This window comes from Ammospiza nelsoni, chromosome 1, assembly GCF_027579445.1.
Source record: "Ammospiza nelsoni isolate bAmmNel1 chromosome 1, bAmmNel1.pri, whole genome shotgun sequence".
Taxonomy (NCBI): Eukaryota; Metazoa; Chordata; class Aves; order Passeriformes; family Passerellidae; genus Ammospiza; species Ammospiza nelsoni.
In genome coordinates, this window is record NC_080633.1 from 136645690 (window position 1) to 136767585 (window position 121896).

The 121896-nt window shown below is 41.3% G+C and overlaps 1 protein-coding gene across 5 annotated transcripts; it reads right to left on the reverse strand.

The window, feature by feature from the left end:
- Positions 1-40054: 40054 nt before the first annotated feature.
- On the reverse strand, positions 40055-117768 carry DEPTOR (DEP domain containing MTOR interacting protein). 5 transcript variants are annotated; one of them, XM_059469190.1, is made up of 10 exons: positions 117525-117768; positions 117276-117371; positions 92352-92530; positions 90251-90374; positions 84528-84706; positions 67188-67373; positions 66426-66560; positions 63254-63324; positions 62531-62635; positions 40055-41567 (listed from the first exon to the last, which is right to left on the reverse strand). In XM_059469190.1, the coding sequence occupies exons 2-10, from the start codon at positions 117359-117361 to the stop codon at positions 41439-41441; spliced, it is 1194 nt and encodes a 397-aa protein (XP_059325173.1). In that variant the 5' UTR covers positions 117362-117371; positions 117525-117768; the 3' UTR covers positions 40055-41438. The 5 variants fall into 5 exon arrangements, with proteins under 5 accessions (XP_059325173.1, XP_059325165.1, XP_059325188.1 ...); XM_059469182.1 differs by having other exon boundaries at positions 117276-117764; XM_059469205.1 differs by lacking the exons at positions 117276-117371; positions 117525-117768 and adding an exon at positions 113512-113672.
- Positions 117769-121896: the final 4128 nt, after the last annotated feature.

Genomic DNA, 121896 nt, shown 5'->3' on the forward strand with positions numbered 1-121896 from the left:
CATGTTTGTAAGTCCTTCTTCTCTGTTTTGGCCTTCAGTGGGGACCAATTTTCACAAGCATTGCTGCATGTGCCTGCACTTGATGGCGTATGGCCTGCCTGCATTTTTTTGGCTCTGACTTTGGGAAAGATTTTTTTCTTTTCTTTAAGAATCCATGCCATGTCCAACATATCTTCGCTCCAAGTTGTATCTTCCTCCTTGACATTTTCCTCTGCTTTTGCAACATCTGTGAGCTTAGTTTTGGCATGTTTTGGTCCTTTGCACTGCGGCTGATATAATCCCGGGCCATTTCCTTAGAGTCACTAAATTTCCCAAATTTTTTTTTTTTCTCCTCCAATTGCAATTCTTTTGATGGTATCACCATTCCAGCATGCTTGTAAGTCCTTCTTCTCTGTTTTGGCCTTCAGTGGGGACCAATTTTCACAAGCACTGCGGCATGTGCCTGCACTTGATGGCATATGGCCTGCCTGCATTTACTGGCTTTGAGTTTGGGAAAGATTATTTTTCTTTTTTGTAAGTATCCATGCCATGTCCCTCATTTCTTCCTCTGCAAGTTGTGCCTTCCTCCTTGACTTTTTCCCCTGCTTTTGCAACATCTGTGAGCTTAGTTTTGGCATGTTATGGTCATTTGCAATGCAGCTGATTTCCTGACAGCCCATTTTTTGAAGACACTAAAATTCCCGATTTTCTGCTTTTTTCAATTGCATTTCATTTGAACCTATCTCCTTTCCAGAGTGTTTGTAAGCCTTTCTGTTTGAGTCCGCAAGATTCCTTTTCCCTTCCCGAAAGGAAATTTCATTTCCTTTCGGGAAGGGAAAAGGAATCTTGCGATTTCAATGGGGACCAATAGAGGAATCTTTGGTGCATGTCCATGCCCTTGCTGGCATGCCATGCCTTTTGATGGCTTTGACTTTGGGAAAGATTTTTTTCTTTTTTAGAAGTATCCATGCCATGTCCCTCATATCTTCGCTCCAAGTTGTGTCTTCCTCCTTGACATTTTCCTCTGCTTTTGCAACATCTGTGAGCTTAGTTTTGGCATGTTTTGGTCCTTTGCACTGCGGCTGATATAATCCCGGGCCATTTCCTTACAGTCACTCAATCTCCCAAATTTTATTTTTTTCTTCCCAATTGCAAATCCTTTGATGGTATCTCCATTCCAGCATGTTTGTAAGTCCTTCTTCTCTGTTTTGGCCTTCAGTGGGGACCAATTTTCACAAGCATTGCTGCATGTGCCTGCACTTGATGGCGTATGGCCTGCCTGCATTTTGTTGGCTCTGACTTTGGGAAAGATTTTTTTCTTTTCTTTAAGTATCCATGCCATGTCCAACATATCTTCGCTCCAAGTTGTATCTTCCTCCTTGACATTTTCCTCTGCTTTTGCAACATCTGTGAGCTTAGTTTTGGCATGTTTTGGTCCTTTGCCCTGCGGCTGATATAATCCCGGGCCATTTCCTTACAGTCACTAAATTTCCCAAATTTTTTTTTTTTCTCCTCCAATTGCAATTCTTTTGATGGTATCTCCATTCCAGCATGTTTGTAAGTCCTTCTTCTCTGTTTTGGCCTTCAGTGGGGACCAATTTTCACAAGCATTGCTGCATGTGCCTGCACTTGATGGCGTATGGCCTGCCTGCATTTTGTTGGCTCTGACTTTGGGAAAGATTTTTTTCTTTTCTTTAAGTATCCATGCCATGTCCAACATATCTTCGCTCCAAGTTGTATCTTCCTCCTTGACATTTTCCTCTGCTTTTGCAACATCTGTGAGCTTAGTTTTGGCATGTTTTGGTCCTTTGCACTGCGGCTGATATAATCCCGGGCCATTTCCTTAGAGTCACTAAATTTCCCAAATTTTTTTTTTTTCTCCTCCAATTGCAATTCTTCTGATGGTATCACCATTCCAGCATGCTTGTAAGTCCTTCTTCTCTGTTTTGGCCTTCAGTGGGGACCAATTTTCACAAGCACTGCGGCATGTGCCTGCACTTGATGGCGTATGGCCTGCCTGCATTTACTGGCTTTGAGTTTGGGAAAGATTATTTTTCTTTTTTGTAAGTATCCATGCCATGTCCCTCATATCTTCCTCTGCAAGTTGTGCCTTCCTCCTTGACTTTTTCCCCTGCTTTTGCAACATCTGTGAGCTTAGTTTTGGCATGTTATGGTCATTTGCAATGCAGCTGATTTCCTGACAGCCCATTTTTTGAAGACACTAAAATTCCCGATTTTCTGCTTTTTTCAATTGCATTTCATTTGAACCTATCTCCTTTCCAGAGTGTTTGTAATCCTTTCTGTTTGAGTCCGCAAGATTCCTTTTCCCTTCCCGAAAGGAAATTTCATTTCCTTTCGGGAAGGGGAAAGGAATCTTGCGATTTCAATGAGGACCAATAGAGGAATCTTTGGTGCATGTCCATGCCCTTGCTGGCATGCCATGCCTTTTGATGGCTTTGACTTTGGGAAAGATTTTTTTCTTTTTTGTAAGTATCCATGCCATGTCCCTCATATCTTCGCTCCAAGTTGTGTCTTCCTCCTTGACATTTTCCTCTGCTTTTGCAACATCTGTGAGCTTAGTTTTGGCATGTTTTGGTCCTTTGCACTGCGGCTGATATAATCCCGGGCCATTTCCTTACAGTCACTCAATCTCCCAAATTTTATTTTTTTCTTCTCCAATTGCAATTCCCTTGATGGTATCTCCATTCCAGCATGTTTGTAAGTCCTTCTTCTCTGTTTTGGCCTTCAGTGGGGACCAATTTTCACAAGCATTGCTGCATGTGCCTGCACTTGATGGCGTATGGCCTGCCTGCATTTTTTTGGCTCTGACTTTGGGAAAGATTTTTTTCTTTTCTTTAAGAATCCATGCCATGTCCAACATATCTTCGCTCCAAGTTGTATCTTCCTCCTTGACATTTTCCTCTGCTTTTGCAACATCTGTGAGCTTAGTTTTGGCATGTTTTGGTCCTTTGCACTGCGGCTGATATAATCCCGGGCCATTTCCTTACAGTCACTCAATCTCCCAAATTTTTTTTTTTTCTCCTCCAATTGCAATTCTTTTGATGGTATCACCATTCCAGCATGCTTGTAAGTCCTTCTTCTCTGTTTTGGCCTTCAGTGGGGACCAATTTTCACAAGCACTGCGGCATGTGCCTGCACTTGATGGCGTATGGCCTGCCTGCATTTACTGGCTTTGAGTTTGGGAAAGATTATTTTTCTTTTTTGTAAGTATCCATGCCATGTCCCTCATATCTTCCTCTGCAAGTTGTGCCTTCCTCCTTGACTTTTTCCCCTGCTTTTGCAACATCTGTGAGCTTAGTTTTGGCATGTTTTTGTCCTTTGCACTGCGGCTGATATAATCCCGGGCCATTTCCTTACAGTCACTAAATTTCCCAAATTTTCTTTTTGTCTCCTCTAATTGCAATTCCTTTGATGGTATCTCCATTCCAGCATGTTTGTAAGTCCTTTTCTCTCTTTTGGCCTTCAGTGGGGACCAATTTTCACAAGCATTGCTGCATGTGCCTGCACTTGATGGCGTATGGCCTGCCTGCATTTTTTTGGCTCTGACTTTGGGAAAGATTTTTTTCTTTTCTTTAAGAATCCATGCCATGTCCAACATATCTTCGCTCCAAGTTGTATCTTCCTCCTTGACATTTTCCTCTGCTTTTGCAACATCTGTGAGCTTAGTTTTGGCATGTTTTGGTCCTTTGCACTGCGGCTGATATAATCCCGGGCCATTTCCTTACAGTCACTAAATTTCCCAAATTTTTTTTTTTCTCCTCCAATTGCAATTCTTTTGATGGTATCACCATTCCAGCATGCTTGTAAGTCCTTCTTCTCTGTTTTGGCCTTCAGTGGGGACCAATTTTCACAAGCACTGCGGCATGTGCCTGCACTTGATGGCATATGGCCTGCCTGCATTTACTGGCTTTGAGTTTGGGAAAGATTATTTTTCTTTTTTGTAAGTATCCATGCCATGTCCCTCATTTCTTCCTCTGCAAGTTGTGCCTTCCTCCTTGACTTTTTCCCCTGCTTTTGCAACATCTGTGAGCTTAGTTTTGGCATGTTATGGTCATTTGCAATGCAGCTGATTTCCTGACAGCCCATTTTTTGAAGACACTAAAATTCCCGATTTTCTGCTTTTTTCAATTGCATTTCATTTGAACCTATCTCCTTTCCAGAGTGTTTGTAATCCTTTCTGTTTGAGTCCGCAAGATTCCTTTTCCCTTCCCGAAAGGAAATTTCATTTCCTTTCGGGAAGGGAAAAGGAATCTTGCGATTTCAATGGGGACCAATAGAGGAATCTTTGGTGCATGTCCATGCCCTTGCTGGCATGCCATGCCTTTTGATGGCTTTGACTTTGGGAAAGATTTTTTTCTTTTTTAGAAGTATCCATGCCATGTCCCTCATATCTTCGCTCCAAGTTGTGTCTTCCTCCTTGACATTTTCCTCTGCTTTTGCAACATCTGTGAGCTTAGTTTTGGCATGTTTTGGTCCTTTGCACTGCGGCTGATATAATCCCGGGCCATTTCCTTACAGTCACTCAATCTCCCAAATTTTATTTTTTTCTTCTCCAATTGCAATTCCCTTGATGGTATCTCCATTCCAGCATGTTTGTAAGTCCTTCTTCTCTGTTTTGGCCTTCAGTGGGGACCAATTTTCACAAGCATTGCTGCATGTGCCTGCACTTGATGGCGTATGGCCTGCCTGCATTTTTTTGGCTCTGACTTTGGGAAAGATTTTTTTCTTTTCTTTAAGAATCCATGCCATGTCCAACATATCTTCGCTCCAAGTTGTATCTTCCTCCTTGACATTTTCCTCTGCTTTTGCAACATCTGTGAGCTTAGTTTTGGCATGTTTTGGTCCTTTGCACTGCGGCTGATATAATCCCGGGCCATTTCCTTAGAGTCACTAAATTTCCCAAATTTTTTTTTTTTCTCCTCCAATTGCAATTCTTTTGATGGTATCACCATTCCAGCATGCTTGTAAGTCCTTCTTCTCTGTTTTGGCCTTCAGTGGGGACCAATTTTCACAAGCACTGCGGCATGTGCCTGCACTTGATGGCATATGGCCTGCCTGCATTTACTGGCTTTGAGTTTGGGAAAGATTATTTTTCTTTTTTGTAAGTATCCATGCCATGTCCCTCATTTCTTCCTCTGCAAGTTGTGCCTTCCTCCTTGACTTTTTCCCCTGCTTTTGCAACATCTGTGAGCTTAGTTTTGGCATGTTATGGTCATTTGCAATGCAGCTGATTTCCTGACAGCCCATTTTTTGAAGACACTAAAATTCCCGATTTTCTGCTTTTTTCAATTGCATTTCATTTGAACCTATCTCCTTTCCAGAGTGTTTGTAAGCCTTTCTGTTTGAGTCCGCAAGATTCCTTTTCCCTTCCCGAAAGGAAATTTCATTTCCTTTCGGGAAGGGAAAAGGAATCTTGCGATTTCAATGGGGACCAATAGAGGAATCTTTGGTGCATGTCCATGCCCTTGCTGGCATGCCATGCCTTTTGATGGCTTTGACTTTGGGAAAGATTTTTTTCTTTTTTAGAAGTATCCATGCCATGTCCCTCATATCTTCGCTCCAAGTTGTGTCTTCCTCCTTGACATTTTCCTCTGCTTTTGCAACATCTGTGAGCTTAGTTTTGGCATGTTTTGGTCCTTTGCACTGCGGCTGATATAATCCCGGGCCATTTCCTTACAGTCACTCAATCTCCCAAATTTTATTTTTTTCTTCTCCAATTGCAATTCCCTTGATGGTATCTCCATTCCATCATGTTTGTAAGTCCTTCTTCTCTGTTTTGGCCTTCAGTGGGGACCAATTTTCACAAGCATTGCTGCATGTGCCTGCACTTGATGGCGTATGGCCTGCCTGCATTTTTTTGGCTCTGACTTTGGGAAAGATTTTTTTCTTTTCTTTAAGAATCCATGCCATGTCCAACATATCTTCGCTCCAAGTTGTATCTTCCTCCTTGACATTTTCCTCTGCTTTTGCAACATCTGTGAGCTTTGTTTTGGCATGTTTTGGTCCTTTGCCCTGCGGCTGATATAATCCCGGGCCATTTCCTTAGAGTCACTAAATTTCCCAAATTTTTTTTTTTTCTCCTCCAATTGCAATTCTTTTGATGGTATCACCATTCCAGCATGCTTGTAAGTCCTTCTTCTCTGTTTTGGCCTTCAGTGGGGACCAATTTTCACAAGCACTGCGGCATGTGCCTGCACTTGATGGCGTATGGCCTGCCTGCATTTACTGGCTTTGAGTTTGGGAAAGATTATTTTTCTTTTTTGTAAGTATCCATGCCATGTCCCTCATATCTTCCTCTGCAAGTTGTGCCTTCCTCCTTGACTTTTTCCCCTGCTTTTGCAACATCTGTGAGCTTAGTTTTGGCATGTTATGGTCATTTGCAATGCAGCTGATTTCCTGACAGCCCATTTTTTGAAGACACTAAAATTCCCGATTTTCTGCTTTTTTCAATTGCATTTCATTTGAACCTATCTCCTTTCCAGAGTGTTTGTAATCCTTTCTGTTTGAGTCCGCAAGATTCCTTTTCCCTTCCCGAAAGGAAATTTCATTTCCTTTCGGGAAGGGAAAAGGAATCTTGCGATTTCAATGGGGACCAATAGAGGAATCTTTGGTGCATGTCCATGCCCTTGCTGGCATGCCATGCCTTTTGATGGCTTTGACTTTGGGAAAGATTTTTTTCTTTTTTAGAAGTATCCATGCCATGTCCCTCATATCTTCGCTCCAAGTTGTGTCTTCCTCCTTGACATTTTCCTCTGCTTTTGCAACATCTGTGAGCTTAGTTTTGGCATGTTTTGGTCCTTTGCACTGCGGCTGATATAATCCCGGGCCATTTCCTTACAGTCACTCAATCTCCCAAATTTTATTTTTTTCTTCCCAATTGCAAATCCTTTGATGGTATCTCCATTCCAGCATGTTTGTAAGTCCTTCTTCTCTGTTTTGGCCTTCAGTGGGGACCAATTTTCACAAGCATTGCTGCATGTGCCTGCACTTGATGGCGTATGGCCTGCCTGCATTTTGTTGGCTCTGACTTTGGGAAAGATTTTTTTCTTTTCTTTAAGTATCCATGCCATGTCCAACATATCTTCGCTCCAAGTTGTATCTTCCTCCTTGACATTTTCCTCTGCTTTTGCAACATCTGTGAGCTTAGTTTTGGCATGTTTTGGTCCTTTGCCCTGCGGCTGATATAATCCCGGGCCGTTTCCTTAGAGTCACTAAATTTCCCAAATTTTTTTTTTTTTCTCCTCCAATTGCAATTCTTTTGATGGTATCTCCATTCCAGCATGTTTGTAAGTCCTTCTTCTCTGTTTTGGCCTTCAGTGGGGACCAATTTTCACAAGCATTGCTGCATGTGCCTGCACTTGATGGCGTATGGCCTGCCTGCATTTTGTTGGCTCTGACTTTGGGAAAGATTTTTTTCTTTTCTTTAAGTATCCATGCCATGTCCAACATATCTTCGCTCCAAGTTGTATCTTCCTCCTTGACATTTTCCTCTGCTTTTGCAACATCTGTGAGCTTAGTTTTGGCATGTTTTGGTCCTTTGCACTGCGGCTGATATAATCCCGGGCCATTTCCTTAGAGTCACTAAATTTCCCAAATTTTTTTTTTTTCTCCTCCAATTGCAATTCTTCTGATGGTATCACCATTCCAGCATGCTTGTAAGTCCTTCTTCTCTGTTTTGGCCTTCAGTGGGGACCAATTTTCACAAGCACTGCGGCATGTGCCTGCACTTGATGGCGTATGGCCTGCCTGCATTTACTGGCTTTGAGTTTGGGAAAGATTATTTTTCTTTTTTGTAAGTATCCATGCCATGTCCCTCATATCTTCCTCTGCAAGTTGTGCCTTCCTCCTTGACTTTTTCCCCTGCTTTTGCAACATCTGTGAGCTTAGTTTTGGCATGTTATGGTCATTTGCAATGCAGCTGATTTCCTGACAGCCCATTTTTTGAAGACACTAAAATTCCCAATTTTCTGCTTTTTTCAATTGCATTTCATTTGAACCTATCTCCTTTCCAGAGTGTTTGTAATCCTTTCTGTTTGAGTCCGCAAGATTCCTTTTCCCTTCCCGAAAGGAAATTTCATTTCCTTTCGGGAAGGGAAAAGGAATCTTGCGATTTCAATGGGGACCAATAGAGGAATCTTTGGTGCATGTCCATGCCCTTGCTGGCATGCCATGCCTTTTGATGGCTTTGACTTTGGGAAAGATTTTTTTCTTTTTTAGAAGTATCCATGCCATGTCCCTCATATCTTCGCTCCAAGTTGTGTCTTCCTCCTTGACATTTTCCTCTGCTTTTGCAACATCTGTGAGCTTAGTTTTGGCATGTTTTGGTCCTTTGCACTGCGGCTGATATAATCCCGGGCCATTTCCTTACAGTCACTCAATCTCCCAAATTTTATTTTTTTCTTCTCCAATTGCAATTCCCTTGATGGTATCTCCATTCCAGCATGTTTGTAAGTCCTTCTTCTCTGTTTTGGCCTTCAGTGGGGACCAATTTTCACAAGCATTGCTGCATGTGCCTGCACTTGATGGCGTATGGCCTGCCTGCATTTTTTTGGCTCTGACTTTGGGAAAGATTTTTTTCTTTTCTTTAAGAATCCATGCCATGTCCAACATATCTTCGCTCCAAGTTGTATCTTCCTCCTTGACATTTTCCTCTGCTTTTGCAACATCTGTGAGCTTAGTTTTGGCATGTTTTGGTCCTTTGCACTGCGGCTGATATAATCCCGGGCCATTTCCTTAGAGTCACTAAATTTCCCAAATTTTTTTTTTTTCTCCTCCAATTGCAATTCTTTTGATGGTATCACCATTCCAGCATGCTTGTAAGTCCTTCTTCTCTGTTTTGGCCTTCAGTGGGGACCAATTTTCACAAGCACTGCGGCATGTGCCTGCACTTGATGGCATATGGCCTGCCTGCATTTACTGGTTTTGAGTTTGGGAAAGATTATTTTTCTTTTTTGTAAGTATCCATGCCATGTCCCTCATTTCTTCCTCTGCAAGTTGTGCCTTCCTCCTTGACTTTTTCCCCTGCTTTTGCAACATCTGTGAGCTTAGTTTTGGCATGTTATGGTCATTTGCAATGCAGCTGATTTCCTGACAGCCCATTTTTTGAAGACACTAAAATTCCCGATTTTCTGCTTTTTTCAATTGCATTTCATTTGAACCTATCTCCTTTCCAGAGTGTTTGTAAGCCTTTCTGTTTGAGTCCGCAAGATTCCTTTTCCCTTCCCGAAAGGAAATTTCATTTCCTTTCGGGAAGGGAAAAGGAATCTTGCGATTTCAATGGGGACCAATAGAGGAATCTTTGGTGCATGTCCATGCCCTTGCTGGCATGCCATGCCTTTTGATGGCTTTGACTTTGGGAAAGATTTTTTTCTTTTTTAGAAGTATCCATGCCATGTCCCTCATATCTTCGCTCCAAGTTGTGTCTTCCTCCTTGACATTTTCCTCTGCTTTTGCAACATCTGTGAGCTTAGTTTTGGCATGTTTTGGTCCTTTGCACTGCGGCTGATATAATCCCGGGCCATTTCCTTACAGTCACTCAATCTCCCAAATTTTATTTTTTTCTTCCCAATTGCAAATCCTTTGATGGTATCTCCATTCCAGCATGTTTGTAAGTCCTTCTTCTCTGTTTTGGCCTTCAGTGGGGACCAATTTTCACAAGCATTGCTGCATGTGCCTGCACTTGATGGCGTATGGCCTGCCTGCATTTTGTTGGCTCTGACTTTGGGAAAGATTTTTTTCTTTTCTTTAAGAATCCATGCCATGTCCAACATATCTTCGCTCCAAGTTGTATCTTCCTCCTTGACATTTTCCTCTGCTTTTGCAACATCTGTGAGCTTAGTTTTGGCATGTTTTGGTCCTTTGCCCTGCGGCTGATATAATCCCGGGCCATTTCCTTACAGTCACTAAATTTCCCAAATTTTTTTTTTTTCTCCTCCAATTGCAATTCTTTTGATGGTATCTCCATTCCAGCATGTTTGTAAGTCCTTCTTCTCTGTTTTGGCCTTCAGTGGGGACCAATTTTCACAAGCATTGCTGCATGTGCCTGCACTTGATGGCGTATGGCCTGCCTGCATTTTGTTGGCTCTGACTTTGGGAAAGATTTTTTTCTTTTCTTTAAGTATCCATGCCATGTCCAACATATCTTCGCTCCAAGTTGTATCTTCCTCCTTGACATTTTCCTCTGCTTTTGCAACATCTGTGAGCTTAGTTTTGGCATGTTTTGGTCCTTTGCACTGCGGCTGATATAATCCCGGGCCATTTCCTTAGAGTCACTAAATTTCCCAAATTTTTTTTTTTTCTCCTCCAATTGCAATTCTTCTGATGGTATCACCATTCCAGCATGCTTGTAAGTCCTTCTTCTCTGTTTTGGCCTTCAGTGGGGACCAATTTTCACAAGCACTGCGGCATGTGCCTGCACTTGATGGCGTATGGCCTGCCTGCATTTACTGGCTTTGAGTTTGGGAAAGATTATTTTTCTTTTTTGTAAGTATCCATGCCATGTCCCTCATATCTTCCTCTGCAAGTTGTGCCTTCCTCCTTGACTTTTTCCCCTGCTTTTGCAACATCTGTGAGCTTAGTTTTGGCATGTTATGGTCATTTGCAATGCAGCTGATTTCCTGACAGCCCATTTTTTGAAGACACTAAAATTCCCGATTTTCTGCTTTTTTCAATTGCATTTCATTTGAACCTATCTCCTTTCCAGAGTGTTTGTAATCCTTTCTGTTTGAGTCCGCAAGATTCCTTTTCCCTTCCCGAAAGGAAATTTCATTTCCTTTCGGGAAGGGGAAAGGAATCTTGCGATTTCAATGAGGACCAATAGAGGAATCTTTGGTGCATGTCCATGCCCTTGCTGGCATGCCATGCCTTTTGATGGCTTTGACTTTGGGAAAGATTTTTTTCTTTTTTGTAAGTATCCATGCCATGTCCCTCATATCTTCGCTCCAAGTTGTGTCTTCCTCCTTGACATTTTCCTCTGCTTTTGCAACATCTGTGAGCTTAGTTTTGGCATGTTTTGGTCCTTTGCACTGCGGCTGATATAATCCCGGGCCATTTCCTTACAGTCACTCAATCTCCCAAATTTTATTTTTTTCTTCTCCAATTGCAATTCCCTTGATGGTATCTCCATTCCAGCATGTTTGTAAGTCCTTCTTCTCTGTTTTGGCCTTCAGTGGGGACCAATTTTCACAAGCATTGCTGCATGTGCCTGCACTTGATGGCGTATGGCCTGCCTGCATTTTGTTGGCTCTGACTTTGGGAAAGATTTTTTTCTTTTCTTTAAGAATCCATGCCATGTCCCTCATATCTTCGCTCCAAGTTGTGTCTTCCTCCTTGACATTTTCCTCTGCTTTTGCAACATCTGTGAGCTTAGTTTTGGCATGTTTTGGTCCTTTGCACTGCGGCTGATATAATCCCGGGCCATTTCCTTACAGTCACTCAATCTCCCAAATTTTATTTTTTTCTTCTCCAATTGCAATTCCCTTGATGGTATCTCCATTCCAGCATGTTTGTAAGTCCTTCTTCTCTGTTTTGGCCTTCAGTGGGGACCAATTTTCACAAGCATTGCTGCATGTGCCTGCACTTGATGGCGTATGGCCTGCCTGCATTTTTTTGGCTCTGACTTTGGGAAAGATTTTTTTCTTTTCTTTAAGAATCCATGCCATGTCCAACATATCTTCGCTCCAAGTTGTATCTTCCTCCTTGACATTTTCCTCTGCTTTTGCAACATCTGTGAGCTTAGTTTTGGCATGTTTTGGTCCTTTGCCCTGCGGCTGATATAATCCCGGGCCATTTCCTTACAGTCACTAAATTTCCCAAATTTTTTTTTTTTCTCCTCCAATTGCAATTCTTTTGATGGTATCTCCATTCCAGCATGTTTGTAAGTCCTTCTTCTCTGTTTTGGCCTTCAGTGGGGACCAATTTTCACAAGCATTGCTGCATGTGCCTGCACTTGATGGCGTATGGCCTGCCTGCATTTTGTTGGCTCTGACTTTGGGAAAGATTTTTTTCTTTTCTTTAAGTATCCATGCCATGTCCAACATATCTTCGCTCCAAGTTGTATCTTCCTCCTTGACATTTTCCTCTGCTTTTGCAACATCTGTGAGCTTAGTTTTGGCATGTTTTGGTCCTTTGCACTGCGGCTGATATAATCCCGGGCCATTTCCTTAGAGTCACTAAATTTCCCAAATTTTTTTTTTTTCTCCTCCAATTGCAATTCTTCTGATGGTATCACCATTCCAGCATGCTTGTAAGTCCTTCTTCTCTGTTTTGGCCTTCAGTGGGGACCAATTTTCACAAGCACTGCGGCATGTGCCTGCACTTGATGGCGTATGGCCTGCCTGCATTTACTGGCTTTGAGTTTGGGAAAGATTATTTTTCTTTTTTGTAAGTATCCATGCCATGTCCCTCATATCTTCCTCTGCAAGTTGTGCCTTCCTCCTTGACTTTTTCCCCTGCTTTTGCAACATCTGTGAGCTTAGTTTTGGCATGTTATGGTCATTTGCAATGCAGCTGATTTCCTGACAGCCCATTTTTTGAAGACACTAAAATTCCCGATTTTCTGCTTTTTTCAATTGCATTTCATTTGAACCTATCTCCTTTCCAGAGTGTTTGTAATCCTTTCTGTTTGAGTCCGCAAGATTCCTTTTCCCTTCCCGAAAGGAAATTTCATTTCCTTTCGGGAAGGGGAAAGGAATCTTGCGATTTCAATGAGGACCAATAGAGGAATCTTTGGTGCATGTCCATGCCCTTGCTGGCATGCCATGCCTTTTGATGGCTTTGACTTTGGGAAAGATTTTTTTCTTTTTTGTAAGTATCCATGCCATGTCCCTCATATCTTCGCTCCAAGTTGTGTCTTCCTCCTTGACATTTTCCTCTGCTTTTGCAACATCTGTGAGCTTAGTTTTGGCATGTTTTGGTCCTTTGCACTGCGGCTGATATAATCCCGGGCCATTTCCTTACAGTCACTCAATCTCCCAAATTTTATTTTTTTCTTCTCCAATTGCAATTCCCTTGATGGTATCTCCATTCCAGCATGTTTGTAAGTCCTTCTTCTCTGTTTTGGCCTTCAGTGGGGACCAATTTTCACAAGCATTGCTGCATGTGCCTGCACTTGATGGCGTATGGCCTGCCTGCATTTTTTTGGCTCTGACTTTGGGAAAGATTTTTTTCTTTTCTTTAAGAATCCATGCCATGTCCAACATATCTTCGCTCCAAGTTGTATCTTCCTCCTTGACATTTTCCTCTGCTTTTGCAACATCTGTGAGCTTAGTTTTGGCATGTTTTGGTCCTTTGCACTGCGGCTGATATAATCCCGGGCCATTTCCTTACAGTCACTCAATCTCCCAAATTTTTTTTTTTTCTCCTCCAATTGCAATTCTTTTGATGGTATCACCATTCCAGCATGCTTGTAAGTCCTTCTTCTCTGTTTTGGCCTTCAGTGGGGACCAATTTTCACAAGCACTGCGGCATGTGCCTGCACTTGATGGCGTATGGCCTGCCTGCATTTACTGGCTTTGAGTTTGGGAAAGATTATTTTTCTTTTTTGTAAGTATCCATGCCATGTCCCTCATATCTTCCTCTGCAAGTTGTGCCTTCCTCCTTGACTTTTTCCCCTGCTTTTGCAACATCTGTGAGCTTAGTTTTGGCATGTTTTTGTCCTTTGCACTGCGGCTGATATAATCCCGGGCCATTTCCTTACAGTCCCTAAATTTCCCAAATTTTCTTTTTGTCTCCTCTAATTGCAATTCCTTTGATGGTATCTCCATTCCAGCATGTTTGTAAGTCCTTTTCTCTCTTTTGGCCTTCAGTGGGGACCAATTTTCACAAGCATTGCTGCATGTGCCTGCACTTGATGGCGTATGGCCTGCCTGCATTTTTTTGGCTCTGACTTTGGGAAAGATTTTTTTCTTTTCTTTAAGAATCCATGCCATGTCCAACATATCTTCGCTCCAAGTTGTATCTTCCTCCTTGACATTTTCCTCTGCTTTTGCAACATCTGTGAGCTTAGTTTTGGCATGTTTTGGTCCTTTGCACTGCGGCTGATATAATCCCGGGCCATTTCCTTACAGTCACTAAATTTCCCAAATTTTTTTTTTTTCTCCTCCAATTGCAATTCTTTTGATGGTATCACCATTCCAGCATGCTTGTAAGTCCTTCTTCTCTGTTTTGGCCTTCAGTGGGGACCAATTTTCACAAGCACTGCGGCATGTGCCTGCACTTGATGGCATATGGCCTGCCTGCATTTACTGGCTTTGAGTTTGGGAAAGATTATTTTTCTTTTTTGTAAGTATCCATGCCATGTCCCTCATTTCTTCCTCTGCAAGTTGTGCCTTCCTCCTTGACGATTTTCCCCTGCTTTTGCAACATCTGTGAACTTGGATTTGGCATGATATGGTCATTTGCAATGCAGCTGATTTCCTGACAGCCTATTTTTTGAAGACACTAAAATTCCCGATTTTCTGCTTTTTTCAATTGCATTTCATTTGAACCTATCTCCTTTCCAGAGTGTTTGTAAGCCTTTCTGTTTGAGTCCGCAAGATTCCTTTTCCCTTCCCGAAAGGAAATGAAATTTCCTTTTGGGAAGGGAAAAGGAATCTTGCGATTTCAATGGGGACCAATAGAGGAATCTTTGGTGCATGTCCATGCCCTTGCTGGCATGCCATGCCTTTTGATGGCTTTGACTTTGGGAAAGATTTTTTTCTTTTTTAGAAGTATCCATGCCATGTCCCTCATATCTTCGCTCCAAGTTGTGTCTTCCTCCTTGACATTTTCCTCTGCTTTTGCAACATCTGTGAGCTTAGTTTTGGCATGTTTTGGTCCTTTGCACTGCGGCTGATATAATCCCGGGCCATTTCCTTAGAGTCACTAAATTTCCAAAATTTTATTTTTTTCTTCTCCAATTGCAATTCTTTTGATGGTATCACCATTCCAGCATGCTTGTAAGTCCTTCTTCTCTGTTTTGGCCTTCAGTGGGGACCAATTTTCACAAGCATTGCTGCATGTGCCTGCACTTGATGGCGTATGGCCTGCCTGCATTTTGTTGGCTCTGACTTTGGGAAAGATTTTTTTCTTTTCTTTAAGTATCCATGCCATGTCCAACATATCTTCGCTCCAAGTTGTATCTTCCTCCTTGACATTTTCCTCTGCTTTTGCAACATCTGTGAGCTTAGTTTTGGCATGTTTTGGTCCTTTGCCCTGCGTCTGATATAATCCCGGGCCATTTCCTTACAGTCACTAAATTTCCCAAATTTTTTTTTTTTCTCCTCCAATTGCAATTCTTTTGATGGTATCTCCATTCCAGCATGTTTGTAAGTCCTTCTTCTCTGTTTTGGCCTTCAGTGGGGACCAATTTTCACAAGCATTGCTGCATGTGCCTGCACTTGATGGCGTATGGCCTGCCTGCATTTTGTTGGCTCTGACTTTGGGAAAGATTTTTTTCTTTTCTTTAAGTATCCATGCCATGTCCAACATATCTTCGCTCCAAGTTGTATCTTCCTCCTTGACATTTTCCTCTGCTTTTGCAACATCTGTGAGCTTAGTTTTGGCATGTTTTGGTCCTTTGCACTGCGGCTGATATAATCCCGGGCCATTTCCTTACAGTCACTAAATTTCCCAAATTTTTTTTTTTTCTCCTCCAATTGCAATTCTTCTGATGGTATCACCATTCCAGCATGCTTGTAAGTCCTTCTTCTCTGTTTTGGCCTTCAGTGGGGACCAATTTTCACAAGCACTGCGGCATGTGCCTGCACTTGATGGCGTATGGCCTGCCTGCATTTACTGGCTTTGAGTTTGGGAAAGATTATTTTTCTTTTTTGTAAGTATCCATGCCATGTCCCTCATATCTTCCTCTGCAAGTTGTGCCTTCCTCCTTGACTTTTTCCTCTGCTTTTGCAACATCTGTGAGCTTAGTTTTGGCATGTTATGGTCATTTGCAATGCAGCTGATTTCCTGACAGCCCATTTTTTGAAGACACTAAAATTCCCAATTTTCTGCTTTTTTCAATTGCATTTCATTTGAACCTATCTCCTTTCCAGAGTGTTTGTAATCCTTTCTGTTTGAGTCCGCAAGATTCCTTTTCCCTTCCCGAAAGGAAATTTCATTTCCTTTCGGGAAGGGAAAAGGAATCTTGCGATTTCAATGGGGACCAATAGAGGAATCTTTGGTGCATGTCCATGCCCTTGCTGGCATGCCATGCCTTTTGATGGCTTTGACTTTGGGAAAGATTTTTTTCTTTTTTGTAAGTATCCATGCCATGTCCCTCATATCTTCGCTCCAAGTTGTGTCTTCCTCCTTGACATTTTCCTCTGCTTTTGCAACATCTGTGAGCTTAGTTTTGGCATGTTTTGGTCCTTTGCACTGCGGCTGATATAATCCCGGGCCATTTCCTTACAGTCACTCAATCTCCCAAATTTTATTTTTTTCTTCTCCAATTGCAATTCCCTTGATGGTATCTCCATTCCAGCATGTTTGTAAGTCCTTCTTCTCTGTTTTGGCCTTCAGTGGGGACCAATTTTCACAAGCATTGCTGCATGTGCCTGCACTTGATGGCGTATGGCCTGCCTGCATTTTTTTGGCTCTGACTTTGGGAAAGATTTTTTTCTTTTCTTTAAGAATCCATGCCATGTCCAACATATCTTCGCTCCAAGTTGTATCTTCCTCCTTGACATTTTCCTCTGCTTTTGCAACATCTGTGAGCTTTGTTTTGGCATGTTTTGGTCCTTTGCCCTGCGGCTGATATAATCCCGGGCCATTTCCTTAGAGTCACTAAATTTCCCAAATTTTTTTTTTTTCTCCTCCAATTGCAATTCTTTTGATGGTATCACCATTCCAGCATGCTTGTAAGTCCTTCTTCTCTGTTTTGGCCTTCAGTGGGGACCAATTTTCACAAGCACTGCGGCATGTGCCTGCACTTGATGGCGTATGGCCTGCCTGCATTTACTGGCTTTGAGTTTGGGAAAGATTATTTTTCTTTTTTGTAAGTATCCATGCCATGTCCCTCATATCTTCCTCTGCAAGTTGTGCCTTCCTCCTTGACTTTTTCCCCTGCTTTTGCAACATCTGTGAGCTTAGTTTTGGCATGTTATGGTCATTTGCAATGCAGCTGATTTCCTGACAGCCCATTTTTTGAAGACACTAAAATTCCCGATTTTCTGCTTTTTTCAATTGCATTTCATTTGAACCTATCTCCTTTCCAGAGTGTTTGTAATCCTTTCTGTTTGAGTCCGCAAGATTCCTTTTCCCTTCCCGAAAGGAAATTTCATTTCCTTTCGGGAAGGGGAAAGGAATCTTGCGATTTCAATGAGGACCAATAGAGGAATCTTTGGTGCATGTCCATGCCCTTGCTGGCATGCCATGCCTTTTGATGGCTTTGACTTTGGGAAAGATTTTTTTCTTTTTTGTAAGTATCCATGCCATGTCCCTCATATCTTCGCTCCAAGTTGTGTCTTCCTCCTTGACATTTTCCTCTGCTTTTGCAACATCTGTGAGCTTAGTTTTGGCATGTTTTGGTCCTTTGCACTGCGGCTGATATAATCCCGGGCCATTTCCTTACAGTCACTCAATCTCCCAAATTTTATTTTTTTCTTCTCCAATTGCAATTCCCTTGATGGTATCTCCATTCCAGCATGTTTGTAAGTCCTTCTTCTCTGTTTTGGCCTTCAGTGGGGACCAATTTTCACAAGCATTGCTGCATGTGCCTGCACTTGATGGCGTATGGCCTGCCTGCATTTTTTTGGCTCTGACTTTGGGAAAGATTTTTTTCTTTTCTTTAAGAATCCATGCCATGTCCAACATATCTTCGCTCCAAGTTGTATCTTCCTCCTTGACATTTTCCTCTGCTTTTGCAACATCTGTGAGCTTAGTTTTGGCATGTTTTGGTCCTTTGCACTGCGGCTGATATAATCCCGGGCCATTTCCTTAGAGTCACTAAATTTCCCAAATTTTTTTTTTTTCTCCTCCAATTGCAATTCTTTTGATGGTATCACCATTCCAGCATGCTTGTAAGTCCTTCTTCTCTGTTTTGGCCTTCAGTGGGGACCAATTTTCACAAGCACTGCGGCATGTGCCTGCACTTGATGGCGTATGGCCTGCCTGCATTTACTGGCTTTGAGTTTGGGAAATATTATTTTTCTTTTTTGTAAGTATCCATGCCATGTCCCTCATTTCTTCCTCTGCAAGTTGTGCCTTCCTCCTTGACGATTTTCCCCTGCTTTTGCAACATCTGTGAACTTGGATTTGGCATGATATGGTCATTTGCAATGCAGCTGATTTCCTGACAGCCTATTTTTTGAAGACACTAAAATTCCCGATTTTCTGCTTTTTTCAATTGCATTTCATTTGAACCTATCTCCTTTCCAGAGTGTTTGTAAGCCTTTCTGTTTGAGTCCGCAAGATTCCTTTTCCCTTCCCGAAAGGAAATTTCATTTCCTTTCGGGAAGGGAAAAGGAATCTTGCGATTTCAATGGGGACCAATAGAGGAATCTTTGGTGCATGTCCATGCCCTTGCTGGCATGCCATGCCTTTTGATGGCTTTGACTTTGGGAAAGATTTTTTTCTTTTTTAGAAGTATCCATGCCATGTCCCTCATATCTTCGCTCCAAGTTGTGTCTTCCTCCTTGACATTTTCCTCTGCTTTTGCAACATCTGTGAGCTTAGTTTTGGCATGTTTTGGTCCTTTGCACTGCGGCTGATATAATCCCGGGCCATTTCCTTAGAGTCACTAAATTTCCAATTTTTTTTTTTTTTTCTCCTCCAATTGCAATTCTTTTGATGGTATCACCATTCCAGCATGCTTGTAAGTCCTTCTTCTCTGTTTTGGCCTTCAGTGGGGACCAATTTTCACAAGCACTGCGGCATGTGCCTGCACTTGATGGCGTATGGCCTGCCTGCATTTACTGGCTTTGAGTTTGGGAAAGATTATTTTTCTTTTTTGTAAGTATCCATGCCATGTCCCTCATATCTTCCTCTGCAAGTTGTGCCTTCCTCCTTGACTTTTTCCCCTGCTTTTGCAACATCTGTGAGCTTAGTTTTGGCATGTTATGGTCATTTGCAATGCAGCTGATTTCCTGACAGCCCATTTTTTGAAGACACTAAAATTCCCGATTTTCTGCTTTTTTCAATTGCATTTCATTTGAACCTATCTCCTTTCCAGAGTGTTTGTAATCCTTTCTGTTTGAGTCCGCAAGATTCCTTTTCCCTTCCCGAAAGGAAATTTCATTTCCTTTCGGGAAGGGGAAAGGAATCTTGCGATTTCAATGAGGACCAATAGAGGAATCTTTGGTGCATGTCCATGCCCTTGCTGGCATGCCATGCCTTTTGATGGCTTTGACTTTGGGAAAGATTTTTTTCTTTTTTGTAAGTATCCATGCCATGTCCCTCATATCTTCGCTCCAAGTTGTGTCTTCCTCCTTGACATTTTCCTCTGCTTTTGCAACATCTGTGAGCTTAGTTTTGGCATGTTTTGGTCCTTTGCACTGCGGCTGATATAATCCCGGGCCATTTCCTTACAGTCACTCAATCTCCCAAATTTTATTTTTTTCTTCTCCAATTGCAATTCCCTTGATGGTATCTCCATTCCAGCATGTTTGTAAGTCCTTCTTCTCTGTTTTGGCCTTCAGTGGGGACCAATTTTCACAAGCATTGCTGCATGTGCCTGCACTTGATGGCGTATGGCCTGCCTGCATTTTTTTGGCTCTGACTTTGGGAAAGATTTTTTTCTTTTCTTTAAGAATCCATGCCATGTCCAACATATCTTCGCTCCAAGTTGTATCTTCCTCCTTGACATTTTCCTCTGCTTTTGCAACATCTGTGAGCTTAGTTTTGGCATGTTTTGGTCCTTTGCACTGCGGCTGATATAATCCCGGGCCATTTCCTTAGAGTCACTAAATTTCCCAAATTTTTTTTTTTTCTCCTCCAATTGCAATTCTTTTGATGGTATCACCATTCCAGCATGCTTGTAAGTCCTTCTTCTCTGTTTTGGCCTTCAGTGGGGACCAATTTTCACAAGCACTGCGGCATGTGCCTGCACTTGATGGCGTATGGCCTGCCTGCATTTACTGGCTTTGAGTTTGGGAAAGATTATTTTTCTTTTTTGTAAGTATCCATGCCATGTCCCTCATATCTTCCTCTGCAAGTTGTGCCTTCCTCCTTGACTTTTTCCCCTGCTTTTGCAACATCTGTGAGCTTAGTTTTGACATGTTTTGGTCCTTTGCACTGCGGCTGATATAATCCCGGGCCATTTCCTTACAGTCACTAAATTTCCCAAATTTTCTTTTTGTCTCCTCTAATTGCAATTCCTTTGATGGTATCTCCATTCCAGCATGTTTGTAAGTCCTTTTCTCTCTTTTGGCCTTCAGTGGGGACCAATTTTCACAAGCATTGCTGCATGTGCCTGCACTTGATGGCATATGGCCTGCCTGCATTTTTTTGGCTCTGACTTTGGGAAAGATTTTTTTCTTTTCTTTAAGAATCCATGCCATGTCCAACATATCTTCGCTCCAAGTTGTATCTTCCTCCTTGACATTTTCCTCTGCTTTTGCAACATCTGTGAGCTTAGTTTTGGCATGTTTTGGTCCTTTGCACTGCGGCTGATATAATCCCGGGCCATTTCCTTACAGTCACTAAATTTCCCAAATTTTTTTTTTTTCTCCTCCAATTGCAATTCTTTTGATGGTATCACCATTCCAGCATTCTTGTAAGTCCTTCTTCTCTGTTTTGGCCTTCAGTGGGGACCAATTTTCACAAGCACTGCGGCATGTGCCTGCACTTGATGGCATATGGCCTGCCTGCATTTACTGGCTTTGAGTTTGGGAAAGATTATTTTTCTTTTTTGTAAGTATCCATGCCATGTCCCTCATTTCTTCCTCTGCAAGTTGTGCCTTCCTCCTTGACGATTTTCCCCTGCTTTTGCAACATCTGTGAACTTGGATTTGGCATGATATGGTCATTTGCAATGCAGCTGATTTCCTGACAGCCTATTTTTTGAAGACACTAAAATTCCCGATTTTCTGCTTTTTTCAATTGCATTTCATTTGAACCTATCTCCTTTCCAGAGTGTTTGTAAGCCTTTCTGTTTGAGTCCGCAAGATTCCTTTTCCCTTCCCGAAAGGAAATTTCATTTCCTTTCGGGAAGGGAAAAGGAATCTTGCGATTTCAATGGGGACCAATAGAGGAATCTTTGGTGCATGTCCATGCCCTTGCTGGCATGCCATGCCTTTTGATGGCTTTGACTTTGGGAAAGATTTTTTTCTTTTTTGTAAGTATCCATGCCATGTCCCTCATATCTTCGCTCCAAGTTGTGTCTTCCTCCTTGACATTTTCCTCTGCTTTTGCAACATCTGTGAGCTTAGTTTTGGCATGTTTTGGTCCTTTGCACTGCGGCTGATATAATCCCGGGCCATTTCCTTACAGTCACTCAATCTCCCAAATTTTATTTTTTTCTTCTCCAATTGCAATTCTTCTGATGGTATCACCATTCCAGCATGCTTGTAAGTCCTTCTTCTCTGTTTTGGCCTTCAGTGGGGACCAATTTTCACAAGCACTGCGGCATGTGCCTGCACTTGATGGCGTATGGCCTGCCTGCATTTACTGGCTTTGAGTTTGGGAAAGATTATTTTTCTTTTTTGTAAGTATCCATGCCATGTCCCTCATATCTTCCTCTGCAAGTTGTGCCTTCCTCCTTGACTTTTTCCCCTGCTTTTGCAACATCTGTGAGCTTAGTTTTGGCATGTTATGGTCATTTGCAATGCAGCTGATTTCCTGACAGCCCATTTTTTGAAGACACTAAAATTCCCGATTTTCTGCTTTTTTCAATTGCATTTCATTTGAACCTATCTCCTTTCCAGAGTGTTTGTAATCCTTTCTGTTTGAGTCCGCAAGATTCCTTTTCCCTTCCCGAAAGGAAATTTCATTTCCTTTCGGGAAGGGGAAAGGAATCTTGCGATTTCAATGAGGACCAATAGAGGAATCTTTGGTGCATGTCCATGCCCTTGCTGGCATGCCATGCCTTTTGATGGCTTTGACTTTGGGAAAGATTTTTTTCTTTTTTGTAAGTATCCATGCCATGTCCAACATATCTTCGCTCCAAGTTGTATCTTCCTCCTTGACATTTTCCTCTGCTTTTGCAACATCTGTGAGCTTAGTTTTGGCATGTTTTGGTCCTTTGCCCTGCGGCTGATATAATCCCGGGCCATTTCCTTAGAGTCACTAAATTTCCCAAATTTTTTTTTTTTCTCCTCCAATTGCAATTCTTTTGATGGTATCTCCATTCCAGCATGTTTGTAAGTCCTTCTTCTCTATTTTGGGCTTCAGTGGGGACCAATTTTCACAAGCATTGCTGCATGTGCCTGCACTTGATGGCGTATGGCCTGCCTGCATTTTGTTGGCTCTGACTTTGGGAAAGATTTTTTTCTTTTCTTTAAGTATCCATGCCATGTCCAACATATCTTCGCTCCAAGTTGTATCTTCCTCCTTGACATTTTCCTCTGCTTTTGCAACATCTGTGAGCTTAGTTTTGGCATGTTTTGGTCCTTTGCACTGCGGCTGATATAATCCCGGGCCATTTCCTTACAGTCACTCAATCTCCCAAATTTTATTTTTTTCTTCTCCAATTGCAATTCCCTTGATGGTATCTCCATTCCAGCATGTTTGTAAGTCCTTCTTCTCTGTTTTGGCCTTCAGTGGGGACCAATTTTCACAAGCATTGCTGCATGTGCCTGCACTTGATGGCGTATGGCCTGCCTGCATTTTTTTGGCTCTGACTTTGGGAAAGATTTTTTTCTTTTCTTTAAGAATCCATGCCATGTCCAACATATCTTCGCTCCAAGTTGTATCTTCCTCCTTGACATTTTCCTCTGCTTTTGCAACATCTGTGAGCTTAGTTTTGGCATGTTTTGGTCCTTTGCACTGCGGCTGATATAATCCCGGGCCATTTCCTTAGAGTCACTAAATTTCCCAAATTTTTTTTTTTTCTCCTCCAATTGCAATTCTTTTGATGGTATCACCATTCCAGCATGCTTGTAAGTCCTTCTTCTCTGTTTTGGCCTTCAGTGGGGACCAATTTTCACAAGCACTGCGGCATGTGCCTGCACTTGATGGCGTATGGCCTGCCTGCATTTACTGGCTTTGAGTTTGGGAAAGATTATTTTTCTTTTTTGTAAGTATCCATGCCATGTCCCTCATATCTTCCTCTGCAAGTTGTGCCTTCCTCCTTGACTTTTTCCCCTGCTTTTGCAACATCTGTGAGCTTAGTTTTGGCATGTTTTGGTCCTTTGCACTGCGGCTGATATAATCCCGGGCCATTTCCTTACAGTCACTAAATTTCCCAAATTTTCTTTTTGTCTCCTCTAATTGCAATTCCTTTGATGGTATCTCCATTCCAGCATGTTTGTAAGTCCTTTTCACTCTTTTGGCCTTCAGTGGGGACCAATTTTCACAAGCATTGCTGCATGTGCCTGCACTTGATGGCGTATGGCCTGCCTGCATTTTTTTGGCTCTGACTTTGGGAAAGATTTTTTTCTTTTCTTTAAGAATCCATGCCATGTCCAACATATCTTCGCTCCAAGTTGTATCTTCCTCCTTGACATTTTCCTCTGCTTTTGCAACATCTGTGAGCTTAGTTTTGGCATGTTTTGGTCCTTTGCACTGCGGCTGATATAATCCCGGGCCATTTCCTTAGAGTCACTAAATTTCCCAAATTTTTTTTTTTTCTCCTCCAATTGCAATTCTTTTGATGGTATCACCATTCCAGCATGCTTGTAAGTCCTTCTTCTCTGTTTTGGCCTTCAGTGGGGACCAATTTTCACAAGCACTGCGGCATGTGCCTGCACTTGATGGCATATGGCCTGCCTGCATTTACTGGCTTTGAGTTTGGGAAAGATTATTTTTCTTTTTTGTAAGTATCCATGCCATGTCCCTCATTTCTTCCTCTGCAAGTTGTGCCTTCCTCCTTGACTTTTTCCCCTGCTTTTGCAACATCTGTGAGCTTAGTTTTCGCATGTTATGGTCATTTGCAATGCAGCTGATTTCCTGACAGCCCATTTTTTGAAGACACTAAAATTCCCGATTTTCTGCTTTTTTCAATTGCATTTCATTTGAACCTATCTCCTTTCCAGAGTGTTTGTAAGCCTTTCTGTTTGAGTCCGCAAGATTCCTTTTCCCTTCCCGAAAGGAAATTTCATTTCCTTTCGGGAAGGGAAAAGGAATCTTGCGATTTCAATGGGGACCAATAGAGGAATCTTTGGTGCATGTCCATGCCCTTGCTGGCATGCCATGCCTTTTGATGGCTTTGACTTTGGGAAAGATTTTTTTCTTTTTTAGAAGTATCCATGCCATGTCCCTCATATCTTCGCTCCAAGTTGTGTCTTCCTCCTTGACATTTTCCTCTGCTTTTGCAACATCTGTGAGCTTAGTTTTGGCATGTTTTGGTCCTTTGCACTGCGGCTGATATAATCCCGGGCCATTTCCTTACAGTCACTAAATTTCCCAAATTTTTTTTTTTTCTCCTCCAATTGCAATTCTTTTGATGGTATCACCATTCCAGCATGCTTGTAAGTCCTTCTTCTCTGTTTTGGCCTTCAGTGGGGACCAATTTTCACAAGCACTGCGGCATGTGCCTGCACTTGATGGCGTATGGCCTGCCTGCATTTACTGGCTTTGAGTTTGGGAAAGATTATTTTTCTTTTTTGTAAGTATCCATGCCATGTCCCTCATATCTTCCTCTGCAAGTTGTGCCTTCCTCCTTGACTTTTTCCCCTGCTTTTGCAACATCTGTGAGCTTAGTTTTGGCATGTTTTGGTCCTTTGCACTGCGGCTGATATAATCCCGGGCCATTTCCTTACAGTCACTAAATTTCCCAAATTTTCTTTTTGTCTCCTCTAATTGCAATTCCTTTGATGGTATCTCCATTCCAGCATGTTTGTAAGTCCTTTTCACTCTTTTGGCCTTCAGTGGGGACCAATTTTCACAAGCATTGCTGCATGTGCCTGCACTTGATGGCGTATGGCCTGCCTGCATTTTTTTGGCTCTGACTTTGGGAAAGATTTTTTTCTTTTCTTTAAGAATCCATGCCATGTCCAACATATCTTCGCTCCAAGTTGTATCTTCCTCCTTGACATTTTCCTCTGCTTTTGCAACATCTGTGAGCTTAGTTTTGGCATGTTTTGGTCCTTTGCACTGCGGCTGATATAATCCCGGGCCATTTCCTTAGAGTCACTAAATTTCCCAAATTTTTTTTTTTTCTCCTCCAATTGCAATTCTTTTGATGGTATCACCATTCCAGCATGCTTGTAAGTCCTTCTTCTCTGTTTTGGCCTTCAGTGGGGACCAATTTTCACAAGCACTGCGGCATGTGCCTGCACTTGATGGCATATGGCCTGCCTGCATTTACTGGCTTTGAGTTTGGGAAAGATTATTTTTCTTTTTTGTAAGTATCCATGCCATGTCCCTCATTTCTTCCTCTGCAAGTTGTGCCTTCCTCCTTGACTTTTTCCCCTGCTTTTGCAACATCTGTGAGCTTAGTTTTGGCATGTTATGGTCATTTGCAATGCAGCTGATTTCCTGACAGCCCATTTTTTGAAGACACTAAAATTCCCGATTTTCTGCTTTTTTCAATTGCATTTCATTTGAACCTATCTCCTTTCCAGAGTGTTTGTAAGCCTTTCTGTTTGAGTCCGCAAGATTCCTTTTCCCTTCCCGAAAGGAAATTTCATTTCCTTTCGGGAAGGGAAAAGGAATCTTGCGATTTCAATGGGGACCAATAGAGGAATCTTTGGTGCATGTCCATGCCCTTGCTGGCATGCCATGCCTTTTGATGGCTTTGACTTTGGGAAAGATTTTTTTCTTTTTTAGAAGTATCCATGCCATGTCCCTCATATCTTCGCTCCAAGTTGTGTCTTCCTCCTTGACATTTTCCTCTGCTTTTGCAACATCTGTGAGCTTAGTTTTGGCATGTTTTGGTCCTTTGCACTGCGGCTGATATAATCCCGGGCCATTTCCTTAGAGTCACTAAATTTCCCAAATTTTTTTTTTTTCTCCTCCAATTGCAATTCTTTTGATGGTATCACCATTCCAGCATGCTTGTAAGTCCTTCTTCTCTGTTTTGGCCTTCAGTGGGGACCAATTTTCACAAGCACTGCGGCATGTGCCTGCACTTGATGGCGTATGGCCTGCCTGCATTTACTGGCTTTGAGTTTGGGAAAGATTATTTTTCTTTTTTGTAAGTATCCATGCCATGTCCCTCATATCTTCCTCTGCAAGTTGTGCCTTCCTCCTTGACTTTTTCCCCTGCTTTTGCAACATCTGTGAGCTTAGTTTTGGCATGTTTTGGTCCTTTGCACTGCGGCTGATATAATCCCGGGCCATTTCCTTACAGTCACTAAATTTCCCAAATTTTCTTTTTGTCTCCTCTAATTGCAATTCCTTTGATGGTATCTCCATTCCAGCATGTTTGTAAGTCCTTTTCACTCTTTTGGCCTTCAGTGGGGACCAATTTTCACAAGCATTGCTGCATGTGCCTGCACTTGATGGCGTATGGCCTGCCTGCATTTTTTTGGCTCTGACTTTGGGAAAGATTTTTTTCTTTTCTTTAAGAATCCATGCCATGTCCAACATATCTTCGCTCCAAGTTGTATCTTCCTCCTTGACATTTTCCTCTGCTTTTGCAACATCTGTGAGCTTAGTTTTGGCATGTTTTGGTCCTTTGCCCTGCGGCTGATATAATCCCGGGCCATTTCCTTAGAGTCACTAAATTTCCCAAATTTTTTTTTTTTCTCCTCCAATTGCAATTCTTTTGATGGTATCACCATTCCAGCATGCTTGTAAGTCCTTCTTCTCTGTTTTGGCCTTCAGTGGGGACCAATTTTCACAAGCACTGCGGCATGTGCCTGCACTTGATGGCATATGGCCTGCCTGCATTTACTGGCTTTGAGTTTGGGAAAGATTATTTTTCTTTTTTGTAAGTATCCATGCCATGTCCCTCATTTCTTCCTCTGCAAGTTGTGCCTTCCTCCTTGACTTTTTCCCCTGCTTTTGCAACATCTGTGAGCTTAGTTTTGGCATGTTATGGTCATTTGCAATGCAGCTGATTTCCTGACAGCCCATTTTTTGAAGACACTAAAATTCCCGATTTTCTGCTTTTTTCAATTGCATTTCATTTGAACCTATCTCCTTTCCAGAGTGTTTGTAATCCTTTCTGTTTGAGTCCGCAAGATTCCTTTTCCCTTCCCGAAAGGAAATTTCATTTCCTTTCGGGAAGGGAAAAGGAATCTTGCGATTTCAATGGGGACCAATAGAGGAATCTTTGGTGCATGTCCATGCCCTTGCTGGCATGCCATGCCTTTTGATGGCTTTGACTTTGGGAAAGATTTTTTTCTTTTTTGTAAGTATCCATGCCATGTCCCTCATATCTTCGCTCCAAGTTGTGTCTTCCTCCTTGACATTTTCCTCTGCTTTTGCAACATCTGTGAGCTTAGTTTTGGCATGTTTTGGTCCTTTGCACTGCGGCTGATATAATCCCGGGCCATTTCCTTACAGTCACTCAATCTCCCAAATTTTATTTTTTTCTTCTCCAATTGCAATTCCCTTGATGGTATCTCCATTCCAGCATGTTTGTAAGTCCTTCTTCTCTGTTTTGGCCTTCAGTGGGGACCAATTTTCACAAGCATTGCTGCATGTGCCTGCACTTGATGGCGTATGGCCTGCCTGCATTTTTTTGGCTCTGACTTTGGGAAAGATTTTTTTCTTTTCTTTAAGTATCCATGCCATGTCCAACATATCTTCGCTCCAAGTTGTATCTTCCTCCTTGACATTTTCCTCTGCTTTTGCAACATCTGTGAGCTTTGTTTTGGCATGTTTTGGTCCTTTGCACTGCGGCTGATATAATCCCGGGCCATTTCCTTAGAGTCACTAAATTTCCCAAATTTTTTTTTTTTCTCCTCCAATTGCAATTCTTTTGATGGTATCACCATTCCAGCATGCTTGTAAGTCCTTCTTCTCTGTTTTGGCCTTCAGTGGGGACCAATTTTCACAAGCACTGCGGCATGTGCCTGCACTTGATGGCGTATGGCCTGCCTGCATTTACTGGCTTTGAGTTTGGGAAAGATTATTTTTCTTTTTTGTAAGTATCCATGCCATGTCCCTCATTTCTTCCTCTGCAAGTTGTGCCTTCCTCCTTGACTTTTTCCCCTGCTTTTGCAACATCTGTGAGCTTAGTTTTCGCATGTTATGGTCATTTGCAATGCAGCTGATTTCCTGACAGCCCATTTTTTGAAGACACTAAAATTCCCGATTTTCTGCTTTTTTCAATTGCATTTCATTTGAACCTATCTCCTTTCCAGAGTGTTTGTAAGCCTTTCTGTTTGAGTCCGCAAGATTCCTTTTCCCTTCCCGAAAGGAAATTTCATTTCCTTTCGGGAAGGGGAAAGGAATCTTGCGATTTCAATGGGGACCAATAGAGGAATCTTTGGTGCATGTCCATGCCCTTGCTGGCATGCCATGCCTTTTGATGGCTTTGACTTTGGGAGAGATTTTTTTCTTATTTGTAAGTATCCATGCCATGTCCCTCATATCTTCGCTCCAAGTTGTGTCTTCCTCCTTGACATTTTCCTCTGCTTTTGCAACATCTGTGAGCTTAGTTTTGGCATGTTTTGGTCCTTTGCAATGCAGCTGATATAACTCCGGGCCATTTCATTAGAGTCACTAAATTTCCCAAATTTTATTTTTTTCTCCTCCAACTGCAATTCCTTTGATGGTATCTCCATTCCAGCATGTTTGTAAGTCCTTCTTCGCTGTTTTGGCCTTCAGTGGGGACCAATTTTCACAAGCATTGCTGCATGTGCCTGCACTTGATGGCGTATGGCCTGCCTGCATTTTGTTGGCTCTGACTTTGGGAAAGATTTTTTTCTTTTCTTTAAGAATCCATGCCATGTCCAACATATCTTCGCTCCAAGTTGTATCTTCCTCCTTGACATTTTCCTCTGCTTTTGCAACATCTGTGAGCTTAGTTTTGGCATGTTTTGGTCCTTTGCACTGCGGCTGATATAATCCCGGGCCATTTCCTTAGAGTCACTAAATTTCTCAAATTTTATTTTTTTCTCCTCCAACTGCAATTCCTTTGATGGTATCTCCATTCCAGCATGTTTGTAAGTCCTTCTTCTCTGTTTTGGCCTTCAGTGGGGACCAATTTTCACAAGCATTGCTGCATGTGCCTGCACTTGATGGCGTATGGCCCGCCTGCATTTTGATGGCTTTGAGTTTGGGAAAGATATTTTTTTCTTTTTTTAAGTATCCATGCCATGTCCAACATATCTTCGCTCTAAGTTGTATCTTCCTCCTTGACATTTTCCTCTGCTTTTGCAACATCTGTGAGCTTAGTTTTGGCATGTTTTGGTCCTTTGCCCTGCGGCTGGTATAATGCCAGGCCCTTTCCTTAGAGTCACTAAATTTCCCAAATTTTTTTTTTTTCTCCTCCAATTGCAATTCTTTTGATGGTATCACCATTCCAGCATGCTTGTAAGTCCTTCTTCTCTGTTTTGGCCTTCAGTGGGGACCAATTTTCACAAGCACTGCGGCATGTGCCTGCACTTGATGGCGTATGGCCTGCCTGCATTTACTGGCTTTGAGTTTGGGAAAGATTATTTTTCTTTTTTGTAAGTATCCATGCCATGTCCCTCATATCTTCCTCTGCAAGTTGTGCCTTCCTCCTTGACTTTTTCCCCTGCTTTTGCAACATCTGTGAGCTTAGTTTTGGCATGTTTTGGTCCTTTGCACTGCGGCTGATATAATCCCGGGCCATTTCCTTACAGTCACTAAATTTCCCAAATTTTCTTTTTGTCTCCTCTAATTGCAATTCCTTTGATGGTATCTCCATTCCAGCATGTTTGTAAGTCCTTTTCTCTCTTTTGGCCTTCAGTGGGGACCAATTTTCACAAGCATTGCTGCATGTGCCTGCACTTGATGGCGTATGGCCTGCCTGCATATTTTTGGCTCTGACTTTGGGAAAGATTTTTTTCTTTTCTTTAAGAATCCATGCCATGTCCAACATATCTTCGCTCCAAGTTGTATCTTCCTCCTTGACATTTTCCTCTGCTTTTGCAACATCTGTGAGCTTAGTTTTGGCATGTTTTGGTCCTTTGCACTGCGGCTGATATAATCCCGGGCCATTTCCTTAGAGTCACTAAATTTCCCAAATTTTTTTTTTTTCTCCTCCAATTGCAATTCTTTTGATGGTATCACCATTCCAGCATGCTTGTAAGTCCTTCTTCTCTGTTTTGGCCTTCAGTGGGGACCAATTTTCACAAGCACTGCGGCATGTGCCTGCACTTGATGGCATATGGCCTGCCTGCATTTACTGGCTTTGAGTTTGGGAAAGATTATTTTTCTTTTTTGTAAGTATCCCTGCCATGTCCCTCATTTCTTCCTCTGCAAGTTGTGCCTTCCTCCTTGACGATTTTCCCCTGCTTTTGCAACATCTGTGAGCTTAGTTTTCGCATGTTATGGTCATTTGCAATGCAGCTGATTTCCTGACAGCCCATTTTTTGAAGACACTAAAATTCCCGATTTTCTGCTTTTTTCAATTGCATTTCATTTGAACCTATCTCCTTTCCAGAGTGTTTGTAAGCCTTTCTGTTTGAGTCCGCAAGATTCCTTTTCCCTTCCCGAAAGGAAATTTCATTTCCTTTCGGGAAGGGAAAAGGAATCTTGCGATTTCAATGGGGACCAATAGAGGAATCTTTGGTGCATGTCCATGCCCTTGCTGGCATGCCATGCCTTTTGATGGCTTTGACTTTGGGAAAGATTTTTTTCTTTTTTTTGTTGCTTTATAAAGTATCCAAGCCACGTCCCTCATATCTTCGCTCCAAGTTGTGTCTTCCTCCTTGTATTTTCCCCTGCTTTTGTCATGCCCTTGATGTCCTGCCCTGTTTTTTTGATGGCTTTGACTTTGGGAAAGATTTTTTTCATTTTTTCTTTTTTTCCTAACTATCCCTGGCTTGTCCCTCTTATCTTCCCCTCCATGCTGCGTCTGCCTCCTTGACTTTTTCACCTGCTTTTGCAACATCTGTGAGCTTAGTTTTTCCATTTTTAGTCCTTTGCAGTGCACCTGATAGAATCCTGGTCCATTTTCTTATAGTCAACTAATTTCCCAAATTTCTCACATTTGTTTTTTTTTCTCCTGCAATTGCAATTTTTTGGATGGAATCTCCATTCCAGAGTTTAAGTCTCTAACTAAGTCCTTCTTATTTTCTTTGGCCTTTAGCGGGGATCGATTTAGGCAGGCTTTGCTGCATGTGCCTGCGCTTGATGGCATATGCTTTTGATGGCTTTGACATTGAGGAAGATTTTTCTGATTTTTTTTTTTTCCCCAAATTGCCCATGGCATGTCCCTCATATCTTCCCCTCCAAGTTCTGTCTTCCTCCTTGACTTTTTCCCTTGCTTCTGCAACATCTGTGAGCAATGTTTTGGCATGTTTTGGTCCTTTTCACTGCAGCTCATTTCCTCACAAACGATTTTTTGGAGACACAAACCTCTCGATTTTCTGGTTTTTTTCAATTGCATTTCATTTGATCTTCTTTCCAGACTGTTTGTTAGCCTTTCTCTTTGGGTTCATAAGATTCCGTTTTCCTTCCCGAAAGGAAATTTCATTTCCTTTCGGAAAGGGAAACGGAATATTGCGGTTTTAGTGGGGACCAATAGAGGAATCTTTGGTGCATGTCCCTGCACTAGATGGCATGCTATGCCTTTTCATGGCTTTGACTTTGAACAATATTTTTTTGATTTTTTCTGTTTTTCCTAAGTATCCATGGTATGTCCCTCATATCTTCCCCTCCAAGTTGTGTGTTCCTCCTTGAGTTTCCCCCCCACTTTTGCAGCATCTGTGAGCTTAGTTTGGGCATGTTTTAGTCCTTTTCTCCACACGTGATACAATCCCGGTCCATTTTCATCTAGTCACAAAATTTCAGAATGTCTTTTTTCTTCTTTTAATTTCATCTCCTTGTATGGTATCTCCATTCTAGAATGTCTTTAAGTCCTTGTTTCCCCAGAGTGTACGTAAGGTCTTCTTTCCTTTTTCAGCCTTTAGCAGGTGTCAATTTTGGCCAGCTTTGTGCATGTACCTGCACCTTGTAGCCTACAGGCCTTTTCATGGCTGTTTCCTTTGGTAAATTTTTTGTTTCTTTTCTTTCTGTATGTATCCCTGCCATTTCCCTCATATCTTCCCCTCCAAGTTGTGTCTTCCTCCTTGACTTTCTCCCTGCTTGTGCGTCATGTGTGAGGTTATTTTTTGCCTGTTTTTGTCCTCTGTACTTCACCAGGTGTAATTCCAGTTCATTTACTTGCAGTCAGTAAATTTCAGAGTTTTGTTTTCTTCCTGCAATTTCATTTACTTTGATGGTATCTCCATTCCAGAGTTTTCAGAATTCCTTATTTTTTCTTTTGGCCTTCATCGCCTTAATAAAATTTAAGGAGAATTTTGACAAGCTTTGTTTCATGCCCCTGGACTTGTTGGCATACAGGTGGTTTCATGGCTTTGTACTTTGGCAAATTCCTTTTTTGTTTTTTTCATTGTCCATTCCATATCCCTGATATCTTCCCCTCCAAGTGAATTAATTGGTTTTTTTAATTGATTTTTTTTAATGTCTGCACTTAAGTTTTATGTAAATTTCACTTTGATTTCCTCTCGTGTGTTTGGATGCTGCCTGTGTCCCCTTCTGCTACAGGGTTCAGCAGAAACTCCTCTTGTAGCAAAGGCTGAGATGTCAGACACTGAGATGTGACTGACTGTGATGGAAGGGACATAGCAGAGAGAGAGCCATCACTGAAGTGTAGGGTAGTGTATAAATGCCTCAAGGCACCTAGGAGCTACAATAGCTGCCATATTGTAAAGAGTGCAGTAAAACTCAGGTTTATGTGGAAACACTCAGCCGCTGCTGCATCTGTTCTTATCTGCCAGGTCTTCAGCAGTTGCTACTCCTTCTTATAATCCCATTTCTTTAATGGCAGTGACTCCTTGGCTGAAATGAGTACTTTTAATGGCAACTTTAAAACAGTAGCACCCAAAAAGCAGAAGTATCTGTTGAAACATGCAGGAAGTAATTATACATGAACATTTATATACAAAGATTACAGCTGAGCTGACAAATGTCTTTGGTCCTCTCGACTGTCAACAGACAATTCAGAAGCAAAAGGATCTTTGTGTGAGAGGCCACTTTGTATCTTTACTAAAAGCATGAGGAAAAAAAAAAAGAAGACATCTTTCTTGAGACATTTAATAACACCACATCATCATAGTCAGTTCTGCATGATACAAGTGTGCAGCAGCTTCTCTGAGAATTGGCTGGATCACCAGGATGTTCTTTTCTATCAACAGTGCTAATTAAATATACAGCTGGGTAACTCCAAAAAAATTACCAGCAGTGAGACAATTGAATCAGCAGATGTTAAGTGGTGATTATTAGGGATGTCATTCAGTTGTTCACACATAGGTGTCTAACTCATTTTGAAGTATCCTACAATATTTAAGACGTCCTCTGGGACTTAATCTCTAGATGTAATTTTGAGGGGTCACAGACTTCCCTGAAGCTGCTCTCTGCTACAGAAGATTATCTCAAATATCCCAAAAGCATCTGCTATGGCACTTGACATTTATGTGTATGCAACAGAAGCCAGCCCCACATTTCTGAGCTCCGATTCCAATTAGGTAAGTAGAAGTAGATGCCATCATTCTGCTGTGATGTTTGTTCAGACTATCTGCTGGGGAAAGAGCACTGCATTAACCGCTGTGCCAGAGGTCATCTTTGCAATCACAGGCCCATTGTTAGGAGTTAATCATGATAACTACTGGAAAAGGGTATCATCAAAGAGCCTTTAAAATGTGGACAATATGATCCTAATCATGAAGTTTTTATTCCTGTATTACACGACTTCCTGGAGCTCTGCACATTAAGACAGCATTGTCTGTTTTCTGAGAAAGAAGCAGTAGTCAGCAAGAGTTAAGATCAATGTTTTTTGTGCCTTCATCTTCCAGCTTAAAATTTCTGAACCAGAAGATATTTTTTTTCTCTAACTATAATAGATATGGTCATGGGGATTTATATTTAAATTGAATGCTGAATATTATAAGGAATGTGAATCAATAACCCCCAGAAAATAATTTCTTAGGAGAATGAACAATGATAGAATCATGAACAGTGGGAAATGAAACAAAAATGTAACACACAATAACACACATTTTATCATGAAAATCAAACATCAAGAGGGTACCTCAGCAGTCTTTTGTAAATGCATATTTTAAGCATTTAATAGACTATTTGCCTGATGGAGTGTAATAGAAAATGAAATATTGAATATTTTAATATTCAACAGGATCTTGTTTATTCTGTCAAAACAAACCAAACACACACACTTTCCAGCTGCAGTAACAAACAAAGGGTGCATAACATTATCTTCAGAAAGCACTTGAGCTGAAAATGCTTATAAAACAGACATTGAGAAAATGTAACATTAAGGTCTTAAATACTTTCATGTTTCTTCCTTTCCAAGTTAAGACGTAAAAGCTAGTACATCCCATCTACAATTTTTAAATGAGTTTTAAGCAAATCTTATAGTGGTTCTAGAAATGTTTTGCAGTCAAAGCAAGGCTGTTAGGGCACTTTGAGAAATTAAATGGGTTCCTGACCCTGCAAACTACTGAGCACTTCTGAGTGTAATCACTTAATATTTCCCAGGCTTTGCTCAACATCATGCTTAATTAAACTTTTGCTAATAAACCTGAAGCACTCAGTTAAGCCCCATAGCTCCATTGACAAAACAGTTGTTCAGTCAAGCCTGCATGTGTATTTATTTTTAGTTGATGCATGCAGTCTTTGCATTCTACTTTATAAATAGAAGTTTAAATTACTTAATAATGTAAATGGAACTTATTTTGTTAAAGGGTATGTTTTATTTGGGTAGTTTGTTATATTTGAAAGGGAGATATTTCCCAAAAAACATATCCTTACTACATTCTTATGTACTGCATTTTAGGATTAAATGTTCATAAATTTAAATCATTAATTACAACTTTGTTCTTATTGAAAAAGCAGGGTTAAGAACATAAATTGTAAATTTAGCCATAGAAGAACAATATTTTTTTCTCTTTGTAGTGTTATTAAGAAACTTAATAGGACATTATAGGACTCATCCCTGGCAGTGCTCAAGGCTGGTTCAATGGGATGCTGAGCAACCTGGTCTAGTGGAAGGTGACCCTGCCCATGGCAGGGAAATGGAACTAGATGATCTTTAAGGTCCCTTCCAACCCAAACCGTTCTATCATTCTATCACAGAACCTTTCCATACTGCATCCCTTCACTGCACCTGTCTGATAGATTCTTTTCTGTGGTCTACATTTATTTTTGCTTGTAATTTAAAATCATCAAAAATCACACAAGAATTTTAAAACAAGTAACTTATCTTCATTTTTCTTCTTCTTTTTTTTTAATAATTTGAACATACTATGTATTTTCCAGCTAAGATCTACTAATAGGCATCATATTGCGGGTTTTGCTTGGGTTTTCATTAAATTTTCTTGAAATTTTCCCAGAAGAGTTTTGCCTTGAGAAGGGCAGGTAAGAACAAGTATTCTCTGAGTCAGGCTTGAGTACAAACTGAAAAGTATTTCTGTTCATCACACATCCCACTGCAACCTAAGGGGGAAAAATGCAGCACATCTTTACCAGATAGATGGAGAAATTGAGTGGTTTTCTGTTTAACAAGAGAAACTCCAAAACCTGAAGTGGAAAACAAAATACGGAAAATAAAAATCTGCAGTCATTTACAGCTAGCAGTGAAGATAAGAGTTTGTGCGGTTCCAAGCCCAGCTATGGTTGGGAGGCTGTGCTCCAGCTGGTAAGGGAGGGAGGAAAGTCATGGGGAGCTCACCCAGAGGCCCAAAGGAAACACCACTCCTTGGAGATCTCCTCTTTTGTCTCCATAACCTGTGAAGGACCATGAAAGATGGTGGCCCATCCGTATTAAGAATTGTACACAGCTTTTTTAAGAGTAGATGTGGTGTCATTTTATATTAAAATGAATTTTATTCCTTCATTAATGGTAACTTTTTCTTACTTTGTTCTCTTGCCTTGAGACTTTGTTAATTTGTGAACTAACATTTAATTGTAAAGCAGGATCCAATTCAGTTTCTCTGAAATATTAGGCTTGCTAAATAAGCACTGCTAATTCATGAAAAGCTAGTGATGGTAATCATGGTAAAGGGGCTCTCAGAAACAGAGACCATCAAGATCTTCCATAACTGATTTTTGAGCTCGAAGAATAAAGTAGGACCAATGTCAACTATGCAGCAAAATAAGTAGAATAGGAAAGAAAATTAAATATATCCATAAATCACTGGTAAAGGCAAAACAGTCTGGTGGGTGTGGGCTGTCCTTTCGACCAGTGCCCCCCAGCTTGGCTGGCTTGGGTGCACGCAGCAGCAGCAGCAGCAAGAGCTGCTGGATGGGAGCATTTCCCTGGAGAGGAGGAGTTCAGCTGTTCAGGCATGATGGAAATCACTGTTTGAAGTGGTCAGAATAGCTGACTATGCACTGTCATCTAGGGAGCAGTTTGTAGATGTCTTTAGGTAGAAGCACCCTAGGAATAGAAGCAAGAGGTTGCACATAAAAAGAGATTTTTCCTCTGGAAATCACCTGCAAATTCTGGAAAGAAATTATGATTACTATTTGACAAGTTCATACAAGAGGCAGCAGGTGACTTGTACTCAAAGTTCAAGTAGAGTTATAGTGACACAGGATGGGTAACCTTTGGGTATATGGCAGCATCTTTGTAGAAGAGGCATTACAGTAATTTGTGCTACCTAAAGTACAGTGTCTGCTTCAACCCCTGCTCTTAAAGGTAAGCATTGGATTTTAATTGTGTGCTTATAAAACTTGAGTTTCCACAGTACTGGAAATTCAGAGCTCCATGGCCAATATGAGAAAGGATACTCAAGTGTAAAACAACAGCTGTTTTCCTAGAGGACATTCATTTTGACAGTTATAGCTGCTCCCTTCTGAATATTTCAGAATTTTCCTGAGGATTTGCAAATACAAAGGTTATGTAGCTATACATGAAACACTGTCTGTATGGTATAAATTAATTGTATCAATGATTCCTGTGACATCCTTTGACATTCTTAAATTGTCTCTTACATTAGTGGCTCCTTTTTAAAAATTAAGCTATAAATATTTATTTATGTACATGTTTGTAGAGAAATCCAATTGTTTAAAAATCACTCAGCCTCTCTGGAATATGAAAGGTATTTTTATCTGCACTGTGAGTATACAAAGGGAATTACTGTATTGGCAGGTACTAATTCTTGTTTTGTAAGTAACACCTATAAGTGAAAAATAAAAGCCACATCACTCACCAGTTAAAGACATTTAAAACAGGTGACCTATGAAAAGCTTTAATGACAATTTTATTGTAAAAGGTCAATAGTTCACTTTATTTGAAGAGTGGTGTGGTCTAACTGTATTTATGTATGTGACATACACATGATTTTTCACTTACACAAGCAGTCTAGCTCCAGTTACACACTGGGAAGAAAATAATTGCAACACTTGATTTCTCAGTCTGTCTTGCATTAGACAAACACTTTTGCAAAACTTATTGTTTCTGTTTCTCCTGCCTCTAAAATTAAAATAATACTTATCTAAAAAAATTAACATTAAAATTAGTATTTGATTCCCAGAATTATCTGAAATTATTAGAGCATTATTCTATAATTTGATAAGAAAAAGGAAACCTCCATGCATTATAGCTAACAGCACAGAAGAAAGGAGTCAATTGCCTCTTCTTCCTAAACCTCAGACTATTCTCATTTGTTTATGTCTATGTTAGTACATCAAGTCAGTGCAGAGACTGTCTCTGGTCTGAAGGCTAAGAGGAACCAAATTCAGATCTCATGTTATTCTCTGAACTAGATTGGGGCAATTTTCTCAGAGATCCAGACCATGCTAAGAGAACTAGCTGATCATTAAACCAGTAATTCTGGGACAGCATTTGACACATCCCTAGCACTCTAATCATTAGTGAGAGTATGATCAGAAAATAGAGATAGAATTGAGAAAAACACTTTGAAAAACAGTCCTACTGCATGGCCTTTTAATTCCAAACTTCTTCCGGAATGTAATCTCATAGAAGTATGGCAGGCTACACCCACTCATATTTCAGATGCTGCTATGACACAATGTCTTTTTAATTCTGAAAGTTTTATTTTTAGCTTCTATACAGACCTAAAATGCAGACAATTAAGTTCTGATGCACCTGAAGTGGATTATTGCATCATTGTGTGAATGAAATGCTTTCCTTGGGACTAGTTGTGGAACCAGTTGTGTTCAATACCATACACAGGGTATTTGATCTTGAAAAAGATAATGAAAATAATTTATCATTAGGGAAATATAACAGGAAAAATATGACAAATATTGCACTGATTTAATGCTCCAATTAGCTTAACTGCTACTTGAATTTAATTAAATATTACATTGCTCAAAGATGTCCATGAATGGTTTACAAATGTACATGTACAGAGGAATGGCACTAATTTGAGTGATTAAGGCTTAAAGATTTATTAGAGGATCTTGCAAGATCTATAGTAACCAAAATGAGATCACAGAACAGAGTAAGTCTTACAAAAACACCAAACTTTTTAATGAAGCTATTACTGCTGATGCCAAGGTTCATCTTTTAATTTCCGGTTTCTTGCTTCATTCTACACTGTGATATTCATGCATCTCTTGAAATGTCTCACTTCCGTGAATAATCTTACATTTCCCCTGGCACTTTGCAGGAAGCAAGGTGCTCTGTTATGTTTAAAATTCTGTGCCCTCTGAAGTGCATGAGAGTTTGACTCTGACTGCTGTGGGATGTCTCGGAGCATATGCAGGACCATGTGCAGACAAACCACAATTTAACTGGAAATTATACATTTCATAGCTTAATTGTCTACTTTTCATTCTTTCTTCCAAAATACAAAATTTCTTGCAGACACAATTTGAATGCCTTTGTCATGCTGAAGAGGGAAAGAATTAATTAAATCCCGGGTTGTCAGTCAAGTTGAGAACACAATATGGAAATCCCTGTTAAACAGAAGGCAAGTAGCTGTGCTCAAATTGTGATAGAGACTAATGTATCTTGTGAATCAAGATGCCATCTCCAATCTGTAACATAATGAAATGCACAGATTTTTCCCTGCCCCCATTCCCACTCTTTTTGCTCCAGTCTGAAGTGCACTCTGTAATGCATTATTAAGCCAAATTCTGACCCAGTTTCTTAATTATCTGTAAGCTACAGAGAACTTCTAGCAGAATATTAACTAAGGCAAGAGATGTAATACAGACAAATCCATGACGGCATTAGAGAGAATCATTAGCATTTTGCTAAGAAAATCCTTCATCTGTAATATTTAACTTAACCTAACATGCAGAATTTATATTTTAAAGGGGTTAAGCCACTAAAACAACCCAGGGGGAAAAAATAAAAAAAGAAAAAAAATAAAATTAAAAAATAAAATTAAATAAACATATTTGGAGAAGCATTCCTGGATTCACAAACTCAAAATACTTATAGCATACTGAAACATTTCTGGGACAACAAGATTGTATCCATTGTTCTGAGTGGATACCATGGACTGTTGTTACAACCTAATATAACAATGTGTGCCCTGCTATTTATTTTGGATGACCTGTAAAATGTAACCCACTATGGCATATACATGTGTACCAAAATTTTGGGGAGTACAGTCAGGATTCAGAACTGTCATAGATGACAGTTTGAACAAACCCTCTAAACACTTGGGTGCCTGGTTAGTATCAAGTAAGTAGCTGCAGTTTTATACCTCCCTGCACTGCTGCATATTAGTGCAATATGAAAAGTTTTCTCAGTGAAAATACAACCACAGATATACAAAATGAGAAACAAAGAACCCATGGACCTCTTCCTATAAAGCTGCAGGAGTACATGATTTTGAAGACTGGCTATACCTCTGAAATAAAAGTGTTTGAGTGAATGAAAAACATACTGAAAGAGCAATTTAGTGAGAACAATTTTTAATACAAAGCATATTGCAAAAATGAGGAAAAACACTTTCCCCACCCCAGAACTGGATGATTTGTGGTATGTGCATATAGAAAGTTAAGCTTTGATTGTAAAATTTAGACAGCAGAGAATGCCTGCAAAATAGATATATAATTTTGTGGAACAGGATGTATTCATTCAGTTCAAAGATCAAATAAAACCCATGCAGTCCCCTTAACATTGAATTGAAGAGTCACCTAACTGCAGAACATGGAATTTTTATAAATGTTTTTAAAAATATTTCTTTCATGAATTCATAAATGAAAAAGTCCTACTGTTTGAGAAACAATAAGAGTCAGTTAAATACAATGTTTTATTTGTAACAGTGTCAAATGCAGCTCATGAGGGAAGTTGGTTCTTTGCAAAACATCAGATGATTGGAAAGTGCTGATAAACATCATGTACATTCAAGTACATTGCTTCAATTTGAAGTGTGCTTTTGCTACTGGAGAATCTGAATATATCATTCCTTATGCTAACACTGTGAATTTCCCACTACAACCTGCCAAATATTCCTCTTCTGGGAATTAAGGTGTCCAAAATTTCTCCAAAGTTATGAATAGTAAGACTGAGGCACCTTTCCTTTACAGGTATGGAAAAAACCTCAAAATCAATATTTTGTACTCAAGCACCTAATCCAGCACACAAGCATTGAAACCAAAAGACCAATTTTTAAAGGCGGTTTTTGTAAAAGACCACGCGTTTTTCCATTTTCTTTCTAGACTAACCCATGTAATCAGTAAGGCCCAAGCATTCATACCAGACTATCCTATACAGAGCACAGACACCTTTTCTCATGCATTTGCAGTTCATTTGTGTTTGACTGTAATCAAGCCAGGATTTCATCAGCTGTCCCTCAGCCCAAGGAGAGAGCAACTGAGACCGCCCGTGCTCCAGGGACAAAGCTGGACACCAGGACAATGTTTATCAATGTCAGTATCTCATGGAAACCATCTGTGACACCCCGACCCACAGTGCTTGGCTCTTTCACCTCCTGAAGTGCTTTGATCCAGCAGTGGACTGTGAGGAAATATGCATGGCCCCTTAGGCTGGAACCCATTCTGACTGATGCAGCCATGGCTGGAGAGACCACCTGAAGGCCCTGATCTTGTCTCTGTTGGGCACAGAGAAGTCCATAGTGAAAACAAGCTGGTATCTATTGTTCACATCTTAGCATAATCACCAGTGCTATTATTGTTAAAGGAAAGAGAGCCCCCTCCCCTAAAAGCAAAATCATCTCTTTAGACACAGCAACATTCTGCTGCCTTGTGTCATGACACTCCATGGCTGTTGCTATGTGTCTCACAAAAATGTCCAGTAATAGGGGTTTTGTGCCTTCTCAGGCCTCCACTTCTTCCATCACTTCCATCACAATTGTTCGAGGGCCGGTGAGGATGAGGTTGCTTACTGTCCTGTAATCCACATGGAGAACATTGAGGCCATTGACAGACACGACAAATTGGCAAACCTGAGGAGAAAGCAAGCAGCAAAACGAGTTATGCATTAGACTTTATTTTGTTAGGTCAATTACACAGATGTACTATCAACTCCTGGCCAGACAAAACCTCCAGAACTCTTCACATCATCTCATTTGGTCCCCTTAAAAGCCCCCACATTTCTTAGAATTAATCTGGCAAGTTAATTTTCCATAATTTGTTTTGAAACATTACTTCAACTTACAAATCAGTGGAATTCAACTTTCCAATCTTTTAACTTTTGAGATTCATCAATCATTTATCAATATCAATCATTTTTTCTTACAGCAATGTTATTTTTTCTTGTATCAGTGATATTGTACAGTATCAATGCTGCTTTGCAAACAATATGGCATCCAGCTAAGGGGTCCCCAGCAGAGCAAGGACAACTGTTGGAGCAAGTCCAAAGGAGGCCACACAGATGGTTAGACGGATGCAGCACTTCTTCGATAAGGAACTAAAGCTAAGGGAATTAGGTTTGTTCAGGCTGGAAAAGATGAGATTTCTGGGTGGCCTTATTGTGGCCTTCCAGTACCTAAAAGGAGCCTGCAAGGAAGACAGAGAGGGACTATTTTCACAAGGGTCTGGAGTAACAGGTCAAGGGGGAAATGCTTTAAGATGGAACAGAGTTGGTTTGGATTAGATATCAGAAAGAAATGCTTTACTATGAGCGTGGTGAGGCACTGGCACAGGTTGATCAGAGAAGCTGTGGATGCCCCATCCCTGGAACTGTTTAAGGCCAGGTTGGATGGAGCTTTGAGCAACCTGGCCTTGTGAAAGGTGTCCCTGTTGACAGCAGCGGGAATGAGATGGTCGTCAAGTTTCCTTCCAACCCAAACCATTCTATGATTCTATGAAGACAGCTCTGGCAATTGCAGTCTTTTATCTTTAGTTTGTCTTAAATGCTTTCCTAGAAATCATTTTAGTCAGCTCTTGGTAATCACCAAGAAAAAATATGCACCATGTTTCCAGGCTCAGGGCAAGGTCTGAATGATGACTTCACTAGATTCAGTGCCAAAACCTCCAACAGTGTAACATGAACCAAATGGATCCAAATTTTGAGAAATAATATCACGGAAGATGAAGTCAGTACTAGGACAGATTAAAATGTCACTTCCATGTGATTTGTTTTGATTTCCTTCATCAAGTATGGTTTATTAATAAATTTCAAATATGCTAGTATTTTGTTTGTAAAAGCTATAACAAATATTGGAGGTTTTGTATGATCACAGGACATTTTCAAGGAAAATATTCTTGATAGAAATATACTGACCAACATCACTGTACATCTTAGAACACTTAAACAGAGAAAAAGTCACATCAACATTGTAAAAAATGCAGGAAAATAAAGATAATACTGATTCCTCAGGGACGTTTAGACTTCTCTGCATCTAATCATAACATTACAGTGTTTGGTAAAAAGGTCAAAAAACGTGTGTAGTGTCTAGATCTGTATTTTTAATTATAAAAATATGGAGCCTAAGTGAATAATAATATTGTCCTGACGTTTCAATGGAAACAATACATTCACTAGAAGACTATTTTACCCATAAGTCCCCTTGAATCTGTAAGAAAGAAGCTTTGAAACAAGTATCACCAGAATTTTTCATGCTTTATTTTATATGGACACTCTGGATCAATTGGGGGGTCAATTTTATGAGGTTCATCAAGGCAATGTCCTAGATCCTGCTCTTGGGTCACAACAACACCCTGCAGCACTGCAGGCTGGGGAACAGTGGCTGGAAAGCTGCCCTTGGGAAAGGACCTGGGGGTGCTGGTCAGCAGTGACTGAACATGAGCCAGGGTGTGCCCAGGTGGCCAAGAAGGCCAATGGCATCCTGGCCTGGATCAGAAACAGTGTGGCCAGCAGGAGCAGGGCAGGGATTGTCCCCCTTGTACTCAGCACTGGTGAGTCTGTACCTCAAATCCTGTGTCCAGCTCTGGGCCTTTCACTACAAGAAGGACATTGAGGGGCTGGAGTGTGTCCAGAGAAGGGCAACAGAGCTGGGGAAGGGTCTGGAGCACAACTCAGGTGAGGAGCAGCTGAGGGAGCTGGGGGTGTTTGGTCTGGAGAAAAGGAGGCTCAGGGGGGATCTTCTCACTCTCTCCAACTCCCTGAGAGGAGGCTGGAGCCAGGTGGGGTTGGTCTCTTCTCCCAGGTAACAAGGGACAGGACCAGAGCAAACAGCCCCAGGTTGCACCAGGGGAGGGTTGGTGCCAGGACTACTTGACACATTGGTGTTCAGTCATAGCTTTGACATGATGATCTCAGTGGTCTTTTCCAAACTATTTGATTCTGTGATATGAGAACAAATTTCTTCACAGAACAAGAGGTCAGACATTTGAACAGGCTGCCCAGGAAAGGGTTAGAACAACCATCCTTGCAAGTGCTAAAAGCCCTGTGTGGATGTGGCACCTGGGAACTTGGTTTAGTGGTGAACACTGCAGTGTCACATTAATAGCTGGACTTGACGCTATTAGACCAACCCGTCTTTTCCAGCAGCAACAATTCTATCAGCCTATGATTTTTCACTTTCCTATTTAGGCAGAAGCACAAGACAGATATGGGTGTGGGAGAGGTGGGAAGCAGCTCTGGTGTTCTTCAATGCTAGCTCTAAAGCAGATTTTCTCACATGCCAAGTCACTTAACTTTTGTGTGCCAGCAACTTCCCTCTCAAAATGTGTGGTGAAACTCAATTTGTATTTCTGCAAAATGGACAGAATGTAGCTATCAATTTAAGAAAAATTATAGAGGAAGTGAACCCAATCCAAAAATGTAACGTTTCATTTAAAATGTCACCAATTACTTTAATCTCTGCTCCTTAGAGCCTCTGCAGAGGAAGAGTGGCAGCAGCAGCTCCTGAAGGGATGGTAAACTCTTGCACCTTACTCCTTACCCTCAGAACTCCTCTGCAGAGCTGAAGATCGTGGAAGTAGCCTTACTGGCAGCCTAAATGATCACCAAAATATGGCAATCAGTGATACAATTCCCATGGCAATAATCTTTCCTGTATATGAATAGTTCAGCTGCAAGTAGCATTGGGAAAATGGTTTAGTTTTTGCATGCAGACAAAGCCTTCTAAATTTTAAGGATTTTTGTTGAAAAGGTAACCCGTCACCCTCTGCAATATGTCCAATTATTATTTAACTGGCATCGCTATTCAGTTTAAAATGCAGATTATTGCAGTATCTGTAGGTTTCAACTTCCAGTGGTATTTCCTAATACTTTCTATGGCTGTCCAAGGTTGTATCAAGTTTTACTGAATTATAGCTCTGGCTCTAAAATAATATTTGGGTTGATTTAAAACAGACCAACAGAAACAACATTGTGTCTTCTGGCTTAAAGCAATTTTTGGAAGTTGAATGGCCGATCTTTGTTTTACTGTTGCATATTCTCAGTCGTCTTGACTTACTGGAATCCCAATGCATGGGACTCATGTTTGGCCAGGTTCAATGGATAAATCTGCATGCTGGATCATGGCAGGGGCATTCAGGTGCCTTTGGGGAACGCCCCGCCAGAGGAACAGAGTTTTAGACCAGCCAGTGACCCACACCAGGGCTGCAACGGTGTAAATACAGATGGCACAGGCACAACGTGAACAGCAGTCTGGATGCCAAGGAGTGAATTTTTTGTGGAAGACAAGAGCTGACACGTCTGCATTCTCAGTGTGTTTGTTTTATCACGTCTTTGGCAGCACGATTAACCAGCAATGTGTACAGCTGAGAACAGCCCCCTTCGTGCCCTCCTTTGCAGTGGATCCACATGGCTTATTAATTTCATCATTCCCAGTGGAGAGGATTAGATACAAGAAGTCCACCCAGGCCAGATGAGAAGATAAATGCAGGGGGGAGGGCAATACACCGAAGAGCACAGTCCCATCCTAAAACTGCAGGAAAAGACCCATGAGGAGCAGGAGATGGTAATAAAGAGCCAACTACCCTGGGGCTAGAAAGCTCTCTCCATAGTAATTGCTTGACCAGTGCTCCTGAGGGCTGAGTCTCTGCAAATTCTGGACCTGGCTCTCTCAGGGATGAAGAAATGAGGAGCGATTTGCTGTGTCCTGCAGTCCTGGTGAGGAGAAAGACGTTTGCACAGTCCTGAGCCCTTTGTTATGCTGACTGCCCTCAACTCAGTTTTCCTCTCCCCACCCTGATTTCCCATTCACTGCATCCAGCAAGGGGAAATGAAATGCAGTGCTGCTTTGTGCATTTTAATCACTATCAATCCTGCCCCAAAAATGCTCATATTGTGTATTGCTCTACAGCAAGTGAGCACCCATTCACCAGCCCTGACTGGTGAGTCAATTCATATTTTATTATCTCAGGAATTTTCTTCAGGAGACTGATTTACAAAAATACAATGATTTAACATTACATTTATAAAAACACATTTCAAAAAGCTGTAAGTGCTCAGCTCATAGCTGCAGCTGTTAAGGGCTTTGTAACTACAAACATGTAAAGTATTTCTGTTGGTTTCCACACATCAGTAACTATAATAGATTACAAACTACAGTTAAAAGAACCTCAAAGAACCTTTTATTGTTCATTTCCTCATTGCTCTCCAAGGAGCTTGACAAGAGATAACCATCCCTTTTCATCCCTCAGACTTCAAGAAATGACACAGCCCATAATAAATTCCGACCATTTTGTTGGTCAGGATGTGGTGATCTAAAAACCACAGAACTAATAATAGTTAAATAAAGCAACACTCAAATGAAAAAAACCCTCCCTTAACTGATTTCAAATATTTAAGTATTACAGCAGTAAGCATTTATTGTTGAGTATTTCAATTTCCCGCCATTGGAAACAGCAGCTCATGGAAGCAGGAATAGCAGAAAAAGTACCTCTGTCTTTCTGTGGGTTTTCCATCATGCATACAGAAGGTTTAACCAAATCCAGGTGCCCCCCTATAAACTTCAAGTTACAGCTTACATTTGAACATTACATTGAAAAAAGGATCTGGAAGCCTGTAGTTTAAAGAAGTTAGCAAAGATTCGTCATGCCATTTATCATCGGACTGAAGATGGCAAGAAGGGGTGAGAATAATTTGTTACCGTGACATTTACTGGCAAAATTGGGATTGTGCTGTACTTGGAACTGTCCAACCCTTCCTCCCCCTCACTGGTAATTGCTCTTTCCTCCACGGCAATCTTTGGCTGCCTGCCCCTCCTCAGTCCTGCCAAGCTGCCCTGCAGATGTACATCCACACCCCTTGATTTTCCTGCTGGGACAGCTGCCTGCTGCCAAAGCAAGGCCCTGCCCTCGCAGGGGGCTGCCTGCACCCGGGCTGGACAGCTGAGCTGGTGTTGATCAGGAGCTGAGCTGAAGATGACTGTGGGATCCTTCTAAGGGATGTCAGAGGCTGGCTGCAGGCATGGGAGTGGAGCTGTGCAACTGCCTTAAAGCCAATCATGAAACAAAAACATTGCATACCTGTCAGTAATTCTTTGTTAGTTCTGCCTCAGGATGACCTTCATATTTATAAATGCTACAGGAATGTTACAGGATAGGCAGCCAGCCTAGATCCTTGGATATTCAGATGCTGTTTGCACTGTGAGCTTTAGTTAGCTTTCCCTGCGGAGCCAAGCCTTGCTTGCTGGACTTTTTTGAGTGTAATATACTTAAAAATCCTTTAAAAATGTTCTTTTCTAGGCACACTTTTTAGAAGAGTGTTGTGAAAGTTTATAAAGAGCTGGAAATTCCTACTGCAGACTTTGACCTAAGTGATCATTGCTGTTTGGGACAGCCCTAAAATGACATTTTAATTTATAGATGCAGCGAGTCCAACTGTTCATCTCTGGTATAAAGCAAGTAACAGCCATGCACAGTCAGCAGATAATATATCTCAAAACAGTAGGACAAGACCATGATTACATGGCCAGTTTAATTTGAGATAAATTTTGAAAAACCTGCCCAAATTAAGAGGAATACAACTGCCACCAGGCAGCCTGGCTGGGATGGCCAGGGACTGTCCTTTACTCCAGCAGCTGCTGGGGGGTTAGGTGTTCATTCTCAAAGGATTTATCATTTACATTTCAGTGGCAGCATCAGTGTCTGGAATCTACTCTGTTTTGTTTGTTTGTTTGTTTGTTTGTTTGACTGTGGGATTTTAGTGTTTTTTTGGTGTTTAGTTTGTTAACTGCTCTTTAGGAAAATACACACACTACTAAAATTGCAGATCAAATAGGTACCAAAGCAATCAATGTTACCAAATAATGCAGGCTTGAAGTTCTCAAATTCAAAGCTAGATTATGCAATGACACAGTAAAGATAGTGGCAAAAATACAGTTTTGCAGCAGTCACCTCATTCTCTAGGCTGCAATGGGAATATTCAGGGTCTAAAACTGCAAAGCACAAAGTCTATGCCAGTGCACTCGAATCTTCTCCTTCAACAGCAACAAGGTAAACCAAACAAAAAGGTTTGATGGGCTGTTTGGTACTGATAGCAGCTCTGACATCAGCAATTAACAGCATAAAGAGATGTTGAAAATAGTGCCACCAATTAATTTCCACTGAAAGTATGAATATTACTGTACACATGGCAAGTGTATGAAGGAAAATATATAAAAATGCTGGAGAGAGTGTGAAATCCAGTCTTGCACTAATCTTTTCACTCTGGAGTAGCCAGGATTTCACTCCTGGACTCTGTGTGGATCCAAAACAGATTTCTAGCAGCTGACAGAACAGGCCCATGTTCTGCAGCAAAGCACATCCCTTTGAGACCAAGGTAGTTCAGAAGTTCTTAGCACATTGCACAGAAACAAGTTGTGCTTGTTGGGAAAGCTGTGTCTGAAACGAGGCAGGCTCAGTCATCGAGCAGGAGACAGACTGGATTTACCCCCTTGCTCTGTTCATCATTTGTATCCACAGTGTTTTACATACACTTGGATAGTTTGGGACATGCTTCCTTGTGTACTATTTCTTCTTATCATCTGATGTGAAGCCAAAGTCACACAGATAATTCCCAGTCACACATGCATTCCCAGTCACACATGCATTCCCAAAATGCATGAAAAAATGTATTGCTTTCTTTTCAGTTTCTTTAAAAAAAAAAACAAACCTTATTAGCATCAAGTAAAAATTATGAATTAGGCAAGTGTAGGAGTTATTTTCAACCTTGGAAAGTTGTTCAGTAATTTTCCTAAGAACAAAAATAAAAGGTTCTAAGTATAACTTCTTTCAGAGCTGTTCAAACAAAAGTGTATTTGGCTATTTTATGGAGTAGAATTCATACCAGAATTGACAATATAACTATTTAAAAAAGAAAAGTATATCCCAATGGTAATATTTTTGCTTTTCTTCTTACTAATGAAAATTAAAATTAAATCCATTACAGAGACAGCCTGCTTACATTTCTGTTATACAGACACCCTCAATAATTATAAATAAATGCTTTTTTCATGTCCTACTAATCCTGCAGGGACAAGGATCAGCTGGGACGCTTGAATAGCTCAAACTCATAATTGTTTCATTATTGAAACAATTCTGAAATTCACTGTGGTCTTCCAGAGGAAAGTCCTCCATATGTGGTTAGCAAACCCATCTGTTTTCTGTGTGCATGAGAGACCCACAAGATCCTGATTTCTAATAAATATCAGGCCGTGCTCTCAATAAGAACCCTTCCTTATGGGCACCCATGAAATCAGGGCTGAAAGGTTAACATTTTGCAATTGTCAGTGACCTGGAGATGTCATCAGCAGGATACCCAACAAATCAAACTTTTCACAATTCAGATACTTTTGAAAGCTCTGGGCCAGTTCCAAAATTGAAAACATACTGGTTGATTCTGTGATAAGGCCACAGCTCTCACCTGGGAAGGTTACTAAACTCCTGAAACTGAGAAGGAAAGCACAAAGCAAAAATAAAAACAATGCAGCCTTTACCATTGCTTGTTTCAAGAGTCAATACAGCTGTTTTGGCTTTTCCTGTCTTGCTGACAGATTTCAGCAAAATTTGGGCAAGGCTTAGGTGCTACAAGAACATAACATCTGAAACACAGCTTTCCAGCTTTCTGCAAGGAGGAAGGGGATATCCAAGCTTCCAACATTGTAAAAGAAGAGGTATCTTTCCAATGGGATCCTTTCCCCCTTGCACACCCCTTGCTCCTCTGCAGATGCTGGGAAACATTCCTCCCAGGCACCACTGCCCTCCAAGCAAACAGATGGAATTCAAGATGTCACTCTTTAAAATCTAATTTAAATATGAAGTGTGAAGGAATTGAGAAATGAGTGAAAGTAAAAACTTCCATTTAAGGCTGTTATTTTGTCACAAAGGAACAAAAAACTACACCATTTGTACTTTTCATTGCTGTTACCAAATAGAAAGGAGCTATTTACAAGTGGAAAACCACACAGGTTTGCCTTGCCAGTTGTTAGATCTCTTGAATAAATCTTCCCAAACAATCACCACATCATCACCTTCTACCTCACATACCACCACATCACGGGTTTGTGTACAAGACCCTTAGTGACAACACTCTTAGTGACAATGAGGTTTTCATCTCTTTGGAGTGCAAAAAGATAATTTTACTTTTAAAAGAAATGTGGAAAAAAAGTGTTTGCTTATTAAAAGCTGGATCAGTAATCTGATTTGGGACCTCTGCTCACAGAGAGGGATACACTCAACCTGAGTTGCCAAGGAATCTGTGGATTCAGATGCCAAACCCCTTTCAAAGGGGAAGAAGTTTCATAGCAGAACTTGGTGCCTGCAGTCCCAAGAGATGCTCCTGTCCCTTTGTGCTGGCTCTGGGAGCAGCACACCAAAGCCAGGCACCGCTCCCTTTTCATCCTTTTCATCCTGTGCCAGCAAAAATAAATAAATGAAAGGACTCGTCTCCAGGCAAAGTAAGTTCCTTGATGTGCCTGACATGGATGGAGGAAGGAGGCAATAGACACATATCTGGTTGAAGGCAAAGGGAAAGAGGGAGATGAAAAGGAGGTGAAGATAGGATCAGCCTTCTTGGCAGAGCTTACACAGACCAGAAAACTAAAGTTTTCAGATAACTTAAAGTCTCAGTGAAATCAATGGCAAGATGGATGTTATGGTACCAAGAACAAGTGCAGAGAAATCTGAGGCAGGAGAACAACAGTGGAGGAGAGAGAGCACAGAGCTCAGCTTCTTTTACACACTTACACAACCAGCCTGCATTTATGTTGATACAGGATTTCTTCTGTTTTAATAGGTCACCCATAGCCATAAAGCAAAGGAATCCCCATGCTCAGCAGAGCCAGGCTACAGAGATGCTGGATGTGGTACCACAGAAGAGCCTAAGATCTAAGACTAACTTCTACTTAAAAGTAAACACAGGCAGCACTGAAATTTTTGCTCTCACTCTGCTAAGCTTTACCCTGTCACAATGGAATGAGGAAAAGAGATGAAAATCAGAGGTCCTAAAAGTTATGTTTCCACTTAGATTCTTATCTTTGGTATTTTTTTAAAGAGTTCATGCAATCTTGATAGGATTAGTAAAGTTAAGCTGGAACCTCACAATTCACAACCAACTGCATGTTGCTGGAAGGTTAAAAAATCATACCATGGCCTTTCCTCCACAACTGAGGTTACTGGATGGAACAGAATAAATTGCAGATGTGTGTTCAGTTCTGTAAATATCTCCAGAGAAAGTGTAATTGGCTGTGCAGTGGGTGGTGTGGGAGTAGGCAAGTATCCAGGCTTTGCATAAAAAAGATGTTGTCTCTCGAGAGATGTGTTTCTTGTTCATTCTGTACAGCAGTGTGAAGCTGACCCAGTGTTCCATCAGGGGGCTAGAAACTGGGTATCTGCAGAGCACACTGCAACTCACAGCAGAGAAAATGAACTCCATTTACAGAATTAAAATAATAACTTCATCATTCTTGTGCTCCATCTTGATCTGTGACTGCAGAGTGGTGTGGATGGTTTGCCTGAGCAAGGCTTCATTAAACATTTTCATTACATAATATATTACATATTTCTTTCCATTTTAAAAAAGAGGCTGAATTTTTTATAGTATTCCAAACAAATTTGTCTCCAACTGAAAAAAACCCCAATGTGAATTAAACAACATAATTCTTAAACTGCATATACAAAAAACCCCACGTAATATAGTAATAGCTATTTTATAACATAATGGAGTAAGTCACATAATATAAAAAGTCAGATTATCAAGGGCTTCATCATTGGTTCAGACAGTCTCTCCCTTCCTTCCTCCCTTCCAAATGATGGGAATCTTTGGGAATTCAAATCCTTTTTTCTTCATCAGAAAGAGAATTAAACCACTGCTGAGCAAACTCCACAAACAGAGTGGACAAATTAGAGAAGGAAAAGAGCTGACCAAAGAGCCCATGACAACAACTCTTGCTTTGGAGCATAAGTCTCTTGGGCTGCCCAAGTCTCAGCTCTGCAAGTGGTAGAGTTTTGCTGACAGATCAACTGAGCAGGAATTATTCACAAAGGTAAATTAACGCTATCTGTACATATCTGGAGAGTAATAACATAAGAACATAATACCCTGAAACACAAACCATCCATAAATATGGAGTAGGGGAATATAGGTCACTGCTTTCCACGGCCCTAATTGGGAACTGGTGTGTAAAATCACTGACTTAATGTGAGTCCCAGTGAGAAATACCCACAGGTAAAGCTGGACCAGGCTGAGCCACATCAGGAAAGCACACCAGTGACTGCATGTCTAACTTTATAAGCATTTTTATTGTATAGTGCAATTTGATACCTACCACAGAACAGTTCTGAATATGTTAAACGACTCAAATGGCTAAAGATGGCTCTGGGTAAAATACTGCATCCGTCTCAGAAGAACAGAGTCTAAGCTTAGATATAATGTCTTTTAATGCTTGGGTTGACCTTTTGGTGTCTTTTTTTTCTGGTATATCTGTAGCTAAAACATATTTGCTAAAACAAAATTGCACATAATGAATAAAGAAGTTTAAAACTGTGTATCAGTTTACTTACATGGTCAAATATAATTATGCTGAACTGCAGTTCATTTAAGTCCCATATTGGATAAAAACAGTCATGAAGTGCAACCAAGGGAATTGCAGGGGCAGGCAGACTCATGCAAGGCACCCTCAGCACCCTCTGGTATCCAGCATGTTGTGAGCAGGAACAGTCTGCGCTGTTTGAGACAAACAGCTGCTCTCTGTTTGCACAGACAAAAGTGCAATTGTTTTTCCATGTGTTTGGCTAGCTAAACAGAGCCTTGGCTTTAATGCAACATGCTTCCCAATTCATTCCCTTATACCATGAAAGGAAGCCACTTTGTGTCTTGAGCAGCAGCAGCAAGCAAAGAGACGGAGAAAGAAGTGCAGGCAAGAGTCTTCAGAGCAGCAGCTGGGGAGCAGCAGCATCCTTGAAGTGCTCAGGGCAGAGAGCTGAGATAGCCTGGACTTGTAAAAACAATAGCATCTGAGGAACTCTCCAAGTAATCAACTGAAATGAGTATTGCAACTAAACCAAGTAGTACAAAATGTTTTTCATCCTCAGCTGAGAGCAGAAGTAGTTCAAAATGATAGCTTTTTGCTGAACTAGCCTCTAATTCTATGTCTTTTCTACAGACACTTAGGATAACCTTTTCAAGATTTCAGGCATTCTGCTGATCAATTTTTCAGATGACAGCAGTCTCTTTAGAGAGGCTGGGCTACCTGGGAGTGAGCTGCAATAGCCCATGACAGCTTGAGCAGGGGGAGATCCCAGCTGCTCCATCAGGATCTTGCCATTCAATGGCCTATAGACCACACAGGAGCTTGGAAGTCGTAGCAAAGCACAAGCACAGCCCTGTTCTACAGTGCTGCTGTCTCTCTTTCTGAATGGTTACAGCTGTAAGACTCCAGAAATAAAACAGAAAACACTTTGATAAAGGCAAGATTTTCAGATATCTGGATTATCCTGTCATAAAACACCACTTACTTGAAAAGAATTTTTAAAACTGTAAGTTATTAAAATAATGTGACTAAACCTAGAAAATTCACTGATCTCCAATAATGAAGCTGCAGATTTGGGGGTTTTTTTGTATTTATATTTCCTGTTGATGAGAATATGCCAACATACAGACACAAGTACAGTGGGTCACTTGTTGCCCAAGACCATTTTAGGTGACAGGCCTACAAACAAGTTCAATTCTAAAGTCAACCACACCACTGTGAATGTGGAAAACAGAGCTCTGAGATATTATGAAACTTGCTGTACTCATTTAAGGTTTCAGTTGTTGTAAAGAGAAAAAAAGTTATTTTATTGCCCAGTAAACTCTCTCTGTTAAAAGAGTCTTTAGGAAAAATCACACAGAGGCATTGGAAACCTAATACTTCTATGCAGGCCAAAATTTGGGTCTGGGATAAGCAAGTAAAACCTTATTAAACCTGTGTCCTGTAAGTTTGGCAGGGGGGAAGATGTTAAAGGAGAAATTTAGACTCAAAAAGTTGAACTCACTATTTTTATATTTCACCTGGAAATTCCCACTGTCTTAATTCCTTTCTCTATAGTGATCAACATGGATCCTGTTGTTCAAAATCAGGTCTGACAATCATGAAAAGAATTTTTCTCTGTTTTCTTTTGTGTGTGCAGTTTGCAGCTCACATCCTGCTGGCGTGATGTTTGCGTCAATGTTCCCGACTGCTTGGTGGGGGGTCTTTCCCCTCATACCTCAGTGTGTGACTTTTCACACGCCACGTTTTGATTTCTTCATCATAGAGGAGTTCCAGATAGTCACAGCAAGCACCTGGTCTCTAGCACAAGATAAAGGTGGCTGATTTTTTAGTCAGTTTTATATCCACTGGCTCAGAAGAACAGAGGCTCATGATCCACTGAAGCAAGCACAGTCCCAGACCCAGCTGGTGCTGGCTGTGCATTCTGGGGCTTGTGCACAAGGGTGGGGTTCACTTAACCTTCCAAAACTGCTTCAGAAGTTCTGCAGCCTCAGAAGAGATTTCTTCAAAACAAACTTATACAACTCTGTGGACAAAGAAGCAAGGCAAACCAAGGAAACAAGCAGAAAAAAATGGAGATCCACCAAAAAAAGTAGGAATGTAGGATGAAATTCTGACATGTCAGAAGATAACAGGAGCTTTATTATGGCTTTAAAGAACAAAAATTTCACAATGAAGAGCCTACTGATTTATTACTGAAAAATGGAGCAAAACAGGAGAATTTTTGTAAAGATCAGCAGAGACTGGAATATGGGAACATTGGAAATAGAAAGTGTCTGCAGAGTAGTTACAACCTAGGCAGGGGTGGCAGGGTGGGATGTCACAAAGAAAATATCTGGAGTCAACACAAACACAAATTTCAGGAGAGGGAGAAGGATGGCTTAGAAAGATGAGAGCTGTACAAACTGATGTTTGAAACCTGGGGAGCTGTAACTTTGCTGCATGGGAGTCACTGGGCCCAGTCTGTAAAATCTCTGCTCTGAGACTGGAAAACCTGGATCTTATGCTGTGAACCACACTCCCCATAAGGAAACAAAGAAACTTTAGCAAAATTATCTGTACAGGTGCCAAAACAGATCTACTCATCAAATGTTTTGGTTATTTTTGAGAATATGTCAGATTTTCTGAAATTTTCCATCTCTATTTAAACCCAAACCACTTTACAAAAATTCTGGTGGGAAATGGTCAGTATTGCACAGAGGGTTTGTGACAGGAAAAGAGAATCCAAATCCAAACTGTGGCTTCCTTGTGGCCACCATGGGGCAGGTTCACCAGTGGAACAGTGTCTCCAAGAGTCTCCCGACACAGAGTTCAACAATGACAGGGCTTCCAACACAGAGAAGGAATAAAATGGACAGAGTAGCTGGTGCAGTGAAGGGGCAGAAGAGAGAGATCTAATCCTGCACTGGGATTCCCAATACTGAGGAAAAAGCTTCCATTATTTCAATCAACCTAAAGACACTGTGCTAATGCAAAGGATGGTCAAGGACATAAAGACTCTGTTGTTGCACTTCATTGCACTTTTAGTAGCCTGCAATGAAAGCAAAGGAGAAATTTGCCAAGCCTTGTCTCCTTCTGGCAAGTAAACAAAGTTCTGGCAGTGACTCACAATGCAGCTTTCAAAACCACCTTCTTCTTCAGTTAGAGAAACCTCTACTTTGGTGAGAGGGCTGAATTCACAGAACTCCCAGACAAGAGGATGTGCAATGCAGTTTTCTGCCAAGTCCTCACAGAACTATATTACTGTGATAATTTTCATGGCATTAATCCCAGTACAGTAAGAGCAACATGGTTCTAGGATAGGTCCAACCTATGTAGAACTGGTAAAAAGATTCACTCTAAAAATGTGGGAACTACACATTGAGTTTAATTAAATACACACAGGGAAAGTGGAAACCTTGGGACAGTTAGGGAGGCATCAATACAGTTCATCAGCAAACTACATTAGCAAATGATGACCACAGACTAAAAGGAGAAAGCATACACAGAACAGGAACACCCAGGCACAGATTCATTCACTGATCAGGAAAGTACGCTGAGTGCTATACATGTTAAAAAGTTGTCAAGCACAACCAGTCAAAAAGTCATTTTTGATGGCAGAGCTTATTATTTTCACATTCACAAATATGTGACCTCTTCCAACTTCTGTTGAATCATTATGCTACTGACTAGCACAGCCTTACTGATTTTTTCTTTAGGGTCTTTTAGAAATATTTCCACTAAGGATTAAATAAATAATAATGAAAAAGCTATCCAAACTGTTAATCAAAGTGTTCGACATTATGTTCACCATTGCTATGCTTTTAATATGTCCTAATGTCCTGGTCCTGCACTTGAGGAGGAACAACCCCAGGCAGTACAGGGTGGGGGCCAACCTGCTGGGAAGCAGTTCTGCAGGGAAGGACTCGGGGGCCCTGGTGGACAGCAAACTGTCCATGAGCCAGCAGCGTGTCCTTGTGGCCAAGAAGGCCAGTGGTATCCTGGGCTGCATTAGGAAAAGCATTGGCAGCAGGTCAAGGGAGGTCGTCCTGCCTCTTTACTCTGCCCTAGTGAGGCACATCTGGAGTGCTGTGTACAGTTCTGGGCTCCTCAGTACAAGACAGACATGGAAAAAATGGAGTGGGTCCAGCAGAGGGCTACAAAGTCAGTCAAGGGTCTGGAGAATGCCTCTTGCAATGAAAGGTTGAGGGAGCTGAGCTGAGCCTCAAGAAGAGATAACTGATGAAACACATTAATGTCTAGCTAAAAGGTGGGTACCAAGAGGATGGGCCAGGCTCTCAGGAGTGGCTCCAAGCAATAGGACAAGAGGCAAAAACTGAAGCAGAAAAAGGCCTACTTGAACACAAGGAAGGAAAACTGAAGCACAACACAAGGAAGGAAAACTGAAGCACAAGAAAGTCCACTTGGACACAAGGAAGGAAAACTGAAGCACAAGAAAGTCCACTTGGACACAAAGTCTTTCCAGACTTTACTGTGTAGTGATCATGCACTGGAACAGACTGACCAGGGAGACTGTGGAATCCCCTTTACTGGATGGGACCAGTCCTCTGCAGTGTGCTCTAGGATGACCCTGCTTGAGATGGGAGATTACACCAGGTGACCCACTGTGGTCCCTTCCAACATGACCCATTCTTTGATACTGTAATGTAACAACCACTCTTCTCAAGCATGATCTCAATGATGTTTGAGGCTAATGCTACCCGACTCGGTTTACTCTCCAATCTCTGTGATGGATAATAGCAGATAAAATCGGAGGTCCTGGTTACTGCTGCATAAAGTGAAAGACAGAGTCAAAATAACTTTGAATTTTCTTTGGTTTTGCACAACCGGACTGATTTTGTGGTAAATCAAATTTTCTTAAAATTATATTTTTCTGAGGTCATAGATGCTTAAATACAGCTTCCACAATTCTGTGGAGAAGAATGACCTTTATATTATAGTTTATAATATATCAGTTATCAGTCATATAGTTTATATATCAGAAAATGAAGCACTTACAGAGATGTGTTTGAAACTTATATATACATTTATATTCAAGCCCTACAGCAGTGGCATTCATTGTGGGTAGTGCTAGTGCATGTTTAGCTCTGCTGCTTCTCTATTTATGGACAAGCTATGAAAGCAGTTTGTCAGCAACTTTTTCTGAGTGTTCACATTACCAAATACTACATCCATTCTCAACTCACTCTAATGTAATTATTGAATTCAGCAGCAAGCTGATAACACAGCTAAAGGAAAATCCCAACCTGCCTCAGTGTTTTCATGCTGTAATTGAAAACAGATGGCAACTTGTGTAATTTATGCCTTTCTACAATCAGTAACATGTTGGTATAAGATAAGAATTCTAAGACTGAATTGCATCTGCTTCAACACCATATGCTAATGCACAGCATAAATATTTATCCAAGCCTATCCCATCTCCTCATTTAAAGCTCAATTCCACAAAAAAATGAAAGTACCCTTCAGATAGCTTCAATTAGCACTGAAGCATCCCTGGAGTGCTTTGAAGGGCCAGAGGCCCAGCATCAAACACTGAGGTATCTTCTCCTTCCAAAACTTCACAGAGAGGGTTAAATGGAGGCATGTACCTTATGCCTTATTGATAAAATATAAATCCCAGTTTTCAAGCTCCCTCTAGGGTGCCTTTAGGAGTTACAAAGAGGTTTCTCACCTACAATATCCACACTTCTCTCTTTCCCACTATCCTGTAAAAGCTGGAAATTGGACTTTGGATACTTTTTTCCTGGGGGAAGGGGTGTTTTTAGGATTTTTAGACTGATTTATCTTGCTTGCCAAACAGTTATGCAATCCTCATGTTTGTGGTCAGGTTGGCAAGGACCATCTAATGGGTTTTGTGTTTCTCTGTAGTTTGAGGTACATTCAACTTCATGAGAATCTCACTGTTCAAATTTCTTCCAATTGCAGGAATATAAGGCATTGGCAAGTCCTCTGACATCACATGGTTTTGGGCTAGTTTTCACCCTGCTGGACACTTATAATGTGTGCCTTTTAGTCTTCCATGTTACAAGTCTGTAATATGCTGTGCTTGTGGCAGTACTTGAATCCTTTGGAGCAATCAGATAGTACAGATGTCCTTTGACTGCATGAAATGGGCTTGATAACCCTGATGAAGTGACATCCATTGGCTTCTTGACACAGTGGCAATTCAATTATACTTGAGAGTTGGTTCTTATTCTGCTAGTGAAATCATTTGAGAAACTGGACCTGAAATAATAATTTGTGAATGAAGACAACAAATGCACAGGCAGAAAATTTATAAAGCTGATCTCCCCCCTGTGCCAGCTTTTAGAGATCAGGAGAGCAGAACCATGCTGAAAGGGTCCTGGCTGCACATTACAGTTCCCAAGCTGAGTTCCAAACAAAAGGTGTTGGTACCAGCGGCAACATGTGGTCCTTCAAACTCCCTGCTGCTGACTCCCTGCTGCTGAAATGAAGAACTAGGCTTGAAAACCTTAAGCAGCCACTGGCAATTTGTATGATTTGACGACCTTAGGTGTCACAGCTAAAAATAGTAATTTGCTAAGAATCAGTTTTAAGGCATCAGATAGCTTTCTATTAACAGTTTGAGTAGGGCACTGATTTCTCCAGCCAGTGGTAAGAACAGATGATCAGCAAAATGAGTGATTAATTTGTCTCTCTCACAAGCCTCATACTTAGCTAGGTCTGCTTGTTCCATCACACTCTCTTGCAGTTATGTCATACTAAATAGCAATGTGATGCATAATTTAAGTCACTAGTTTGAAGTCAAGTTGTAACTTTTCAAATAATACTTGCACCTTAAAAACAGAAATGAACTTACAGAATAAATCACTAAAAAAAGAGAAAAACAGTTTTACTGACAATAGCTGACAACATTTAGCAGTGTAATCTGCAGAGAACCAGATTTTTCAGCCAGTCAATAATTAATATTAAAGCAACCTGGGAACTTCAAAATCCTGCTGTTCCTGTCTGCACTGCTGATGACAGCAAACAGCTAAGCAGAGCTGCAAATAACTTAGAAGAACGCACCACAACACTGACTCCTTTCATAGCCTTTTGTTGCCTCCAGCTCCCACTTGTTAATGCACTTGCAGCAACCACTCTCCTCACAACTGCCACAGGCAAACACACCTCAGCAAACCGGGCCCAAAAATACTTTAATAAAGCTAATTGACTAGATATTTATTGAATTATTTTCTCAGCTTCACACCTGAAACTTCAGACTGTGAGTGGTAATCCTATTTACCAGCCCCAGAACAGGTATCAAATCCTAAAGTTTATAGCCCTTCACACATCTTCTGCAGATCATGCTGGTAGGGATTTTGCCAGAGATAAATTGTCTGAAAATTCCCTCTGAAGAGGATGTCACACATAAGGAGATGGCAAGTGGTGCCACGCTGAGGTGCACGTGTGTGACAGGGCCCACGTGTCCCAGTGCCATGCCCAGGCACAGCCACTGCGGGCAGCCAGAGCTCTGTCCCCAGCTCATTGAGCTTTCTGCTTAGACTCCCAACTCACAGCACTTTGGAGCAGGCCAAGAGCCCAGACAAGCTCAAACTGAAAGCAAGCCACCACTAAGTCCAGCAGGAAGGTTGAGCCTGCAATGTTTACTGCTTTCTGTGATACATGGCAGAATTTTAAATGCACAAACCAAGGTCCTACAATGACATCATGGGCAGCAGTCCTCTCTCAATAGTATGTCCAGCATAATGCAAAGACAGGAAAACAGTGCTCTCCGAAGCAGACAAGTGCAAAATCACAAGCTTTACAAATAAAGACATTCTAAAAAACAATTACAGTGGATACATCTCCTTAGGAGGAAAATTCCTGCTGCTACTGCCAAGAACTTTTCTACAAACTGCAACGCCAAGGCTTGGCTCTTCTTCAAATTCTTGCCCTTTTCATCATAGCCAACTTTCCTTGTTAGTGCTTCTTTGGTGTAGCACTCTTCTTGCAGACAAAAGCTCTTGCACCAGCCCACCAGAAGTTACCTTGCCCAGCCTGTTTTCAAAGTGCCCTTCCTGCAGCTTCCACACAGGGGAATGTTTAATTTCAAGGAGCTGTCATATAAAGCCTGTCATTTGATTTCTTTAAATTTGACAGACTGAGGAGTTCTGTAAACAGATGGATTAAGTGACATAGATTTTTTTTTTTAAATTTCAGATACTGCACTATGATTTACATACTTATTGCTATGGGAACATCTAACAAAAGCCCTTATTTCAAAGAAAAACACCATCTCTTCACTAGGCTAAAGGTATTCAGCATTTCCAAAAATGGGGCAACAATTTTTCTGTCTAAAGAAGAGCTTATCTCATATACAGCTATAAATATTTTTGTGCAATTCTGCTCTGAAAAACCATTTCATGTAAAGATAACAGCTTTGAAAACAATAAGATCTGTCCTTGTGTAAAATCAAGGCAATATATCCCAGTTTTACAACATGACATGTTCCTCTCAGGACAGTGAACTGCTGGTGTTCTTCAGTTTTGAATGGTTCAGGTAGACCTCTGCAACCCCATGGGATTACACATATGACACCACAGTGTTACTTTTACAACTCAGGTTTCAGAATTGCTCCACTGTACTGTTAGTTGCTATATTCAGAGAAGAAAAGCTTCTGTAAAATACTAGGGTCCCAAGTTTAGGATCTAGAATATACACATGAAGTAATAAATTATTTTTAAATTTAGACCCTTTACATTTTAGGCAGGATCATTATTTGAAAATAACACTCTTCATATAAAAAATGTAACTGTATTTTATATTTGTGTTGTATAAAACATATTAAAAAACTTCCAGCTCCCTCGGAATTCAAGCTTCTTTCCCAGCAGGATGTGTCTGGGTGCTGCATGTACCAACAAGCTCTGCAGCTGCCATTCCCTGTCCCAGGGGTTTTGCCTACCTGTTCTAAAAAAAAAGTTTCAAAGACAGTATGTTCTTGGAATTTCCATTAAAATAAAGAATCAGCAGCCAGAGAGCAGAAACCCCTGTCCTGCACTCACTAAGGAGGGTTCCATGGCAGGTCTGGCACTGTGCAGTGGGCAGGATGTGCATCCCTGGATCTGTGGCCTCCAGCTTGGTGGGTGTGGATAGACAGGTGAGAGGCAACTGGGGTGAGTGTGATGGGAATGAGAGACGAATTAGAAGGCTGGACAAAATTCATGGCAAAGTGGGGTACATGTGGAATACACCTGAAACCTTCATCTGTGTTGCTGCTATAAAATAAAGCATGGCATAAATGGCTAGTTTAATCTTTCTGGCCATTGGAGCAGGTGTAGTAGCTAACTTAATTTTCTTGCTTTTATCTGTACTTAACATAATACTATGTCTTTATTTTTCTCTTTGTACAAGGCAGAGATTAATTCACAGATATATGCAGGATGTGATCCAAGCCCACAGGTAAGTCAATGGGCTCTGCATTGCAGTGCAAAAGCTAAAAGTGGGATGTATATTTATTGATTTTTAAATTACTTATGAAGCTATTTCAGCTCTTTATGAAAGTATCCATTGTTCTTTCCAAATTGTCTTGAATCTTAACTGCTTTACACTGAACAATAGGCTATGCTAGCTTTACTTTTACTAGGTATGTCTGACTTTGCCTGTTCCTATAAATGCAAAGTCCAGAAGGTGCATAACAGCAGTCATGTAAATTGTAAAGAGGGAAGCTAAAATTGTGCAGAGTTGAAAAAACATTGCAATAAAAAAAAAATCCATTAAAAAATAACACCACCACCACCAAAACGAGACAATCACATGAATGAAAACCCACCTCAAAAAGGGAAAAGTTCAAGAGAACAACTTGGAAAGGATAATTGAGTCTCATGTGAAAGAGACTTCAAGAATCTCAAGGACAGAAAAAAAAAATAGGAGGGGGTTTAAAGACAACAGAACTCACTGCGCACAAATGCCTGAAATTGAGACAAAGGCACTCAACACTGGAAACAAAAGCACCTCTCCCTCCCCTAATACAGCCAGCCCAAGACCTCCACTGAGCAGCACAAATTTCCCTGGGAAATCATCCCATTTTGAGAACCCACCTTCATCCCAGCCGCGGCCGCTGGCCCACTGGGGTCCACAGCCTGGATGTGGCAGGGTTTGCTGCCCCGCACCACAAAGCCCCAGCCCACGGCATCACCGACAATCTGGAAAGAAGAAAGGACATCATCACTTTCAAACAGCTCCATGAAATTCAAGGGGGCAACTTCTAAATGGTCCAAGACGTCATTTCAACATCTCTGTACTTCCAACACATAGTAGGGTACAGGCTGCTATGTCACTCATAGGAAAGGCTCTACCTGAGTGATTCCTCTTGCTTTTACTGAAGTTTTTTTGTTGAACTTGGGGACTGTAAAAGCAATGCTCCCAATGACCAGGTTCAAGAATGTTTTTAACGAAGGGCTCCAAAAGTGTATGTTAGTCAAATTTTCTGTCCCGTCATGTAGAAAGACCCTGCTAGAAAAGTTCGGTTTGGGTAGGTGATCCAGTCCTGCAGAGCAGGAGCACCAGGCCCAGATGAGTTTGTGTATTGGCTTTATGCAATTTTACACCCCTTTTAAGTACCACACTGGCATAAAGACAGAATAAGCAAGTGCTGAATCAGACCTGAAATTTGTGGAAGTACTGATAATGGAGTTTGGGATTTTGAAGTATAAATCTCAGCAAAAACAAATAAGCTCTAATTATCCCACCAGAAAATGTCTGTTTGGATTGCCTGTATGCATATAACATGCAGAAAAAAAAGAAAAACACTGGAGACATACCGTAAAAGTTTTTCTAACATATGGGGCTCCAGGCATCAAGAGCTCATCAGCAGTCACAGGTCTCTTTAATACTGTGGAGGTACAGAAATGAATATTCAATAAAAACACTCCTCTGGAATCTCTCCTGATAAATCAGATACATTACTGGGATACATCTTTTTGGCCCCACTTCCCATACATGCTTTCCATTCTTCCAGACTTGCTTGAAAGCAGTAAGAGAACCAAGGAAAAGCCCACAGAATAACACTGATTATAAATGCTGAGAACTTTGGAAAACTGGGGCATTTAGCCAATGGACTTTGTTGTCTGCCATCAAAATTCCCTAAACACTATCACAAAACTCAGAAGTGGCTTTTCCTGTGTCCAGTGTTGAAACAAGTGACCCACCTTCCTGGTACAGAACAGCTTTCCTTCACAGCTCACTGTGTGCTTGTTGGGTGCTCTCTGCTATTTCATCTGAGTTGGGTTTGAATCACAGAATTGAATAGCAAGAAAATCCTGCTTGAGTGAGGGATTATCTCAAGAGACTTCTGCAACAGACCTACTACTCCCATCTTATCCAGGGACAGACAAGGTAACCTACAGGTGTCTGGGATTTTAAATGAAAGGAAACACCAGTAAGTTTCTGCAGGTCCCCACTGCCTTCCCATGTAATGGCATAATTTTCCTCCAAACAAATTAAATTTGAAGTTCTGCCAGATCAAATCAATACCATCCCGTGTACCACTTCTTATCTGTCCATAAATGCTTCAAAGACAAAGCACAACATAAAGACATATTCTCTTCCCCCCATTTGCCTGTTCCACCCTTAATATTATGGCTGTTTTTCTTTTAGTGATAAATAATTTTGACGGTGTCTGTCTTTACAGTCACAAGTGGGAGAAATAATCTCTCACAGATGGTATTTGAAGATGTTCTTGAGTTTCTTAATGACATTCATGGGAGCAGGGAGAATTCTAGCAGACAAACCAATATCTTTGGGTTTTTTTAACCTTCCCATGCATTTTGATGAACTGTCATTTAGCCAGTGCTGTACTTCACAGAGCATGTCTGGTCAATGTGAAAAAACTGAATGATTGTGCTCATTTGACAAGTCAGAATCTGATAAATCATCCATGTATGGCTCTCTTATGTGCCTCTCTTCATTATACCTCCAGAATTTTTTTTTGTTTGATGATTGTTTTTCTACATGATTGGTCAAGTCATGACCTGGGTATTTTTTAAGTGCTTGCCTGCAAGCAAGCTCATCTGACAACAACTACACCTCTGCCTTGTGTTTATCAGCACGTAGTTCAGCAACATGCTCTGGGTCTGGTTAGCAGGAAGTTATTTGTGAACAAAGTCTCCTTATAGTGAGCAGAGGATTAAGAATTCCTTGTAACACATCTGAAAGCGTTATGTTAACCTATGCAAGCTGATGTGTGGATCTGTACTTGTGCTCTGGGAGAAATAACCCTACATTGCCAGTAATACTCTAATTCTTAAAAATCAGTCTGTTTATAAACCCACTGCTGTCTTCTTTCAAATATGAGTCTGTTAAAGCTATTCACAGTTTGAAAACTAGTCCTAGGGGAAAGTTTCTTCTAAAAAATTCATGCAAGAGCAACATCAGCCTATTCTTTTTCTTCCAGTATTGTGCAATCAGCTGCATTAAAATAAACTTGTTCTCACTACTCATGGGCTGACACTTCATATAAAATCAGAACCATAAATGAACAGAATAGTTGGCATACTTTAGATAACACACACATTTATGGATAGAACATGAATGCTATTTTATCTGTCCCAGAAAATTTTCCAGGATGTAATTAATGTACTGGGGACAAAGAGCTCCCCATACAAAAGCTACCAGAACATTTCTGTAAATTATACCTGAGAGATATTCTGCCAAAACATGATACTGTAGCACCCTTTATCTAGGGGCAAGCCTCTGCACGAAGGGGTGAGCATACTGGAAGGTGGTGCTGAGCACCCAACAATAACACATTCTGAGGATGCAATGGCCACTAGAACTGACAGCATCTCCTCTGCTGGGCAGCAGGTCTGCTGGAGGGGTTATGGCTTCTGAGCATATAATCCTACTGAGTTCTTCCAATTATTTTAGTTCAGAGCTTCATACTGAATTCCCAGCAGAGCTTAAGCAGAGGGAAGGAAATGTGTTAAAAGAAAAGAGAGGGAAAATATCCTTCCCTTTCTGATGGCCACTCTGCAAAGCAGGAATGAAATGCACTTTAGTTCACTCATCTCCAGAGTAAATGGTCAACGTTTTGAACAGCATTCACCTCGTGCTTGAGGCACTCTCCTGTAACCACTTCAAATGCCAGCATCCCTCTGAAAGCAAAGATTACACATATCCACTGAAGCCTTACCCTGCTGTACAGTACTCTCCCCACACCACTGGCAGGGAGTTGGTGAATTTGAAAAAATAAGGAGCTAAAAGGGCAGCAGGGACCCTGTTTGATATTCAGGGCTATTTCTGAGGGAAACAGAGAGGCTGAAACAATATCTATCTTGGTCTGTTTTTCCCTTCCCCGATGTACAGTAAGAAACAATTTTAAGTGAACTGTGGAAGAATGGGTGTGTTTAACCTTCCAGCGTGGGATAGGAAATCCTTTCAAAAGGAAAATAAGCTTCAATGCTATTTCTACCTTCTGAAACAGATGAGTGTAAGACTTAAAACAAATTAAAATGTTCAAATTGTCTCTGACAGGCTGAAACAATGCTGTCTCAGTTTTTTTTAGAGCCTGCTGTTTTCTGAGGGGTGTTATTCCATAGCAGCTTAAGCAGCCACTGAATAGTTAAACTCTCCTCTGACTTGCACCAAAGGAATGTCTCTAGGAGATTTGAATTGGTTCAGAGCTTGGCAGTGAAGAGGCAAATCTAGGCCTCTGACTGCATGTAGTCCTAAGAGATAAACTGCAGCTCAAACCACAATTATAGACTTGACACAGAGATTACTGGAGGCAGACATCTGGCTTGTGTTCAACAGGACTTCAGGCTAGAAGATGATAATAGTTCCCTCTGGCCTACAAAACCTGTGACACTGTGAATTTTTACTGTATTCTTGGAAACAGATGCTTAGGCGTGACGATAGGCATTCTTCACGTCGCCTTCTCCCCACAGAGATGTCGCACCCTGCCTGCTGTGCATGGTAAACCATGCTGGTGCTCACCAGATTTGGGGTTGCAGAGCACGGGGGGACTGCTGCTGAGCGTGGGGCTGCTGCTGAAGTATCCACTGCTACCACAGCTGCTCATGCTGCTCCTCCGCACTGCCGACACGATCTTTATCTCCTTGGTGGGACTCACTGCAAGCAGAGAGAAAACACTGAGAGAAAGGGAGATGCTACCAATTATTAGGCCATTTCCCTGTTTCTTTAAAAAACCAAAGCCAGCAGCAAGCCATGCTTACACTGACAACACTGGGAATGGGTTAGTGTGTCCTACATTGTTGGAAGTCACTGCATGAGAGTAATGCTATAACTAACAGTATGGCTGAACTGTTCTCATTGCAGTGTCTTCTAAGAGGCATTCCAATATAGGGAACTACATTTTTCCAGTTTTCCTTTTCATTCTTTCAGTTCTTACTAAATATTGCTGTACATAAATGCTGCAGGACCCCTTCCCCTCTCTTTTAATCTTCTTGAAAATTCCCCATAGAATGTATGACAAATTATTTTGAGTTTGGGGGACTTTAATCAGTTCAGTTTGAACATGGACACCAAATTTTGTTCAGCATCTGAAATGCTGTTGATACAGATACATCCCAGGGAGGTGTAGGTTTGGTAAAATGCGTGAATGGACAATCCCTGTGAACAGGGACATATAATACTCAGCCCTGCTTTTTTTTTTAACACTGAAATCCTTTGTCCAAAACCAATTTTTTAATACTCCATGGAGTCACTCTACCGGCAGCAGTGTAATTAATGAGTCACCTGAGAGAAAACTGGTGTGTTTCCTGTTGTCATGGTTCTGCTTGCGCAGGCAAAAGGGGCTGTCATGGCTCTCTGGCATCAGGCGAGATTTCTCAGTGAGGAGCTCCATTAATCGCCGCCGCCGGCGGAAATTCATTCTGCACTGGTAGAGCAAGTTGCTGTCCATAAAATGGTGCTTGTTGGACACTAGGGAAAGAGATGGATACAAAGTCTATGCCTGGTAGGCATAGAAAGAAATCCAAGCCTACCCATGTGCAACTTGTGCACTACAGACCTTGCTGTAAGGATGCAATGCTCAGAGCTCTCCTCTTCCCCTGTGCAGCCTCAGAAAGGGAAGGAAGGTGGCCAGCTTCACACAGGTGGCTTCAATATACACCCTTTACAGCAGCAATAACAAACTAGGAACTGTAGTGGCAAATGCTGAGAAGAATCTTTTACATTACTTTGATTAATGACATGCACTTTCTATTGCCCAGTGGAAATAAAAGTACTTTACCTCTCTGTGACAGGTTGCATAATGGCCCATCTCCGTGCATGATTCCTCTGTAAGCCTTGCTGCTGCTGGTCCCATAGACAGAATCAGCTCCTTACAAGTTTTGTGTAAATTCATCAGTAAATTCATTTATGTCAAGTTTTATGTAAATTCATCAATCTAGGGCAGACCCCAGAGCTCTGTCCAACTACCTTGTCCAGAGCTACAGGGCAGTAAAGAATCAAGACCTGTGTATTTCCTCTGTCTTGTTCACCACAGACACTGTGTCCCAGACATTTCCTGCAGGCCACTTCCCCGCTTTGCACAGATACACAAGGTTTGGGAACAGGCAGCTGGCCAAAAGTAATTTCTTACATAATGAAGAAAAATCTTAATTGCAACCTGTGTTGACACAGAGAGCAAACCCCAGGCTGCTGGTGTCAGAGCAGGAACACCAAGCCTACTCTCAGAGTGCAACATCACTATAACATCTACGTCTTCACTGCCACCAACATTGTGATGAAAAATGCAGCAGTTGGATGGAGCTCTGTGCCAGGTCCTGAAAGTGCTTTGACTCCTGCAGGTCTTGATTGCAGGAAATCTCTCTGGAGTACTCTGCATGTAAAATAGCTGCAGTAAGTGTTTGGCAGCATTTTTCTCCATTTTTACCCAGCTTCTCTGATCACATTTTGCAGAAATAATTTCCCACAGTTGACCTTTTCAATGAAGAATCCAGATTCTGGATTTTCCTTGTTTATAAATTGCATTTCTTGCAATACTGAATTGTAAGAACTGGTGGGCAATAGATATTTAAAGTGCAAAGAACAACACAGGAGTGCACTGAGGTCAGTCAAGTCTATGATTACTTGTCTCAGTCACTTGGCTTCCTACTGCAGACACAGAACTTTTGCCTTGCTCTTTGCTCTGCCCAATACATAGGGTCCAAAAACCAGCAGAGTCCAAGGTGCTACACAAAAACAAAAACCAGAGTCTGGAGCACTGCTGGTTGCTTTCCTTTCATTCACATCTCCAACACAGTCTTCCTTGCTCTCATCCCTTCTGGACACTCCCTATGCATCAGGTTGCTCTCCATGGAACTACAGAACTACACCACACATGACAACCTTCCAAAATAGGCTGTATTTACACATAAACTGCCAGTAAGCCATTTGATGTCTGTGAGCTCCAAGAGGAAAGAGTCCATCCCAGTGATCTCCAGGGATATCAAGTCACCCAGACAATAAGGATGACGACAGTCAGGGCACTGTCCCTAATGTGGATGCAGAAACTGCCTTATGAGGTCAGACCATCTTGCAAAGAAGCGTGTCCCTGGCCTGCCTGGATCACTGGCAGAGACACCACTGTCTCTACAAGTGGACTTCTACCTTTGGGACAAGGAATAATCAGCACACAAGAACGTTCTGAACTGCACATGCTGGTGCCCAAGCTGCCACACAGGCCACATCCCTTAGATTGCCTGGCACTGTCAAAGATCTTTGGAAGATAAACTCGGGATTTGGGATGGAAATTTGGGAATTCCCTTTGGCATCTGGGCTCAGGATTTGGGATTTGAGATTGGGGATTTGTGCATTCCCTTCAGGCTTTGGAATCGGGAATTCCCTTCAGGACTGGGACTTTTGATTTGGGATCTGTGATTTGGGAATTCCCTTTGAGATTTGGGCTCAGGACTTGGGCTTTGGGATCAGGATTTGGGATTCAGGCTTGGGATGTGGGCTCGGGAATTCCCTTTGAGATTCAGGATTTGGGCTCAGGATTTGGGCTCAGGACCAGGATTTGGATTTGGGATTTTTTGATTTGGGAATTCCTTCAGGATTTGAGATTGGGAATTTACCCAATCTCTGGGTAAATTCCCAATCTCTGGGAAGCTGACAACAATGGCGAGGCGTGTGGGACACTCCCAGCACTTGGGAATTCCCTCTGGGATTTGGGCTCAGGATTTGGGTTTAGGGATTAGGATCAGGGATCGGGATTTGTGATTACCTACTCGGGGAAACTGATGACAATGGCAAGGTGTGCGTGGCACTCCTGGCACTGTTCTTGCACCCACTCAGCCATGCCAGCAAGAAATAGTAACAATTTCCAGAAAAATATTTCCATTCCGGGGAATCTGCCCCACATGGGAACACTGCAAGAACAACCCAAATGTGGTTTCTTTGGGAATTTTATCTGGAAAAAATGACCCAAATGATGGGATTTTTATCATCAAAAATGCTCCAAATGATGATTTTTTTGAGAATTTTGTCCCTAGAAATGTCCCAAATGTCAGGAATTTGGAAAATTTGTCCCAGAGAATCCAGCAAATGTTGAGATTTGGGATTTTTCTCACAAAGAATCCAGCAAAAATTAGGAATTTAGGATTTTTCTCCCCAAAAATTCCCTCAGTTTGGGATTTTTATCCTCAAATTCCCTCAAAATGTTAGAATTTGGGGATTCTTCTCCCTCAAATATTGGGATTTTTAAATTATTTCCCTAAAAAAATGACACAAATGTTGGGAATTCAGAGTTTTTCTTCCAAAATCCCTTGGCTTTTGTCTGCTTCCTTTTGATGCTGAATCTGTTGGGTCCTCAGGGATGCAAAATGACTTTGTTAAGTCAAATTTAGCATCACAAGTACCTTGTTACTGTGTTCTGACACATTAATTATTGCAGGCACACACTGCTGCTGTGCTCCCCATTTTGGATACATATCATATGCAATACTATTAAACAGCACTTACTAACAATCACTATTTTTGAAGAACGGAAGTAGAGGAGGAGAGATCTGGCAATCTGCCTACATCCCCCAAAGGATTTGCTATCCGAGGCAGAGTTAGTGTGTAGGTGTTTGCAGCTACCAGTTTCATTTTAAGATCATTGACATAAGTAAAAGTAGCAATATCTATCAATATCTTACCACATTATTCGAATAACCTAATTTAAAGGCAAAAAAAATTTTTGAGGCCATCACAAACTCAGTCTTAAAAAGGCAAGCTCTATTTATTCAGCACTACTGCAATTCATAATCTTAAATGAAAGAGGACTCCACAAATGCTTCCTTGGAAATAGAGCTGCTGTGGCAAACCATTCACAATGTAAGAAATATCAAGTAGGGTTTCTGAGTCAGGTTAAATATTATGACACCACCATTTTTAATAAAAATTATTCTGTTGTTTGTATCATTAACTGAAGTGCTCTGACAGTACTCAGAAATTATGATAATCAGAGATAAACACACACTCGTGCTGCAGACATTGTAAGCACTCTGAAATTCAAGAATTACTGACCATGAAACTAGATAATGTAAACATTTTTATGCCATGATACTGAACACATTTTAGAATAACAATCCTTGTTTTGAATTAAATATTGTAATATTTATACAATTAAACTAGCAAGGCTTAGGTTTTCCACTGAAGTAATTAATCTATGCTGCAATTATTTCAGTCCATAGAAGGGTAAATTTTTATACAATAGATGAGTGCAAGTGGAAAAGCTAAGTCCAGTGACTGTCTGTTGCAGAAGATTTGCATATGACTTACACAACAAAGGATTTGTAGCTAAAATGGTTAGGACACGTAGCATCAGTATAGAATTTGGCACGCTCCTTGACTTTCATATTTTAACCTCCTCATTTCTAAGGATAGTTCACATATCATGTGCTTCTAACATCATGAAATTTTTTACATATTTAAAAATAAGCTAAAAATATAAATAGGGGCAATATAGCTCAGACTGTCTCCTTGTGCATACATCATCAAATAAAATCACCAAAATTATTACTGTGTCTCATGGGGCTTTTTTTTTTTTTTGTTAAATCATCTGAGTTATTAATGATTTGTGATTAAATGTCCAGGCTGTGACTCTGCCTAAGGATGAGTGTATATGGAAAGGTGTGGAACAAGGAATTTCCACCCCATGGATCAAAAGGAAGAAGTTGAGGAGGGGAAGGGAGATGTGTGTGCTGGCTGCCTCTGAAAGCACTCCTCAGGTGCAGTGGCTGGCTTTAAGCAAGGGCCAGGAGAAGTGAAACATGCCCAAATCAGAGTTCTGGGAATGCTGGATGCAGAGCACTCACAGAGGTTGGGTTTGTCACACTGGCAGCTGCTGGGTGAGAGGTGCAGGTGCAGTCACGGGTGCTCAGCAGCCCACACTGTGCTGCAAGCAGAGGAGAAAAGTGGGAGTGACTGATTTCCAAACCAATGGCACAGTGTGAGAGGGTTGCACAGACTTGCCCAGAAGCAGTTTCTTTAAAGGTAATTTAGAGGTTGTTACCTCTGGGTGTTGACTCAGAGGCAGTAGCAGATAAATTTGTGGCAGCTGACAGGGCTCTTGCTCCAGGTACCTCTCATGAAAGTTGCTGTTCTAGAAAAGGATTAACATTACTACTCCTGAATTAGTTCACTGCCCTTCATAGTGCAGCACAGAAAAGCAAACTGGCACCATTTCAGTTTGTCTTTAACAGCCAAGCCATGGCTGATGAGTGTCAGGACCCCTACATTATGAGGGTGATGCAAAGAACAAGGTGGGGTGGCTTCATGTTTCTTGCTCCAGTTTAATTCAGGGCTGTTCAGGTGGCAACATGTTCATGTTACAGTGTGCACCTTATGCAACAGAAAGAAATGCACCAAAGAGAGCAATGTAAAAATATGGCAACTAGAAACCTCCAAAACCATCCAAGTACACAAGAGCATTTATTGTCCTCAAAGGAAAGGCACCAATACTAACATATACTCACCAATGTCAAACTTTGGATGTAGGGTCATAACCCACCAGTCTAACCTCCCACATACACAGGCCACAAAATTTCTCCCAGAAAAAGAATTTAACAATTACCTTTTAATCTTACAAAAAATTTAGTCTACTCATGCTTTAAAGCATTTATTGACCACTTTATTCTTCCTTTTACAAGCTATTCGAGTCTTCAGTCACTTGCCCTGACAGAAAATAAAGTTTCAACTCAAAGCTGAGTTTGCTTAAACTTAGCTGCCAATCCCTGGATTTTGTCATGCCTTCATTACAAAGTTATGCATGATCTGGTCAAAAGTCTTAGCAAAGAAATTTATGAAGAGACAAAGCCAACTCTCAAACATATCTTTGATCAGCTAAATCAATGCCACCCCCTAAATTCTGACCTTTTTTAGCCCTTCTGGAGTCCTCTTTGGAACTTCTTTATCTTTCCTAAAAATCCACATATCAGAACTGCATGCCCACAATTACAGCCTCACTCTCCTTTTCTTACTGGGTATTGCTCTTTTTGTACATCCCAGGCCAGCCATTATTACTGCACTGTACTGCACAAATAGCATTAAACAGGAATAATTTGTGCCCTGCACAGCACAGCTCCACAGCAAGAAGTGAAGACTTTATTCTCATTTCCTAGATGCATTGCATTGTACTTATACTATTAGCTATAAAAAAAAAAAAATCTCTTTTGAGGTACTGACAATTTAATTAATTCAGTTCAATTAATTGTTTACTGTCTCATACATCCTTACAGTTTGCAAATTTCATTTGCAAGGATTTTAGCTGGTCATTCACCATTTATGTGACTGTTAAGATGAGAAAAATCAGAATATTTATTTTGGATTTCCTCTGTTTGGGAGCATTTAATGTTGCAGCTTTGGTGCTTCTACTTCCTGGCTGCTTCACAGTTTCTGTTCAGATACATAAAATATAAATAGTAACATCCATGCAAATCTTCTTTCAGCTTCTGATTCTGACATAAAATCCCAGGATCTGCATGGAGCTCAAACAACCTTTTCTTTTCCACTTTTTCAAGGAGGCTGATGCACAGCAGAGATAGAAATATTAGCTTTACACTGATTACATAGGACCGAGGGAGCTTTAGAAAGTACAAAAGCCTATTTTAATAAATGGTATGACTCATGCCTGAAAAATCAGGCCATTTTCATAACTGGCTTTTCCCCCAAATCCCTCCCACCACTTCAATTCCCCATGATTTTTAGCGCTGATAATCTGTGTACATCTCCACCGTGGTGATTAATGCTTTCTCCCAGCTGAGAGCTGCAGCCCCAGCAGGACACATCCAGTGAGGGACTCCAGCTGCTCTGCACGTCCCCACAAACAGCACTGCCACCAAGCAGGCTCCTGGCTGGAGCCAGGGGAAAGGCTGCTCCATGTTGAGGGAGCAGTGGGAAGGAGATCAAAGTAATGAGGAGCCAGATGAGCAGCTTTTCTCAAGAGAGCAGAGGGACACATTGAAGTGTGCGCTTGTTTGTGTGACAGTGTGCCTGTGCTAGGGTTAAGAGGAAGAGGCTATAAACACGAGCAGAGAGTATGGATTTTTCAGTGGGGATATGTCATATCTTTCTCCACTTAAACACAAAAGCAGCACTGATCTCTTTCCAGCAGTGCACAACACATTTCCAAGTCTTTGCACAAGGCAGCAGCCCCAGTCTATTCAAAAGTACACTTTATCTTTTTAACAAGGTAGTTTCCTCAATTAAAATAATGTGAAATGCAGTTTGAAGTTGCAGGAGATCATTCTAGACTTTCACTATTACTGGCTGCAATAGCCTGTGCCTTCATACAGCCAGTCACAGATGACCATATCAGTTTTGACCTCTAGAGTGGCAGGATATTACCCCAAAAGAGCAACATCATGCCAAGAACAAATGCAGGATGATGAGACATACACTGACAGGCTGCAGGGGCTGGCAGGGGCTCGGGGGTTATCTGAAGGAGAGCACAGCTGGAGCTGCTTCCACCTGCACCCCAAGTGTGCCCAGGGAAGGGTCTGGCTCCCCCTTCATGTAATTTTGCTTTCTCCCTCCCCTCTCCAAAGCAGAACCAGTGTTTAAAAGGGAAGGAAACAAATCACCGCATAAAATACAAGTTCCTTAAAAAAATTTCTCTCTCTATGGATAGCACACAGCTTGCTGAGCCAGCCTCCTCTGTCCTCGGGCCTTTGGCCAACATAGTTTTGGTCTCTTGCCAGAGAAACAGTGGAAGTGTGTGTCCACTTTGGCTTTCACAAAGCAACGGTGAGTCCATGGGCTTGGCAAACAGCGACGCTGCTGAGAGCTGCAGGGCGGCTGTGCAGTTCAGCCAGGCCCAGTGTCCACCCAGCCACAGTTCAGCCAGCCCCCAGCCCCCAGTGTCCACCCAGCCACAGTTCAGCCAGCCCCCAGTGTCCACCCAGCCACAGTTCAGCCAGCCCCCAGCCCCCAGTGTCCACCCAGCCACAGTTCAGCCAGCCCCCAGTGCCCACCCAGCCACAGTTCAGCCAGCCCCCAGTGCCCACCCAGCCACAGTTCAGCCAGCCCCAGCCCCCAGTGCCCACCCAGCCACAGTTCAGCCAGCCCCCAGCCCCCAGTGCCCACCTCTGCCACAGCCCCCAGCCACCCCTGGGCTGCCCCTCTCCCACTGCCCTGACACACGTGTGCCTGGAGGAGAGTAACTGGCACTTTATTCAGCACTGGACAATGCTTTTCCCACTCCACTCAAAGCCTTCCTGTTTTTCTGCTAATCTGGCACTGCAAATGCATTTTAATCATGGCACCTATTCAGATTAGTTTCCTTTTACACACTGATGAATTCCACCTGCTTGGATCTCCCACAAATCCAGGGAGAGAGACTACAGATGTTCAGTGAGCACAGGGCCCTGGACTGGGTCTTGGATTCCCTGCACTGTATAAACACAACACTTGCATTTCCACCTTTTATGAATGTTTATATGCTACACAGACCATAGATAAGCCCACCTGTGCACGTATTCAACCATCACATTAAACTCTTGGCAGTGCAGCTGTAGTAAATAGTGTTTTTTCTTATTTGGATTACAAGGAATTCACTTTGAACAGACAATGGATCTAAGCTTGAACTGCTCTTGTTTCCACTGATCCTCTTGTATAAAACTGCAAGGCAGATTCTGGCCCTGTAATACAAAAACCAGAGAGCTGTTCCAGCTCATCCTACTAAGGGTGAAGCCAGTCCAGAAATAAATAGGTCCTGGAACTGTAAGCAAGTCCAGAAAAAAAAGCTGTGCTATAACTGCAGCTCTCTAAGCTATAACTAGGGAGGGATTTTAATGAACTGTAGCATATTTATGTAGTCCAAAGAAAGTCTAGACAGCTTTTATACTGTCTTTAAAGCACCAGGATTACAGTAAACTGTCAAAAAGTTCCTTGGGAACTGAAATTCAGAGTATCCCATTTTTATTGAGGGGGTATGTTCTGATCAGTGCATTAACATGTTATTTCTGCTGCCTTAAATTAGGTATGCAGATACGTGTTTCTATACACATTTTGTCTTTCCAGCCAGTTTGCCATCTATTTGCAGTATATTTTCAAATACACATTACTTACTCTAGCATGAAAAGCCAGTGTTAAATCACACACATTTAGCAGTCTTTTTGGTTTGTATATGAGGATTTATCATCTTTAATTTAGTAAGTTTACAGAACATAGCCAACTGCTTTTCTTTGCTTCCAAATAAAGTATGGAAAGTACAGTCTGTGGCAAGGGAAGCAGAAGATGAAAAGGCCCATCTGGGTATCTCTTTTTTTTTTTTTGCATCTGTTAATAACTGAAACCCATTCTCTGTCAGAAAAATAAAATTCAATAGTTAATATGAAAAGAATTTTTCATACGTTATTTACATAAAGCATGTGGCTCTTTCAAAAACCAAATCCATTCCTGCTGTAGATAAAGACAAGTGCAAGAGCACAATGAGAAGCTGACATACTAAGGATCTCAGGGTTTATACAATTACATACAAAGTTCTTATTCTTTGACTTCTTAGAGGGGCAAAATAATGAAAAATATGCAAAGTGGTCTCCAGATTTAGCATAAGCAGCTGAATTACTGTGGGTGAGGTTACAGTTCCCTACAGATGGGAACTGCCACACAACTGAGTGCTTCTGCCTGGCATCAGCACAGGGGCAACAGGATTTAAAAAAACAAATTGTGTTGCAGGACATCATAGACTAACTGAAGGCTTGTGTTTTACTGATATAAATCAAGGCATCATCTGTAAAAATGTGATGTTTTATAATTTTTATCATAATGAAAGCTTGCATATATCCAAGAGCTGATGTGATTCAGGTTTTAGATTACCTAAAAAAATGTTTTAAAAAATATATGTGTTGATTTTGGAGAAGAAAGCATATGATCAATTAAGTCAAGGATTTATGGTATGCTTCAATGATACTTGTAAGCTTCTATCTGCAGTTGATATTTCCAAGAAAGGGGTTCAAAAGAGAAATCTTGAATTAAGGAAGAGTACATTTCACATACATGGCAAGTTTTCACTTTGCAAGTGAACCATAATCAGCTAATCATAACCAGTTGGACATCTAAGGTAAATATAGCAGCACATACTTCATTATTCACAGCAATTTTAGAAGAGAAGGAAAGCTTTTCAACAAAAGCAAGAGATAATATTTTGTTAGATATTTAATCCACGTCCACAATTATAACAAACTTTCAATTGCATCATGTGTCTTGATGTTTAAAACAAAATGCACTGATCATCTCCAGAAAGAAAAATCTGATGTATAAAGGTATAGAGTCCTTACAAAGAATAGGGACAATTAAATATAGATATAAGACTTTCTGCAGAGACAGGGACACAGCATGTGTCAACATTTACTGCTCTCACTAAGTCACTACAAAGTGCTGGTTTTCATGTCAGAAAGTAATTTGCACAGTGGAGTTTGCAGATAAAAGATTAACTCTTGAAAGGAGATAAGCACCTGCTTCTGTGCTAAGCCAGCAGAACACATGTCTACCTTGAACCTCCCAAGTCTGATCTAGTGAAATTACCTCAATAAAACTTTATAAAATTGAAAGGTATTTTAAAGGACGGTGGAGGCCAAAGATGCCAATACCATGTCTAAGACATGTTACCACATATTTCTTACCATCAAGAAATCCTAGCACTGACAAAATCATATAATCAGTTGGAAAACACCTTCAAGATCATGAAGCTCAACCACTCACCTGACACTGTGAAGTTCACCACTAACCCACATCCCTAAGTGTCACATCTACACATATTTTAAATTCCTCCAGGGATGGTGACTTCATCACTTCCTTGGGCAGTTCCAATTCAAGACAACCCTTTCAGAGATGAAATTTTTCCTAAAACCCAACTTAAACTTGCCCTGGTGCAACCTGAGGTCTTTTCCTCTTGCCCTGTCACTTGTTTTCTGGCAGAAGAGACCAACCCTATCTGGCTGCAGCCTCCCTTCAGGGAGTTGGAGAGAGTGACAAGGTCTCCCCTGGGCCTCCTTTTCTCCAGGCCAAACACCCCCAGCTCCCTCAGCTGCTCCTCACCTGAGTTGTGCTCCAGACCCTTCCCCAGCTCTGTTGCCCTTCTCTGGACACACTCCAGCCCCTCAATGTCCTTCTTCAAGTGAGGAGCCCAGAACTGGGCACAGGATTCCAGATGTGGCCTCACCAGTGCCGAGTACAGGGGGGGACAATCCCTGCCCTGGTCCTGCAGGCCAGGATGCCATTGACCTTCTTGGCCATCTGGGCTCAGCTTCTTTTCCAATGGGCACCTTTCCAGTCACTCATCTCCAAGCCTGGAGTTCTGAACGGGGTTCCTTGCATAGAGTTGTTGCGACCACGAGCAGAACCCAGCCCTTGGCCTTGTTGAACCTCACATGACTGGCCTTGGGCCACCACTCCAGACTGTCCAGATCCCTCTGTAGAGCCCTCCTACCTTCCAGAAGATCAATACTCTCAATCAACTTGGTGTCATCCATAAAGTCACTTTTGCTGCCCTTGATCCCTTGATAAAGATCTCCTTAATAAAGATAATTAAGAGGGCTGGCCCCAATAATGAGTCCTGGCCCCATTACTGAGCCCTGGGCAATACTCCAGGCCTGGCAATCCAGCCATTTTTTTTGCCCTGTGAAGAGTGCTCCCATCCACACCATGGGAATACAGTTTCTGTAGAACATCACAGGAAACCCTACCAAAGGCTTTACTGAAGTCCAGGTAGACCATGGGTTCCAAAGAAGATAGCTGCTAGGCTGTCATCTCTAAAATAGACTCTTAGACCCCTCAGTCATTCAGGAGAGCAGAGCCCCACCAGACCTATTCTGCTGCTGGTCTGAGTCTGGGAATCCACATCCCAACCCCCTGGAGCAGAGTGGACAGCCACTGCAAAATGCTTCTTGCTTAACCGTGCTGTGTTAAGCTCAGGGAACATGCTGGGGGCATGTTAGGGAAGAAATCACACCAAGCACATGGACTTGAAGGTCAGCAGCAGCTTGGGAAACCACAACTACAAAAGAGACAGAATGTGATGTGGCATGAGAAGATGAGTTCGGCTGCTCAGGCCCCCATTTTTCACAGGCTCAACTGGCAGCACACATGGTACCATCTGTGGTACAAGGCATTCCCTGTGTGTTTACATCCCATAGTATATTGAAAAGTATTAATAAATGAGCTATGATTTGGTTGCTGCCATGGAAGAAATGCAAATATTCATCTTGCAAGTTGTAGGTGCTATCCTATGACAGGTTTCTCTTAACAGTATTAACCAGATTAAAATTTAACTTATTTAGCACTGGAGATTCCAGTCTTTAAAAGTTTCTGCAAGGCAGGCAGATGTTTCTACATCCCTCAAGCTTTCATACCAAATGAGTCCTTGGAGGAGGACAGGAAGACTGCCTGTTATGTCAGCAGTGCTCTGCTGTTGTGGCTACACGTGCAGGGTAAGTTCTTCAGAAAGGGCTATAAGCAACTATGACCAAAAATGACTCCATAAAGAGCTCTGTGAATACCCTCTTTTGTCCTTGGACATCTCAGTACCTCTGTTTTTCAGATGAGAAAGGGCTGTGACTATGTGTGGAGTGCTCACACTGTCCTCCGCCTGCCCTCAGACCATCCTTGCTTTGGCCTGATCCACCTGGCAGCTGATTCTCCTGATGCATGTGAATTTTGACCACAGTAGCTAATCTGTCCCACCATGCTCATATGGAGAAGAACTAAGAAAGATCCAGTCTCCTGGAGGAAAATTTTATCTATTAACATTACCTCAACAGATGGGCTTTTCTACAGCTGAGAAATGTGTTCTGCACACCTTTTGTCCCAGCCTTTATGTGCATCACCAAACTTATAACTCTTCCCACAGTCTTTATTTCTATACCCTGGATGAAGGCCATCAGTGCTCACAAATGCCAGGTAACTACTGGCAACTACAATCCTAACATGAGCCTTCAAGAAATGCAAAATGCACAATTCCCTGCTACTTATGGGGGCTTTATTCCATATTACATGGGATACCAATACACAGCAAAGGAAATCTGGGTCCTATTTGTGAAATGGTGGTAATGGTGTTTTGTGGGTTGTGATTTCACAGATTCACAGAATATTCTGAGTTGGAAAGGACCCACAAGAATCATTGAGTCCAACTCTTAAGTGAATGGCCCATATGGGGATCAAACCCACAACTTTGCATTATCAGCACCATGCTTCAATCAATGGAGCAAATCTCAGAGATTGGTGTGGGCCAGTGAGATTTTGGCAGGAAGCAATTCAGCACTTAAATATATTTCATCATTTTCATGCATGGCGGGTGAAATATGTATAGTTACATATGTCCAAAGAGATCAGGAGGATTATTTTAAAGCTGAGAATTTGATGCTTTTGCAGCATTTATACAATTCCCCTTAAACCACTGTTTTCCTTTTAAAATTAGCATCAGTGTTTGTTTCCTGTGTGAAACCTGGTTGGTGTCTGACCAATTAAAGTGAAGAAAAATGTGTCAGGAAGCCATTTTGAATACAGTGCCTCAGCTGCAGAATACAGCTTCTCTGAGTAATTGAAATGAAAGTCAGTATTAGAAAAAAGACATTGCGTAATTCAGTTGTGGCTGGAAAATTACTACTGAGATTGGCAACTTGATGCAACTCTTTCTATTACTTTAGGTGGGGTAAGAAATACTTCATAAGAATAATACAGCAAGTTTTATTTTATTCCATATTGTAGATATCAAGCAATACTGCTAGAAAAAGATTGCCTTTAGGATAGGAAATGTTTTATTCTCCACTGCTGTTCAGTGAAGAGTCTTTCTGCTGGTTCTGCCAACAAGGATGTCAATCAGTGTCCAGTAACATTTTGGTAATGCTGATGAGAGACAAAACAAAGGAAACACAATATGGTGAAATGAATTTATGGTACTAAGCCACAGAAAAATAGCTTTTTTTTTTTTTAATAGGATCTAGAACTCTGTAAGATAGGGTGTGGGGAGAGAATACCTTTCCTGCTGTTTTACAGTTTATATACCTAATTCTGAACCAGAAGTTCTCATTTTAAGCTCCCTTCTCAGAGGAAGCCAGCATTACAAAAATCTTCAATGTGCACAGATCATATCCAATTGCTGAGATGAACCCTAAACCAGCTCCATGTTAATTCTGCCAGTACTTTCATAAATATTCCTAACACTGTCTAGGTGAATGGCTGCAGTGAAATGAATGAAATCTCCTTCTGCAAAGGAGAAAGTGTGCACAAAGGATGTTCACTCATAGGAGACAAAATCTCAAGGACACCATTCAGTTTTACTTTACTCCCAACATCCCCATCAAGTCCTTGTGAAATCCCCACTCAGTTATGTTTGTTTTATTAAAAACTGGGCGAGGAAGGTGACAGTACCTTGCAGAAATGACCTGGTGACAAGTGAGAAGACCACTTCCTCAGCAGTCAACTAATTCCCAGAACCCTGTCTTTACTTCATGAGTTTCAAGTCTCTTTCTAAGGGGGAGCTTTGCACATGCTCTTGCCTACAAGAAAATGGTGGGCAGGGGATAAATCTGCAGAATGGCCAGGGCTATCCCTAGAGGAGCAGGGCCAGTGTCACTCAGGAATGACCCCTGAAACCTGGCTTGACAGGGGCAAAATTATTTCCCTGCAAATGTGCCCTGCTGAGCATTTGCCTTAGTTAATGAAACAATAGTTGATCTGCAAGAAAAGCCACATCCTGCCTTTCTTAGCTCTGCAAAGATCTCAGTATCTAAGAAAACCACCTTTGCAGCAAATGTTAAGTCCTGACTTTATTTTCTCTGCAAAAAAACATCTTTATCAGCATAAATCTCACTTATTTTTTTTAAAAAACTTTTTTTCTAAGCGTCCTGGTTTGGGACCCCAGGACAGTAAAGAAAATTTACCACATATGTAATACACAGAAAATGTTCAGGTAAAAATAGGAATGAAATCATGGCTGCTGTAAAGAGGAGGGGTAGCATACCTTTCCTGTCCATCAAGTTCTGAGCAGTTGGCACCCCATAAATCATAGGAAGCACAGGAGTAATTATAGAACTGGAAGTTGATCACTGTAAACAGTCAGAAGTAGCTTCTAATAATTGCAAGTTAACGTGAACATGATTAGAACCATGACAGAACTGTGCAGGGCACTTACATGCCCATTTTGCTCTATTCATTAAAACCAGGTTTTCTCGTGAAGTAACAAGCAATATAGTCAATCCAGCACCTTTATACTAACAGCCTGCTGGTATCATCTGTTTGCTCTCTGTCAGAATTAGGTTTAATGCAACAACACTTGGACCACCATGATATGATTATTTTCCCATTGTGCACTAAGTAATGTAGGTAACAACTTCTGCCATTCTGTTGTCATCTCCTGGCACCCCTTCATTGCTCCAGAGCTACTGCCACTTCTATGGTGGGAAATGCCTGGTCATAGAAGGGCAATGTGCATTGAGAACAGATAATGACAACATGTAAAATGGGGCCAGGGGTGTTAATTTCTTCATCCTTGTGGCAGTAGAGAGAGAAAATTGTGTCTCCTCCACCCTTAACAGAAAGAGCTTCTTGGTGAAGCTGTATTTGCCAGACACGTTAATACTGGTCCACAAAGAAATATTTGTTTCCTGCCTCAAAGAAGTTATACCACCAGGACAAATACAATAACACTTCAACCAAAAGTGACATCCTCCTTCCTGCCCAAACATACTAGAACAACTCTGCTACATGCCCAAGGGGAAAAGCTGCTTTTCTAGCATCAGACTATGCTCTGTTCTGCCTACAAGTAGGGAGATACACAGATCCTGAAATTTTTATCCTGCATACACAAATTAGCTTATGGTTCTAATCCCTATTTGATCCTTACAAACCTATTTACCTCAATTATCTACATTGCAGAAGGCAAGTTCTACAGGTTAATTTCTACACGTGTAGGAGTGTCGGAACCCAGGACATGCCTCTGGCTGTCCTGGATGGCTCGAGCCCCTGCCTGGGGAACTCAGAGACCTTGGCACAGAGCCCAGGACACCTGTGACTTTGATTTTGACCCATGGAGCAAATTACCACCTTTATATGAAGAATTACAAGTCAAGAGAGTTTAAGTAGAATAAGTTCATTTGTCAAGGGGTGAAAATATTTTTTGGGGTATTAGAATGGGGGCTCAGGGTCCCAAGATGGGAGGAATTTGGGCATGCTTTGTCCTTCTTTTTTCTTCTCCCTAGCCTCCACGTTCTGGGTGATGTTGGCACTTTTTGATTGGTTTAAGGTAGAAACTCACTGTCTAACATAGGTGATAGGTATTGGGAAGTTATGGTAAATATTGTACACATAGTTTTTAGTATAAAAAGACAACACCACCCTGGGGGCGGGTAGTGTGCCTCAACCCAACCGGCCAGACAGATCTGCGGTGGGTCAGAGAAAGAATGTTATAGATAAGAAATAATAAACAACATTGAGGACAAGAACAGAAAAATCTTGACTCATTACCCGACTGCCAGGCTGAGAAAAAGAGGCTTGTACGTATCTCAGGGTCACTCTGACCAGCAGAGACTCTGAGATAGGAGCACTGATTTTCATCCACATCCTTAAGTTGTCATTACACAGTTTCAAATTCCTGCCATATTCTGCATTTGAGGAAGCATTTTCAGAATACAATGCTCTTTTGAGAAAGCCATACTTCTACTAGATAAAGTTACTTAGACTCCAATCTGAAATGATTTAGAACCTAAACATATGGTGATCAGAAAGACAAGGGCCCCTCTATCACTGTCATATTTTATGAAAAATCCCTTCGCCAGGATTTTTTACCTGAGAAGCTGAGAAGCCTCAGAAAAGAAATGTAAACAACAATTATCTGATTGCTTAGAATGTGGTTTGGAGGTTGCTTACCAAGAGGTGCATCTTTGATTGGTTTAATGTGAATTGTTTTGACTTAATGAGCAATCCCAGTCCAGCTGTGTCAGGAGTCTGGTCAGTCACGATTTTTTATTATTCATTCTTTGCTAGACGTCTTCTGATGTCTCCTTTCTCTTTCTTTAGTATAGTTTTAGTATATAATTTTCAGTTAATATAATATAATATCATAAAATAATAAATCAGTCTGTCGCATACATCTTTTCATTAAAAATCTTTCCTTAAGATTTTTTCTTCCTGAGAAGCTGAGAGGCCTCAGGTACAAAATGTAAACAATGGTTATCTGCTGCTGTGGAATGCAGCAGGTGCATCTGTGATTGGTCTCATGTGCTTGCTTGCAATTAATGGCCAACCACAGCAGAGCTGGCTCGGACAGAGAGTCTGAGGCAGCTGCCTTTGTTACCTTTCTTTTCTATTCTATTCTTAGCTTAGTTACCCTTCTGAGATGAAACTTTTCCTTCTATTCTTTTTAGTATAGTTTTAATGTAATGTATATCATAAAATAATAAATCAAGCCTTCTGAACATGGAGTCAACATTCTCGTCTCTTCCCTCACCTGAAAACCCCTGTGAACACCGTCACAATCAGCCTTCTAAGAACTTGGAGTCAATTCTCATCTCTCACTTCGTCCTGGGGACCCTCACAACACCCGTCTGTGTGATGTGAGCGGAAGGCAGCGCTGCAGCGAGCGCAGTTTCCCTGCCGGGCAGGGTTTCTCACCGTGCTGGATGATGCCGTGCTCCAGCAGCCTGCGGCCGAGCTGCTCCGCCTCGCTGCGCGTCGCCGCCTCGCCCTCCTGCACCAGCCACTCCACGAACTCCGACGCCACAAAGCTCCGCTCGTACTTCACTCCTTCCTCCTCCCTGGCTTGCAGAAGGCTGTTTTCAGAACTCATCAGCCTGGTGTGGTGGGGGGGAAAATTGGTTCTTCAGAAAAGCAGTTCCAGATCTATTCTGGCAAATCTCATTTATATCAAGCAAATGCATATGAAGCTTTCACTGACTTACGAAATCTTTCCTCAAGCTATCAATCTACTTAGGAAGTGAATGAAAACTGCTTAGTAAAGAAATTTAGGCTTTATATCCCTGTGTGAAGTTAATGCTTTCTTGTTTTTTCCCCTAAGAGAAAATTAGATTTTTGGGTTTTTCATTCTCTATTTTGTGTTTAACATTCTCTAAAAGTTACTGCATAATCAGCTTTGAAAACAAAATTAGCCTAAAAGCACCAGAATGTAACTAATGTGTTCAAAGCTTCTTAATTAATATTTATAGTTAGCAGGACTATGCCCCAAAGTCATTTACATGACTTTGAAAATTCTCTCCATAAGCTCTAAAACAGCTGCAGGAAAATTCAAGAGAAGGAAAAAAGGTAGTTCCGTCGATTGGGGGCAGATAAATATTGTGCAACCAACATTTGATGATGCAGCTGCAGTCAGCGAGTTGCACATGAACCTGAACATGTTTTAACATCTGAGGCTCACAGTTCTCTGAGCCTCAGCTGGCTCTGTGTAACACCAGTCAGAGGAACATCATGAGATGTCCCAAAATCTCCTAGCAACTGGCATGTGAGTAGCTGAAGGATACTAATAAAACTCTTCTCTATTCAAGATACCTATGCAAATGACACAGTCTTAAAAAAAAAAAAAAAAAGCCTCAATATTTTGTTAATGCAAAAGGCAGTTTTAAAGAAATGAGAATCATTTCTTTGTAATACAGAATTCCACTTTTTGGGGAGAGACTGAGCACCACAGCATCCTTATTAACCTAATATTTTTCATAACTATATTATTTATTGTAGGCTAATAATAGGACTAGTGGTAAGACTTTCAGAGTAAAAGTTCAAGAACTGTTTTTTCCATGTAAGAGTAACAGGTCCCCTCCCTTCAACAACTATTTTGAAATAAGGGCACATCTGAACTACAACAGTCATGTTCTGGAAGTGCTGAATCTTTGCCCTTCTGATGAAGGAATTGAAATTCAAATAAATCCATACAAGAGCCATCTGCTTCTTAAACTGACAGCATATCCAGAGATTATAGAATATAACTTCATCTCCTTTGGAAAGCATCAGAAAAATCTGTGCCATAGGAACACAGAGAGAAGTTTCATTTGAAATTACAGTGAAGAGGTTTGACACGGTCCAACCTCTCTTATTTCATCTAAAAGACTCTTCTCTTGACTTTAATGAGCATTAACCTGAGGCCTGAACCTACAGGATCTGACCACCAGGTAGCAGATCATCAAACCAGGCCAAGGCTGCTCAGCCACAGCTGTGTGTCAGTGGTAGCACAAGGAGCTGCTCGTTTGGATGGTGTGTCATTGCCAGAACCTCTGAGCTGAGTAAGAACTGAGAAAGCCACATTAGCTGAAGACAACGCATTGACTCCAGAATTCTTGCAGGCTTCATTATGTTTTAATATTTTAATTTACAAGCATTTTGTTCCACACCATTTTGTCCCACACTCACCACATCTAATACAGACCTACTATGCTCCAAGGGACTAAGTGTGTCTCGTTCACCAGGCTTTTCCCCCCACAGAAAAGAAATGCAAACCCAAGGCTTGTGCCTTTTTGTACCATCTGCTGCATGGCTACCCAGAAGTGGTTACCCAGGCTCTTCAGGCACCAAATAAAAAATCCTTAGGATTACGTTAATTGTTCTTTGATGAGTCTATAATTAGTTGACTGCCTCATTGAAATCACAGATAGAAAGGTCCTTGAAAAGGCAGTGCTAATGGTTAGATTTTTACAGAGACACAAAAGAAATCTGGAAAAATATCAAGTGGAAAAACACTCAGTTTGACATTTCACACTCTTCTGCATAAGCCCAGAATAGCACTGCAAAGGATTTGGACTTGTGAACAAACAGACACGACAAATTGCCAGTTTAAGAAGCCCAGACACAGCAATCCATGGACTTACGTCACTTACTGAAGTAAATCACTGTAACTCCATGGCTGTCAACAAAACTGTACCAATTTACATCAATCAAAAGCCTGGCCTTTCATTAGGCAGACCTGGAAACTTCCTTTTACTCTTCCATTTTCTCCTTGTTGCAAAAAACACGAGGCTGTTAATGCCAAAACGTATTATTTGCTAAAACTAGTGTTGTCCTGCATTAAAGGAATGCATTTATCCAAACACCAATATTCAAACTCCTTTTCAAAGGACATCTTTAACCTTGTTTTTATCAAAATAACTATACCAGAGGATAAAAGCAACTCAACCACTGATGAGTTAAACTGATTCCAAGAATGCAGTCTCAAAATTATCTGAAAGATTTCCTGAAATTAAAACCATAAATCTGCACTTCTTTCACTGTGAAATCTGGTTCAAAAATCTCAGTTGATGTCAGCATCATGAAATGACTTATAGCTCCTGTACATGACTGCACCAGAAACAACAATCTTGTGTGTCTGACCAAACCCTACTGAGAATTGCAATCATAAAAATAAGATGCCTGCAACAACCTGATTTTTTTTAAAGCTACAAAAGCTCCTTGCTGGATTTATAAAAGATTTGCAGGGAGAGTTTTGTTGAACAGGAAACATGTTTATCTCATTCAACCTATCTGGGCAGTCCTGTAGAGCTTGAAAGCTGACACCAACCTTAGATCTTATAAACTATTCAACAATTTCAGACAAGACTGTAGGAAATCCAGTAATTTTCATCTCTAGTTATAAACCTGAACCTCAAAGCTTATTCACAGACAGAATTATCAAAATTTGCAACAATGTGCAGGGAATCTGAACTGGTTCATGATTTTCAGTGCAAATAAAGGGAGAATACAATCAGAGACTAATTTTAAATCTTCCAATCCCACAGGTACAGCCACTGAGGATGCTCACAGTGGGTGAAGGGGGTCAAGCACAAGAAAGAAAAGTTCAGGTTCCAAGGAGCTTTGTGGTCATGCAGAAGAGAGATAGGAAAGTGAGCTCCTTAGCAGAGGGATAGTCCTGATGTTCCCATGTCCCAGGGCAGAGAACAAGGCATTTACCCAAAACAGCTGTCTGAAGGTAAGGAACCTGCCTACGATATCCATGCATCAACCTGTTGATCCTCCTAAAGCATTTGGTTCATTTTACCCACTGAGGGTACAAATTTGCCTGGACTGGTATTGGGTAATGTCTAAAATTTTGGCAAGCACAAACTGCTTTGTCTTCTGAACCTAGTGGTACTCCAGCCCCAATCAGAGAGTGGAAAAGAGCAGAAAATAATTATAATGTCTGTCTTAAACTAGCAAAGCCTAGTGAAGATCAGCAAACTCTACAAAATTAGACACAGATTTTCAAAATGTGTTGGACAGATTTCCTTTGGCATAGCTGCATTTCTCTTGCAATCAGGCCCATAGGCATTTTGATAAACAAGTTGAATGTGCTGGTAAATGACTTAATGTTTGTGCACGAATACTTTTCTCTGGTTGCTGCCATTTCCTAATTATTTTAATAGCACTGAATTAATATTTTCTTTCTCAAGGCTATCAGCAAACTGATACAACAGATATATTACACAATCACACATTTCACTGCAGAGCTCGTCCTGACTTTCAGCATTAGATTTTGAGTTCAAAGTGCATCCAGTGAAATTGTGGTGTTGCTAATAAAAGTGCATAGGCAAGGGAACTAACAAAAGCTGAAATCTCTGTACAGGGGATTTGCTAAAATAAACAAAGTGAAGCCCAGATAGCCCAGGTATGCCTTCTTATCTCCCATGAATACAACATACTTCCGATGATCCATGGAGAATGTTGACTACCTTTGTCTGTCACATACTGGTTTTGAAATGACAGGTATTTTTAATTTATACTATATTGAGCACTCAGGGCTGTTTTTAAAAGTTTCTGAACCCTTCAAATACGTTGCCTAGGAGCAAGCACCTCATAAGGATGCAGTTATATTCAGATACTCCTTTGCCAGGTAGGTGCTCCTTTGCCAAGATAGGAAAACCCTCTACAGTTATGAATGTTTTCTTTCTACTACAGAGTTAGACAAACTGGATCACAGACATTGGTTTGGGGATATTTCTCCATTCAGAGAAATGGTGATGGAAGCAGAGTTCTTTCTACTATGGCTCCTTACATTGACAAGATTGATACCAGCCTTGCCAACAAAATATTTTTCTTATGGATAATTGAAATAGAAATATAGACTAAAAAAAGAACTGTATACACTCTAATCTGCTTTTCAGACTATGGGTCAGGCTTGCAAACACTGCATGTTTACTGAGTCTAAAGAGCAAATGCTGTGCTTAGTAAGACACAGAAGAGTTTGAAGTTAGCTGATTCATCTCACTTGTCCTAGTGCATAGAATGGAGGATTTTCTCCAGTGATACATTTTCTTCTGTCTTGTACAATTTATTACATTTTCCCTTTAAATAGTCACAGTCACTCTGTCTTGGGAATTCTATATGATGGGTGTAACAAAAGCAGTAGCATTTACAAGTATTTGTTTATATTTTGGGTTCAGTGTTCTTTCACCAAACTGATCTTCAGAGCCAGCTAACCTTGAAAATAATATTTATTATCAGTTTTTAAACTTGTGAGCTTCCTGAGTTTTTTCTTAGAAGAAAAGAAATTTCCTTCATCGATAAAACACAGCATCTCTTCTGGCTGCTGCACACTTCTGCTCCAAGCAAGCAGAAGAGTGGGTGGTATTCAGTCTAGTGCAATACTTCAAGCTTTTTGGTAAATAACACATCACAACTTTTGCATTAATTTGTAGCATATGCCAATATCCATTTTCTTCTCTCTGCTTGAAAGTACCATGTCAGAATCTCTACATCCTGAATAAAAATGTCTTTAAATTAATATTAGGAAGTATGGTTATGATACCTAGTTACTTGATGGAAGTAATCCAGTGGGATATTTAGTATCTCAGTAAAATAATCTGTTTAAATTAGGTAATCAGATGCTCTTGGTTGGGTTAATGGTTTTTTGAAATTGCTTTTAACATAACTTTTCTGATGTTGAAACTTTGCAGACTGGAACACTGAAGATTCATCTCACCTATGATTTAAAAGCATACCTCCCTGTGAAGATATGGAGTCTCCACAGACATGTAGCTGCTTGTTCAATGAAGTTTTAGGAATTATAATTATGCTTTTACATATAAAATATTTCTGTAATTATTTGAATCATTTTGACAAATAATTCTGTAATTATTTTTACAGAATAGATTTCAAGGGCTTCAATTCACATTGGATTCTCATATAGGATGTATTTATAATCTGGGGCTCAGATTTTAAACAAAATGCCTCAAGTGAATATGGTAGAAAATCAAAAGAAAAATAAGAGAGGGAAGGACACCCAACTGAAGTAATGGAATTTCCCAGACCCATTCCTGCATGCATTGAAAGCCTCTGATGCTTCAAAAATAAATTAACAGACATCATTTGGCTCACGTGGCACTATTATCAACATATTAGGAATACTGAAAGCAACATACTTTTCATACAGTCTTTGTCCTCTCATGAACACCTTCACCTCATTGTCCAGTGGAAACGTCCCGTCATCTTTCCTGAAGCGGTAGAACAGTTTGACATCCTTGAATTCTTTATGCTCATCACAGACTGAAACATAAAATAATTAAACAAAAAAAAATTTTCACATACTTGATAAGTAGCTGAGGATCCATTTAGCAGGTACCACTGCTAAGCTTCAAAGCAATCATGTGCTGTCTCAGCACACAGCTTTATTCCATTCTAATGAAAGGCTGAAGAAAACATTGAGAGGTAACCAAATTTCTTGGTAAGGGGGAGAAGTGTCCATCAGTTTTGTGAGTATTACTGCAAACATTAAGAGCAAAAAAGCATCCCTCCACTACATACCCAGAAAACCTTTTGATGAAAACAATCTGTTGTCCTGTTCATTTAAAAGGCCACCAGACTAGAATGCCCAATAATTTAAGGTTTGCCAAACTTTAAGTTATTCCTATCAGTTAGCAGTGCTGTAGGAAACCTGAGACTTCCTAAAGAAACAGTTAAAACCAAAGCCTTCTGCCTTCTTAAAACTGTCTCAATTGCTTTGCCATGCCAGCTAGCAAATGGTAGGTACAACATGAGCACACCAAGAAATGTCAGATTAGGTTTGTAGAACCACAGCTGATCATGGGCTCCTGTAAATGCAGAACAGAGCCCCATCAAGGGCATAAACCTATGGGAAAGCTATCCCAAGCAAGATGCCCCTAGCACAGCTGTCAACCCACATACATGGGGAACCTTCTGCACCACAGAAACAGGAACTGGTGTCCCTTCACTTGACAGGGCACTTGAAAGAATGTTCTAAGCATCCTGCAGAACCTGACAGAATCTCTCTGAATTTACTTGCCCAAGCTCATTTCACAAAGTATTTTATTAGAGTGTAATACATGAACATTTTCAAGAAACACTTGTTACATTTCTAATATCTAGACACACATATATATATAAAATTTCTTCTACAGTTTTCAGTTGGATGGTAGGGCAGAAAATGCTTGAAGGTTGTTAGAGCTTTCAACAAGCATTCAGCAAAAAAATATCTATTGCTCAATTAAATTAAGTCACTCAGGCATCCACGCAACTCTTCACTGACATTTTCTCCATAGAGGATTAAATAGACAGATTTGAATACCCTATAATTACTTTATTCTTTAACTATCTACCGTGAGTCCCAGTTTCCATAACAACCTAGAATTTTCATTTAATAGCTGAGCAGAAGCTGTAGAAGGGGCACTCATTCAATATGTGCATTTCTACTTTAATTAAGGTGTTGTTCATGTACTACTGACAGCAGCAGCATTGCTGCACATACAGTGACCTCTGCATAAAGTCAATATTCGACTGTTCATAGTCACTCAGTTTTCTCTTTAAAAAGAAACAAATGGTACATTTGCCATTCTGAAATGGGTAATACTAAAGGCTTGGAATGAAGGCCTTGGATCTTCTTTGCTCATGTGCTTCCCAGCCTCTTTGTGCCCCCAAAAGGCAACTAAATGCTACCAGTGAATTGGAAGTCTTTTCATCAGCATGAATTGTTATTCAAGAAACTGAAAGGAACAGATCTCAAATAGACAACAAGTTTAGGAGAAAATTAATCAGGGCACAGCCAGACCACTAACTTTCTTGCAGCTGTACCAGCACTAATGTTTGTGCAGCTGCTGTGAGGGCCAGGGCCAGGGAACTAATCCACGTGAGAAAAATTTTTTTTTTTTTGCTGGCTGAATTTTCAGATGGGTTTTTCAGCTGGAGAACTGTACTCTAGGAGCAGGGAAATGAGAGCTGCAGGAAAGGGGGGATATGATCCAGCTGGGGCTGCTCTGGAGACACATCACAGTCTCCAATAAGTTTCCCCCCTGCCATGGGGAACATCACTCCTCTTCAGGCTCTCATCTCCTTCAGGACACAGGTGACCTTGTACAACAGCACAGTTCAAGAGATGCTCCATACCTGGCAGGGAAAGGATCCTACCTGTCCTACACTTGGCTGAAGAGCAGGACTGGGATTTCCCTTTGTCTCACAGCAGTCAATAAATTGAGCTTAGAACTTTTCAGCAGGTAATACTGCACTTACCATGGTGGATAATGCTGTGATCCAGTAATTTCTGCACCAGTTTAATGGCTGTCTCCCTGTCAGAGGCCTCTTTGTGGTCGATCAGCCAGTCAATCAGCTCTTTGGCAACGAAGCAGTTCGGGTACGTTTTGAGGTGGTGTCGCCGATCCTTGATGACCTTTTCCTCGTGCAGTCGGAGCCTGGGGGTCAAATCACCGTGTAAGGATCATTTGCAAAGAGCCTCTGTGGCAGCAAGAGTGGGATGAGAGCAGAGCAGTGGCACCCACACCCTGCTCACAGGATGGACTTTGCAGGTGTTGGGCAGAAAAGTCACACATCCAGTGCTGGCATCTCACAACCAGGGAACCCACAGCACCCATTTGTTACAACTTTAAACCCCATAATTGGAAAAATTTGTTTTCTGCTCAGTGGAAAAGTTTAAAAAACTCAAGAACAGCACAGCATATTCACTCCATTAAAATACTTCTCATAGGTCAATTAAACTGTCAATAATTTTGAATTAATTTTCCCACATTACCACTAATGTGTTCCATATTATTTTATAGTATTGCTGCTGTAGATTTTTTTAAATCTCATTAGTTTTTGCAGCTGTAGCTTCTTGCTTGGTTGCATAACTGCATTTTGCCTCCAACTGCACAACAAGGATAGCACTTGGGATTTAAAATTCAGGTGTGAAGCTGCTCCAACACAGTGTAATCTATCATTAAAAAGTTGCCTTCTACTCCAAATAAAGGAAACTGATTTCTCGCTTAAGCATCTGTTCACAAATGCTCTCTGCAAAATCTCCCTCATCATCCTGAAAGCAAGTTGGTTGAGGTGCTTGGGTCAGAATGCAAGATCCTGATTAAAGTAATACCGCGAAGTTTTAGGGTTCTGCATCTTTATGTTTAGTCATTTTTTCCAAAATAAACAAAATAAACAACATTAGCAATAAATTAGCAGATAGGAATTTTAAAGTTGTTTGAAGTTTTATGCTTTCTTGTTCCATTTTAATGGATCATATCAGAAAATCTGGTTTTGTAATGCCTATACAACATTTCTGAGGAAAGTGCAGAAATGACAATGCTTGGGTTCCTACCAAAACCAGAAACATTGCTGTTCATTTCCAAGTGGCCAGTGTCCTACCTCGTAAACACTCTCACTGACTGCAGAGTCCTGACTAATGCTGTAATAACTGTAGGAGGTACAAGGGTAGTAGCACAGGAAGGTGTTGGCATGAGCCTCAAGAAGCACAGAGCAGGAGTATGAGAAATTTTCCTCTCAATAAAATTCCAGTATGAAACAATAATTTCTCTTTGAAATCATAAAAAGGGAAAATATTTGGCTGAAATCAATGAAGGAAATTTATTAGGGCATCAGACAAGATTTATGTAGGCTTCTACCTAAAAATAGTATCAAAGCAATGCTTTGTTCTGCAGCATTTAGCCTTGAAGTACACTTGAATTGCCAATCTGGGATGTGAATTCAAAGCCAGATTTGCAAACATCATTTATTAAAAAGCAAGACTTTTATATTAAAAATACTGTTAAATCAGATTAGTATTCTGGAAAGAAATGCTGATAAATATCCCACAGATTGTGAAATTCTCTGAGCTAAAATACTTTTGCTTAAAGCATATTTTCCAGATGTGCTCCAACAGCTGTCACTATGCTTAGAAAGAAAAGCATTCACAGTTTTAATTATAAAACATGCAATTATCAGTATGTCTGATGGAGCTTTACAATTAAAATACATTCCAGGTTCTATTAATGTTCATCTGGTCTTATGTCACACCTGCAAGAACAAAACTAGAAAAAGAATGTATCACAAAAAGGCAGACAGCCCAATCCAGCTTTCAGTCAGCAGTGTAAGTCTGAATGGATGGAGCTCATCTGGCACAAGAGGAAAAGCCCATTCTACAAAATTCTTTGTCCACATGTTGCATAGGAGCATAGGACTGGTCTGACATTTCACAAACAAGCCAGTAGCCAAGAGCCCCAGAAATCAGTGTTTATGTCTTAAATTCCAGCTGCAGGCTCTCCTGCAGTTGGTGGGCTTAATAAGTATTTCAATTCCTCTGTCATATCAAAAGACACAGGTTCCCACTACAATCTTTTACCTCACTCAGAAAAAGGGTCCCTCTTTACACCTTTTTGTCTATATTTATAAAATATTTGTCTATATTTATAAAACTCATAGGCATTTCATTATCTGAATTATTTCCACTCTCTTGTTAAAGTGGATCCAAATTTGCTAAGAGGATACAAAATCATTAAGTCAAAGAAAACATGACCACATAACCCTTAACAAACCTGAATTTCCACATGAATGTGTGAATTTTCTCTGCAGTCTATGCCAATTATGTCCATACTGACTTATGTCCAGGCTTATTTTTTTGGAATAACACAAAAGGAATTCAGATTTTCTCTGTGGTGGTATACACTGTTTTCTTTGTCAAGGCTCTCTCACTTCTACAAATCTGCTAAAAATCAAACTCTATGAAGGAGAAGTAGCTCAATAAATTGACACTGTACATGGTTTAAATTACAAATATAGAAGCCTCAGGTAAAGTTATTGAGTATATATTGCAGTGTGCTAATCAAAGGTTCAGGTAGGAATTCAAAAAATGTGCCTGTGCTCAGAGGTGTTTTTCAGAAGCCAAGTCAAATGGAATAAAAAGGAATAAAATGTACCAGTGCATGCAATTATACAGTGGAACCAATACTCAAGTGAAGTGGTAAATTCTTTATCCCTCGGCACTGAGAAGCAGGCTTCTCACCAAAAGTCCTTGATGTTTTCCCTTTAAGTAATGTTAATCACTTTCTGTCAACTAGTCTGCGTGATGACTGGAAAACACCTAACTTAGCATCAAACACATTTTTCTCTCTAGAAGAAGTTTTTCTCAAGAGCTGTTCAAAAGAATTAGGTGACCGACAAACCCTGACCAGTTTGAGAGGAGAAAGGGGAGAAGGCAGACAAACAACAAGGGGTGATAGGGGGACACCTTGATTCAACAAGCCTTTGAAATACTGACCCACTTTCTGCAACTTAATAGCTTAACACCAGAAACCAATTTCGTGTGTACTATTACCTCACCCATATATAATTCCTTATATTATTCAAGATCACCTGCCAGATTTTGCATGTGAGGCCACAGTCTGCCCTACCTGAGGAAAACATCATGAGTGAGATCCAGAGCATTTGAGCAATTGCCTGTGAAGCTCAACAGGCATATGCAAGCCTTTAATATTTACAAATTTATATCCATGGCCCTTACTCATGCTTACAACAAATAAAGGCTGTATTTGCAAGCATGCATGCCAGAATAGTTTTCTTGGGGGCTTGTCTAAACAGGATTTACTCCTAACTGACAATCTGTAGGGACTCTTGCTGCAAACAGAAGTGTCTTCCTCCTACACAGCATGGAACAAGGTAACTTGGAACACACTGCTCCTACTTTGCAGTAAATGTGTTCAGAGCTTTCTGGAACAATGTTATTTGTTCAGATGCCACTAGGCAGTTTCATGATAATGGAAACATCTAAATTTTTGCCCAGAAATGAAGAATGACACACTAACTTGGGATGAAATTGCTCTTGCAGCTACATGAAACTTACATTTTGGCTTTCACCCATGGGGGCATTTTTATTTCCACCAGAGGCATTATGCATTCTGAAGTTCCTTGCCTCTTTTCTGAAGCAGTGGGGAAGGATTTATGAGACAGTGCCTGCACAATTAGCTTTCCTTTCCAACCCCAGAAAAGGCCAACATGCTGGATGAATACATATCTTTAACTGAAACACAGTACAAATATCTCACCCAGCTACTTCCCCCTAATAAGTCTAGTAGTTTTGTGCTTGGCTAACATAGATCTTACAATGCATTATCCAATTCTGAGTTCTACAAGTGAAAAAAACCCAAAAACTTCCTGCTCTCCCAGGTAATTTTATGAATAATTAATCTGCCAGTTCCTACATCCTATATAGTCCCTATGCTTGTCCTAGCAGGGCTCAAAAATGTGCAAGGAACAGGTCCCTGGCACTCTAAATAAACAACATGGTATGAATACTTTCATAATGTGCTCCACCCTTTCACCTCTTTCAGCCTTCCTGAGACAATCACACACATGAAATGCACATATGATAGAACCATAGAATCGCAGACACACAAACAGTTTGGGCTGAAAAGGACCTTTGAAGGTCATCTAGTCCAACATGAGCAGGGACATCTTCCATTATATCAACTTGCTCAGAACTCCTCTACGCTGACCTTGAATGTTTCCAAGGATGGGGCATCTGCCACCTCTCTGGGCAACCTGTTCCAGGATTTCACCACCCTCATTGAGACAAATTTCTTCCTTATATCTAGTCTGAATTTACCTCCTCTAATTTAAACCATTACCCCTGTCCTACTGCAACAGGCCCTACTAAAAAGTTGATCCCAATCATTCTTCTAAGCCCCTTTTAAATATTGAAAGGCCACAATAAGGTCTCTTCCCCAGGCTGCACAGCCCCAACTCTCAGTCTGTGTTTCTGTTTTTACAATGGGTGCTCTATCTCTTTAATCATCTTCAGGGTTCTTCCCTGGACCGGCTCCAACAGGTCCATGTCCTTCCTGTGCTGAGGACCCCACAGATGGACACAGCACTCCAGGTAGGGTCCCACCAGAGGGGAGTAGAGGGGCAGAACCAATTCCCCCAAACTGCTGCCCACAATGCTTTGGATGAAACAATGTGTTTTTTAATGGAAGAACAAAACACCAGTGAGGAGATCACTTAAAATAGAAATCCCTATCAGAATTTACTAATTATTGAACAATACACACTGATGATGTAATTAGTCATAGCACAATGCACGTCCTGCCTCAGCATGCTCAACTGCTGCTGAGGAGTTCTGGCATGCTCATGGGTTACTGCTGGTGTGTTACACCTTGCATAGCACCCTTGGCTGCAGCGACTATCCCAGACTGAGCACTGTCAGGCAGCATTAATTGAACTACTACAATTTTATCAAATTTGGGTAAACTGAACAAAACTGTATTAGATCCCTTGAAAATAAGCAGCTATATGCAGAGAGGCAAAGCCCTGCACGTGGTTTCTGCCATCTTAAAATTCTTTCATACGTTTCATGTATATACAAAACTTCTGTAAGAGAAGGATTTACTTATTTCAAAGGAAAACTAGTCATGATGTCCTTTGGGAGAAACATACATGGACAAAAGAAGCATCTTGTCAAAGATCTGGACAATTCATGGTGGCCAAAGAGCACAGATTTTTCACACCTCTTCTCAAGGGACATCTGACATTCTCCACTGGTAGGTAGAATTGCCCCTTTCTGTTTGAAATAGAACAGTTTTGTATTCTCACAGAGGTCACAAAGTTTGGTGTTTCTAACATAAGCATATGACCTGTCGACAGGATGGTAGATAGGCATCTTACTAAAAAATCACATTTTCCAAAGCATCTCAGGGACTTAGAAGCAGAAGTCCCACAACTTCAAAACTTACAAGTCAGTTACACACCTGATTCTTTACAAAATAAATGAGTATATGGTGGCATTTGTGTATATACACACACCCAGGAAAAAACTACTTAAAATGTCCTTTATACTAAACTTTTGCTTTTGCACTGTCAGCAAAAAAATAAAATAGGTCAGTGAGGATATGAACTTTGTACACAGAAGCAATCCTGAAGGTACTCTGTGAATGCAGTGTGTGTTGCTGGGACAAGCATTTCCAGCTGGGCTTGCCAAGTCTCAGCTGAAGTGTCAGCGTTTCACTGCTGCCTGTTCCTCTTTCTATTTATGCTTCAGCTCTGCAATCACTTCATTCTGTTACTTGATATTCACAGGAGCTAAATTACCCTTTAAAACATGGGGTCTTACTGGAAATAGGATGAAGATATTTCTGGTTTTGGTAGCTGTAGCAGATCAGGAATTCTGCCATTTCAAATACCTTAGGAAAGAGTGTTTTCAAAGCAGCTCCTGATAGCAGTTCACATCACTGTGATAAGCTCCCCTTTTTTGCCCACAGCCATGTATGCAGTCAAAGTGAGAAGATGCCATAAACCATCTCTTGGTGCACTGCAGAGGAAATCCTAAAGCTTCCAAAGAAATGACAGTTCACCAGTGTCCCTGTGGCTTTAAATAAAATATTGTGGCTGCCTCTTCTATGAAGTATTTTTTAATACATTCAGAAAGTACTAAGGCCACTAAGCATGCAACCAAAGGTGCACAAGGACATCGCCAATGCTCATAATATCTTACTAACACTGTCAGGGATCAAAGCAAACTGGGGAACAGACACAGGCATTGCTCACGGTCTGGGGTGAAATCAACATTATGTCTCTCAGAGACTCTCTTTCAGCCCACAAATTCAGGCCAGAAATTCAGAGCCACAGCCTCCAGAGTACCCCAGACTGCAGAAGAAATTAAATCTGTGTATTTGTATTGATCTGTCATAAAACTAGAGATCCCTTGTAAAACCTACAGAAGCTGTGAAGTGACTAATCTCCCTGCCTGCCAAGCCATTTCACTTGTATTTCACTTTAAAGTAAAATGTGTTCAAACATTAATATTATATCTAACTGCCTGTGCACTTGAACCTTGAGAGAAAGTCTTGCTGGAAAGCATAAAACTGGGGTTTATAAATAGGAAAACACAGAATACAGGCAAGTTTTTTTTCACCGGCCCCTAGTCTTACAAGGAAAGCAGAAGACTGCCTGTCTCAGGCTGCTCACTTTTGGGGCTGAAGCTGTCACAAGTCAGCAAATCACAGCCCTGCCTCTCTAAATGGAAGTCAGACATAATTGTGCTTCTCACTCAGTTATAGATGAGCTGGGATGCACCACAGGACAAATGCATGCAGGCCAAACTCTATGGGATAGTACTGTGTGGATGGATCCCCAAAAGAACTGATGTACTTTTCACTCAAAACCAAGCCATCTTTGCTAATATCAATCAACTAGATTTTGTATCCACAATTATTTTCTGTGTCTCCATTGCATGGATATTCTTAGCCTTATTAAATCAATGTGTACTGTGAGGATTAATTTTTGCAAGGGTGTTTCCCCAAATCTAAACTGAAGTCCACCAAAATTTCAAAGTACAGACCAGAAAACATAGCAGAACTGTTATTACAGACATCCTATGACTGGATTAACATGGTAATAAGCTCACCAGCTCTTGTTGACGTATGCAAAAATACCTCTTAATAAAGGAATTATTTTATGGATAGCAAACTCAAGAAGATGCAGTAAGGTCTCAAGGGAGGCCAGTGAAAATCAATTAAATTTGCGTCAGGGAATGCAGGCCTGTTATCTCAGTAACATGGCTGGAAAAAGAGAATGTTCCTTTGAAATGCTAAATGGGATAAACAGGGAAAATGCAAGTCAGAGAGCCCAAATTCTACTGCTACAGATATTTCTTCAAGCACTGCCATTCAGGAACCTGGAGAGACAGACCAGCAGCTGGGAAAGAGGAGGCTCAGCTACAGGCCTGCATTACTGGGGTCAAGAAGAGGGGCTGTCCCGAGGACACAAACAGCTGTGGGTACCAGAAAGCCCTGCTGTGTGACAACTCCTCTCCTGGATGCACCTTGCATGCCATGGGGGTAAGGGAACCAAAAAAGTTACAGGCTGAGGTCCCTTGTGCAGCAAGGCTGACACCTCTTTTACCCAGAGGCAAAGCTGACTTTAACCTTGGTAGGCACTTGCACTGTGAGCAGAAAGTTCCAGAGCATCTGAGAAACAAGAACACCAATCTCTCAGCACGTCTGGGGAAGACCAAATCTGTAATGCCCAAAATGCAGCAGTACTGAACAAGCCTGGAGTGCAAACAACAAAAGGGCTTGTCATGTGCCAGAGATAACCCAACAAATCCATGGGAGAACTGAAATCAGTCAAGTGCCTAATCTTGAGCGCAGTTTGGTATTTCTCCCACCCTGTCAATAAGTGACAAATAGTTTTGCTGGGACATTATATGGGTAACTCTGAGCTCAAAGTCCTTCCAGGAATGGCTGCTCTCAGCCTGAGAACCACAGACCTGCAGGAGATTTTCTCCCTGATATTCTGCACTTCTCAGAGGAGACCAACTGTTTGGACTTCTTTCAGTGGTCCTTGGCAACCCTGCTGAAGGCAAGAATAAAAAACGTGCCTTCATCATTAATAAAGTGTCATACTGCAGTAATATCTCAATTGCTTTTCACAATTGTTTTCCATCTCCACACAAAACTCTTATCCAAGTACTGTGCTGAATCATGACTGTCGTTAAACATAAATATCCAGTAACTAACAGGTAAGATAATGAGTAATAAAATGCTTTGTGTTACGTACAATTGTTAACAAACTTGATTTTGTACTGGGGCTATGACTCAAAATTTTTATTCACTTCCAACAAATATGTAGGTCCATCTTGAAATAAATACAGATGCAATATTATTTTAATATACAGTATGTTTCATTAAAACCATCAAACTTTGTTTATGTGTTCACATTCTAAATTAATAGCTTCCTATCTTTCATGTTTATTATAACTGCATTTCTAGGATTTATTTTTATTTTGAAGGAAGCTGTGACAGCAGTAAGTGTAAAAGTACTCACTACAAAAGGCACTTTGCATTGAATTTCTTTAAATTAAAAAAATAATCTATCATGTTTTGACACTGATACATGCTTTTTTACCTCCTCCAGCTCACAATACCACAATATGCAGGATGCTGCACTGGCCAAAGACATGATTCAAGAGAGTTCTTTCCCCTGTCTTCCAGAAGTCTATTGAAATACAGTGGTTGACCACTAAACTTTAAAACAAAGCTGGAAAACTGCTGCAGATTTTTAAACACTGAAGGTAATGATCCATTTGACTGGATTGCCTAGAGGCAATTAAATTGTTAGAAGATGACCTTCACAGTTCATAACTAGACACGGAGGAACAGGTAAAACTATAAAATGTAACAACAAAATGCTCTGCTGAAAACTGGGAACTCAGAGTCTAAAAGCAACAGAGTAAGAAATAGCTGAATATGCAGTAGTGAAACTTTTACTGGGTAAAGGTTGAGACCATGCAGAAATCAAGGGAAACCTCACATTCTACTAACAGAGATGTTTCCAGAGATTATGGGAAATTCAGTTGTTTATGTCATTGTACCTGTTACTACAGAACATCTCATTCGTGACATCTCATTCAAGAATGATCAGCTCAAAGAGATGCAATGTAGCTCTACTCTGGTATGAGAAATGATGAGCCAGTCTCATGAGCAGAGAGAAAAAGATACTGGATTGGAAGTCTGGCCTTACCTAGACAAAAAGTGAGAAGGGCAGAATTGCTGTCTATAATATTTCAGGTGAGTTGAAAGCAGAGAGCAAGAAAAGCTATTTAAGTAATATTGAGGGATCCTAACAAAAGAATTAGACAAAGTTTTGGAGAAAAGATTTCTAATTCTCACTTAAGGGTATAATAATAATAATAATAAATATATCAAAGGATTATGTATTGTAATATTCTTCAGATTACCTTCCAGTCCTGTGATTTATAATTACATTATTTACATTGCTATCTCCAAACAACCTTGGCAATACTGTAAGGTGGAAGAATATCAGAGGCTGAACTTTGAATGCACTGTACCAGGATTCAGACTTTTTAAAGTCTGGTTCATGTCAGCAGCAAAAAAGGAAAGTTCAAATGCTGCCTATATTCAGACACTTGCTGTTTATATCAAAGCTTTTACTACAAGTGTATATGCAGATATATGCAGATATACAGACATTCTTTGTGTGTTTGCCAAAGCTCAGGAGCTGTAAGTATGAGAGATGACCCCATTTTGTGAACACGTTTCCTTGTTTTTGCCTCAGGGTGTTCTCTGGTTTCCATTTTTACTGTGCAAGCATCCAATAGTCCTTACCTGGCTGATTGGAAGGATGAGGATTAAACTGGCCAGCCAAGACCAAACTAAAGGCATGTTCTCCTCCAGCATCTGAAGGAAACTGTGCAACCTTTGTGGCATACAACTGTGTCAGGACAGAGCTGGGGATTTGCTGTGAGGAAACCCCATCAGCTGGGTAGCAGCATGCATAGAGACCAAGGGTCTGCTCTGCTTTATTGCTAAATCAAAGTGTAGAAGCCAGGAGCAACTGCAATGGCTGAGGATCCTTCTGCCAGCTGCACAGATCAGCTCTGAATTTTACCCTTGGCTGAAGTCTCTACATGTCTGAACTCAGTTGGCTTTCCTGCCTCCATGTGCAACATTCACTCATCCCCTTGAGATCCAAACCACCAGGTTTGCAGGGACCTCCAGCTTCTAACCTGAGATACTGTGAAGTTACTGCAAAGAACATGTCTATATAGTCATAGTCAGCTTGGTCTTCTTAGCCTGGAATTTGTCTAATTTGATGTAGTGGCACATATTTATTTTACTTATTGAAATAATATAGAGTATGTAATTATGAAAGTGAATAAATCAAAATAGGCTAGAAGTCTAAATCAAATGCTGTTACAGCCTTTTAGAGTTCCCTTAAGTTGTCTTGTCTTTGAGAGTAAAATATAAGCCAGTATGACCTTTCCAGTCAGCTGGAGGCAACAAAGCAGCATAATCCTAATTAACATTCTGCTCATTTATACATTTTCTTCTTACAGAAAATCATGTAACATTCAATAAAGTCTCACTGCCAAAAGAAAAAGAAAAAATAAACCACCATGTGCAGATGAGAAAATGAAAAATGTCTCAGAAATCTACAGACTGCCCCAGACTACACTGAGTTCCAAATGAATGCACGCCAATGGTAACAATGATTTTACTCAACAATTTTGCAATATAACACTACTGCATTTATTTTTTAAACACAGAAAGGATTGCTCTCTGACATAAATGTTTTAATGGCAAAAAATCATCCTATCTGCTTTAAATCTCTATCTAGGTCATGCAAACACATGACAGCAAGAATTATGGTATGTGAATTTAAGGGGATTATTTAATGAGATGAAGTTGCTCACTGCCTAAATTCTGATAGGCTAATGAAGAACTTCATCATTAGGAAAAATCTATTATTAAAATCATAGTTAAATACTGAAACTATTTAAAATATTTTCCTTTTGCAAAAGTCTAGCCTGGGGATTGTTTTGTTTGATTAGCTCAGCATTTTTCTACATCTCATATATTATGATATGGACAGATACACAGCTGTGGCACAACCACTCTTTATGAATAGTTCCTTCTGTCAGAATGCTATCAAGGATCTTGTCTTGTTTGATTAGGCCTTGTAAAAAGCTCACAAATATATAAGCTTTGAAAGGATTAATATTACAGAAGCATTTTTCCTTAAGACTAAATGGAAGTTTTCTTTTAAAGTAATAAATAAATCCCTAAGGAGTCCAGAGAAGTTCTGCTGCTCCACTGTAACAGCTTGCTCCCATTGCTGGGCCATGTGTTTGCCATTTCTCCTTGTAAGCAATATTCTCTCTCCACACATGCAGAAAGCTCAGTGAACAGGTATTTATGTGATCTGACAATAAATTCAAAATGTGACTTCTTACTGCTTTAATAACTCAGACCATGCATTCTGACCCTTATTCACCAAGTAACAGCATCACCTTTACACACTCATCAGCCCCAGTGGAATGCTGCTGGATTTAGATTATAACAACATGGTTGTGTTTACAGCATACGCCAAAATTAGTCTTGGGCTCAGCTAGAATCCAAAACACATGTTGCACAGACAGTTAGACTTTAAATGGGCAACAGGACAAGAGGAGCCGAGTGGTTCAGGCCTGCACGGTGCCTTTACACAAACTCAGATATTCACCTATCATCAGTCTAACGGCCCAACACTGTGTGTTAATCATCCTCAAGATGATTCATCCCCTCAAGACCAGTCCTGACATCACCTGCCTGAAGAAAGGAAGATCTGTTGGAGCTTGGCTATGGCTGCTCCTCAGGTGGTTTGAACAAGCACAGTTGGGCCGACAGACCACAGGCACTTCTTGCAGCTACCCAAGCAGGTGGAGCATGGATAGAGCAGGTGCCAAGGTTTAGTCCCTTATTTGTTCTGGCTATCAAAGCACAGTACAGTGTTCATTAGGTCTTAATTTAAATGTAACCAAAACCATTTGAATGAGAGAATCACAGAATCATAGAAATGTTTATGTTGGAAAATACTTTTAAGATCGAGTCCAACCCTTAAGCCTGGCATGTCCACTACTAAACCAGGTCCCTAAGTGCCATACCTTTTAAATTCCTCCAGGGATGATGACTCCACAACTTCCCTGGGCTTGACAATCGCTTCAGTGAAGAAATTTTGCATAATGTTCAAATCTAAACCTGCTCTCATTCAACCCGAGGCCATTACTTCTTGTCCTACTGCTTGTTACCTGGGAGAAGACCAACCCACCCCAGCTACAAGCTCCTTTCAGGGAGCTGTAGGGAGTGACAAGGTCTCCCCTGAGCCTCCTTTTCTCCAGACCAAGCACCCCCAGCTCCCTCAGCTGCTCCTCACCTGAGTTGTGCTCCAGACCCTTCCCCAGCTCTGTTGCCCTTCTCTGGACACACTCCAGCCCCTCAATGTCCTTCTTGTAGTGAAAGGCCCAGAGCTGGACACAGTTCTCGAGGTGTGGCCTCACCAGTGCTGAGTACAGAGGGACAATCCCTGCCCTGGTCCTGCTGGCCACACTGTGTCTGATCCAGGCCAGGATGACACTGGCCTTCTTGGCCACCTGGGCTCACCCTGGCTCATGTTCAGCAGCTCTTGACCAGCATCCCCAGGTCCTTTTCCAAGGGCAGCTTTCCAGCCACTCAACTCCAACTGGAGCCTTGTATGGGGTTGTGAGCAAAATGCAGGACCTGACACTTGGCCTTGTTGTATCTCATAAAACTGGCCTCAGCCCACTGATCCATCTAGTCCAAACATCTCTGTAAAGCCCTCCTGCCCTCCAGCAGATGAACACTCCCACACAACTTGGTATCATCTGCAAAGCTGCTGGGGGTGCCCTAGATCCCCTCATCCAGATTGTAGATAAAGATATACAGCATTTCAGTCCATATGTAAGTAGGCTGTGCAGATATGAACTGCTGAAATTGCAAAAGGTTTGTGGCCACTGAAGACATGAAACAATTGATCAAGTGGCCAACACCTTTCTGTGCCTTTTCCTACAAGTTTTTCATTTTCTGAGAGGGAATACTGATATTTCACATAAAAAGATCTGCTGTGTAATTTTCAGCCTGGAAGCAAAATTTCACAATTTCCACTCCACTGGAACTTTTCCTTAGCCACTATATGTTTAAATAAATTCTTCTTTCCATTTTTATTGTGCTGAACAGTTTCGGGATGCCAGTTAAGAATCCTTTCTTTCTTCCTCCTTTGGCCCTATAATATCTTTCCCAAGAGTACTATTGTTACTGGCCCCATCGAAACTCAGATGTTCCATATCCATCAGAAGAGCAAGCAACACAGGGTATAAACATATTTTGTATGAAATTAGGTAGGAAATACTGTTTCAGCTGGTGTTGATTTACAGATTCAACCCCAAAAAGTAATATGAAGTTAGTAATACATTAGTTTGGAGCAGCTCTAGCCTCTTGTAGCCCAACAAAGTGAATGCAAGCAATTATCCTTCAACCACTGGTGTTTGATTCATTACAGTAGGCCCAAAGCATAGCACATGGAAAAACCACCACTTTATAGAAAACTAAAGAGATTGGATTTTCCCCCATGAGGAAATATTTTTAAAGGACCTAGGCCTTGCAACATTGTGATAAAGCACAATGGCATATAGAGAAAGAAAAAATCTCATTATTTTGTGTGTGTTGAAAGAAATATATTTTTATTATTATTTATTATATATTTATATTATTTAAATTATTATTTTTAAATAGGTGGAATAATGGTAGGACACATGCTTGATATAATCATGCCTTTGATTGCAGGACAGACTACCAGATGAGATGTGCCCCTCCAAGGGAAGAAAATGTTAATAGTTCAAATACCTTCCTCCCTCAGCATGTGAATGAAAATCCTCTTTCCACAAGCAAAGTTGGAGCTGCAGGACTATGCACAGAAACCTGTGCACACAAATGAACTCCCAAACTGGTCCCTTGTGCACAGTGAGGGGATCTAACAGTGTCATGCAGGCAGTGAGAAAGAGGAGCAGGTGGCTGGCCCTGAGATTACTGTTCCTCCTGTAATGCCAACATGGCACAGTCAGCAGCATTTCTGGCACCGTGACCTACTGCCCTTACAGCACATATTACTCTCTATTGTCTCAAATCTTTTCCCTATTCTCACTCTTCAAGGATTGCTATAAAACCAGCATGTCCCAAATATGTGCTCTTTGGTTTCTGTACCCCAAGTTCTTGAGGCATGAATCTACAGATCACAAACAACTTGGAAATCTTGGTGGTGAGGAGAGTTGTGATGTTGGCATTTGATCAATCTCATGTGATCTGAGGTAAAATCCTAGCCTAACTTAGAACATTGAGGTCAAGGAAGTCAGGCTGTCACCTTCACATCTTCCTAAAAATCTCAGTTGAAACAGAGGGATTTCAAAAGTTCTTGGGAGTCATTTGGAAATTGATACATTTCTCATCCTTAAATTTGCTTGAAAAGCTGGACAATGTGAGAGCAGTGGTACAAAGTAAGGCAGCTGATTTTGCACTGGAGTAGGTTAGGAGGCATTCTTAGAAGCCCTCCCACCAGTGTCACTGAGTGGATAATTTTCTCTGGTTACCAGCCAATAACAAAAAGCTGATAATATCAGCCACCACAGCTTAAAGAAGACAACACACTATGCCTTCATAAAATATTCAGTTGGAAGCGATCTCTGGAGGTCATCTGGTCCATTCTATACTGAAAGCATAACCAGTTAGTACAAGTTGCTCAGGGTCATGTCCAGGCAAGATTTTAATATTTCAGAGCTTCTCCGGACTCCTATTCCATTTTTTTACTTACCCTCACAGACAATAATTCTTTCTAAATCTCTCATTAGAAAGTCCCTTGCAAATTTTGACTACTGCCTCTTGTACCATCCCTGTGCACTTTGGAAAATTCTCTCCCCCTTTCCCTACATCATCTGATATTAGTAGTTGCAACCAGAAGAATCCCCCAGGCCTTTTCTTCTCTAGGCTGAGCAGATCCATCCCTCAGCACCTCCTTGTATGTCACATGCCCTGGCTCAACCCCAGCCTGAGAGCCAGCCCTCACTGGGGCTTGAGTCTTGTAAGAAGACAACTTTTTGCAGTCTGTTTTAGAGTAGCATAATTTTGCCTAAATTAAAGATAAATAAATAAAGCTTATTAAAATAAAATAAAGCTTTTAATAAACTTTGCTTTACTTCTTCTGTTCAGTGTGTTTTTAAGAACCCATTTTCATCCCTTGTCTAATTAGACATGTAGTAACATGATACCAATGACTCCTATTATGGATCCATTTTTCTTGTCACTTATTAAGCTCATTTAATCTCACCTATTTCTACCATTTGCCAAAAGACTTGAAAAGTGTGAGTTTGTTTAATATGCTAAGAGTTTTGAAAATAATGTCCAATGCAAGTCTTTAAGTTTCCAGACATACTCAAAATGGTATTTGTACAATCTCTTTTGAGATTTATACATGATAATGCTACTTTGAACTTCTTCCCGTGACAATTTCCCTCTGTTTGCACTGAACAACCAGCAAAATAGCAGTTTAAGCTAAGTTACTTTTTCTACATCTTAGTAAAATAAATTAATTTCAACTAGAGGAAAGTGTAAGTTAATTATATCCTGAGCATCAGGAAACAATTAACAGCTTTCTATTACATCGCCCTAATTTCTAAGCTATACAATTATATGCTACTGCAGAAAAGGATGTATGATTATCAAGACAAGGATCTTTTCAGAAAAAAATGAAAGGAAATTGTTCCACTGCTGACAATCAGTGCTATAAATAATGCCTAGCTAATATCTTTTCAGAAGTAATTTCCATTATTTGCAATCCTAACTTTGAGTGATGTGTCGGCTGTGTGTTGTCAGATTCTCCTTCCAGAGAGGATGAGCATAAATGTTGGACTGATTCCTCAGATAAACCCTCAAAAATTCAGCTTCCTGTGAATATTTTGCAATACTCATTGGAATTAAATCAAAAATCATTGTTTTTACTAACCATATTGTAATTATCTCTTGCATTCACTTTGCCTCTTAAACCAGGGCCAAGACTGGCTTGTACAAACACAAAGGGACAGGCAGGCCTGCTTTAAGCAGCCACAATGCCTTGAAGATACAAGTCACAATGTAAAGAGACATACAAACATTTCTTTTTACCTGCCAATAAACCCATTTGGCCCAATACACAGGTGAGGGGTGCAGACACAGAGCCAGTGGGTTGTGCAGCTGTTCAGCTGGACACCAACAGAAACACTACAGAAAAACACCCCACAGTACTTAATGTGAGAAGCAAGGGAGAAAACCCACACAAACATCGCTAACAAAAAGTCAAAGACTACTGTGCTGGATGGCCACTGTACTGCTGGGGGTGGGAGAATCTTCCCAAACCAGGTACAGCATATAAGATTCGTACAGGATAAATATCATAGTGCTGCATGAGCAGAACTTTGGTCTCTGCAGACTCCTTGTGCAATGCCCCTTTCAGAACAGCTATACCACTCCCCCAAAAAGTTTAAGTTCTGTTTCAAGCTCTCCTTCCCTATTATTTTCCACCTCAAGTCTTCTATGCACTGTCCTCAACAAACATGATCTTTGGATCTTATCTATCATTACAGCTTGGAAATATAGCTCTTGAGAAGAATAACAGTGTCTGTCTCCCTGATTCCTTCCACTGCCTTCTCCTCTTCTGTCACACCAAACACAGCATTACCATACTTGACTTTGAAGCTCCCATCTTTGCTATCACCATCTCTTAGGTGTGTTGGCTTTTACTCTGATCAGCCATTTAGTAACAGTTTGTTGTTTGATTTTTTACCTTCAAGTGAGCATCTCTGTGTTTGCTGCCTTAATAGAGAAGGCATCCTCACCCAAACAGCCACAGACCCATTTGGATGGAGTCACCCAAATCTTGTCTAGCATTGCTATGATCTCTGCCAAAAGCCTGATGTGTAAACAAGGGTTGAGCAGGGCAAGAATGGGGGTGAGAAGGGGCTCCTGGACTGGCAGGGCTGTACTTTTAACTTCAAGAACTGATTCCCTGACAAGACAATCTCACTGTGGGGTCCTCATCCCCTGACCTCAGGCCAGCTGATCTTACCCCTTACACCGTCATTGGCACTAATTTAACAGGATGACACCCTGGCTGAGCCCCCCAGACTGTTCACCATGGGCTCAGACATGCACCAGTGCAGTGCACCAGCCATGCAGCAGAAGCCCCAGCCCAAGGGAATTGGGCTGCTCCTTTCTGCAGCAGTAGCCAGACACATTGAATGAACAGTCCTGCAAAACCCACAGCGTGACCTTCCCCTGGCTCCTCACAGAAACCAGAAAACTCATCTGCCTGCAAATGCCTGTGACACAGCTGTGGTAGCCCATGACCCAACCACACAATTGCAAAGAAAGGGAGAATTACAGCCTTGTGATGTGGAAATGTGCTTCCATATTCGCTCTGAATTAGCAAGTGCAATCAGAAACGTTTTTTAATTATTTGCAACTGCACCTTAGAGGTCTGAACGCATTTACTAGATTGAGGCACTGCTAAGATGAAAACTCTGAAAACTGTAAAAGGCTGATAATTAAGGCCAGAGTTGCTTTCTAAAGTAGTGCTGTCACACTGGTGATAAGCTGGTCATGCAAATTGCAGAGTACAAATTTCAAAACACATGAAATGTCAGTATTTCAACGTCCATTCACATAAAATACTGAGTCAAGAGTGCAGAAGTAATGATAAAAGCCTTGAAATAAAAAAAAAAAAAAACATAGCCAAACTTACTCTCTGTTCCTGTCCAATAACAGCATATACATTGGGCATTTTAAACTCAACACCATTTTTACAATGTCTTCTACCGGAGTCTGAAATTTTTTAATGGGAATCCAGCAAATTAAATCCTGAGGGAGAGGTCAAGCAAACTCAGCAGTGGCTGCTGCCACCATTCCCTCTCCCTGTACTTGACCATGTGTTTCCACTGCCTCCTTCTTCCCAGTGTTGGCACTGGTCTGACTTCACACTGAACCTGTTTAGAAAGTAAATTTTTTCTTATTTGGCTTCAGCTGCTTCAGTTCCCTGAACTTCTGATCCCAGACAAACACCAGCGTGAAGTGCAAGGGAAGTGATAAGAGCGGGGCAGCAGCAGCCTGCAGCTGGATCTGCTCTATCAGTAAACCACAGCCTCAAACGGTGCGTATTCCAGTGACAAGGGGGAAGCCAGCACCCATTTCTTCCCCTGAACTTCTTCAGAGAAAGCTTTTTTGTGGTCATGTGGTAAGCTGGTTTGTAAAACTGACCCAACTGAAATACCAGCCTTCCAAAAGCTCTGCTGATCACTCCCCCAGTGCAGGTCGCTACACGGTGATGGTCCAGAGGTGCTTAAGCCAGTCCAAAGGACTGGGAAACACAGAGGGAACTGGAAGGCAAGAACACCTACTTAATTCCAGTGGTTTATGCATTAAAATTGTTTAAAATATATCTCCACACTTGGGAGTTATTTTTCTCTATGCTTTCAGGATGCCACTCTTGGGCTCGAGGTCTGACCTCCCAAACCAGAAATCCCAGTCCTGACAGAATCCCACCTTGGTGGCTTCACACAGACCATCCCTCACTGTCCAGAACCCACCACTGCTGCAAGACACTACAACTGCAGGCAAGATTTGTGTTGGAAGGGCTTTGTTTTTCCTCAGAGCATACAGCAGCTACCCCTGATGGGACCTGATAAACAGCTCAAATTCCTAGGCAGTACTGCTACACAAACAGTAAATTACAATGACAAGTGATAGGAAGAGTTCTCTGTCATGGTGCCAGCCTATGGCCACTGCTCCCACAGAAGCAGGGTTCATGTAATAAATGCAAACCTAGATTGATTTTGGCACATTCATTCTGCCTTCCCTGCATGACCATCAACATTGGAACAAGTTTCTTTCACTTTTTCATAGGCAACTCCTCTAACATAAAATAAATAAAAAATATTCTTGCACATGCCATACACATCAAATCGCCTGCCAATCTCTGCTAACCTGAGACAAAAGTTAATGATTGACTCCATCTGGAATGGAATACATAAAAAATACAGCACAAACCACTCATACAACATTTGCCTTCTTATGTACACAGTGAAAGAACGATCACTATTTGCACATGCGTTGTTAACTACTTGATCTCTGAGCTGCTCTTGAGGAAAGCTGCTGAGGGCAACAACTGAATTATTAAAAGGCACAGCTACAAGGAAAGAAATAAGGAAACAAAGCCTTACATCTTCATTTCTAGAAACATTGATTAGCCCATATTTTACTGAAGGACATGAGAAATTGAAATTCCTGGCCCAGAAATCTCATACATATATATATATACAGATGGGGTTTGTCATTAGAATTAGTAACAACAGGCAAGATTGAAACACATGAAAGGGTGAATAAAGAATCAAAGACTCTAGAAAAATTAACATATAAATCTGAGAAACACTTTAAAAAAAATTAAATTATTTATAGTATATACACATAATAATTTATAGTATATATACGTAATAAAAATATGTAATTGAAATGGTTGTGATAGAGTAGAGTTAGTGGGAAACCTGATTTCAGAACACTTCATTTTGCAGCTTTACCAACCTTCACTTTGACATCTTTTCTTTCAATGTATCACTCTGGTGAAACCTTACAAAGAAAAATGACAATTTTTTGGTTGCTTGATTCTGGAAAAAAAATTGATGGAAGTGAAATTATTTGTACAGAGAGTTCTGGAGGAGTCTGCTCCACAGAGATCTGATGATGTAATCTCTGTGTTCTATCCATGCTGAAGAAATGAGCATACAAGGGTCTTCTCAAGTGAGACAACTGAAAACTACTTTTTCAGGGTTAGTTTTAAACCCAATCAGCTCCTGGGAAATGCAACCACTGGTAAAGAACTAAGGAAGTGGCAAGAAAAATGTTCCGGGGGTAGAAAAACAATCATTCCCTGAGGAGGAAGTACAAAATTAGGCAGATTGCAAAATCTCATTTTAAGAGATTCTGTCAGTTCTTCAAATGGCATAGATGTTAGTTTAACATCTAGGGATGTGACTTGAGAATAAGTGACCTCTAGACAAGTATATATCTCAAATCCTTTTAGAGTCTAAGTTCACAACAGAGTCTTAACACACTTTCAAACACAGTGATGGCATTTAATAAATTCTGTAACTGCACAGTTTATATAATCCTGTATCACAGCAATACATTAACACTAAGGGTCTTTTGGTATCATTGCTCTAGAAACTATCACTGTTTTGTGCCATGGGCTCTCTGCACCTTACAGTGCTAATGAACTTTTCAATCCTACCACCATGAAAAAAATGTTGACTCTTTATTGCTTAGAATAAGAAAAAAGCTATGAACCTGTAGGTGCTGCCACCATTAACAAGTTAATGACTCTGAAAGTTATGCACTCCAATGTGGCTTCTGAAAGTGATAAGGTTCCTGAAATAAAACCTTTGGAAGACCAGTGAAACTGGCTTTGTCTTACAGCTTCAAAATGTGTAGCTGTTTATCATGTAAAACCTTTAACTCTGCGAATCAAAATTCCTACACTAACTTTGACAAAAAGGGAAATAAATTTCTGTTTAAACTTTTGTCTTTTCCAAAACAAAAGAAAAATCTCTAAGAAACATGCTTCATATTTCTCCAAGTAGAAAGATGATGCTGATTAGAAAAACTATTCTATCAAAATCACTGCCTCATCTAAAGAAGTGTGTATAAATAAAACATATTTATTTACCCAACTATTTAACAGAAATGTGGATAGGGAAAGATGTAGTTTCTTCTGAAAACTGATGATAAAGAGAGATCCAAAAGTCTGCAGAGACATTAAATGCCATTGAAGTTACCCTTACTACAGAGAACTGTACACCGTATACAATGGCAATAATGGGTGTTTAAATATTGCTGCTCAGTCGATTGAAGCCTGAGGATTCCTGAATTACTAGGCACATTTACTGCAAGAAATGAGGGAGCCTTGGGAGATACATAAGATTTTGGCGACAATCAGGCATCAAGAAACAATTAGCAGATGAGGAGATTTCAGACACCCTTACCTCAGAAGACAGGCAACAAGCATCTATATCAAAACATGCCCATTGAAACTGCTTTTGGTTGCCAGAGGGCAAAATCAGCTCTATCCAAGTCAGTGCTCAAACCCAGACATAATACTTTAATCCTTCTGCCAAACACTGCTGAAATGGGCACAACCTGTTGCCTTCAACTGTGAGAGAAATCAGCTTGGAATTGCTCTGCTTCTGATAAAATTCTTAACAACTTCAGTAGTGACGTTATTAAGCTTCCAAGAATGACTATCAATGTGACACCTCCCTTCAGGCACTCCCAGCAAGGCCAGGGAAGCTCAGGGACATTCACTTGCCCAGGGTGTACCAGGCAGGGATGCAGCAGGGTAGAGGCCTCCAAGGGCTCTCCCACTCCTGAGGAATCTGAAGGCCCTGTGATCCTCTCAAACATTTTAAGGGCAGTGCTGTTGCAACCTTCTGAGAAGAGAGAGCTCACCACTGAACAGCTGTAGGGTCTCTGCAGCAGAACAAAAGGACAAGCTGAGATTTTGGGTGGCTGGAGCTGTCACAGCCAGAGTCTGCAGTTTGTCCCTGCAGGACCACTGGGGCCAAAGCTTACAGCTGGGTCATGCCCAGCCCAGCTTTCCCCTTCTCTTGCCAATCTCTTGCATGGCAACAGAAGCTGCCAAAGGGTCTGTGCTGGTGTGTCACACTGCTGAAATCTTCAGCTTTCCTTCACAGCTGTCAGCTTCATAATTTAAAGGCTCACCAAGAGCCAAACTTCTAAGTCCTCACTTTAAAAGATTTGTTTCTATTAAGCAAAAGTAAGAGTTAGGTATTTGCTCAGACAGCTACGGGATATAGAGGCAAAGGACACTACAGGATGTAAAAATTTACCATGTTATCTAACATACAGCTCAACATACAGCTCTTATTTCTTTTTCCATAAATCACCCCACCCATGGGCCAGGATTTACATCAAGCCTATGCCAGCAGCCAAGATCCTGGGCGCCAGCTGACATTGCACACATCAGAGCAGAGGCTCCTGATCTTGCAAAGGCAAAACACACATCACAAGCAACCAAGAGACAGGAACAAGGAGAAGGAAAAAACTCTTTGTCCTGCTCCTTTCCCTCCCCCAGCCCCTGTGCACTTGTCTCAGGAGTGGAAGAGGACACAGGGCTTTCTTTCCCACCACAGGCACTGCCAGGGTGCAAAGCCAGGCTTGCCAAGGTGCTGCTCAGACAACTTTGACCCTCACTGCATCAGATCCCTGCCAGAGAAGGACAGACATGCAACAGCCCATGGGAATGAGAGCTGTGAGGCAACACGTGAGGCCAGAGCGAGACAGGCACTAGGAACTCTGCAAGGAATTTAAATCAAGCAGCTCTGGTAAGTATTTGAGTTTAGACACACGTGCTGTTTGGTCTAGTACAAGAGTGCTTTAAATACCTCCATTTGGTTGGGTTTGTGTAAGTAATACCGTGCTCACAGTTTCATTTTACACTTTTACTCCTCAGTTATGTGCTCATCTTGCATGCACTTTCACCCAAATACACACATAATCACCTGTCTGGCTGCGTCAATCCCACTGGGGAATCTTGCAGTTGCAAGCATCACTAAGAATAGAGTACAGTATGCTGCCTTGAGCACACGTGTGCTGGTTTTCTATCATCTGTTTGCCTGCCCCACAGGCTGCTGATATAAACTGTCTTTGATCCTGAAAACACTCCACATTTTCATTTCGCATTAACAATTATATGCTTATCTTGGACAGGAAAAGGGAAACTTTAAATGCAGGGTTGGCTAAAACTTGTCTGCCAGCCAGTCTTCTATCACTTATTTGTGGCTTTTACTGCCTGGAAAACTGAAGAATACAAGTTCTTTGCACAGAATATCCCAACAGAGAAACAGAATTAAGTTAAGAAAAAACTGGGGGGAAGCAGACAATTTTGGGTGCAGTTTCACAGCACAGTTCCAGCTGACGCAATAGCTCTCTGCTATCCAAATGGAAATCTTGTGTCTACCACAGCCACTTCTTCCTCCTGGCTACACATTCCCAACACCTATTTTCTGTAGCTTCTGGAAGTCAGCAGATCAGAAAATCAACCTACACACCAAATCACCACACTGGATCTGTTTTCAAGAAGTCTGAGAAGTTACCTGAGCAGGCAAAAAGAGGAGGTGGGACTACACTGCTGGGTAGAAGGAAAAGGGCAGGAAGAAGAGTGGATCTCCCTGCTCAGCAGCAGCCAGACATTATGCACACTGACTTGCTCAGGAACTCCCAGTCCAAGCAGATCTAAACCACTTCTTGTACAGTCATGAAGGAATGTCCACAGGTAACTTCATAGGATGGGCAATAGTTACTTTGTATCTGCAAATCATCTTTGACTGTGTTTCAATACCATAACAAATAAAATGACAAGTGTAACTCTTGATAACAACACAGATGAGCTGATTCTAGGAGCCAGACTTGATAAAATTTCCTCAGTTTCTCCTTTGGGAAAGATTGCAAAGTTTTGCTTTTACATTTAACTGTGATGTATACAGTAAGATTAATGTGATCCTTATAGAAATTTTGTATTAGCCTGAAATCTTCAACTTCTAGTAACATAAATTAGGAACAACAGAATTCTGATCTGACACTTGGATGCTCAACTCTGCAACAAATCCACCATGCAGGACCAGTGCCAGTGTACTCTGTCACTCTAAAGGCTACTTTGAAGCAGAATCTCAAACTTGGAGGAGGCACTGGTGTGTACTGCAGCCAAATCACCAAAATCACATTTACTTGCCAAAGAGGAGTATCACTGGTGTGCATCACATAGTGGCACTTCTCCTTACTTCGTGGATGCAAACAGTAACAGTGTCTGTACTATCAGCAATGATGGCATCTGCCAAAGCAGGGAACATTTCTAACACTTTTCAGAGTTTGTCTGGCATCTGAGAAAAAAGTTTTTAAAAATTCAAGAGAAACTACTGAGAAAATATTTTTATTATCCTCGTCTAGTTACTTATATAACACATTATAGTGAGATTTTTCTTCCTGAATTACAAGATGGTCCATCACCAAACCGACATTATTAAAATTACTTTGTCTGCTCTGTACTGTATAGGTACAGCTGGCACACATAGCCAGCATACACCACAGAATTAAAAATTAACTGAGTCAGGCATTTTTGTTCAAGGCTCCTGTGCTGCTCACAACTCCAGTCACACTGCACTGTTAATTGCTGCTGGCACTGACAGTAGGGATCCCCATCCATCTGCTGGGACCAGCTGATGCAAAATAAAAACAGTCCCTTGGAGCGAGGCGCAGCTCTGCGGGGTCAGTGCCCGGCGCCGCTGCCAGCGCCGGCCGGGCTGTGCGGGAGCGCTGCCCTGCGCTCGCCCTGGCTCTCCATGGGGCGCTGAGACACTTCACCTCTTATGGTTTCTTTGGGGGTTTTATCGTTAAAGACGCCGCTCTCCTGCAGCGTTTGATGCCTTTAGTGACGCAGCAGCCTCTCCCCAGCCGCCTCCTGCTCCACGCAGGGGAGCGCAGGTGCCGCGGCAGAGCCCCCCGTGCGGTGCTTCCCCTCCCCGGGCTCGCAGCGCCGCTGCGGCCCCTCGTCCTCGTCGCTGCTGGCAGCGGGGCCGGAGCCCGGGGCCGCGATGGAAGCAGGGCAGGTGCTCCGGTGCAAAGAAAGTCCGCGGGGAGAGACCCTCGCCCTGTGCCTCCCGAACCTCCCCCTCCCGCCGTCAGCGGGGTTGCTGCTGATTCCGGGTAAAGCGGGGAGGAAGGCACCGCTTACCGGAGCTGCTCGCCGGTGAGCAGGACCTCGGCCATGTGCTCCAGCTCCGCCGCTTTCTGCTGCATGCTGCTCATGCCCTCCTCCATCGCTGCCGGCCTGCGGGCGCAGCACCGCCGGGTGAGGGGGACCGGCACTCGCCGCCCCCGGCCGCGCTGCCCCCGCCGGCAGCTCCGGGGCGCCTCCCGCCCGGTTCCGGAGCTCTCCGGGGGTGGCGGGCAGCGACAGCCACCTCCTGCCGCTCCGGCTCACCTGAGCGCCGCAGGTCACTTCTCCCCTCGGCAGGATCGGATCCCTCCCGCCGCTTCCCGTGTTATTGTGTCACTGGCAGGCGGAGAAACACATGGCTGCAGCCGCCGCGCCGCAGCCGGGCTCGCCGAGGCAGCAGCGGCCCCCCCCGGCTGTCACACGGCAGGGTCGGCGCTGCCCCCGCGGGAAGGGGCCGGCTCCCCGCCGGGGGCTGCGAGCCAAGCGGCTGCTGCCGCTGCCCGCCCCGCCAGCCCCGGCCCGGGAGGCGCAAAGCGGCCGCGCACGGCGGGGGGAGCGCAGCGCTCCCCGCCCGGGGCTCCTTCCCGCGGGTGCAAAGTCCCGCGTCCTCCCTTCAACGCGGGGCTGCTCGGAGGAGCAGTGAGCTTGGGAAAAGCCGATCCGGCTGCGCGGGAGGAGATGCGACCGCTGCCCGCTCAGGTAGTGCGGGCTGCGCCTTGGCAGCGATCCTTGGCGATGCAGCGCGGGGCGGGTAGTAGGAAGGGAGCGGTGATCTGGGGTTTCAACCTCAAAAACTGTTACTGCCCTCCTGCTGCCCACATTTCCGCTTATCTGCCACCCAGGGGTTATTTTCAAACCCTGGTCCCCTGCTCACATCAACTCTTTGTCTCCAGGAGACAGAGGATGCAGAATTCTTGCGGCCAGAGGAGCATTTTGTCTTGGAAACGGGAAATAAATTGCAGGGTCACGAATACTGTCAACATTTTTGATGGGGGGGGAAAAATCGTCCTTTTCTTTAAAAAAGTCCAGGAGGAGGCATCTTCTGCAATGGTCCAAGCATGATTTTCATTTGCAAACACATGCAATACCTTGATTGCCTACTCATTGCCTTTATATCTGTCTGAACATACTGTTTGTGCATGGAAATTGTTTCTGCTAAAGCACTTGCAATACTGTCATCGATCCAGAATCAAAATAATAGAACCACAAGTAAAACTAAGAAGGGATCAAGTGAACCTAGTACTAATGAGAGTGCAGACAATGGGAAGAAGGTGTTGATTGCATTACCCATAGTAGAATTGTGGCATTTATTACTAAAGGTGGCTCGGGATGTAAAAGAATGGACTTGGAACCAAGGAGAAAAACACTTGGAAAAGAAATCTACGTAGGGTTACTAAGCAGACAGCAGCCACATCCAGCTCAGGAAATTCTCTGTTCTAAAAATAATGGTCTCACAAGGCAAGCACTTGTGTGACATTTCATATGTGCTTTCCCTGCTGCTCCCTACTGTTTATAGCCACTGAGATGAACACAGGACTAGAAGGACCTTTGGCTCAATCCAGTAGAGTCCTTCTAATGAGCACCTTTGTGGGTCTCAAAGAGCACAACAGGTCCCTAAGTGGCAAAGGGAGAAAAACACAATCTGCCTTCGTTTTATTTAGGCCAGACAGAGGAACACCTTAGGACTGTAAGCACTACAGCCTGAGATTATTTTCTGTAAATTTGGAAGACATGCATTTAATCTGAATACTTGCAAACGGCCTCTAATTCCACTCATACTGCAAATATACAAAGTACAGATTCACAGAGCTGGAAACAAAAAGAGGATTGAAACCACAGTCTCATCTGACCTTATCTTTAAGACAAAGAATGTACACAGCAATTTTTATCAAGCACTTTATCACATGACTGAAGGAAAAACAATTTCAAGAGAATGTACATTGCAGACCATTTCTGGGTAAATCCTTGGCTCTATCACTTGAGTTTGGCTGATTTCATCCATTCACTGCTGTTAAAAGGAGATACACTGTTCCTCCAGGCTCTGGCAACACAATCTGCAATGTGTCTTATGTTAGTTTTCCCACTTTTAGGTCCTCTGCTTGTTGCAATTCAATTCACTAAACAGGCCAAAGGGGAACTTTCTTCTGAGCTAGTAAGCAGAGCTGTGCAGTTGGCTGCAGGGTGCAATGAGTGTCAGAGCTGACAGCCAGGTAGAGTGGGCCTTGGCAGCTTGAAACAGGAGAGGAGGAAGAAGGAGAAGAAGCTGTCTTCAGGCAGTGACAAAGTGTCATGACAGCGTGCTTGTGGAACTGCAGCCTGAAATCCATATCCTTCCCTGTGCAGTTTTGCAACTTGCAAAATGCAGGCCAGTGCAAATTCCTGTACTGGATTATTTAATGATTATAGAATTTCGTGTTGGCTTTTGCACGCTGATATCCCACTTGTAATTTGTTCCACATGTTCACACTGAAATTTCTTACAGTTACAGTTATCCTTAGAGGAAGGAATTGGCTATCAGTCACTCCAAGCCTGCCATCCCCCAAAAAAGGGTAATGACACAACCTTGAAGGGTCACATTGCAGGCAAGAGCCAGTAAAAAGCTACACAAAATAATCTGGTGGGATTTTTAATCTACAGACTGCTATAGAACATAAGGTCTAGCAAAAAATGTAGCCTGTGTTGACCCTTCCTCCCAAGGGAGAGGTCATGAAGACTAAAATGCTCCTCTAAGAGGTGGGACAGCATGTGCAGAGTTTGAAATCCTAACAGCAAGACAGAGAGAGGCATCCCTCTGAGACAACACCTGGTAAATAGATAGAATTATTTTTCTTCAGATATAGGATCAATTTTAGAAGTTGGTGCCTATTTTAGACCTGAATATCTGAGTTTTACTTTTCGTATGGCTGAAATTAAGTGAGATAGAGGTAGCTAGCCACCAGTAAAGATTCCTCAGCCAAAAGCATGACAGATCTTTGAGCTGGAGCCCTGGGACACTTCAAAACTCATCCTCTATGATATCAAGAGAGTAACAAAAGCTGCATAGGTCTGCTGGAGGGTTGGTATCACAGGTGTGAGGGGTAGCTCAAGTGTCTTCCAGTGACTTTTGATGACATTAGAGGCTCTCTGTCATGCAGGGAGGTATAAGGCAGTACACTTTAACCACCAAGGTCACAACGCTCTGTGGAAGCTCATGCATGAATAGGCACATTGTATTAGAGTACTGGGTTTAGAAAACATGTTAGTGAGTTGTATAAACTTTCTTATCTCATTTAGTAAATGCCCAAGTGGTGAAACACTAGATGTTTACATAATGAAATACGAATATTGCTTTCACTGCTTTGAAGACTGTTGTACCTGTGGCCTACATTTTGACTCAGAAAATTAATCTGATAATTTGATAAATTAATTCTTTAGTCTCACTAGTCAATTTTCTGCAAGCTTATTTTAACACCAGACATCGTCATGAAAGAATTACAAGTATTCATGTCTATACTTCTCATTTCTCCTATAACATTGCTCTTGAGTCCCAAATAAAGTTGTTTGGCTTTCCCTTGCTGGGATGACTAGAGCTTTTTAAACAGGAAAATGATATAGATGCAAAAGATGGTGAAGCACTTCAGTGACAAAAGGCATTAACAGGTAAGCTGTTGGATGGTTGTGGTGTTTTTTTTCCCTAACATCTTTTGTATAAGAGACAGCATTATGTAAACATGAAATTTAAAAATTCCTTTATAAAGGAATTTTATAAAGGTCACTCTGTTTACTGAGAAAGACAAGTACAAAATGGGTTTTGGCTTTTAAGTTGACCTTTTATCTAAGTAGCTCTTGCAACACTCATGGAAAATGAGTGTGAAGGTTTTTTTCCTATATTCCCATGCTTACTTGCAAAGAGAGCTCCCTTGTCTTTGTGTTTCAACTGGTTGACTTCCTTAGCACTAGAGGCCTGGGAAGGGGCACCATAGGAACTACCAGGTATTGTCCAATCTCCCCTCCTCTTTTCAGGCTATGTACAATAGTGTTTCCCATACATGGAAGTGCACAGATTACATTCATTGCTGCTCTAAGTTTGAACCATTTAAGTTATCTGCTGGGAACTGGTAGTAAGAATCAGTGCTGGTGTGATTCAAAGAATATATTTGGCCAAGCTAATTTTAGTCCTGTGATAAACCACAGGAAAGTTAGTAAGTAGTAAGTTTTCAAAAAAACCCCCAAACAAACAAACAAACAAACAAACCCCCCCCCCCCCAAATAAGGATATGTGTTAAACTTCTCTTTTTCTATTATTGCATCCAAGTTCCTGCAAAAGCCTCTATGGAAATAACAGAAGGAATTTTTCATAGTCTTCCAACTTTTCAGCACTAGAGTGAGAGTCATATCTGTTTATATTCTCATATTTCATGTGTTACTGACCTGGTAGTTGTAATAGTGAGCTGAAGTGCAGAGAAAAAATTATTTTGATCCTGAGATATACAGAGACAATCTGAAAAGGATTTTCTAAGCCTGTCCCTACACACCTTTTCCATTTTGCATTAAATATTCAAACACTCACTAGGCCAGACAGAGGTAGCGAGATTTCTGTGCAGACTGACAGCTAAGGCATGACCAAGAGATGGGTACCTGCTTCAGCGCTTGCTCT

Bases quoted from the DNA above. Each gene is read 5' to 3' on its own strand.
- DEPTOR (XM_059469190.1), bottom strand. From the start codon at position 117,361: ATGGAGGAGGGCATGAGCAGCATGCAGCAGAAAGCGGCGGAGCTGGAG. The intron at 90,375-92,351 runs GTAAGTGCAGTA...TTTATGTTTCAG, and splicing joins TCACAGCATTATCCACCATG to TCTGTGATGAGCATAAAGAA. The intron at 67,374-84,527 runs GTGAGAAACCCT...CTCTTTCCCTAG, and splicing joins GCACGGCATCATCCAGCACG to TGTCCAACAAGCACCATTTT.